The sequence below is a fragment of the Humulus lupulus genome, chromosome 3 (assembly GCF_963169125.1).
Source record: "Humulus lupulus chromosome 3, drHumLupu1.1, whole genome shotgun sequence".
Lineage (NCBI taxonomy): Eukaryota > Viridiplantae > Streptophyta > Magnoliopsida > Rosales > Cannabaceae > Humulus > Humulus lupulus.
In genome coordinates, this window is record NC_084795.1 from 26,251,152 (window position 1) to 26,394,829 (window position 143,678).

The following is a 143,678-nucleotide window of genomic DNA, read 5'->3' on the forward strand; positions in this document are numbered from 1 at the left end:
TATTACTGACCTAAGAGTCAGAAACAGCATGAGCGTCCTGAACGTAGGGCCAATTAAAGATTAGATCTAATCGATATCAGCGTTGAATGACTCTAGGAGCATTAATGCTGGACCGACCCTAAGGTCGATGAAACTTATAAGTGCTTGACTAGTCTTAGACTAGTTACTCAGAGCTAGGGCCTAAGGCCTTGGTGACTGCTTGTCACATGGCTAGGGAGCGGAATCCCACAGTTGTGACTCTATGGTCATGCGGTAGGTTATATTGATGACTAGTTCATCGAGCACCTATCTTGATAAGCTAGTGAAATGATCACTTATTTGTAAAGCCCCGGTGACCCTATCGTCACATGGCTAGAGGGAACGGAACCCACCTTAGTGACTTTTCAACTGTCACTCATATGTTTGGACTGAAAGTCCTGAATGATTATTATGATCATTGTTTATATTATATTCATGCAATATTATGTTTTCTTGCTGGGCTTTGGCTCATGGGTGCTATGTGGTGCAGGTAAAGGGAAAGAGAAGCTCACCCAGCCTTGAGTGGAGAGCTTAGGTGGTGTTGTGTACATATGCGGCCGCTTGACCACCACGGCCAAGGAGTTCTCAGAGGAACTAGGGGGTTTACCCTATTTTTGTCACTTAGGTCGGTGGGTTTGTATATTTGAAACTGTAATGACCATTTTGAGTTGTAAATAACTTGTAAACGTTTTGATGAGCCCATGAAGAGTTTTATGTTTTAAATAAAATATATCCTTTCATTTTGATTGAGTTTCCACCTTAGCCTGTTAATAACACCTAGAAGCACGTTTTTAACGAAAGAACTCGGGTAGCGAGTTAAATTCACAGTTCACCGTAACGGTCTTGGGGTATCGAGGGCGTTACATTTATAATCTAAAACCTCGCTCCCAGGACCTTGAATCGTACTAAAATGGTTAGTAGATTCAATCCCGAGCCTTAGGAAATGAACCCCCCAAGCTTAAGCCCTTGAAAACTCCTCCCTGGCACAAAAGGAAGGGGCAAGTCACGGCGCGCCCTAAGTCAGAGAGCACATTCAGCCTGGGCACTAGAGCGGGTCACGACTTGGCTGGACAATTCGCGACTTGACCCCACGAACAGAGCCCCCTTGCCATTTTCTCCATTAAAACCAGCCAAGAACCTCAATCAAACCTCCATTAAACTAACCCAAAATCAAAACCAACCATCCACACATCATGTCCACTAGTTTAACCACAAAACCCAAGCTTTAAACCAATTAAAATCACCTCAAACAACCACTTCTATAATCAAAACTTCTAGCTCAAAAACTAACTTAAAACAGAGAAAAAACCAAAAAATTAATGGCTGAATTCTTACCTAAAACCCAGGTTTGCATCCCCTTCAATGGCTGAACAAAAGTCTTGAACCTCCAGCCTTAATTCCCAAGCTTGAACCTTCAATCTAAGCTTCAAAATCCAAAGGAAAAGAGAGAAAAGGAAGGATTGGGGAAGAGGAAGAAGACCACTCTGTTTTTGCTTCAGCCTTATTCTTCTACAGCCATCTATTTAGTTTAAATATATCCTAAGGTCAAATGACCAAAATGCCCTTATGTCCATTTAATCCCTTTTAAGCCACCTAAGGGCAAAATAGTCATTTCCCACTTATCCCGCTAATTATAATTAACGTCCTCCAATTCCCATTATTCTCAATATTCTCAAATAATTAATAAATCATATATCATTACCCTTTTAATTCCTGGTAATGTACTAATCATCAAAATTATCCCGAGACTCACCCCGAGCCCGATAAATAACCCCGTTATGACCAACTCGCTAACTTGCATTCAAAGATCGTCTCATGGTGAATAGCTCGAATAAATCCACATTATAATGTGGCCTCATTCATAATTCTCCAACATGCATGAAAATATACAAATATGCCCTCAACGGGCCAAATTACCAAAATACCCTTATAATGAAAAGTGGACCCATATGCATGCATTTATCATCATATAATAATATAACTCACATAATCATGTAAATAATCATTTAATGGCATAATAAATCAATTATGGCCCTCCCGGCCTCCTAATCAAGGTATCAAGCCTTATTAGGAAATTGGGGTCGTTACATTTAGGGCTTGGCCTGATTATAATACAGGATTAACGTTATATTGAGAATGTTTTATTAAACATATTAAATGTGTTGTTATTACCTATGTTACGTAACAATTGTTGGTTTGTATATCTGATTGGGGAAGCTCAGCTTATAAGCTGAAGGTCTATCTATGTTATATGATGAAGGGCTTTGCTTAATAGTCAAGGGTATAACTGGTTCTAAGGGACTCGACTTATCAGTTGAAGGTTAGGACTCGACTTATCAGTTGAAGGTTAAAGACTCAACTTATTGGTTGAAGGTTAAAAGACTCGGCTTATGAGTCGAGATTTTAAAGGCTCGGCTTAGAAGTCGAGGGCAATAATAATGTGTTGAACGCTGGCCGATAGGGTTAAGCCAACCTGAAAGAGAGATATACACTCGAACGCCTCTAGGGTCGTCTCATAATGTTAAGCATCAGACCTACTTGGCCAGCTCTAAAGCTGGTTATATGAAAGATGGGCACTAAGCCCTAATGTGACCCTATAGTCCCTTATTTGAGTTAATTGCATGCATGAGTAGGGTTATTACTACTGGCATGCTAGTTATGAGTCTGCAATCTGATAATGTATTGCTTATAAGCATGGTTATGTTTTCTTGTTGAGCCTTGGTTCACAGGTGCTAAATGGTGCAGGTAAAGGAAAGGAAAAGCTGGGCCAGCCATGAGTTGGAGAGCTTCATGGACAAAGTGTACATATGCGGCTTGCTCATCCGCCAAGGCCGAGGCTATCAGTTGGAATTAGGGTTAGACCCTGATTTTTCCGCCTAGGTCGGCTTTTGTATTCATTTTTGGGTTTGTAACCATTTTAAACTACAATGGGATTCCATGTATGGAAATTAAACTATTTTAATGAAATGGTTGACTTTTGGCTGAAAATTTTAGTACCTAAACTTGTGGTTAGTTTTAATTACACGATTTAAACTCAAATGACTCGTTTAGCAAGTTAAACACTATTTAAATTACACAGTATAACGGTCCTAGATTAGGAGGACGTTACAGTAACCATTTTTTCAATTTAATTTATAAAACAACGTGAGTTTTTTTGCTTACAATACTAACGTTACTTTCATACCGTTTTCAATTTAATTGTATCATAAATTTATACACAATTATATATCAATTATATATCCTCTCTCATCTCTCCAACGTGAATGCTACTAATTACCTGACATGTCTTATTTATTTTTTTGGCTTTTTCATATATTGTTTAAGGAATAAAACATTAAATAACTATTTCATTTCTCCCTCTTCTGCCATTTTTTTAGAAATTTTTTCTTTATCTCTGTGACTTTAAGAACAATCACGGTTACACTGTTGGTCATTTGGGCTCACAACCTATTTTTCAAGGTAGTCATTTTGATACATGGGAAGCATATATTTTCTCGCTATTACCAAAATCAAAAGTAACTATTTAGTTGCTTACAATACTAATTGGTTACCTTCTACGAAAAAACTTTATTTTATTTAATTAACTCCAATATTATTTTTGGAATTTGGTTGATTGGTTTGTCTTATGTATGAAAAGTAACTTTGTAGTTGTTTTTTAATTTATTTAAGTAAAGGTTAAATAAAAAAGTCCCTAAATTGTGCATTATTTGATATGATTTTAAAGTAACTTATAAGTTTCTTTTTTGATTGGTTAATCGTAATACCTTTATAATTAACATATAAAAAATACGGGTGACTAAAACGTGTATTGTATAATTTTATTAAAAAAAGTTACTATGTAGTGTACGAAATATAACCACTTACTTAATATGATAACTTGTTATACTATATGACAACTCATTAGTTTATGAAATAAACTTGAAGCTTACTAAAATGTATCTTAAATAACAAGAAACCATAATAAAACCTAAAAATAACTAATTGGTATATTAAGATGTCTCTAAATAAGTTTTGGAGGTAACTAAAAGGTATCTGAAATAATATGATCCAAAAATAAAGTTTTATATATATATAAAAAAAAAAATCAATCAATATGTTATCGACATCGTAAGCAACTAAAATGTAACTTTTTACAACTTAGAAAAGCAAAAAATTTAGGGAAGTGGGAATTCCCTATTTTTTTTTCAAATTTTGGTATAACATGCTGACGTGGCATGGTATATGTGTAATTAATTTATTTTAAGGTAATTATGGAATTAGTTTACATTATATGCATATATATATATATATATATATGTGTGTGTGTAAATTTCCCTAATGACTATTATTAGGTAGCTCAATAAGGTAAATCCCACCAATTGTCAAACAAGCCCACTAGGCCTAATTATATCACAGTGTGATACTAGTGTACAAGTAAGTTAGAATTTTTTGTGTGGTGATAGTGAAGAATGGTAATCTTCATAAGTCTTCTAACATTTTGTTATCTATACTTTGTAGTTTTTGTAAAAGATTTGAAGCTTGTAGAAAACATAGGATAATCAATGGAGGATCAATGTCAATTATTAGAGGTAATAGTCATTTCTTGATATTTACATGATACCTTTAATAAGATGAGTTTATGAGTAAGAGATTGAATGTGGATGAATATGTATATAATTGGCCAGTGCTTTAAATATTATTGTAATGATCATCTTAGATTTAACAATTGGTATCAAAGTTAAATTATCTTATTTAAAGGCTTATTTGTGAATTTCTTTTATTTTCCCCATTATTCATAAACCCACGAATCTTTTTTTAAAAAAAAAAAAAAACAAATCGATGACATTGATACACTTTGGCTGCAATCAAAACTGTGTATATATTTGGAAGGTCAAACGAAGTTTGTATTAGTTTATTGGAGGTTTTAAAACTTATGAAAATGGAGCAAAATATTCTGGAATTAAGAAAAAAGAATGTAATACTTTTGGATTTTTCGAAGCTTTTGTTGGAAAGTGTGCTTTTGAAAGCATATGTATTAGACAATATTTTATGAAATAAATAACTAAATAAATTTTTGCATATATTGATTGTTTATTATTATTCTTTGAATAATATTATATGAATATCAGAACAATCCAAAATTCGTTATTGTGACTAGAATCTTGTATTGGTACGAGATGATTAATATTGTAGGGAACAGATTTAAATAGTTCACAAATAAAATAAAGTTATAAGGAATTTTTGGATTAAATATTGAAATTCTATTTTCAGTAATTACCAAATTAATTAAACCATGTGAATTAATTAAAGTGTGGAATAGTAACTAAATGTTTAAACAGATTTCAGTTCTGTCGGGACAGAATCCAAACTTGTCACTACAGAAACTGAACACAGTAAAAACACAATGCAAAAACAATAAAGAACACAACGAATTTTTACAAAGTTCAGAAAACATTTCGGATAACCTACTCCTTGGGGCCACGCCCAAAGAATAAACCAATTAATAAAGAATCACAAGTACAAAATTTTGACTTAAACAAAATAAGACTCCCTCTTGAGATTCGCCGCAACTTTATTGTACTTCTCTTCACTAATATGATTCTGATTGAAACGCTCAACCACTTGAACTCCCTTCAATGGCCAGCGAGTGCTTGCATCCTCCCAACGCAAGGCTTGTAAAAATCTTCTCCCGAAGACTATAAAAGTTGTGTTCAACTTACAATGTGTATTCACTCATGAACGTGGTATAAACTCACCACAAAAACTAAACACTCATTTTTTCACAAGATCACGTGAATACTATGATCTTGAATACGAATAAGGAACTCTCACAAATATAACAATACACTCACAAATTATGCACCAAAGAGTTAACTCTTTCTCAATGCCTTAGAAGCCTATTTATAGAGTCTATTTCGTGCTCATAAAGGCTGAGAAAGAATCTCCTAATAAAGGCAAGAATATTTGAAGATATTCTTGATTGATGAAAAATTGTCTTTTTAGAAGATGTTGATCCGACAGATACGATTTTGGTGGAGGCAGCTAATACCTGTGTCGGATCAAAATGCTCAAGATAGAAATAGTAATTAATGACATCAAAGATTCAGTTTCCTGAATTTTATAATCTTGAGTTACACGAAAATTTAAAGTCAAATATTCCATAAATGACTTTGAGTAAGTACTGAATATTTGCTATAAATAAAAAATATATTTCTTCCCCTTATAATCAAATTGTGATAATATAAAGTTAAATAAGGAATGTAAATATTCCGAAAATCACAAGAAAGGGAAAGTGAATTTCGAAAATCACAATAAAAGGAAAGTTAATTCCGAAAATCACAATAAAGGGAAAAAATGATCTTTTAATTAAAAAGATATTTCTATAAAATATGTCAATTTTAGGATTTACAATCTCCCCCTTTGGCAATTTTATAGACAAAGCATATCTATTTTTTTAAAAGATCTATGCATGAAACAAGTGAGTGCTCAAATTCACAAGAGTCACAAAATGACTCCCCCTGCCAAAAATAACCAAAGCATGTAACTAAAACATTTAACAAAAACAATGAGCAACTGCAGGTCAAATAAAGCCATAAAGCACCAAAAAATAGAGTTACTCTCTCTCCCCCTCATTGTCTAAGACAAATGCCAAATAACAAAGGAAACGAAACCAAAACAAAGACACATTTAATTTTTTTTTTTTTACATTTAACAAAGGCAAATAAAAATAGATTGATAGGAACGGTAACCGTCATGGAGCTGGAGTGGTAGATGCATTGATGATGGCCAACGAAGCAAGAATTTGGCGCTGAGTATCCTCCATGTTAGTGAACCACTCGGAGAGACTTGCAAGTCCTGTTTGGACAAAAGTGAGAGCAATCGGGACTGCAGGGGTGTCAGGCTCGACATTGCTAGATCCAGAACCAACCAAATTAATGCCTTTGACCTTTCGAGCTGTGGTCGAAGCATGGTCATCTTTGATAGTGTGGGTAGGTCCAACCAAAGGAGAAGTCAAGGTCTCGTGGGACTTCTTCAAAGGGCGCTGAGAGTCCAAAAGTTTGTAGATGACTTGCGGAAACAGCAAGTGTTGACCCTTGCGTTTGGCACCACTCAAGGACATGATTTGATAAAAAATAACAGCAACAAGATCGATAGTGACACCAGTCCCAATTTTGAACAATAGAAAAGTCATATCTTAAGTGATGGTCGAGGAATGAGTGGTAGGCATCCAATTGAACATTGCAAATTTGAAGAGTGCACCATAATAGTGAGTAAGATCCGAGGCCCGGAGAGAGGCGCTTGGTTCCCACACCATAGCTTGACCAACCAATTCAAACAAGACTTGATCCTTTGAAAATTCAATAGAATCATCAATCTCAACAGGAACGAGATTGAGGGCCTTATCAATTTCAGTAGGACTAAACTTATACCAATGACCCCTAACATACACTTTATGAAACATAAAAGAAGTATGATCTAACAACTCATCATTCAAATTGGCATAAAATTCCTTAACTACCTGAGGCACAAACCCATCAAAGCCAGACAAAGATCGCAACCAACCTATTTCCTCTAAAGTAAGTAAGACCCCAAAAACACGATGAGGAGCAAAAAGGAAATTTCGTTCACTAATAAAGTGACGATGCTCATAAAATTGCATATTTTTCTCATTACCATAAAAATAGAAAGTAAGAGAATGAGCTTTGAAAGAAATTGAAGTACAGACAGGGACATTTTTTTTGTTTAGTGAGTTTGGTAGTCAATTTGGGAAATGCCAATGGTGTTGATCCCTTTGGGTCTGATGCAACAGGCGTGGTATCTGATGGGTCTTCTTCAGATTCAGTCTCCTCTTCCAAGACTTTATGAGGAACTTCAGGAATTGGCTCGGTCAAGGAAGGGTCCAACTCGGGTAGTGAGTCTTCTGTTTTAGGAGAAACATCCTTCGACGAGGTGCAAGGCGTTGGGTTGATTTTTGCCTTCAATTTGAATCTGGATAAAGGAGATGAATCAGAGATGGAGATGGTACCATTTGTTGGAGCCACTTTGGCCTTCTTGGTTCTCTTTGATCCAGCAACTTTGGATTTGCATTTCCCTTTGCCTTGGGGGTCAACATATCAAGGGATAACGAAGATTTAGAGTCATGTTCAGATTGATCAGACACAGCTTCAGTGGAGACTGATTGGGAATGACTTGTATTCAAGGCAGGATTGGATTTTACTTGACCTTCGGATGAGGTTAGTGGAACTGCCGAGGCTAGGTTTTGCTGAGCATCAAGGTTGGGAAAGGTAACTCCTTTACTCGTAGCCCCAATCAAAGTAGTTCCTTCAGGACCCGGAAGAGCAAGAACCTTCTTTCTTGTTGTGGTCTTGGGTTGACGGCCTGTAGGAGGTGAGACAGCCGGGATAGATGTTGAAGCAGCCGGAGTGGCAGTGGGAACTGTCTCCTTGTGAGACTTCACAGATTTTAAGGTAGAACCACGACCTCGAGTCTTCATGGCTGATAAGAGAGAAACAAGTGAAACACACAAAGAACAAAACCCTAAACACTTTGGTTACAAGTGAGAGAAAGACAAGAAAACACTTAGAATGAAACAGCCAAAGTGAATCCAAACATATAGAGTATTCGGTGTACAAAATAGGCAAGTTCAAAAATGGGTAACCGAATTTAATGTGATAAATGCCAAAATATCTCCTTTTTAAAACAAATTCTTTCACACCTCAAAAATTGGAAACTTTTTGCTTGATTTTGAATATAATGAGATAAAACAAATAAATTGCATCAATTAGTTTTTCAAACTTGATTTTTTTTAAGTACACGGTCAAAATACCAGATTTAATTTTTTTTTATTTATAAAAATTGCCGAAAATAAAATGTAAATTGCCATACCATATGTGTCCATGTAAATGCCAAGTCTTGTTCAAGAGAAACAAGATAACCATTTTTTCACAAATTAGAAAAATGAGTTATAATCAAACTACTAAGTGACCATAATTCGAAAAAAATATATCAATCACAAAACATATTTTAATCAATTCATTATATGTATGAGTCTTACAACAATCTTACACAGTCTAGTCAACAAGCATATGTGTGTGCATGTGTAATCAATTTGGCGTTTCTTTTTGGACTTTTTAAAGCTAGGGTCATTGCCCATATTTGGCAATTATAGCTTTTTTTTTCAAATTGTAACCATAATGGAGGCTATAACTCTTATACTGATGGTAGCCCTTTACACTGGTAGAGTATCATCCAATATAATTGCTAATTACCTGGTACCAACTTACTCAGTGTTGGCTTTCACACATCAGTATAGGTAGCCCTTTTCCAAAATGGAGCCTGAAAAAGAAACTAGATTAAGGAATGATCATACAAACATAATGATTTGATCAAATATAAATTGGATGGTCTATAATTTTTCAAATATGGTTTTTTATTCCTCACAAAGTATAAGACTTATAACGTTCATTTTCTAAAATAAAAAAATATGCTCAAAAAATTTCTTCCAAATAGGACAAGAGATTTACACAAACACATATGCAAGGCAAGGCAAGGCAAGACAAACAATTTGTTGGAAATTTCAAATAAAACAAATCCCCAAGGATTTCCTGAGGGAATCAAATCTGACCGTGTCTAAAACTTTAGTAAAAATATCTGCAATTTGTTTGTTAGTCTCAATATATTCTAAAATCAATGTTTTGTTTTCAACAAGTTCTCTAATAAAATGATGACGAATGTCAATATGTTTGGTGCGAGAGTGCTGAACAAGATTTTTGGAGATATCAATAGCACTTGTATTATCACAAAAAATGGTTAAAGTTTTAATATCAAACTCATAGTCTGCCAACATTTGTTTCATCCACAAAAGTTGAGTACAACAACTTCCAACAACTATGTACTCAGCTTCAGCTATTGACAAGGAGACGGAGTTTTGTTTTTTACTATGCCAGAAGACCAAATTGTTCCATAAGTAAAAACAACCACCACTTGTACTTTTTCAGTCATCAGTGATTCCTGCCCAATCTGCATCACTATAACACACAAGGTTAGAATATGTTTCTCTGGAGTACCAAATGCCTAAATCAAGAGTATTATTGATATAACGAATAATTCTTTTTACAGCAGTCACATGAGACTCCATGGGGTTCCCTTGATAACGTGCACACACTCCAACACTATAACTGATGTCGGGCGACTAGCTATTAAGTATAGGAGACTCCCAATCATACTCCTGTAAAAAGTTGGATAAACTTTCTTCCCATTCTCATCTTTAGATAGTTTGACAGTAGTTCCCATGGGAGTTTTAGCAGGTTTAGATGCATCGAGTCCAAATCTCTTCACCAAATTTCTGGCATACTTGCTTTGTGAAATGAAAATTCCCTCGTCTGACTGCTTCACTTGGAGTCCTAAGAAAAAATTGAGTTCTCCTACCATGCTCATCTCAAACTCTTCCTGCATATGTTTCACAAATTCCTGCACTAGAGAATCATTAGTAGAACCAAACACTATATCATCAACATGTATTTGTGCTATCATAATATTTGTATCAACATTTTTGATAAAGAGTGTTTTGTCTACTCCCCCTCTATTGTATCCCTTTGAGACCAAAAAATGAGTTAGTCTCTCATACCAAGCCCGTGGGGCTTGTTTCTGTTGGTTTTTATTGATCAAATAAGAGATTATGCGCAGCAGAACAACAATCAAATTGTCAGATTAATCCCATAAGATTTCTAGATCTACTTCTTCACACTCATATATATATTGAATCAAGGACAAGAATAGAAAAATTACCTCAGGTCCTTCCTTGCTGCTATCTTTTCGTATGGCTGAATCCTTGAGATCTCACACCAAGATCTTCCAAAATGTTCTCAGGCACACAAAGAACGAGTGTGGGCTCGCTATACAAATAATAGGCAATAACTATTTATCAGATGTTCTCAACACATGAGATCTGATAAAGTTTGGACCTAGGTTTTGTGAAGAACAATGACCTTTGTTTTTGTCACTGTTCTCTAAGAGAATCCTGGATATTTTTCTATCCCTGAAAAATTACGTTCTGTGAAAACTGATATCCAATATTTAATAATATCCAATATATTAAAATATTTGTTATTTTAAACAAATTCAAAATAACTTATCAGTTATCAGATTTTTGTTTAAATAATAATATTTTAATCATATTAAAATATCTCATTATTTATTTAATATTTAAATAACTAAAATTGTGGATTCAAGAGACTAAGTCCATCTCTTATGCGTGTAGGACAGTGCCTGTGCACTGTGCCACACGTGTACCACATGCCTGTGCAGGCATGTGATTTTTCCCAATTTTTATTATTATTATTTAAATACCAAAAATCCCAAAAATAAATTAATTCAAAATTAATTATATTTTTGTTAAATCAAATAATTAATTAATTACACATAATTAAACAATAATTATGTTTGATATATAGAAAAATATTTTACTTATCACATAAGTCCTTTTTGCCCATTTTTTGTATTCGCCTTTGACAGTGATTGTTTGAGCCATTTCGGGGACCATGGACCTATAACATTAAGCTCCAATAAATTGAAACTAAATAATTAAACTCTTTAATTATAATAGTTAATTTATTAATTCTGATATTACTCCACTATAAATTCAGAATTGCACTCTTTATGTTATAGATATACTTTTACAGAAATCTTTTTCTTAAGTCGTCCATTGATATAACCATCTTACAATAGTTCAACCCTCTAATTAATTAGTTCATAAATTAGAATGGAAGAATTACCATTTAACATTTCTAATTTACTTCTTATTCCTTAAGTACCATTAATTCACTAGTGAATAATTAATCTATAATCTAATTATAGATTTGAGCTCAAAATCATTCAGTTCCAGAATTAACCCTTAAGGGAACTAATATACGATCCGTTAGGAAAGATTAGATTCCGTATTGTTGATACATGTTTCCAGCCATCCATGATATTAAATCTCCAAAACAAAAGTCATTAGCCTCATTCTTTGAAGAGACCTTAACGAATGAATCAAAAGATTTAATAAACATGAACAGGAGTTCATGAACACTCAGGATTTAGGTTGATCTATAAACGATCATCAGTTATGATATGAATCAAAAGTCTTTATTGTTAAATGGTTTTTGGATAAAGACTTTAATTCATATCGGTCCATGTCATATATAATCATATTATATAAAGCACCTTTACCGAGATGTCTTACCACATCAATAATCCGAATCTAGATTATTTGTATCATTATGATACTCAGTAAACCGTACTTACAACTCCATTTAAAGAATACCATAACTTTAATTTGTTGTTGTTGACTATTTTTATTCATTCATGTGATCCTAATTCTCTCGTACTAATACAAGATCACACCCTCAATAATGAATATGGAATTTTTCTGATATTTACAAAATTATTCAAACAATAATTTAAAAATCTAAATATGACAATAATAATAAACCATTGTATTTATTTATTCACAAAAAAAACAAATGTCTTTACATGCTTTTAGGACACTCCTAACAATCTCCCACTTGTACTTAAAGCAAGTGAGGCATTTCTCTCAATCCCATATTACGTACATGACCCTCGAATTCCTTTTGCAGGAAGCGTCTTCGTAAACGGGTCTGCAAGGTTGTGTTCTAATACGACTTCAGAATGGACACATCTCCTTTATGTACAATTTCCTTGCATTGAATACCCTTTTTATTAGTCTCAAAGGGTTTAGAAAAATGACCTTTCAGGTTTTTGGTTATGGCCTTTTTGTTTCCCAATTTCTTTATGTACTTTTGAAAAATTTTTGTTAACAAAGCCATCTCATCATCCTCACCATCCGAACTTTCCTTCTTTTCTCTGGAAGATTTCAAGGCAATAGTCTTCTCCTTGATTTCTTCTATTTTACCTTTTTGTCTAGTTTGTTGGTTTAGTTCGAATGTTCGGAGTGAACCCATCAATTCTTCTAATTTTATTTTGTTCAGGTCTTTTGCTTTCTTCAATTGTAGTTAGCTTAGTTTGAAACCTGTCACGAAGAACTCTAACAATTTTTCGAACCAAAACATTCTCTTCAATTTTCTCACCAAGAGCAAAATATTCGTTAGCAATATCTTACAATTTCTCATAAAATTCAGTGAGGGTTTTATTTTCAAATTTTCAAAATTTGTTGTGAGCATAACAAGCCTAGAACGCTTGACATCAGCAGTTCCTTCAAATTGAGTTTGAAGGATTTGCCAAGAATCTTTGGCTGAAACACATGAAGAAATCAATTTAATGTAACCTTGTAATGACCCAACTATTCTAGACTTTGGACCATTAATGACTACTATACTAATCTAAAGAAAACGTACATATGAAATAACCATAACTTTATTAAAAAATTGTAAAGTAAAGGTTAAATACATAAAAATTCATTTAGGATATGGGATTCCCTTGTTTTGAAAACAAAACATAACTTAAATAAATTGGTTACAAAATTAAGTGCGGAAAAAAATAATACATAGAAATCATAACTAAAAGACTTAAAAACTTCATCCTCGAATCGAACGCGCAATCCACCGATTCCATCCTGCCTCAATACACATCCTCAAGCTGCCAAGAATCTTTCCGCCGCCATAACTATTTTCCTGCACATATAAACATAAAGGAATGAGCCTAATGCCCAGCAAGGAAAAACTACTAACCACACAAACATACACATAAAATCATATCATAACATATGCTAAAAACATATCATAACATATACTATATAAGACTATACTAATAATGGCCATTATGACATGTGATAAACCATCTAAGTCCCCTGTCTAATATTTGAGGTAGGTTAGATCACATGTAGTGTATGATAACCCATCTACGTCCCCTGTCTAATATTTGAGGTAGGGTAAATCATAACATAACATAAAAACATAACATATCATACAAACATACAAGATCTAGCCTATTTTCCTTACCAAAATACCGGGATGATGAGAACAAGGTCAGGATTTTGGAACACTCCTAAAAACCATTAATAGAAATGTGAGTTTTCTAAAAGAAAGAGATGAAGAGGAATGAACTAAACCATCGAGAAGATACTTACCAACAAGAAATCTCAAGTTCGAAGAACTTAGATGCCTAACCAAGAATAGAGAAGATTGGGTTAGGAATTGAGTAGAGAAAAACTATAAGAACTACTGAAACAATACAGAAAAGGAACTTCGAATAGGAATACCTCTGAAATTGCTATGACTGAACTACACCTCGAAACCGAAATGCACTCTATGAACCTTACTTCCCAAGTGTCTAATAAGCTTAGAATGACAAAGCTTATAACTCCAACCCAAGTGTTTATCACTCTATAGTCTCACTAGCACCTAGAAGGCTCTGATCAATGCTTGAAGAATGAATGAAAAGGCTTGGTGCTAGGTCCTATTTATAGAGTTCTAGGAATAAAAATCTTCTAATTATAATCAAAATTTAAATTTAAATTTAAAATAGAATCCTAAGGAATAAAAATCTTCTAATTATTATCCAAATTTAAATTTAAATTTAAAATAGAATCCTAACTTCTAACTTTCTAAATCCCGTAACTCTAAACTAACCTACAGTAAAATTAATATATCTGGAGCTATAGAACTCCGATTTATAATATCTTTATACCGTTAGAAAGATAATTAAATTATCTACAACTTTTTAGAAATACAATTTTTTGAAATTCATAACATAACTGGGTCAAAAATAGGTCGGAAGTTACAGTACCCTAAAGTTACGAAAAATCTATTTAATTATCTAAATCACAAATAAATAAAATATCTAAATCACAAGTAAATAAAATTGTGAGTCTAAATATCTAAATAAATATCATGCTCCTAACAGATTCTGGTGAAGACTAAGTCTTTTTATCATTAAAATAATAATTCCTTAATAATCATACATATGACAAGTGTCATATTCCTATTGGCTCTATCTAAACCATAGGAATAATCCATGCTCATGACAAATGTCATATTAATAACCAGCAATATTAATCAAAACTTATGTTATAATTAATATTCTTAAACTATAGGTTAAACTTATAAAATCCATAACTATTGCTAGGAGTTTCCAACTAAATCCCGGCTTGAACCAAAATCCACAGTAATAAACATACTATAACTACTACTAGCTATAACTATTACTACTATTATCTAACTAGCTAAGTAAAGTTCTTGGACTCTACAAACCTTCACCAACACCATTAAAAATGGCATGTAATGCTTTATTATTGTAACTGGACAGTTTATCTTCAGCATCAGTCCAATCAAGTTCAGATTTTACCTTAGTTACATCATTGCTTTCTGCTGAAGGAGACCAACCACTCAAAACAGCTCTCCAAGCCTTTTCATCTTGAGATTTGATGAAGGCTCTCATTCTAACTTTTCAGTATGGATAGTTCGAATCATTGAGTAAAGGGGGGGTAATTATGAAGCCTCCTTCTGTGAAAAAAGACATTGCAAGAACAAGAACAACAAATGGAATAAACCAAGATCACACTAAAAAATGAGTGACCCACTCTGATACCAATTGAAATTCCATTTTTAGTAATTACCAAATTAATTAAACCATGTGAATTAATTAAAGTGCAGAATGCTAATTAAATGTTTGAACAGATTTCAGTTTTGTCGGGACAGAATCCGAACTTTTCACTACAGAAACTGAACACAGTAAAAAGACAGTGCAAAAATAATAAAGAACACAACGAATTTTTACAATGTTTAGAAACCCTTTTGGATAACCTACTCCTTGGGGTCATGCCTAGAGAATAAACCAATTAATAAAGAATCACAAGTACAAAATTTTGACTTAAACAAAACAAGACTCCCTCTTGAGATTTGCCGCAACTTTGTTGTACTTCTCTTCACTAATGTGATTCTGATTGAAACGCTCAACCACTTGAACTCCCTTCAATGGCCAGCGAGTGCTTGCATCCTACCGACGCAAGGCTTTTAAAAATCCTCTCCCGAAGACTATAAAAGTTGTGTTCAAATTACAATGTGTATTCACTCATGAACATGGTATAAACTCACCACAAAAACTAAACAGTCATTTTTTCACAAGATCACGTGAATACTATGATCTTGAATACAAATAAGGAACTCTCACAAATATAACAATACACTCACAAATTATGCACCAACGAGTTCACTCTTTCTCAATGCCTTATAAGCCTATTTATAGAGTTTATTTCGTGATCATAAAGGCTGAGAAAGAATCTCCTAATAAAGGCAAGAATATTTGAAGATATTCTTGATTGATGAAAAATTGCCTTTTTTAGAAGATGTTGATCCGATAGATACGATTTTGGTGGAGGCAGCTAATACCTGTGTCGAATCAAAATGCTCAAGATAGAAATAGTAATTAATGACATCAAAGATTCAGTTTCGTGAATTTTATAATCTTGAGTTGCACGAAAATTTAAAGTCAAATATTCCATAAATGACTTTGAGTAAGTACTAAATATTTGCTTTAAATAAACAAGATATATCTTTCATTTATAATCAAATTGTGTAATATAAAGCTAAATAAGGAATGTAAATATTCCGAAAATCACAAGAAAGGGAAAGTGAATTCCGAAAATCACAATAAAGGGAAAACATAAAATGATCTTCTAATTAAAAAGATATTTCTATAAAATATGCCAATTTTATGATTTACAAATATTGTAAGTACGGTTTACTAGTATTATGAATATATGTAATCTAAATCCAAATTACTAATGTAGTAGGACATCTTAGTGGAGGTACTTTGTATGAAGTAGTTATACATGAACGGTTGACGATATGTTATTAATACTTAACTGAATATTGTTTGTTTTATAAGTATTAATTAAACATATCAATAAGATGATCATATACAAATTGATATTAATCCTGAAGTTATTATGTGTTGGGGGAGAGTGAGATTACACCACCACAAAAATTAGAATCTACACAAAATAATGGTTGATAGAGACCAAAGAACGATTGAGTAAGATGATGTAATCCCTAGTTGTGGAACAAACTTCTTCAACTTTGATGAACCTTCAAAAACACTTTGGAGAACCACCACTTTGAGATTTTCTTTCTTCAATGCAAAAACACAAAAATAATGCTTATACACGATTCTTATTGCTGCCTTAATTCTATATTTCCTAGCCACCATTGATGCTTGAGCCATTTTCTAAGAGGAAATAAGAATTGGGATTAAACAAGCCTTAAATTCACAAAGTCAATCACTTTCTTTATGAGTTTCTTGGAGAAAACTAAAGATTCTTGAAAGCTAGATAGAGAGAGAGGTTAAAGAGAGATTGGAAAGAGTGATCAAATCTTCCAATACTCTATTATGGCTCTTTTATAGTGTATGTAACGTCATTAGGTCTAACCAATAGGATTAAAGCTAAATAACTAGTCATTTGGAGCTTAAAACACGTGTCAGTACAGACACATCAGGCGATGCAATGCCTCCAAGGAGGCGACGCATCGCCACCTCCTCTGATTTGTGTCCCCTCCAATGGGCCTAAAATTTCTCCAAAAGCTACCAAATTTTTTAGAGAACCTTAGATGCCACTGTGTATCATTTTGGACCAAAAAAAATAGTTTTAAAGTGCCTACAATTGAAACTCAAATTTCACTTCTACACTATGTGAAATTCACTAAGTGTTTTATACCAAGCTTGTATAACAAAACTTATCTTATGTATTTAACCAATCATAACATTATGAACTCATTTAGACTCAAAAGTGTAATTAAAATTAAACAGAGGTTTAAGTATTAAATTTTTTGGACAAATGATTAAACTTTTCATTAAATCTTTACAAATTTACATTGGATCCCTAAAAGGTTTATAAAAATACAATTACATTAGACTTTACAAAAATAGTCAACCTAAGCGAAAAAATTTGAACTTATAATACCCTAAGTCCCTCCAAATCCCTCGACGGTGGCGGCCGAGCAAGCCGAACATGTAAACATCACCCCAAAACCCTCCAACTCATGGCTGGTTGACCTTTCCTATGCCCTTACATGCACCATAGAGCACTCATGAGCCAAGACCCAGCAAGAAAACCCAAAATGGCATAGTAAAATAACCAATAAAAGATAAACAACAAACAACATGCTTCATAAATGATAGATGAACTCATCTGAGTATACAAGCAGTTTACACGACACGACTTATTATGAGCGAAGTGCCTCTTCCGACACTAAGCATACGACCACATGCCGAGTGAGTATGTATATCACTCCATAGTGGTCCCGCGCCATCACGACTTACATTCCGCATGTATTACCGATTGCAGCCTATGTTGATCAATCATAATCATACATAATTCAATCAATTCAATAAACACATATATAGAATGGGGTACACGACCCTAACTCATCAGTCAAATAAATAGTTATAACCGTTACACATCAACATTGGGGTCTGTGCCTTGCTCTATGTGCATGTGCCAAATTTATTACCTCGAGTCATATGTTGTAGACGGAGCGACCTCGAGTGCGATCCTTTTCCCGAGCCAAGCGGAAACCCTAGTCACAACATAGACGGTGCGCTTATTAAGGACTAAGTTCAATCACAGGTTCCAAAACTACACCCTAGCTCTCAGGACCTCTAATTCCATTCAATAGGGTAATGGAATCATCCCCCAAGCCCTCAAGTGGGCCCCCAAATCAGTTCCTAGAAATCTCGAGCCCAATTCCCAAAAATAAAAAAACCACTATTTTGAGACACCTGGCACTAGGGGTGTTCATTGGTTGGTTTGGGCGGATTTTTGACAAACCCAAACTTATAATCAAGTTGGCACTTTTCAACCCGCAACCCACCCAATTAAAAAAATTGAAGTTCATCTCGTTAACCCGCCCAAACCGCCGAAACTTTTTAAAAAAAAATTTCTAAAAAAATCATTTTTTCACTAATTTTTTTTATTATTTTCTCCATTTTTAGTTTGTATTTGTAACTAAAATAATTCTTACTTTAAAATATAGGGTTTTTTTATAAAAAAAATTAATTTGAATTTAGTTTTATGTATGTATAATTAATAATTAAATAAATATAAAATTGAAAAAAAGTAGACAAATCTTTAATTGGGCGAGTCGAGATACATTGGGCGGGTTGCCAAAAATTTCAACCCGCCCAATATAATAATTGGGGGGTTTAAAATGATGGTCGGGTTTTTCAGGTTGCATTTTTTGTCAATTTTTTTGTGTTGGTTTGGGTTGGTTGCAAAAAATTTTGCACAACCCTACGTGGCGCGGTAGCGCCCATAGAAATTTTGGAGTTTCCAAACCCCTAGTGCAGTCGCGCTATTGCGAAATCCTTGGCTTTCTGGGACACTAGCACGGTCGCACTAGGTCCCTAGAAACCTATGAAATAGCACACATGCATATTCACATTCATGTCAAAATAGCCAAATTGTCTTGAAATTCCTATGAAATTAAGGGTGAATTCGGGTTACCCATGCCACAAACCTCATCAAAACAACAAGCAAACACATTGTACAAAACATTTTCAAGAACATTCAAGGCACACATGCATAATCGGCCATGGCATTTTTTTTTTTGAGAATTTCTGAAAAAAAAAATATAGCAATCTAAGAGGCATGGAGAAGAAGACTTACCCAAGGTTGGAGAACTTTGGGTTTGCTTGAAGGTTGCTTGAAGATGAAGAGCTCCCCCTTGAAGCTTGTGAAATCGGCAAGAAGAAGGGGTCCTTGGGGGTTTCGGCCAAGAGAGAAGATGAAGGGTTTTTTGAGAGTAATTTTTGTATGTGTAAAGAAGAGAGTGTATGGTGGGGATATTTAAAGGAAAAAAAGTGGGTTTTTTATTTACTTTTGGACCTTTGGCATTCTGGGACTATTTTTCTCTCCACGATCATGGGTGGATTTTTGCAGTGATCATGGGTCTGCTGCATGAAGATGAACAGTTATTATTTTTTATAATGACGTCAGCTGGAGAAAAAGTTTATTACGTGAATGAATCATATAATAAACTTGGGGGGCAAATGTTATCCCAAAAATTTGAAAAGAATGACGTGGCAGTAAAATTGGCACATGGCATGAGTTAGTGGGGTGATCTGGCTTAGCAATGGCCCAATACATCAGTTAAGAAATTGGACAGATAGTCAAGCCAAATACATCCGACCGAAGAGAATATTTGGTCTAAGGGTTGCTTGGCTCGGACCTTAGTTTAAGGACCCTAATAATTGAATTAGAGCCAAGTCCAAGAAGTTGAAGGGGAGGTTTGGATTTTGGTTCAAAGGATAAAAGCAGTAGGTCCGATCGGACCTAAGCTTAGGGGACCTCTTGTTAAGTTTGGCTCGAATGTGTTCAAAGAGAATGACCAAGGCTCAAGTTTTACTCAAGGGGAAAGCCACATAATGGCCGATCGGGTATGTTGTGGAAGGAGTGTACTTGGGCTTGAACGAGGTGAGAAGGAGGAAAGTATACCTCGGACCACCTTGGTTCGAGGAGAAGATGTTGAAGTCCGATCGAGCTTTGGTTGAAAAGGAGAGGCTCGGACCATTTTTGGTCCGAGGAGAATGGGACTATGTCCGATCGAACATACTCATAAGAGAGGTACCTTGGACCATTTTGGTCCAAGGAGATGATATGTAAAAGGTGGCTCGGACCACCTTGGTCCGAGGAGAAGAGTCCAAGGTCCGATCGGACCTTGGTTGAACAAAGGAGGCTCGGACCATTTTGGTCTGAGGAGAGGAGCATTGTGTCCGATCGGACATGATGCCTATGAGGGGTTCCTTGGACCATCTTGGTTCGAGGAGGTGTCATGAAGAGATGGCTCGGACCACCTTGGTCCGAGGAGGAGAGTACAAGGTCCGATCGGACCTTGACTGAAGGAGCCAAAGAGGGTGGCTTGAACCACCTTAAGCCAAAGAAGACAACCATTGTGTCCGATCGGACACAATGAAGGGGTATACCTCGAATGTGCTCGAGGTAAGAAGCAAAGTAAGTATCCTCGGACCACCTTGGTCCGAGGAGAGCCAAATGTACATGACCTTTGGTCCGAGGAGAACCATGCACATACCACCTTTGACCCACGAAAAGCTTGAAGAGTAATCAACATGCATGAGAGACTACGTCAAACTGCCCGAAACTACTTCAGTGAGAATTGGTCTAGGCATCCGGGAATCTCTCACTCTTCACTCGAATTTAGGGATCAGTTGTATTTTAAACATTTATTTTGTAATATAAATATAAGGTAAATAATGAAATATCCCTATCTAAAGGGGATATCAGTTGAGAATCCCAGGTCTATAAATAGAGAGTTGGGAGGATCGTAAAAGGACTTTTTGGCAAAATCAAGAGTTAACCTGTGTTCTAGAGAGAGAAAGTGTTTTTCCCTGAGAGAACCCCTTTTTGTATTCTGGAATATTTTGCACTGAAGAAACTCAGTTGACACGGTTCATCTGATCTTGAGTGTGAATACAGTAACAAAATCTCTAAGTGGATTAGGCTATTACCGATTATCGGGGCTGAACCACTATAAAATCTCGTGTTATTTACTTTCATTGACAAAAACTGTCTGTTGTCGTTTATTATTCTCTTGAAGGCTTGTCGTAGTTGACGTTCTTACGTCGTTGGCTAAAATCACAGTCAACATACCAAAACTCTCAAAATGTTGAAATCCCCAAAATGCCCCTAGGCTCGACCCGAGTCGGACATTTAACCTCATTGTGACTTTTCTGCTAAAACTGCTCGAAAGGATCTGCTCATGACGAACATCACGTATATCCACATAATAATGTGGTCTCGAGCACATAGCACATAAAAATTACAATTATTCCCCTGTCAAATTGCGAAAATGCTTATCTTTAACAAAAGCGAGTCTTTAAACACATCTACTACACATAATCATGCATACTGAATTATATAAAAATATAATCAACAAAAATTTCACTCATGCCCTCCCGACATGCCAATTAAGGTACTAAACCTTATTAGGAGTTTTGGGACACTACAATTAGCTGTTGGTATCTAGTTTACTGCATGCGCAATGGAAAGCACGGAGTGGTGGGCACGGGATTTCAAAAAAAAAATATTTAAAAAAACTTTAAATAACCTAATCCGTTAATATACAAAAAAATAATCAATGAGATAGAAAAAGATGAGAATTTACCAGTTCTAGACCAATCAAGAATCCTTGCTATCTTTTAGTAGCTCCTACGAACATCCAATCCAAAGCAGCCTCCAAAATACTCAGACCACGATCTTCCAAGATGTATCTTTACATCTCAAGACGTGTGTGTGCACGTATAGTTATGGTGGGAGATTTTTTGATTCACAAGATATTCTCAACACATGAGATCTTTGAATTTTTCAAGTCTGAGACAGTTTTCAAGAATAGAAAAAATATTATGATATAATTTTCTCTCTATGAAAAGCTTAGAAGTTTCTCTCTAGAATATTTTTTCACTTAAGCGTATCTTTTTAAACAATTTCTACCTGATACATTTATAAAAGAATTAATTAAATTCAAAAATCAAATTATAAACCAATTATTAAATGAATAATTACATAAATAAAAGAAATATCAAAGATTCAATAATCTTGGACCTTGTTACACATCAATCACAGTGCATGCACTATAGTTGGCGTGTAACATATTCTTGATTTTAGGGATAGGTTTCAACCACTTGTATTTAATTATTATCAAATAATTATTTATTCAAAAATACATAAACCTCATAACTTATCTTATCAGATTGATTAAATAATAAATATCATTTCAAATTCAAATTCAATTTGAAATATTAGAAATATATTTTTGTTGGGAAAACTTTATATAGGATCTTTATTTATTTTCATGTAGATCTAATATTAAAAAAATTAATATGAGATAACCTAGAACATGTTACTAAAATTGAATTCAAATAGAAACAATGATAAGAATACTTACAATATATGCAGCGGAATTAGTGAGTCTTTCCTTCAGTTTCTCTAACCCTTGTATCCTTTCTGTCGCAGAGTATTATCAAGAAACTGAATCGATCTTCTATTATCATCACAGTCTTCCAAAGTATCCTTATAATCACCTAGACTAGAGTGGGAAATTCTCAACATATGAGATAGATATAGAGGGAATAAGAGAAAATAACAAAGAAGCTTAGAAAATGACTTGTGTTTTAGAGAGAATCTAAAACTATTAGAAAACCAGTGATTAAAGTTATATGTCGTCTTCTCTCTAAGCACTCCTTTTATACACTCAATTAGGTCATTTAATTTAATTAAAAAATTCAATAAAATAATAGCTAATTTGAAGCCCTAAGTCAAAATTATCATGGGCTTTAGGCCCGTGAAATTTCCCATTTGATTATAAGCCCACTAGACTTAAAATCAAGGCCTATATTAGTTTCTATTGATTTAATTAATTAATTAATTATTTAAATATTTTATCAAATTAATTATTTATAATTTGAACCTTGATTTAAACTTATTTATTAATTTAGATACCAATTTATCTTAATTAATAAATCTGCCCTAATTTCCATTTTCTTCTAAAAAATACATAACTCTGTGAAAATATCCAAATTTAACATGGTGAACTTTGATAATTCTAATTGATAATTAAATCAATTAGTTGAGACTATCTAGATGATTTTATCCAAGGTACAATGGGGACCATGGGCCTATGAAATCAAGCTCCAATAAGTTATTATAAATCTAACAAATAAATTTACTAACTTATTAATTCATCGTGACTCCACTATAGACTCGGAATTGCACTCTTAAATTCATAGAACGCTCTATAACAAATATAGATACGCTATTAATTATCCATTGGTACAAACATAATTGTCACTCAATCCTCTATAGACGGTCTACAATGATATGGGACTAAAATACTATTTTACTCTTCATTGTATTTTATCCTTAAAACACTTAGTTCATTGTAAATGATAATTCAGTAAACTAATTTAATTACTGAAATGAGATCTCTATCATTTAACACCTTGAACCAAACTAAAAGGAAATCAGCGTTTCACTTCTTCATCAGAAGCTATAGATGTTCATATATATGATTAACACTCCCACTCAATTATACTACCGAGTTCCCAAGATGTAAGTATGAGCTAGTCCGTAGGGTAAGCTGGTAACGAACAAGTCAAAGAACATAAATAATACAATCAGTTAGAAAACTAACCACTCAGAATTGAGATTGAATTGACCTATGGTCAACTATATGATATGACTAGAGTAAATTATAACAGTATGTTTACTTATCTTATCAACTGTCAATATCAATCCTGTCCGATGTAACAAATACATCCGATCTTATATACTTTGCTAATGTTTTGGAAAGAACATAACACTGCAATGTGTAAATAGAAGTCAGTGTAAATCATTTGCTCTGACTAATCTTAGGACTAACTTATTTTGAACATATAATCATATTTATATTCCACTGTGATTACGTCACTATAAATACGATCATCTATATGCTTGGGATTTAATAGAAGTTTATATTAAACAAATAATCATGAAAATAAAACATGTGAGCAAAGTGATTGACCAAGTCAAAAAATGATTTCTATTCTTTTATTGATAATAAAATGAGATTACAAAGAAATTGAGTTTTAATTAGGGCATAAAACCCCCACAATTTTCACATTATTTAAATAAATAAAACTAATTAATTCAAAATTAATTATCTTAATTATTTAAATAGTATTTTTTAAAATACCAATTTTAATTAAAAAATCATTTTCAAAAATTACATTAATTAAATTATTAATTTCAAAAATTAATATGTTAATTAATTAATTTGTCTCAATTACATATTTGACAATGAAGAATAAATTTCTTCAAAATATGTCATTTCCCTGGTTTTTCTCTTTTTCAACTCTTACCTTGAATAGTGTTGATAGACCAATCTCAGGGATCTATGAATATATAATTTTAAGGTCCAATAAATTTAGATTATTAATTAAAACTCTTTAATATAATAACATGAATTTATTAATCTAAATATTATTCCACTAAAAATATGAGACTACACTCTTGTAATTATAGACATTGATTAAGTAATTTTAAATATAAAAAATGTCTATCGATTTAATCACTACGTACAATTCAATCCTCTATTAATGGTTCATAATTAAAGTAGGAATAATTATATCTTGTTTACTTAAGTACCATTAACTTTACTAGTGAAAGTTAATTCATAAACTGATTTAAGAATTTGAGCTCAATAACATTTCAGCTCCAAAAGCCAACCCTTAAGAGAACTATTATTCAATTCCTCTCATAAAGGTATAGATTTCATATTTGTATATTATGTCCCCAGCCATTTACATCAATGAGTTCTCAAAACAAAAGTTTTCAGCCTGATCATTTTGACAAACCATAACGAGTGAATTAAAGAACCCATATGACATAAACATAAGTTCAAAATAACTTCAGGATTAAGATCAATTTGTATACGATCATCTTATTCATATATTTAATTAATACTTATAAAATAAATTGTATTAGTAAATTGTTAATAACATATTGGGTCATGTTCATGTATAACACTTTATACAAAGTACCTCCACTAAGATGTCCTACTACATCAGTAATCCGGATCTAGATTACATGTATTCATAATACTAGTGAACCGTACTTACAGTATTTAATCCAAATATTTCATATAAATTTATTTTACTGCGAACTATTTAAATTTGTTCCCTACAATGTTAATCATCTCGTACCAATACAAGATTGTAGTCACAATAACGAATTTGAGAATTTTTTGATATTCACAAATATTATTCTAATAATAAACAATTAATGTATGCAAAAATTCATTTTAATTATTTATTTCATAAGACATTGTTCAAACACAATGCTTTAAATGGCACAATTCCCAACATTAGACTCCTCCTCGTTCTTATCTCTAGAACGAGATTCCTCCTCAATCCTCAAATGTTTGAGGGTTTCCTCTAGTGAAATCTCCTCATTCTTATGGAGGATATTCTTCCTATAGCCCCTCCAGGATGGAGACAACTTGGATATTATGACATCCACAAGGAATTGTTCCGAAAATACAATATTGAGTGTAGACAATTTATTCACAATAATTTGCAACTCATGCATTTAGGGGAGAAGGGGTTTCATATCATAGAACTTAAATTCCATATATTGAGTAATAAGGAATTTCTTTGTACCTTTTCTTCCACTTTGTACTTCTTTTCCAAGGCTTCCAAAATCTCATTGTCGGTGTTGGTGTTGGTGTTGGTGTAGAGATCATAGAGACTATCCAAAAGAGCATTGAGAATGTGACCCCTACATATCAATTCATAGTCCCATCAAACATATCCAATCTTACAAAGTCTTGTGTCATGAACTTCAAAGCCAAAAAAGAGTTTGATTCTTCCATGATGTTTTATCTCATATGATAGAGAATTAGAATGTTGGGGGAGAGTGAGATTACACCACCACAAAAATTAGAATCTACACAAAATAATGGTTAACAGAGACCAGAGAAAGATTGAGAAATAAGATGCAAACCCTAGTTTCAGAACAAACTTCTTCAACTTTGATGAACCTTCAAAAACCCTTTGGAGAACCACCACTTTGAGCTTTTTTTTTCTTCAATGCAAAAACACAAAAATAAGGCTTATACACGATTCTTATCACTCTCCTAATTCTCTATTTCCTAGCCACCATTGATGCTTGAGGCATTTTCTAAGAGGAAATGGGAATTGAGGTTGAACAAGCCTTAAACTCACAAAGTCAAGCACTTTCTTTTATGAGTTTCTTGGAGAAAACTAGAGATTCTTGAAAGCTAGAGAGAGAGGTTAGAGAGAGATTGGAGAGTGTGATCAAATCTTCTAAGATTCTATTACGACCATTTTATAGTGTAGGCGTCGTCATTAGGTCTAACCAATAAGATTAGAGCTAAATAACTCGCATTTGGAGCTTAAAAACATGTATGTACGGACACGTCAGGAGATACGTCACCTACTAGCAGGTGATGTATCGCTTGCTGGGGGCTTTTGAGCCTCTTTACATTGAGGTAATGCAACGCCTCCAATAGGCCTAAAATTTCTCCAAAAGCTACCAAACTTTTGGGGGAACCTTAGATACCTCTATGTATCATTTTGGACCCAAAAACACAATTTTAAAGTATCTACAATTGAAACTCAAATTTCACATCTACCATATGTGAAATTCATTAAGTGTTTTATATCTAACTTGTATAGCAACACTTATCCTATGTATTTTTAACGTCCCAAAAATGCTAATAAGGTTTAGTGCCTTGATTAATGTGCCAGGAGGGCCTAATTGGATATATGTGTGTAATTAATTGATTAAATATGTGATTACGTGTCATACATGATTTATACGATAATATGAATACATATGCATGTTTATGAGTATTAAATATGCATGTGGGTCCGTTTTTGTTAATTAGGGCATATACGTGATTTTGGCCCGTTGATGGTATAAATGTGATTATATGTGTATAAATGAGTGATACCACATTATTATGTGGATATATATTGCAATTTGCAATATTCGGCTCGAGGCGATCCTGGTGAGTGGATTAGCGGAATAGTCACAACGGGGATTAATACACGGCTCAGGGTGAACCTAGGGGTATTTTGGGGACTTAGTGCGTAATTGGGAAGTATTGGTGAACAGACAATTATTTGGTGATTAGTTGGGTATGTCGGGACTAATTGGGAAATTGTAAGATGACTTGAGGAATTAGCGGGAATCGGGGCTAATGATCGTTTTGCCCTTAAGGGCTATTAAGGGCTGAAGTAATACTAGGGGTATTTTGGTCTTTGTACCAGAGGATATACTTAGGAACCTTAGGAAATGACCAGAACACAACAAAATACCTCTCATCCTTCTCTCTCTTGTTCATCTCTCCTTCTCTTGTGCCTTGGGGAAACTTTGGAGTTTCGGAAAGCTAGCTAGGAAATCTAAGGGGTTGAAGCTTGGGGACTGAAGAATTGAAGCTAGGATTGGTTGAGGTGCAGCTTAGGGTCAGGGTCATCATCAAGGTAAAGTCTAAGCTTTGATTTTATGGTGGAATTTTGCTATTAGTATAGGTTTTCTTAAGTTCTTTAAGTTTCTAAGGTTTTGGCTGAATTCTTAGTTCCTTGAAGGATTTTGTTTAGATTTCTAGGTGATTTGTGTGGCTCGAAGTATGCTATTGAGGTGTAGAGGCTTAATTTTGGATTTGAAGCATGTTATGTTGGATTTTGATGAGTTAGGCTGGGGAAAAACGTGGAGAAAATATGCAGGTTTTTTGGGTTTTTGGGCTTGAACCACGACCCGTGCATGCGAGAAGGCTGGGGCCTCTGAAATTTTGGTCAGGCACCATGAGGCTCTCTAATCTATAGCGCACTGCAGCCCTAGGGGGGTGGGCCGCGACTCTAATTGAGAGAAATAGCCAAGTTAAGTTTTTAGGCTCGGGAACCCAAACCTAAGTGCTCGAGAAGGATTCAACTACCCGGTTTAGTAGAATTCGAGGTCCTGGAGGCTAGTATGTTATTCTAAACTTTTTTTTGGTTTAGATTATGATAGTTGTCCATTATCGCATTGTGACTAGGATTATCATTAAGGCTTGGGATTAAGGATCGTGCTCGGGGCCGCTCTACATCCTCCGCTCGAGACTTGAGGTAAGAAAACTGCACCCGGGTCGTGAATATATTTGTATATGAGAATGTCTAGTTTGGCATACTTGGTAGGTTACCTTTGATTGCCTGATGTGCGATGCATATTTGTGATGATATCTATCTCGAAGGTTGGCCTAAGGGTTTTGGGGTCGATAATAAGCGTGCGGAATGCAACCTGACCTAAGCGTGTCGAGGTCGACTTTCAGATTAGAGGACTCAGCCTAAGGGTGACGGGCCTGACTATTATACAATAAATTGAAGTGCGGTTTGCACTTAACTAATCTATTGATTGATGCGAATAGTTTATGTGGTTGTTTGAACTGAACATTTCTGTTAAGCTTATTTCTTATATTCTGCCGTTGATTGAACTTGTTGATCTAAGTTTACTATGCATATACTGTTGTTTATTTGTGCTTGTTGAATTAAGTTTTCTTGCAGAGTCTTGGCTCATGGGTGCAGGTAAGGGCAAGGGAAAGCTAGACCAGCCGTGAGTTGGAGAGCTTTGGGGGCCGGTGTGTACATCAACAGCTGCTCGACAACCACGACCGAGGGATTGACAGGGACTAGAGCCAAAATTGTATTTTTCCATTAGACTGTCTTCAGTTGTATTTACTTTTGATGGTTGTAATTGCCTTGTAAACATTATTTTTGGGATCCCATGTACCAACTCTTATTTTAATGAAAGTCAACTATTTAATGATTAAAATCTTTTAACCCTAATACGTTAGTTGACTTTAGTAACACGTTTATGTCTAAACGACTTGATTAGCAAGTCATGCACTATTTAAAATACACATTGTAATGGTTTTGGATATCCAGGGCGTTGCAGTATTTAATCAATCATAGCACTTATAATTCACAAAATTCCCACCATAACTCTATGTGCACACACGTGTCTTGAGGTGTAGAGATACATCTTGGAAAATCTTGGTCTAATTATTTTGGAGACTGTTTTGGATTGGATGTTCGTAGGAGATACAAAAAGATAACAATGATTCTTGATAGTTCTACAACTGTTAATTCTTTATCTTTATCTATCTCATTGATTAATGTTTGCATATTAATGGATCCAAGTTATTTAAAGTACGTTTAAATAATTTTTTTAAAATACCTGGGTCCACCATCCTGTGCATTTTGATACGCACATGGTAAACCAATTTCCAACAACTTTTTCGTTGTTTTTTTTGTCTTGTAGTGTAATATTTGTATATGGTTTGGTAAGAGGCTTTTGCCTTGTAGTGTGATATTTGTTTATGGTTTGGTAAGTGACTTTTATCAAAATTGAATATATACCCATTTAATACCCTGTGTTCTAATGAAATACAAATTTGGATCCTTTATAATGAAAAAAAAATACTCATTTAGTACCATGAAATTACAAAATTGATATACAATGGTACTCTGAGCTCAAATTTGCTCAACATTTTTTTTTCAATATTATCAAATTACACCCAGTAATAAATAATTAAGTCAATTAAATTAATTTTGAAAAAATTGTGTTGAGACGTGTCATCTGTGTTATGATCGGTTAAATACAACGCATAAGTGTTAAAATAAAAGCAAGGTATAAACACTTATTGAATTTCACATATAAGGGTCCGCAAAAAGTTTGGTAGCATTTTTAAGACCTTTGGAGAGGTCCAAAAACAGAGAGGGTGGCAATGCCTCTCCACCTAAGTGGCGTAGCATTGCTTGATGCTTAGGGTTTTTTTAAACCTAGCAAGTGATGCATCGCCTGCATGCAGGCGACGCCTTTAGTGGTTTAGAGTTTGGACAGTCGCCTTGAGTTGGAACAAGTTGTCATTGTCGTCAGCATTATCACAAGTCAAGGGATCTTGGATAGTCGACTTGAGTTCCATCTGTTCACTCAAGTCTTCTACATTTTCCTAATAGGAAACATGATTTTCTTAAGAATATTTACCACAGTTACAAATTTTTTAAACTTTTTTTTTTAATTCTTCCGACCCTTAATTTTTTCTTTCACTTTTATGATATTATTTTTTCATCAATATGAGAGTTTAGTAAAATAAAAAATAAGAAGACAGATTTGGGTTCCAACTCAAAGGCTCGCATGTAGGAATTCACATTTTCCCCATTAGGACGGTCCCCACCCTATATTCCCCGTATAAATGGGGAATGGGCCGAAGGTAGGAATACTTTTCCATCTGTTGTTTGTATCTTCTCTAAGTGACACGACAATCATTAAGGAGTAATTAAGATTCGCGGAAGGTAATGAAGCCCTCTGAGTTCGCGTAGAACTCCTCGGAATGCAGGTTTTACCCGTGTTAATCTTGCGCTTTCGAAGAAGTATGTCCTCGAGGAAGACTACTTTACGAGACTATGATTAAGATATCCTCTAGGTCCCTTCTACTCAAGTCATCCGCGTCTGCGAGAACCATCCTCGGGGCCTGGAATATAGTGCCAGGTGTCAAGCACAGTGACCCTAGACCAAAAACAGCCATCTGACATGTTACTGTTACCTAAGTTATGGTGTCGAGTCTGTTCAAGTGACAAACAAGATGTCTCACACCGCCGCCTAACATGGGAAAATGTGCAGCTACATCTTGACACTGTTAGGGACGTGTTACCCCATAAAGTTGTGGGATGTAACCTCGTAAATGGGCCCGAGGAGATACGCCCCGGCATGTGTATTTATTAGTTATTAAGACCCATTAAGGGATAATATTTTGTATTAAATCTCCATTAAGGGAATTAATTGTCCTCAACCATCTATAAATGGGGCTAGAGTACACTTTGTAAAGGATCTCAGATTGAATCCCCACTTTTGTATTCAAAGCATGGCTAAAACGTTGTTTGAACTACATAGAAGCTTGAGGCCCTTAAGTTTCCCAAATCCTATTACAAGTGACTCGTGGAGTAGGCTTAATTCATAACTTGAACCACGTAAAATCTCTGTGTTCTTTATTGCATTTTCTTTAAGCTTGATTTAATTAGTTGATAGCAAAAAAGGTAGTCAACACCATCCCCGATTATCAAATGAAGCGAGGGTAGGGATGACACTCCCCGGCCCAACAGGGCCATTTAAATTTTTATTTATTTTTAAATAGTTTTTAATGTATTTCATATCTTTCGTTATGTGTAATTATAGTATATTAATAGTTTTTTTTAAATTAATCTTATTTGGGATAATATTTAGTATTTTAAATTACAAAAAATTGTGTAATATTTTAATTTTTATGTAATTCACCATTTTTCTTTTAGAAATATAATTATTATTTTTTAAATAAATAGGGCACCTTGAGGATTCCCCGCTCCTGTGGGAAATAGACGAGGACGGGAATTAGAATTGTTAACAGGTACAGGGACCAAACAGCAATCCTTGCCAATTTCCCGCCCTATGTGTATCCCTATGCGCATATAGCCTATAGGATATAGCCCCACATAGGGATATGACAGTCTTTTCATCTCTAATATTCAATCATTCTCTCTCACCCTCCCTTTTTTATTTTTTCTATTTTATTAATTTTAGAATAAGTAATATTTTTGCCCTCTGAACTTTTAACACTACTAAATTGTGTCCCTTAAAATATACGGTTTGTTAAATTTATCTTGAACTATTGAAACTATCAGATCGTGCCCCTATTACTATTTGCATAAAATAATTAGCATTTTTACCCTCCGAACTTTGACAACTACAAAATTGTGCCCTTTTTTAATTATAAAAATTTAAAATATATTTTTCTAATTAATTCTTAAAAAATAAAAAAATTAAATAAAAGAGTAAAACTATTTAAAATTCATTTTAAATACATTTAAGTTTAAAAATATTTTTTAAAAGAGAAACTAAATTGTTACAAATAAAAAAAAGCATATTCCCTTATTTTTTATTATTTTTTAATATATTTTTTAAATTACTTTGCTATTCTTTCATTTTTTTCCCCAATATTTTTAATTAATTAAGTTTTATATATTTCTTTTAAAATTAGTACATTTTAAATTTGTAATATTTTATATATATTTAATTTTTAAAATAGTTTTAGGGGACATAAATGAAAGAATAGAAAGTAATTAGAAAAATTAATAAAAAAAATAAAGAAGAAGAAGGGAGTAGGTTTTTTTTAATTGTAACAACTTATTTTTTCTTTTATTTTTTTTTTAAAACTTAAATGTATTTAAAATGAATTGTAAACAATTTTAGTATTTTATTTAATTTTTTTAATAATTTTTCTTCAATTTTTTAAGAACTAATAGAAAAATAGATTTTTAAATTTTTATAATTAAAGGGGACACAATTTGGTGGTTGTCAAAGTCCGGGAGGCAAAAATGCTAATTATTTTTTGTAAATCATAAGAGGAGGCATGATCTCGTAGTATAAATAGTTCAAGGGTAAATTTTAACCGAACGAACTTTGTCAAAAGTTCAGTGGAGAAAAATGTTATTTATTCTAAATTTTATGAATAAATAACATTTTTGCCCACCGACCTATGCACGTTACTGAAATATGAGAATTATGTTAGATTTCATCCTATGTGGCTAACAGATTGATTATGTGGCATTTTGTCTGTTGATGTGGCACTCCCATGTGTAGAATAATTAGCAATTTTGCCCTTCGAACTTTGACTGCTACTAAATAATACCTTTTTATTAAAATAAATAATTTTTTTTCTAAAAATAATAATTAAATCCATAAAAAATAAAAAAAATTAATTAATAACAAATAATTCAGTTTTACTTTTACTTTTTTTTTTACAATATAAAATGAATCTATTTTATAATAAAAATTTAAAATAAATATTAAAACAAAGAAAAAACATTTAATTAAGGTAAATGATAAATAATGAAGGATTTAAATAAAAAAAACTTTTAATTTAAGAGAATGAGGACGAAGGGGAACCAACTTTATTTTAAGATTTATTTTAAGATATATTTATTTTATATTGTAAAATAAAAGAAAAAGTAAAAAAAAAATTATTTGTTATTAATTAGATTTTAATTTTTGAGTATTTGAAAATTAATTCAATTAATTTCAAACTTCTAATACTGTTTATTTTCTTAATTTTTTAAAATGATTTTTTTAATTTTTAAGAATATAATAATTATTATTTTTAAAAAATTATTTATTTAAAAATAATATTAGTTTTAATAAAAAAAATTAATGATCATAGATTTTGGGAGCAAAATTACTAATTATCAGAGACTCGCATCAACTTATAAAATGTGACATTATCAATTTGGACAAAATCTAAGAAAAATATCATTTTTCTGTGTAGATGAGTTAAATTTTTAACCTTTGTTAATCATTCAAGGCACAATTTATAAGGCAAAAATACTATTTATTCTAATTTTATTATTTACCTGTAAGCGACAAACCCTAGCTGTTGATTTGCGGCAAACACAGAGTTACAGAAACAGTATCAATCAAAGCCATGGAATTCTCTCAGGATGACTTCGATCGTCTCCTACTCTTCGAGCACACTCGTAAAACTTCCGAAGCTACTTACGCCAAAGATCCTCTCGATGCTGATGTTCGTCTCTCTCTTTCTCTATGTATATAATATATATATATATATATACATATACATGTAATATGTCACCATTATCATGAAACTTTTCCTTTCATGTTATGCACAAACTTGATTCATTTTGATCCCATTCCACAAAAATAATTAGGTTATACTGTATGTGCTTATGTTTAGAATTTGGGCCTCGGATGATTTTCCTTTGTAATTTTCTAATTATATTGTTGGGCAGAATTTAACAAAATGGGCAGGAGCATTGCTGGAATTATCACAGTTTCAAAGCGTTTCAGAGTCGAAGACCATGATTAACGGTACAACACTGTTGTTGTTTATGTTATACATCAAAAGCACTGCCTTTTGATTGGTGGAAATGGTATTCAGCAGGGACTTTTGAATTTTAATCTCAACCATATTGTAGATGCCATGTCGAAGTTGGAGGAGGCTCTGCTCATCAACCCTTTGAAGCATGAGGCTCTGTGGTCTCTAGGAAATGCTAATACCTCTTATGCATTTATGACGCCTAATCTCGATGAGGCAAAGCCTTATTTCGATAACGCATACGAGTTTTTTCAAAAGGCATTAGAGGAGGTAATAGTGTCACGCACTAGAATATCGAAAATTGTTTTAGCTTTGTAAGTTGTTCAATCTAGGACCAGAAGCATAATAGTGGAACTTGTTTTATTTATAGGATCCTGGTAATGAGCTATACATCAAGTCTTTGGAAATCAATGCTAAGGTATTCTCGATACTAAGAACCACTATTTATGTTTACTACTGTTCCCTGAAGTTCATTTTTTAGTTTCCAATATGTGCTAGAATGAAGGTCAGTGTAATATAATTAGATACAACTCGCGCGTATGTAGTATGTAAATGTTTGTTAGTGTTGTTCTTGAAAACTCTCATTATTTTAGCTTTTGTCTGTTGTTAATATTTCTTTTTCTGCTGATGTTGGTACAAGCAAATGGCTTGGAACCAGATGTAGTTATTGTCGTATCTCGTGAAGTAACATGAGTTCTACTTGCTTGTTTTTATTATGCAATATGGAGGCTCGTTATACTTAGTATCAGCCTAATCATTACTGAAATAATGTAATTAATTAAAGAAAAAGACAGATAAAGTGCAGTAAGGTTTCTGTTGGGAAATCAATTAAGGGTTGACAGTATTGCTTGACAAGAGAATGGTTTTTGATATGTTTCCGGTAATTAAACAAATAATCTTTTTACTTTGAATAGGCTTTGTATTATCTCTTTTTGTATAATGGAGTTATAGATTTAGAAATATTGTGCAAGAGTTGTGATAGATGATTGATAGATCTCTCAACATACAATGTTATAATCCAATTTGGCTCATTAACATTGTTGATTATCCTAGGCAACAGAGTTGCACACAGAGATCCACAAGCATGGACTAGGTCAACAGACTGCAACTGCAGGATCTGATACATCCTTTAGTGCAAAGGTATTTTTCTCAGAATGTTATCTGCAAGTAATATCATATTATGAATGATTTGACAAACCTGTTTCTTCATTTGACTTGATTCTTGCCAATTGATCTCAAATTTGTTAAGTAATCATAGAATTCTCAAAATTGCTATTAGATTTGTATGTATCCATCTTTATATCAATTTAAGAAAAGCTGCAGCTTGCATTTATACTCTCAGTATGCATGTAGTTTCCCATTTGTTAGACATTGATTAATTTTTTTGTTTGTTTATTTCCGTCTTTTTTTAAACCTTTAGCATTAGCTGCATTACATGCTGCTGGCCTGACCTTGCTCTTTGTTATAAATGGCCCTGCTTTTTGTTTTAAATCTGTGTTGCTTTAATGGCTGTCAGTTTGCACCGTAGGATCTAGTTAGATTAATTACATTTTTTAAAATATGCATATAAATTGCTAATCTTGAATGTTCCCACACTTGTTATTGAGCTTATTTTGGACTAGAAGATGGCAGAAGTATCTCTCGACAGAAAAGAGCTTGTAGTTGTGGGATAAGCATAATCATATTGTTATGTTATAGTTGAAGCCAACCATAAAACCTTTCAAGTGGTATAACAGAAGAACACCGCCGTTGTTTTCTTGTGCCCAACTCTCCAAACATTAATAGCAAGAAATGAACTAAATGTTTTTCATCTCTAATATTGCCGTAAAAGCTTGTTATAAATGATTGTGATTTCCTTGCAACGTTGTTTTTATTCCTTCTAAATTATGTTCAGAGTTCCAAGCCGAAGAAGAGCAGTGATCTCAACTATGACATTTGTGGATGGATTATCCTTGCAGTTGCAGTTGTCGCATGGGTGGGAATGGCTAAATCCAACATGCCGCCACCACCCCCTCGATAAGTTTTTATATCCAGTTAAGGTAACCTTACCAGTGATTTCTGGAAGGTTCAATTTTTGGTCAAAAAACCGACTTGGTTGCTTTGGTGTAATTCGTTTTGTCTGCTATTTGTTGATTATGAATAGTATGTTTTCACACTGCTATTTCACCTAGAAAATTTACATAAATTATCCCTTGATCTACTGCAAATTATTAGTAGCCTTTGATGGTGTATCTAATTTAGTTAACTATTCTTGGTATTTATTTTTAGGGTTTCTTTTTTCAAAGCACTCACCATTCTTTACATTTTGTAACAAAAGTTGATTTTGTTTCAGCTAGGTTTCCAATCTTTTCAAATCATATCATTTATAATCCTAAATGATATTTTTATTATTATTTTTTTAAAATACATAAAAAAATACAAAAAAAATGGTGAATCAATCTTAAAAAAAATTAGATTACTTAATTTATGACAATAACAAGTAAAATATTGAAAAAAAAATTATGGCATTTTTATAAATTAAATTAATGTTTCATTAAAAAAATATTCTTACATATATTGTCTTACAATGTAACTTACATGTGAATAATGTATATAAAGTTGTTTATATATATATATATATATGACTAGTTGTAATTTGTATTATATAAGAACTTTACAAAATAAAAAAAAAATTATACATGATAAATATCGATAATCTCAAGATAGGCTATTTTTTTAATAAAAAAAAAATTAATAAAAAATTAATTTAATTTTAAAATTATTAAACATTTTTAAAATGTCATAAATATATATATTTTAATGTCAATAGTACAAATTTGTTAAAATTGATTCCCTATATTTTTTTGTATTTTAAAAGAAAAAAGATAAAAATATCATTTAGGGTTCTAAATGATATGATTTGAAAAGATTAGAGACTTAACTTATACAAAATCAATTTTTAGGACCTAAGTGTTATAAAGTGTAAAAATGAGGATTGTAGCTAAAAAAAACTTTATTTTTATTTTCACACTAAATCGAGAGTTCTATTAATGTTGGAACTTTGATCACATCAGGGACGGAGCCACATTGTGGCTCTGGGGTGGCTCCGGGGAAGGCCCCTCCTTTTTTCAAATTTTTAAAAATTATATTGATTTTCTTTGTATTTTTTCTAAAAAAAAATATTTTGGCCCTGCTTAAATTTTTTTTGCACTTTGGTCCCCCTTAACTTGATATGGGACAATCATGATTTAGTTTGTTAATTTGATATTCTGTTTGGAAACGAAATGAAACCAATTTGAGTTTTTTGGCTATTGCTGATTTTATTGGAGAAGCATCCTTGGAGTTTTCATGGACTCGCGTGGATTTCAATCCTTAAGGCAAAGGGTTTTTGGAATGAAAATTTAGTGTAATACTTGGGTTTCAGTATGAGTAAAAAAATATTTCAAAATTTAGGGGCATAACTGTTAAAAAAATACAAAAAAACAACAACAAAGAAAGAAAGAGGGTGCCTTATTGTGAGATGTGCAAATAACATCTCATTTTTCTCACCAAATTGGTCTTTGTCTAAAGATTGTTTTTAATTGGGCTCGCATTCAATGTACTGCACTCCATACTTAGTAGGTCACTACTAGGTAAGGCGATGTTATATGTTTGGTTCACTGGAATGTGAGCTTTGGAATGGACTGCTCATTCCTAGTTATTCTAAGAAAATTATTATCTCCCTAGAATTATAATTTCATTGTATAAATAAATCCTTATTTCAATCCTTAATCATTAGAATAAGTTTTTCATTTCAAAAGTGTTATATAAAATTACTGCTTTACCCTTCTTAGTTTAATAATATTATTATTTTATTATACATAAACGGTTTTTTTTTTTTTTTAAAGTAAGAATATAGAATACTTATTTTTTTAATTTCTACACTAAATCAAATAAAATAATTTTTATTTCGGTATTTATTTAAAAAATGAATAAAATAATAAAGAATATTAATATTCTTATTAATATTATTATTTCATTCAATTACTATTCTTATTATTCATATTTTTTTCTTAAAAAAATTACGTGATGCTAATATCGTTTCTAACTCTCTTATTGTAAGACAATTTCGGGGATCACATGTCAGCTATAAAAGTTTGATACCTCATACTCTCTTAAATATGTCATCGACAATTGTGCCTCAAAAGATTCCCACCACAAGGGTGGACCACCGAAGTAAGTCTGGAGCATCACACATCAGAGTTGGAACTAGGCATAAATCCCACAAAAATGGAGTTTCAGCAGGTTTCGAACCCTTGACCCAAACAAAAAGAGGATGCCAGTACATGCATCCCTACCACTACACCACAAGACATGTGACCATATGCTATATTAGTCATGAGATTACCCTCATCAAATTGTATATTTTACAACCATTTTTATCCATGATTTACTAAATCCTTCCCAAAACTGTTTACACTAGTAACATTCTAAGAGTTTCTTTTTAAAATTAGAAGTTATCATAATTAACAATTAAGATATGCACCAAAACATTACATCCAGTAAAGTGACATTATTTTTTAAAACCTTGAGTTTCAGTTTAATTTAAATTGTCACTGTAACCATTTTTTGTTCATATAACATTACTCTGTATAGATAAAGGACTTGAAAAACAATAATTCATACAGCTAGAACTCGTCAGATTCGATAGTGCATATTGTTGCTATAGATTATATCTACCAAATGTCATTGTGAACCAACCGTTCTTACCGAGAATAAAGCAATTGGCATATATATTTGGTGGCAATCTGACTCCACGGAATGAGAGCCAATTTCTGGTTTTGGCAAAGCTACTTTCCTCTTTTAGAAATAGCATTGTTCTCTAACACATCCCATACAATGACAATCATTAACACAAAATTAATATTAATGATTCTTCTCGTAACTACCTTAGTTGAGCTAGTTGTTATAGTATATATACTATCGAATAAATAAAATTAAATAATTGTATTATAATTGAGAATATAATAGTAAAATATATATTATATGGAGACAAAATGTATATAAAAAAATACGTACAAATAAATAAATACATAAAGTGGTATTTGCGATATAAATATCTAATATTTTCGACTTTATACAATTATATGTTGGTATTAAATGATCAAATCAAAGGTATGCAATGGAATATATAGACTCATTTTAATGAATATTAATACCAGACACGATCATATACATATATAAATATTAAATCACATACAAATAGATCAGGCATTTAATACAACTATACGTTGGTATTAAATGATCAAATCGAAGGTACGCAGCGAAATATATGAACTCATTTTAATAAATATTAATACCAGTCAGGATCATATACATATATAAATATTAAATCACATAAAAATAGATCAAGCATTAACTCTTGTAGCTTATTAAGTATCATTGAGTCTTTTTTTATAAATCAACGATCTTCCTATCCAGTGTTCTGAGATCTCACACCCTGATCTTCTAGACTAATTCTCAAACACACCAAATCAATTCTCAAACACACAAGGACGTGTGTGAGCACGTAAGATTCAAAATGTTGATTTATGTGACTCCCTAAATGTACTCAGCACATAAGATCTAGAGAGTTTTGACAGAGAGAAAGTTTAGAATAATTTTCAAGTTTAGAGAAAACGATCACTTTAGAGAGAGAGTCTGAATATCAAGTATCATATTTATAAAGATATTTAATCTAATTAAATAATCTTTATTTAATTAAAATATAATTCAAATTAAAAACTGATTAGATATTTTCATTTAATTATCTATTTAAATCATATTTAAAAAGAATAATTAAATATCTGATTAAATAATTTTATTTGAAATTCAAAATTCAAATCTCAGGAATAACATTCCTCATGCTAGGCGCCATACACTGTATTGTACAGTGTGTGTCGCCCAACCCTATTAGGGTTGCCATAATTTTCTCATTTGTTTATTTAATCAACTTTTAAAACAATATATTTATTCCAACATAAATATTAGTTAATTCAAAATTAACTTTATCTTAAAATATCAGTTTTAAATTAAATAAATAAATATCTTATTTATAATAAATATCATATTATAAATAAGATATTTATTATTTTCTCTTTTTATATTAATCCAAACAAGATTAATATTAATTTTAACCTATCGTTTTTCAAAATAAAAACTATATAGTTAAATAATTAATTAATTCACAATTACTCAATTACCCATAATTATCAAATAACTATTTCCTTGCCCTTGAAAATTAATTCATTTGCAATTTAGTCATTTCTCTTAACAAATCTTTCTTTTGACATCCTTACCCTTAACAATGTAGGACAGAGGTGATTTGGGGACCATGGACCTATAATACGAAGCTCCAACAAACCAGATTATTAATTCCATGATTACTCCACTATAAATATAGAATTGCACTTTAAGTATTTATAGAATTATATTTATAGAGTTTTCTCTAGTAGTCCATTGATATAATCAATATATGTAGTTCTGCCCTCCATTTATTGGTTCGTTAATTAGAGCTGGTCAAAATTACCATTTTACCCTTCTAATTACCTCTTGATCCTTAAGTACCATTAATTCACTAGCGAATAATTAATCTATAATCTAATTATATATTTAAGCTCAATAACTATTCAGTTACATAATCAACCCTTAAGGGAACCAATATTCGATCCGTTAGGAAAGCATGAATTCCAATTTTGTAATTCATGTTCCCAACCATCCATGATATTGAATCTCCAAAACAAAAGTAATTAGTCTCATTATTCTAAGAGACCTTAACGAGTGAATCAAAAGATCCAATAAACATAAACATGAGTTCATGAATACTCAGGATATAGATTGATCTACAAATGATCATCTATTATGACAAGAATTAATTCTTTACGTCAAACGACAAGTTTATAAAGATAATTAATTCTTAACGATCCTGTCATATATAATCTCTATTATATACAACACATTTACTAAGATGTCTATCCACATTAGTAATCTGAATCTAGATTACTCGCATCTCGTATGATTAGCAAACCGTACTAGTAACCATTCATTAAAGATTCCTTACTTTAATATATTACTGACTATTTTATTCATTATATATGATCTTAATTTTCTCGTACTAATACAAGATCATATTCTCATGAATGAATAGGGAATTTTCTTGATATTATTATATAATTAATTCAAACAATAATTATACCATTCAAATATAATAAAATTATACTTTTATTTAAAATCAATAAAATCTCTTTACATATTTTTAAAGCATTAATCCTAACACTATATACCTATTTTTTTCGTCGGCAAAAAGTATGAACGTTATGTTTTCCTTACATCCGTCAGTACCAAGTCTGTTAAGTGTTGATGTGGTGATAACTCCATTTTAGTGTTGTTTTAGAATGTGTTTTTGAGGTAATCTTGAGTCTTTATGTTTGTTTTGTGCAAGATTACGCTTTTGTTTGTCTTTGTTGTAGGTCGATGCGTTGAATCATGAGTTAAATGCTAAAAAAAGAGGAAATGGTGGAAAATGGAGCTTTTGGTGGTTGTTTGACTCAAATTTGTGCTAAGAATGAATAATTATAAGTTCTGATGAAGGAAGGATGTCAAAAGGAGAAAATCTGAAGAAAAAAAAAGAATTAAAGTCGCGGCATGGGCTTAAGGGCCGCAACTCTAGTCAAGTCAAAAGCTCAAGGTTGCTGAAGGGAATTAGAGCCGCGACTTGCTCTTATAAGTCACGACGCTAGAAGAAACAGAGGCAAAATCCAGGAGGTCCATGGAGAGGCGGGCCGCGACTTGGGTTTAGAGAGTCGCGGTGCCTAGAGGGTCTAACCAGATTTTGAGGGCTTTAAAAAGACACAGGCCGCGACCTAGGAAAGGCCAAGTTGCGGCCCGCATATGAAAAAAAAGGAATTCGTGTTTTTTTTCTTAGTATAAATTCAAACTTTATGTTTAATTAGGATGAGGTCAGATTTTGTTTACGTTTTTAGAGACTAATTTTGATTCTTAGACTAGTTTTTCTGCATTTTTATATTTTTCTTTCTTCTTCAAGTTTTTGAATCTTATGTTTCTGAATCATTATTTTGTTGATTTAGTCATGTATGATATGAACTAAACATTTTTATCTAGGGTTTAATGTAGTCACTTGGATTTCTATTTAATTTAATTCTGATGTTCTATTGATTTTTCTTATTTATTCTAATCTATATAATGTTTGCTTAATGCTAGTAAATACTTGATCAATATTTGCTTCATTTATGATTTTGATTCAAAATTCGAAAGACAAGAATTGAATATGCTATCGTTATATAGTCATAGGTTGCATATTGGACGAAAGTACATGTATGGCTTATGTAGTAATTAGGTTTCCATGCTTAATGTCTGCTGTATGTTTAAGTTTATCAGAGAAAAGTAGAAAACATGCACATAGGATGAGATCTTATATCTTGAAAAAGAATATGAATCAATTTATGTTAACTTGCTATTAGAATAGGAAGAAAGAAATTTAGAACTGATTAATAAAATTAGTAGAATGAAAAGTTGATGAAGTCAACACCCTAGGTCTTTTTATTATTGATTTTCATCTTTTAATTAGTTATTTTGTTCACAGTTATTTGAAATTTTATAATTAGATTTATTCATCTAAATTTTGTTTGCCAAATAGAAATTAAAGAACAACTATTGGTAATTGGATAATAGTCTTTGTGGGAACGATACTCTATTTACTATCTATATTACTTGAATCGATTGCGTGCACTTGCGTATCATATTTTCCAAATCATGTGGCTAAGTGGGATGACACGTGTCATCATATTAGTGGTCAACTTCATAATTTTTTTAAAAATATTATTATTTGATTTTAAAGCAAAGAAAAATAATATTAATAAAAAATAAAATAATAAAGATCAAACAAAACAAAATATTATAAGCAAAAATAAAATTAAGCTTTTCTTTCTTCCCATCTCTTTCTCTTCTTCCCGATCTTTCTTCTCCCTTCTTCTTCATCTAATCTACTTCTTCTTCCTCGTGTTGAAACAAGTGGGCACGACTTCTATCTTGGAGGAAAGCTTAGAGGAGGATCTAGGGTTTGGTTGCAAGCATCATCGACGAAGCTTGCGATGATCTTGGCTTCAGGCTAGGGGCGGAGCTTATAATGTCCTCCTAATCTAGGACTGTTACATTGTGTAATTTAAATAGTGCTTAACTCGCTAAATGAGTCATTTGGACTTAAACCATGTAATTAAAACTAACCATAGTTTTAGGTACTAAAATTTTCGGTCAAAAGTCAACCATTTTATTAAAAGAGTTTCACTTCAACATAGGGAATCACAACATATTTTAAAACGGTTACAAACCCAAAAATGTATACAAAAGCCAACCTAGGCGGTAAAATCAGGGTCCAACCCTAGTTCCAACTGATAACCTCGGTCGTGGCGGACGAGCAGACCACATATGTACACTCCACCCTTGAAGCTCTCCAACTCATGGCTGGTTCAGCTTTTCCTTTCCTTTACCTGCACCATTTAGCACGGGTGAGCCGAGACTCAACAAGAAAACATAATCATGCTTATAAGCAGTACATTATCATATTACAAATTCATAATTTGCATGTCTAGCGGTAATAACCATACTCATGCATGCAATCAATCAATATAGATAAGTGACTATTGAGTCACACCAGGGCCTATTGCCCAATTCATCACATAACCAGCCTTAAAGCTAACCAAGTGGGTCTGATGCTTAACATTCCTGGCGGCCTTAGGGCCGTTCAAGCGTTAATTTTGCTTCCTGGTTAATTCAACCACATCGCCAAGTGCCTGGCACGCTATCGCCACTCTTGACTGATACGTCGAGCCTTTAACCTTCGACTGATAAGTCGAGTCTTTTAAAACAGATATGTCCTTGACTATTAAGCCAAGCTCTTCATCAGATAACACCAATGAATCCTCAGCTTATAAGCTGAGCTTCCCAATCAGATATACAGACAAGCAGTCATTACATAACATAGGTGAGCTCAATGCATTTAACATGTTTAATAAAACATTCTTAGCATAGTAATATTCCTGTACTATAACCAGGCCAAGCCCTAAACACAGACCGGGTGCAGTTTTCTTACCTCAGGTCTTGAGTAAATAGTATTTGACGACCTCGAGTCCAATCTTTTCCTCCCGAGCCTAACGGTTCACCCTAGTCCTAACCATAACAATGAACAACTATCACGAAATAAACTAATAAAGGCTTCCGGTCCAAGTCCTAGCCTCCGGGACCTAGCATTCTACTAACCCGGGTAGTAGAATCATTCCCGAGCCCTTAGGTTTGGGTTCCCAGCTCCCAAAACCCAATTTTCCTTATTTCTGCTATTAGAGTCGCGACGCCCCCCTAGTTAGGGACGCAACACAACAAGTCAGAGAGCCCCCGAGCCCAAAACCACAGAGCACGCGTCGCGGCAAAACCCGCCTAGCATCACGGCGCCGAGGCGGTTCGAGGCACCTGCTTGTCCCTCTGAGTTCCTAAGGGTCGCGACACAACATAGCAAACTCAGAAAATCAGCGATTTTAAGAATCGTTAATCCTCCAAAAACTATCCCAAAACATGGTTTTCACCTGTTTCGACCATAATAATGGTCCCAACAGCTCAGAAACATAGTAAACAACTCTAAAACTCAATCCAAACCTCATTAAACCGAAAATTCAGTCAAGCTCTAAACACACTTAAAAAATAATAGAAACTCAAACTTAGGAACTCGAATTACCTCTGTTAAACATGTTTCCCTTGCCGATTCCTAAGCTTCCACAACTTCCAACTTTCCCTTAATCCTCTCAAAACTCAAGAGTTCTCAAAGAAACTCACTTTGAGAGATAAAGAGAGTGAGAGAAAGACAGTAATATGTTGCTCTATTTTTCCTTGCTTTCTGAGGTAGTAACCTCAGCTATATACCAGACTAAGGGTCCAAAACACCAAAAATACCCTCAAGGCCACTCTCACCTCTCAACGCCCCTCGAGGGCGAAAACGTCAATTACACTCCCGTCTCACATAATACTTGAAATTCCCAGTTAATTCTGCTAAACCCAGAATATTAATAACTCTCCCAAAATATGACTTATACTCTCGTGAGTTCTGGTAACTCACCGAATTACCGAAATACCCCTTGGCTCATCTCGAGCTGGGTATAAATTTCTTGTTGTGACTAAACCACTATCTTGCTCGAAAGGACCGACTTCTGTCGAATATCTCAAATATATCCACATAATAATGTGGTCTCACTCACATATTATCATATAATTACAATTAGACCATCAACGAGTCAAAATTACAAATATGTCCCTTTAAATAAAAGTGGGTTTGTTTCGTACATTTAATATACCTAAACATGCATAATCAGTTATATAATAATATAACACATGCAATTCACATAATCGCATAAATATCTAATTAATTCACATAATATTCCATTATTGCCCTCCCGGGTCCCTAATCAAGGTGCTAAGCCTTATTAGGAATTTTGGGATGTTACAGAGCTTCTCACCATAAATGGTATCTTGGGGTAGGGGCGACTTCTTTGGGTCAAACGAAATCTAAAATTTATTTGTAGACTTGAGTTTGATCTGGGATTTGATTTGTGGATTTGAGATTTCTGGGATTGATTTGGGATTTGGGATTTCTTTGGGGCAGGGACAACTAGTTTAGATTACTGGGTTTAGAATTGGTATCTTGGGGCAAGGACGACTTCTTTGGGTTGGACGATTTCTAGGATTGATTTGTGGATCTGTGATCTGATTTGTAGATTTGGGATTTATGGGTTTGATTTGTGGATATGAGATTTTTGGGTTTGATCTTGGGATATCTCGGTTTGATTTCTAAAACGAGATTTATGATGTTAAATTGATTTGAAATATTGATTTTGGAATTGTTTAAGTGTGTGTCTTTTAATTTGAACTTGAATTTGAATTTGAATGTTTGCATTTGGATCTGATTTGGGATGTGCTTGAATACTGAGAATTTGAGATGAAGAAGCAGAAGAATCAGAGTAGGAGGATGAATTTTTTTTATTTAATAAATTATTGTAAAAGATATAATATGGTTTAATTTGATTTCAAATGTGTTAATATGGTAATTTAAAACTAATTAAACTTATTTTTAAAGTGAATTAAATTATTTATTTTAAATTAATTTTTATAATTTTTTTGATAAATTTTAATTTTTATAATTTGAAACATATTTGTGATTATTTTTTCTGCTTTTAAATAATGTTGAATTTAAAAAAAAATTAATATGAGATGGAAATTTAAGATCATGACACCTAGCATCATAATCATTCATAATAGTACTTAACAGAGCTGGTAGTAACGAATGCAACAAATTATTAATGTTCGATATTTTTGCCGACGAAAAAAAAATTGAGTACATAAGTATATAAAGTCGAAAAAATTAGGTATTATGCTGCAAATACCCCATGAATAAATTCTAATTGGTATTATTTGTAAAATTATGTATAAAATAGGGTATAATATGAAAATATATACACAAATTATTTAGAAATTAAAAGAAGAAAAGTGCCCATTTTATGTGTGTTCGGTCCACCAGTGTATATATATTATAGATCAAAAACTTTTTACAATATTTTATTATGGAATGTAGATTTTAAAAATGTAGATGTGCATTGATTATGGTGTAGATTTATGCATCCAATTTTGTCATTTTTTTTTAAAGTGATAAATTTTAAATGTCTACATTAGGACTAGAATGTAAAAATGCAGAGTGTTATATATAAATATATATATATGGTGGTGACTACAGCCATGTTAATTGGAAAAATAGGACCTTTCACGCTCCATGATGTACCTATTATATGTGGGGATTGTCAGCTTTTGGCAGGTGTAAACATGTGTACTTTAACATTTGTTTATTAAAGATCACCGGTTGGTGTAAGTTTCTAAAATCGGATACAATATAACACAATTTTATATTAATATGTTAGAGGGCTAGTTGGGTATTTCACGTCAATTAATAATGGCTAAAAAGGTAATCGCAACGTAGTTTTGGCAGGAGAGAGTGTAATTGCCGTAGTTGGATAGGTTTTCAAAACCACTGCTAATGAATGAGTATCAATACTAATGTTTTGGTTTTATTTACTATTGAAAGAGTGGTATAAAATATGAATTTATATTAATAGAATATGATAAAAAAAAACCACATTATTTTTAATATTTACTTTAATTTTGCATGAGTCATGGACAACGTGAAATCTATAAGAAACATGGGTGAGACATGATACAACCTCTTATGCTAATGAGATCACTTTGTTAATATAAATTTAATACCACATCGAAAGAGGGGTAAAACACCAAGAAAAAATAGCATTCATCATGCAATGTACAAAATGGAAGCTAAAATTCTACCCTTGTCTATTACACGGGACATGCAATACTTTGAATCTATAAACTTTATGTATTATAGTCTAATTCACGACCTCCATCAAATAAGGACAACATCCTCTTGAGTCCCGATATAATGACACTACACTATAAAGAGGCCTTGATATTAGGATATACGTTGATTGAAGGACATTAGTACCACACAAGATTAAAATGTAGTCTTGACTCTTGATATTGACGAGTCATTACTAGTATATGGTTTAACAAACTTCTGTAATAAATACATACATGTATTAATATAACTGACATTAGATTTAAAATATAAACATGCAATATATATCAAATGCAATCTACCAGGATCAAAGCATTTCTTAGATGTGTAATTGTCAAAAATTAGTAAAGATTAAAATAAAAAATCAAAATATGGAACACTACATATCTAAGTTGAAGGAAAATAATCTTGGGTTGAATCAACATACATGAAGCTACTCGATTGGGTATGCTTAATGGACCCACCTTGGCTTAATTGTGAAGCACCTCGACTAGACGATGCAATCAGTTTGTGTTGTGGCAAGGTTGGTTTTAATGAGCAAGAACGATAATTATGTCTCGTATCCCTACATATCCCGCACTTTCTTTCTTTCTTGCCTTGTTCTGTGTTATTGATGGAGTCACTTGGGCCACCTTGATGGCCTCTCATGCCTTTCGTTTTTACAATGACTGGATCTTTCACAATGTTTGGGTTTTCTTGATGTTCGCGAGATGATTGTGTTCCATCTTGATTTGAGCTTTGATTGAAAGTATCCTTGTAGTATGAAGTGAGGCGTTCTATCTCGCTCTTTACATATGAAAACGAGCTTTCAAGCTTGGAAGCATAAAAATTCAACATGTTGGTGTCTGAATTGAGGGCGTAATACCTTGCCATTTGTATGAGGTCATCTTGGTCATTAGAGATTGATTTGGCACTCGTAGCCAACACCATAATCTTCGCTTCATTAGTCCACCTCTTCAAAATCAACAAGGGGGGTAGTTTCATTATGTTAATGTGTTTCATGGATGCCCATATATGCTTGCATGGATAACTGTTTGTCTCGAACAGTAAGCAATCACAATTGCAGTGGTTGTTAATCTTGTAGTATCAAACCTTATAGCATATTTTGCCATGTTGAAACTTAGCAAGGCTGAGAAAGAGGTAGTCGCCAGGGTCATCTCGGTTCAAAACTACATATGCGCTCTTTTTTTTTAACTGTTCGACAACTTTTAGGCATATGTCTCTCGTGTATATTTCCGCTGCATTTTGGAAGTAGGGCCTCACTGGATCTAATTGCGGTGGCAGTTGAGGAGAGGTGTGCCTGCTTATGTAGGTCTTTTTAGCTTCTGTATGGCGCAACTTCATGATAGCCAGATCAATGCACGAGATGAATTCTCGGAGAGGATAACAAGCTAGGAGGAACTTCTTCAAGGCTGAGTTCATTGACTCGTTTCTCTCTGTTGTTCTCATTCCACCACAAAAATGGCCCCTTATAAATGCTTCTCCCCATGCGTGCCTATCATTATAAGTCTTCATACACCATTCTTTTTGGTGTATATCATACTCGTCCATCAAATCTTTCCATCCCATTTAAAATTCTTCTTCAGACATACTTGTACATTAGCTTTGTGAATTTTTTTCTTGAAACTAGTACTTGTACTAGTTTCTTGTGTTTAATTAACTCAATATGTACTCAAATTAAAATTTTCATTAACATTTGCACACCATTTTGAAGCAAAGAATTGAAAGAAAAAAAAGGCCCTGCTTGTTATACAAACCAATAGTATATATAAACATTTTGATATAATAAGCACATCAAGTAAGCCCACAAATAATAAATAAGTTGATAACTCTACAAATTAGAGTTATTTTACCATATTTTATATGCTAATTGTAGCTTAGTTCTTGAGTTTTTAATTAACTTATTAAGTTTTTAAGTAATTTTAAATTTATTGGGTTTATTTTGATTTTCTATATTTTTGTGTGTTTTTATAGTTATTTTGTTGTAATATATTGTAGTTTAATTATTTGAATTATTGTAGTTTATGTTGTGGTAAAAAAATGTTATATTATTGAGCTTAAGTGTTAAATATAAATTAAGTTATAATTAATATTTTCAAAGAATTAGCTTGATTTATTTTATAATTGAAAATATTTGAATTTGATTTAATTTGTGTTTATTTTGTAGGGAGTAAGTTGTATTTTTTTTGGCTTTGAAAAATAAAGAAAAGAAAGGAAAACAAGTGACAAATTTGAAAGAAAATATCTTGAGATGTGGCATTTTTCTCCACAGCCACTTGGGCCTCCTTCAGCAAACCAGGCCCACGCCCAAGAAGCCCACCTGCCTTCCCACGTTCAGCTCCATCAGCCAAGTTCAATTCATCCTTGCTTCAGCAATTCACTAATGCCCCTGCGCCACAAGCCGCCACCTGTCCAGCCTCCAACTTCTCCTTCAGCAAGCATTTCTCCCCCGCCTGCTGCCTCTCATGTGCCCAGCTCCCCAGCTGCCTCCATCATATAACCAGCCAGCCCATGTGGGCCGAAGACACCTGCAAGCCCAAACCATGGGCCTGCCTTCTCCTCTGCCAAATTGCAGCTGCTAGCCACCTTTGGCCTGCCTGGCACCACACGCCCAAGACTGCCATCAGCCTCCCACAGCCGCCCAACAGCCAAAGCCACCAATTCTTGAGCCCATAATGTACTTTTTGTCCATTTTGTCTAAAAATGCCACACTTTTCACCTATTTTCTACACAATTTTTACCCCAAAATCATCATCACTCCTACAATTTACCCCTATTTACCATATTATTATTAATTTAATCAATTTACTTAATTTAAATTGATTATCTTAATAATCTCATTTTGGCTAAAAATAAGGGTTTTGAAGACCATTTTTTGGGTGCTTAATGTTTTTGGGTTACCATCTTTTTCTCCCATTTTCTCTCTACCATTCTCTCTTCCATTTGGGTTTTTCAATAGCATTTTGCAAGTATGTATGTCATTTATTTTGTAATTTCTACTCTAGTTATGTGCTTCTAATCTTTTTCATAAGATTATTAAGATCATGATGAAGCAACTTGTAACTAGGTAATATTTATGTTGTATGTTGATTTCCCTTGTAATGCAACAAAGTCTATGGATTTTTTTTCTTCATATATTTCTTTCATCTTAAATATCTTGTATTTTAGATTGTTAGAACATATTTACACTTTGTTCTTCATTAGTGCATAAACATAATATTCTTTGTGTAAGATGTGTCATTAAATTGTACACATCCATGCTTAGAACAAAAATATTATGTTTTGCCTTATAAATAATGTTCATTGATTTATTTGTTATTTCATTAGATTGATTTACACTAAATGCTTTGAAATTATAATTTTGAAAAGTGAAGAAAAATCCTATCTTTTTATAAGAAATTTGTGTTTAAAATTATAAATCTTTTTGGAAAATGATTGTTTAAATTATTTTAACTATCACTAAAACTTGGGAATCAATATACTAATAAATATTATTAAACTTACATTTTGTGGATTCTAGTATCTTAATAATCTTTTCTTTTAACACTTATTTTCAACTCATTATTGCTTTATTTTTATTCTCTTAAACAGCTTTATTTTTCAATCTTTTATTTTATGTTCATAATATTAAAACTCATCAATCTTTGGAGCTAGGTTAGAATTTATTATTTTTGATTTAAAATGGTTTCATTTTCGATTTTAGACAACTCCTTTGGGTTCGACATCCTTGCTTACACGATCACTATTCTATATGGACGATTCGTGCGCTTGCGATATATAAATTTTTAAACATACCCGTTTTGGGTCCATCATAAGTCCAATAAGAGTTTCAAAAGAATTTAATATATGCATTTTGATGAAACAGAACATGTATTTTCTTTGTCTAATTGCATAATATGATTTGGAGTATTATTTTATTATTCTAGTGTGTTAGTTGACATAAAAAAATGGTAAGCAATGCATCAGTTCAAGAAAGAAAAGGAAAATACAAATACCTGAAAGTAGTGAAGAAAAAATTACCCTCTGAATAACAACTAACAACCTCCCTGCAAAATATATAAAACTACACCACACAGTTAGAGCCTAAAATCAAATGATTTTACCCAAAAAAAAAATGGTTGAGGTAGTTTATCGGGTATCAATAACAAATACACACACCAAGCCTACATATTGACAGGCTTCAAATGAAAAATACAAGATAGAAAATCGATTTTAGTATAAACACTACATTCAAATTTCATGCACGATTCTTTCTCAGTAAAAATTGTACCCTAAACTATATAACAACAATTAGACCAAAACACACAAAAATGAAGAAGGTAAAAAAACAACCTTGCTCGAGATGAAAATGGAGCTTAAACAAAGCTTCGAAAGTGGTAGGAGATTCCTAATACCCCTGCAAAACACACGTAGCCAATGAACAAAAACAGGGTCAAGTTTTAAGAAGAAAAACACCTGTCATTGCCCAAAATCAGAAATGCAAAGCTCTGAAGAACTAAGGAGAAGAAGAAGAGAAGAATGGGTTTTACCTTTAGGGCTTCAGACAAACTAAACGCTTGTGAAGAAGAGAGCAGATGTAACGCCCTACTTCCTTAGAACCGTTACAGATGAGTTTAAAAACGTGCTTACAACTCGCTAATCGAGGTTTTAAGTCAAACAGTGTAAATAAGCCATAAACAGAGGAAAAATTTAGAATTAGCTCCATAACATTGAAAATCATAAAAGCTTGACACCTGGGATCCCAAAATACAATTTAGGAATATTTACAACATAAAAATAGAACTAAGTCGGCTAAACGACAAAATCTAAGTTCATTTACAAGCATCTCCCAAAACCCTCTGGCTGTGGCAGCCAGGCTGGCCAAACATGTACACGCCGCATCACACCTGCTGCACTTATGGTTGGTTGATCTTCTCTTTACCCTTACCTACACCACAGAGCATCTGTGAGCTGAAGCCCAGCAAGAGAACCCACAAACTGATAACATATGCAACACATAAACAAACATATAAACAGGCCACCAGTGGGCTAAACACATATGGCCTAGCTGTCCCAGGCGTTTACCAAGCCCTGGGTTTGCGGACCACGCCGTGAGGATATCCCAGGTATCCTTTAGGGACTAGCCCTGGCAGCTCGCACTCCACGTGCTCAACGCTGCTCCCGGCCCCTTGCCGTTCCCGGCCTTGCACTTAACGTGCCCAACGCCGTTCCCGGCCCTTGCCGACCATTCACAGGTTAACATACATAGCAAGCAAATACAGAACTCTAGCATAATTAGATAAAGGGCTACGCCCCATAGTTCTAACATATTGGGCTCAGCCCTGCATACCAATTCTATTCAAACACACTGGGCTCAGCCCTCACACAAGCTCTGTGGGAACAAGGGTTTTCTTACCTGAGTTCCGAGCTTTCTGAGCACCGATGTCCCGAGGACAGTCCTCTAACTTAACTTGAGCCTCGCCGAAACCCTAGTCACAACACATTAACAATATCCATCCATCAAGTTCTAATCCAATAAATAACTTCGAGCCATAACCCTAACCTCCGGGACCTTGAATTCTATCAATCCAGGTGATAAAATCCATCCCGAGCCTTACCCATTGAGTTCCCAAGCCTAAATACCCTTAAAAACTCAAACTGGCACTAAGGGCTGCGGCCTCACCCCCAAGAGCCGCTGCTAGCCTCAAAACAGAGGCTAGCGCACCCCTGCAACACACACGGGTCGTGGCGCGCCCACCAAGCGCCGCGGCGCGCATGAACTTCTCAGCCACCCTTGGCCGCGCGCGCACACGGGCGCACCGAACCCAGATTTTCACACCATTTTTCTAAACCTTTCCTCAAGCCAATTCATCCTAAACTTAACTAACAATCCCAGATAACCAGCACCATCATTTCAGCTCAATAACAGCACCCAAACCCCATTGAATCCTACTCCAAAGCTCAACCAAAACACTTAAAACAGATCAAACTTAACCAACATGCAAACTCTTAGAAACCAGCAGCAAATCTAAGTATATTCTTATAATTAAAGCTTACCCCTTGCTGAATTCAATCCCAGAAGTTGATCTTCAATCCTCAAGCTCCAAGCTCCCCAAGATTTCTCAGCTGAAATCCTTCTAGTTTCTAGCCAATTCTTCCAAGTTCTCCTTAAGTCTCCAAAGAGAGAAAACATCCACTTGCTTAGAGAGAAAATGAGTCGGTTCCTTAAGTGTTCTGAATAGTTCTAAGATTTGTCTTATTCAACTTATGTCTATATGGTCACCTCAAGGCTGGGGTTACCAAAACGTCCCCGAGGGCAAAATGGTAAATTTTCCCAATACTCCCGCCTAGACATTCTATCATCAAATATATCTCCAAACATTTATTTTCATGTCCCGATAACCCCATAACACACCTAGTACCCAAATTACCCCTCGACTCGCCCGAGTCGGAATCTCAACCCCATTGTGACTCCTTGGCAAACCGCTCCCCAGGACTGTCTCGGATCGTGCTGCACAGACATATCACATATTTATAACATTTATCACATTTATACCCCTAATATCCAGACGGGGTCCACATGCGCATTTAACTCAACTAAACATGCATCATAATCATATATCCACATAAATCCACGTATAAACATATTAAATCATTTATTGCCCTCCAAGCACACTAATCAAGGCCCTAAGCCCAATTAGCAAATTCGGGTCGTTACAGCAGAGGAAGAAAGTGATGAGTGAAGAAGAGAGTAAAGAGTGAAGAAATGTTTAGAAGAGAGTGAAGAAGAAGAAGGAAATAGACATGTGGTCGTTGGGGATGTGACCGGTTGCATTTACCAATACCCTATGAATAGGATGTCTCTTACCCTTTATAGGATTTTATAACATCAATTTAAAGCCAACTTTAGGATGCATTTATAAAACAAATCTAACGGGTAGAGTCATTATCGGTACTGTATCGTTTTTGAGAAGGACATTAGCCGACCCCATATATATAAATATATTAGCATTGTGCTAATACCATCAAGTCTATTTGTAATACAAAAGACCAAAGTATAAAGTTTATCGGATTAAAAAAACTATTTTGCACATAAATAATTATGTGTAAAATTATAGCTCAATTCACGTTCTTTTATTTATTTTTATACCAAATTAACTATAATTAAATAGGTTCCTTCACAAAAAAAGTATTATATGTTAAATATTTATTAAGTGGAATATATTTTTCAAATATTTATATTTTTTAGTTTTAAATTACAAACAAAAATTCGAAGTGATAAGTAAATATTAGGCTAACTATATATATATATATATATATTAACATTAACTATATAGATATTTTTTACATTGAATATTAGACTAACTATTAAAATCATGATGAATACTTATCCAAATACTAAATTAATATAATTTAATTATTATTGATACATGACTACACTATCATTTTAACTATTAAATAGCATTTTATTATATATGAGTGTGCACATATGCATGTGTCACCAAATGAATCAATTCGAGCTAGACACGTAGCGCTAATAGGTTTTATAGAATTTATAAAGTAACCAAATATGAGTCTTGATCATTACTTTTGTATAGATAATGAGTGGTTCAGATTTGTTAGTTTGAATGGTGTGGAAAATTGGTGATGCATTGTTAAAATATAGCTCATTTTACAAAAAAACTTACTCCAATAGTGTACCAAAAGTTGTACCAAATTTGTCATGTACTAAAAGTTGAGCCAAATTTGACACACAATATAGCATAGTACATATTTTGCATCACCATAAATGCTACAATTTTTTATTTATTTTTATGTCATTTATATTATTTTTTATTTATTTGCATTAAATGTTATACTTTGTACCTTATTATTTTATTATTATCTTATATTGTCAACAATAAAATATAAAGAAAAATTATTATATTTTTGTATATTTTCAATAAATATCAAATTAACATTAATGAAATATTAAATTTTACAATAATTTTTAAAATTATGTAATAAAAAATTGTGTTAAATATATAATATATTGTTAAACAGTAATTAATTAAGTGTTATAATAGTCTACCATTTTTCCTTATTTTGTGTTGATTGGTCACCTCTTCATTGGAAAGGTGCCCTATTATTGTCTGGCTATATAGCCTCTGTACTGTGTACTATTTTGCTTAAGGAAAATGAATACAGCTTTTACTTTCCTTCTGTCATGGTATCACAGACATAACGGCTCCCCATGGACTCAGCTGTCAGTATTGGCTCTACCCCCTACATGGAGGATGCTATCGCACGAAACCCTCCTTTCAACACTACTGATATATCACTAGAAAACCCTACCTATTCAGCCGCCCCAAACACTTTCCCTAACCCCACGATACCCTCTTCCTCTTCTTCCTCCTCATCTCTGTTACCCTCTTCCATACCCTCTCTAAATCATACAATCTCACTCAAACTTGATGAATCCAACTACCTTGTTTGGTGAATGCAAATGCAGAATATCATTATTGCTAATGGGCTTGAGGGATATATTGACGGCACCGTGCTCTGTCCTCCGCAGTTTGCCGATTCAAACTCCTCCCAAACAAATCCAATGTTCACGGCATGGCACAGGTACAACAGGCTTCTCATGAGTTGGCTCTATGCCTCTATCTCTGATTCTATGCTGGGACATATTGTGAACTTCTCCACTGCATCAGAGATCTGGGTCTCTCTGGAACGCACCTACACCACTGCTTCTTTTGCTAGGAGCTCGGACGTTCGCACTACATTACAGACTCTAAAAAAGGACGGTCTCACAGCCTCTGCTTACATTCAGAAACTGAAGTCTCTCTGCAACACTCTTGCTTCTGTGGGTGAACCCATTTCTCATCAAGATCATTTGGTATATCTACTAAATGGTTTGGGTCCAGAGTATAATGCGTTTGTAACCCCGATTTTAGCTCGTCCTGTCAAGCCGACGATTGACGAAGTTCATGCTCTTCTTCTGAGTTATGAAGCTCGGTTGGATCAACAAACGACAGCCACCTCTATCAGCTTCCTTCAAGCCAACTTTGCCAACTTACCCTTTCCTAGACAGCGCCCCAAAGCTCCACTTCCACCATCTCAGTCTTCTCCCTGATATCCCAATCCCAACCCTGCTTCCCCTTATTCACCTCACCCAGCTCATCCTTCATTCCAAAACCCTCGCCCACCATATTCTCAACCCCCTTGTTCCTCCGCCCCTTGGATTCCCTCTGCCTCACGTCCATAGTCTAGACCACCCAAATGTCAAATTTGCTTCAAAATGGGTCATACAACTTCCTCATGTTACCATCGCACTAATCTTCAGTATCAACCGTCTTCACCACCTCCCCGTCCGTTTCATGCTTATTTCACTCAACAACTACCATCATCCAACCCTCCTCTGCTACCTACTCCTTCATCCTCTAATGTTGTTACTGACCCAGCTTGGTATATGGACTCCGGAGCTTCTCATCACTTCATTCCGGACTTGAATCTCTTGGACTCAGCCACCCCATATCATGGTTCTGATCAAATTACAATGGGCAATGGTAAGTTTGCTTCTATCTCTCATGTGGGTTCTGCATTTTTATCATCTTCTACTTTCCTTGTCCTCAAACTTTGTCAGGTTTATCATTCACCTACATTATCTAAAAATCTGCTCAGTGTTTCTCAATTATGTCTCGATAATAATGCCTATGTTGAATTTCATCCAACTTATTTCTTTGTCAAACACCAGGACAACCACAAAATCCTCCTCAAAGGCCTACTTGACCACGACATTTATCGGGTCTCGCCCTCTTCACCTGTTTCCTCCTCTTCCTCACCACACCTGTTGTTGTCATCCAAGTCTACTATTGATGTCTGGCACTCTCGCTTGGGTCATCTGTCTCAAGATGTTGTTTCTCGTGTTTCCTCTGTTTGTAATTTTTCTTTTCCAAAAAGAGATAACCTAACCTTTTGTACTGCTTGTCAATTAAGCAAATCTCATAGACTTGTTTTTCCTAATTCTATATCCCGGGCTTCCGAGCCTTTTGAATTAATACATTCTGATATTTGGGGTCCGGCCCCTGTCACAGCTATCATTGGTGTTAAATATTTTCTTTTGTTTATTGATGACTTTACTCGTTTTTCTTGGTTTTATTTGCTTACCACCAAAGATGAAGCCTTCCAAACTTTTGTCAATTTTAAAATTTTGGTCTCTACTCAATTTCAACGCAACATTCAAGCTGTTCGCACTGATTGGGGTGGTGAATTCCGCACTCTTTCCACATTTTTCACACAACATGGCATTTTTCATGATCTTTCCTGCCCTCACACTCCCCAACAGAATGGTCGCATTGAACGCAAAAATCGTCATGTCGTTGAAATTGGTCTCACTCTTTTGGCTCATGCCCATATGCCTCTTCAATTTTGGCCCTACGCTTTCTCTACTGCCATCTACTTAATTAATCAACTACCTACTCACATTCTTAGCTATTACAGCCCCTATCAACTACTCTATCACAGGTCTCCCAACTATTCTCTACTTCGGGTGTTTGGCTGCCAATGCTTTCCTTTCCTTCGACCTTACAATGGTCACAAACTTGAGTTTCGTTCTTCTCCTTGTACTTTCATAGGTTATAGCAGTAAACACAAGGGTTATCTCTGTCTTCATTCTTCCTCTAGTAGCATTTTTGTTACTCGCCATGTTTTTTTCAACGAGTCTTGTTTTCCTTTCTCACTCACTCCTGCTATTTCTCCCCCGCCAACCAAACCTCACTCTGTTATTTCTTCCTTACCCTTCTCTGTTCCTCCTCAACTTCCCACCCCACGTGTTCCTCCTGTATTCAATCCCTCTCCTCCCCTAGTCTTATTCCTTCTCCGGTACATCTCTCTCCTTCTCCTTCTCCTTCTCCTTCTCGGCTTCCCTCTTCCCCTAGTCCTATTCCTTCTCCGGTACATCTCTCTCCTTCTCCTTCTCGGCTTCCCTCTTCCCCTAGTCTCCCTACACCATCCACCCCTCATACAGCTCCTTCTAGTTCTTCCTCTACTTCATCCCCTCCCACCATTCCTTTGATTGTTGATTTGCACGGTCCACATGAACCTACCACTGCCCATTTTAATTTGCATCCCATGATTACTAGAGCTAAATTGGGCATTCACAAGCCCCGTTTGTTTTATAGTGTGGCTGCAAGTACTCCGGTTGAACCATCCAATTTTAAAGAAGCTAGTGCCGATCCCCAATGGACCGCTACCATGAATACCGAGATCATTGACTTGTCCAAGCAACAGGCTTGGGTTCTTGTTCCACCTCCTTCTAACTGTAAGGTGATTGGTTGCAAATGGGTCTACCGTATTAAACTTACTGCTGACGGTACCGTTGAACGCTACAAGGCTCGTCTTGTTGCTAAGGGCTTTCACCAAACTCCAGGTCTTGATTATCATGAGACTTTCAGCCCCGTCATTAAACCCAACTCTATTCGTTTAGTTCTCTCTTTGGCTTTCTCCTATGACTGGGTTATCAAGCAACTTGACATCCAAAATGCCTTCCTTCATGGTGATCTCACTGAAACTGTTTACATGACTCAACCCGAGGGCTTTGTTGATCCATCTCATCCCCATCATGCGTGTAAGTTAATAAAATCTCTTTATGGTTTAAAGCAATCACCTTGGGCTTGGTTTCTTAAGTTAAGTACTGCTCTTCTGGATTGGGGTTTTGTTGGTTCCAAAGCAGATACTTCTCGCTTCATATATCGGTCTTCTACTGCTGTTATTATTTTACTTATATATGTGGACGATATCATCATCACCGGGTCTTCATCTTCATCAATTGATTCTCTGCTCACCTATCTCAACACTAAGTTTGTTGTGAAAGATCTCGGTCCCCTGCACTTCTTTCTTGGTATCCAAGTTCATCGGTCATCCTCTGGTCTTCATTTGTCACAAACCAAATATATAAGAGATTTTCTTACCAAGACTGCTCTCCTGGACTCAAAACCGGTATCCACACCAATATCTCTTACACCATTGTCACTTTATGATGGGGATCCCCTCGAGGATGTTACTGCATACTGAAGCCTTGTTGGAGCTTTACAATATTGCACCCATACTCGGCCAGACATTGCTTTTACAGTGAACAAACTTTGTCAATTTCTTCATTCACCCACAACGATTCACCATCAGGCTGCTAAGCATGTTCTTCGCTACCTCAAAGGCACTGCCAATCTCGGTATTCTTCTCCAACCCGATCCCAATCTTGTTCTCCATTACTTTACTGATGCCGACTGGGCCGCCTGTCCTGATGATCATCGCAGCACTAGTGCCTATTGTGTTTTCTTGGGTCTCAATCTTATCTCGTGGTCATCCTCCAAGCAAAAAGTGGTCTCCCGTTCTAGCACTGAATCTGAATATCGAGCCATGGCGAATGGAGCCTCTAAAGTATCCTGGCTTCTTTCTCTCCTTGGGGAACTTGGTTTTTCTCTCACTGCTCCTCCAACACTTCACTTTGACAACATGAGCACCATTCACTTGGCTTCGAACCTGGTCCTTCACGCTCGCACTAAACACGTTGAGATTGACTATCACTTTGTTCGGGAACGAGTGAACCACGACACTCTCTCTCTATCATTCACTCCTTCCACAGACCAAGTTGCTGATTGTTTAACTAAGCCTCTTGTGGCATCTCGTTTTCAAGAGTTAAGGAACAAACTCACGGTGCTTCCTAGCCCCATGAGTTTGAGGGGATGTTAAAAAGTAATTAATTAAGTGCTATAATAGTCTACATTTTTTCCTTATTTTGTGCTGATTGGTCACCTCTTTATTGAAAAGGTGCCCTACTATTGTATGGCTATATAGCCTCTGTATTGTGTACTATTTTTGCTTAAGGAAAAGGAATACAACTTTTACTTTCCTTCTGTCATATATTAACTTTTTGTGCTAAATAAAACACAATAGGAGATGGTCTAATAAACCTTGGTGAAGATTTGAGGGTCGCAGAAAAATCATCAACTAAATTGACTATCCATACTTATTATATATAATAGATATTATTTGGTAGTATAGTTGTTTTTTTTATTCTTATAAAAATAACATCTTTAATAATTATTTTATCTTGTATGAAGTTTAAATAAAACCCATCTAAACAAAAATGGATTAATTTTATTTTCTTCTAACATGCGAGAGTATTTTATTTAATAAAATATTTTTATAATGTATAATTCTCAAATATATTTATTAAGATAACTACCATATTCTTACAAAAAAATCATACCATTCTTTATTTTATTTAAAAAAATATTTGTGTATTTATTAAATATTACAAAATGTTCTTTAATTTACCATTTTTATATCAACAAACCATTATATAATTATAAAGTTTATTTATCAAACGTTATAATATTATTTTTGTTTTAAAATATAATTTTCAAGACAACTAAAAGCCAGTTGTTAAATAAGCTACAATTTTATATGTTAAAACCTTGTTTGGTAAATATTTTTGTAGACTATTTATTTTATTTAATTATTATTTTTTTGAATAAAAATATGATTTTGGGTGCTGTAAAAGATTGTGGCTGATTCATTTGAGTTATCAAAATTTGAGTTTTTATCATTATCCAAAAAAGATAATTTTCTTAATATGGTAATTAAAGTATTTGAAAATATGATCTTATCCTATTCATTTCAGATTAAATCAAATATATTCAGGTTAAAAATGATTTGGTTGTGATTGATTTTTTCAAATGAATCTAGACTTAACTATGTCAAAGTATAGAAATTGTCCAGACGAATGCTCAAACGGTTAAAACGAACAAACAACTATAAATAGATAGCAAGAGTTCTTGAAAAAAAGCCACATCTCAAGTCTTGTGATAAATATAAAATAATTGACTTATTCTAACGGAGTATTTTCAGGAATAAAATGATTTTGGATAATAAATATTTGAAAATGAACATGACCAAGAAAAATGACCAAATTCGTTACCGTCAGTCAAAACTGATGATAATGCTGACTCAATAGTTTCTTATTTTGTCGGAATAAAATCAACCTGGCTGACAAATTTTTTCAATCAAAGAAATTTGCAAATATTCTTGTATTAATTGCAAGATTTCAGAAGAGCTGGCCTTTGACGTTTTTATCAGCTATAAATACACTGCCAAAGCCTTTGGAAAAATCATCTCTTTCATTTTGAATTTAAAAACACTTGTTGTTAACCTTAATCTTTGTGGTTGTGACGAGTGTACTTTTCTATGTATTTATCTTGTTCTTTGTATTAAGTTGTGTTTCTTGTGAACTAATTCCTAAAGATCTTTGGGAGAAGATTTCATCAAGTCTTACTTCGAGAGGAAGAGAGCACTCACTAATCTTTGAAGGGAGTTCAAGAGATTCAGTGTTTTATTAAAACCATATTCGTGAAGAAGAGTACAACAAGATTGCAGCAATAGTGTAAGAGTGAGTCTTACGTTGTTTAAGTCAATGCTTTTGTATGACTTTGTTCTTTACTAATTGATTTGTTCTCTAGGCGTGGCTCTGTAAATGTAGGTTATCTGAAAAGATTTATGAATCACATAAAAATGATCTTGTGTCAACATTTTCTTACTTTCTGTTTTCATTTTAACATTCATCACAGTTGCAGTAACAAGATATAAATCTGTTTAAACAACTTAATTTGTATTATGCATTTAAACAAGTTATTTAATTCTAAACACTTGGTAAGTACAATATACGTAATTTCATTATCAAACTAGGCCATAAATTTTAATAAAATTATACACTTCTCATTAGTTTTCTCATCAATTTGATAATTTAGTAGCTTTTTTTTTCTTATTGACCTTCGGAGAGCCTAATTTCTAATGAGGGGATAATAGAAGCCTCTTCGTATTTCAAAGGCCAAGAATAAAATGTACGAACAAGGCCCCGGCCCCGCCACTTACTCTTATTAGCTTGAAGTAGTGGGTAACTTGTCAAATTTGTGTTGGACACCTTTCTATTAGTGGAAAGAAATCAAAAATCTCAATGGGGGGTAAGATAATGACCCATTAATTTATCTTTTTAACATAGCACAGTGGTTTATGTGTGGATATGGGGAAGTGAGTAGTACTGTGATAATGTTAAACTATACATGAATATTTATATAAAACATTCCACTTTGGTTGGCTTATTTGGTGTGTTTTTTCCCTCTAAAATTGGAGGATTCCCTCAATAAGGATCTAAGCCTAGAATAAGGAAAAAAAAAAAAAAATTATTTATTTATGGTTGAAAGAAGAACTGCTTTTGCAGCACAGCATTATGTAGTAAGAAATCCTCATCAATTAATTTCTGTTGTTTGTGACTCCCAATGGGTGGTCGTTGTCGGAAGATTTGTTTATAAATCAGTATTCTTCAATCTCATAGGCTCCTTATTTGGTTGCCCCTCCAATAACTATCACCCCATACCATATTGAATTTGATTTTATCAACTTAGTTTAATATTTTCTCTCATTTGGGCATGCTTTCTTTCCGTAAAGGAAACCCTCAACCCACATAGCCAAAAAACCCATGACATAAATATATTTGATAATTAATACAAATAAATTAATAATTAGGAGAGTTTGCCGGTGAAGAAGTTTCCACGTATCAGTGTTAACCTATCTTTAAATTTTTTAAGGCATATTATTGGTCATTTAACATGCTTTTTACTCATGGTCCCAACATGTTGGATTGGTTACCAATTGAAATTGGTTGTTCAAATAGTATAATTGGACGTTGGCTTCTAAATTTTTTTTTTTTTTGGCGAATTAAGAGAATGTTATACTCTCTTTTTCTCTTTAATAAATCTTCCACTTACCTTATTTTAAAATGAAATAATTAAGAAGGAGGATGGTACCACTAATCTACCAACACTTGAAATTGTTCTTCTGGGACTACTCTAGCTAGGGGTCTAGTGAAAATGAAATCTAGTGATCGTTTTGCTTTATTGCTTGTCCTTTGATTTATTTAGATTGGTACGTCTTGCTTTATAATAATAAATACTATAATGTGTTCCTTTAATATTTTGTTCGTGGGTATGAGGCTAAGAATCTAATCTAATGACGATTTATTTTCTTTAGTGTTTATATTGAATCTTGCCAAAAGAAAAAACGATCTATGTTATTCAAAAAAAAAAAAATTGATCTATGACTCATCAATAATAAGGACGTCCGTACTAAATCTTTGCATTTGCATTTGCATTTGCATTTAATGACATTAAACAGTTGATCACTTTAAGTGGATTGAAACAATGATTGGTTATAGCTTATTGCCTCGCACAAGAAATTATACAAGTGTCTATTTAAGCATAATTTTTTTTTTGCTACGAAAAATAAGAAGAAAAACTTGAACTTGATTAAGTTCCATGAGTAACCGGACCAGGCCAATCAGTTGAATAAGTACAATAGGTAAAATTTAGGCCCATTTCACTTGATCTAGTTAGTCTTTTCAAAGAGTTTTAGATCGGCCCAAGCCTAAAATATATCCTTTTTTGGTCAAGTTCAGAAATGGCACCTAAACTTTTAAGTAATGAATCGTACCATAATACTTCTAATGAATATCTGTTGCCCTTTTTTATATGGGTCTAATAGTAAATCACACTACTTCATTTTCTGATTCGTTGTGATTTAGTATTACTAGCTAATTACATTAAAAAAATGGTAAAAATCATTAAATCAATATTAAAAGTGACATTATATAGTGAGAATGAGAAAGTGTCATTTTCCGGGGTTGATTCATCACATAAGATCAATAAAGAGAGAGATGAAATCGCCCCAGTATCTGACACGAGTCTGATGAGTTGAGAGAGAGATAAAGTATCAAAGTATTAGGGCAAAATATTAGTTTTACGTTGAGTCCAGCTACCACATCGTGGACAGCATCTTAAGATTTTTTTTTTCTCTTACATAAACACATGGCAATGTTATCTGTGAATGAAAAAAGAAAGAGCCCTAAAAACGTTAAAATAAATAAAATAAAATAAGTAATAACATTATTAACAATAACAAAAGAGAATAGAAAAAGCTTGTACTGAAAAGAAAGAGTGTTTGCTGGCTTGAAAAAAAATCTACACCAGCTCACGGATGCAAGATATTAAAGTACTTTGACATCATTGGTTGATTAATATGGCCATGATTTTACTTGTATAATTAATTATAGTCTAATATATATTGACATGATAAGTTAACTAAATATATATAGGCTTCACTTTTTAAAATATCACTATTATGGATAACACTTGTTTTTTTAAAAATAATATTAATTGTTGTTAAATTAAAAATAAAAGATAATTTACTTATTTGGTAACCTGTGTTTTGTAAAGTATAATTTTGATACTCTATTTTTTCAATAATGCTTACATTGTATCTAAATTTTAAAATCATATATATTTATTATTTTAAACTCATATTTGATAAATAAAATTTTGTCAACCAAATTATCATTAGTTATATGTAATTAAGTAATTAAATTTGAATTTTAAACTCATATAATTGAGAACAATTTGATTAAATTGCTAAAATTTTATTTATTAAATTTAAGTATATGGTACAAATATGTACGATTTTAATATACATAGTACCAAATATATACGATTTCAAAATACAAAGTATTAAATTTATATAATTTCAAAATACAAAGTACCAAATGAGCATTATTATAAATAAAAAATACTAAAACGATACTTTACAAAAACAAAATGTATCAATATACTTACCCAAAATAAAATATTATTTCATGATGGAGTGGCTCTTTTTATTTTGTTAGTCTAACTTCTATTAATTTTTTTTTTGTTATTTGAATGAGAGATATTAAACTCATATAATAAATTCTAACTCAAAATTAAATAATAAAGTGCATCAATCTAAATTTTTAGAAATATAGTAGAAGTGTCGGTTGGATGGAAATTTATATTTTCTTTATCAGGTATGATTTTTTTTTTTCAAAATAAAATGTGTATTTAATATAATGATATTAATCACACAAAAATTACATACTGATACACTTATGCAACATGATTATTGATAAAAATAATTTATATTATGATGAGTAGATTAAAATTAAAAAATCAAAATTAATAATCAAATATTTTTACATCTATATTAATATATGGAAAATACCAGTTTGACTTATGTATTTTTCTGAATATGCAATTGACTCTTATGTTTTGTTAAATGATAATTTAGATTTTATGTTTTACAAAAATAGATCAAAATAGTATCATAAATCCAATTTTGATTAAAATATTTTCAAACATAATTATTCATTCTCAGTTTCTTGGCTACATTCGCTGCTACTATGAACATATCTTTTATCTAATGACCCAAAAATTAATTTTATAATTGAAAATATTTTAATAAAAATCAGATTTAAAATATTATTTTAATCAATTAATTCAAATATAATTCAAATTGTGGTTTAAGAAAACAGATAGACCAATCGTGTATCTAAGAAAAATATATGGGCAAAAGGTATTTTTCCATATCAATACTGTTGTCTTAATACACCAAACAAATTTAAAAGCAAGAGTAATGGCATTATTAATAACGAATCACAGACTGACAACCGATTATAAATATACCGAACATAGATGCGAACAACTATATTGACTGGGGTCATCTAGTGAAATTTTATTTTATTTTTTTTAAAGGAGGTCATCTAGTGCCTTTAGTAATATGTATATATTTGTAAAATAATAATATAATATATTATTTTAAACCAGTAATATTACCCTAATTTTATATATAATTTAAAATATTAACACGTTATATTTTATTAAATTATAGTGTCCCACATGAAATAAGTGCTATAATATTATTAGTGGAGTTACACATGTTCTTCAATATTCTAAAACTTATTTTATATGAGATACATAGTCTAATAAATAAATATTTTAAGTGTTTAAAATAAATATGTATTTTGTATTACTCATATCAGTAAAGTTGTATTCATGAGTAGCAATTTTAAAAAATTACTTTAATCACGACATATGTTGCAATTAAAAATAAAAAATTAGTGATTTTTAATCTTAATAAATTTTAGGGTAATTCTTAGTACACTCATTTTTGTGTTTTCAGTACTTAAATAGTGATAATCGTAATTTTTTTATACGACCTTATACATTATACTTATAACCGGCATCCTATTAATTTTCCAAAATATTTTAAATAATTTATAGTATTAAAATTACCGTTCAAATATATATTATGTTACAGTTGCGAATAAAACAAACAAACACACAATAAAAATGTTTAAATGTTATTTTTGATACATTATATTAATTAAAATTTCTCAAAAATTAATAAAATGGGTGCTATATAATTATAATGTACACAAGTGATATAAAAAAAATTAGAATTCTAGCTGCCTAAGTACCGATAATAAAAGAGGTATATTGGTAGTTGAACTACTGGGGAATCTCCTAAATTTTATTATTGAATATATAATAAATTGTGAGTAAAATATTATTTTTTATTGCAAATAAAAGTGATATTTACTATAAAAAAAATTGTCACTGATGTTTTATTTCTTAAACTTTTAACCACTGTTTATATAATTATGACATCACGTGCTTTACAGGAAAAAGAAAAGTAGAAAACCCACCTGACTCGACCGTACGTTTTAGAATTATGACGACAATAAGGGGCATTTTGGTCATCTACATGTACTTTTTTAATTTCTCTTTCAAATTGTATAAAATTTGTTTCGGAGAGATTCAATGAAAGTTTGAGTATTTTGACTGATAAGAAAGGCACACATTTTTTCTTCATCTTATATTCTCAATACCTTACGTACCTATGTATATGAATTGCACCAAAAATTTGTGAATAGAAGTTTATTTATTATTTTGATTAATGATAGCAATTTTTTAATTATTATGTCATAGAAAAAATAAATAAAAAATTGTTAATTCTCTCACGTATATTCACTCTATGGTTTGATTCCATAATTACTTAATAATTATATAGTATTTAATATTATGACTTTTATATATATACATATATAATATCTTATGCTACGCGTTATACGTACAAAGTCCCATAAATATAAATATATATTTTTGTTGCTGAATAAGAACCCATACAATTCAAATTAGATTATATAGTACTTGTCATGACTTGACCACTAATTAGATACGATAAATTCCTTTGAGATCTTTATAGATATTGATTGCCCTTACAATACATATATAAATGTATATATTTTTATATGTGTCGAGCCAAAGTACTAGGAAATCTATAACTATAGTCTATATAACCATTATTTAGAAATTACCTTGACTCATTTTTTCCTCACAAGCTGATTTGAGATTTTATTGTTTAAAATGATAAAGAATACGATTTATATCAACTTTGTTTTATTTATCACAATTATGTAAGTTTTTTCATGTGCGATTATATAAACCAAGCTCGTTGATTATGTGTCAAACATTATAATTGGTTCGTTAATAAAAAAATACAAATAAAAAACTCGATGGACAAGCTAGCCCCCATCGTTGAAAACTATGATAATCACAAGAATATATTGTACTATAGTAATCTCAACACTAAACTCACATCCACAAAAAATATATATATTTAATATTTATATATATAGGTATATTCTATTATATCGATGTTGTTCTAGAAAAAGCAAAACATAAAAACTCAACACGAGCCCGTACGTGTGCAAATCCTAGTTAGCAAACTTGCCACGTGCTTCACCCGAAATCCCATTTCCGAATCGAATTACTTCAAAATGATCATATTATAAGAAAAGGGCTTACGTGTATACTGGCTAACCCTAGTTAACAACCTAACCCTACACATGGTTAACTCCAATTCACTTTGCCACTAAACCCTATATATACTAATCACTACTCCATGCGATTCTTCACGACAGATGTCCATCTCTAAACCATCCCAATAGCTTTCTTCCTTTTATTTTTTTAATACTACAAAAACCCCAGTTCACTTCAAGCTTATGATAATGAAACCATTCCTCCAAGCTAACATAATCTCTCTCTTAACACTCTCTTCGTTTGGGTTCATATTGTACCAAACACCATGGCCTTTCACTCTAATCCTCTCAATACTGTTCTCCTTCTTATACTCCTTCCTCAACCACTGGCTTGTCCCCGGAGGTTTTGCATGGTCAAAGTCAGACCACCGTTTCTCTAAACTCCGAGGCCCAATGGGCTGGCCCATCTTAGGGACTATACCCGAAATGGGCCCACTAGCTCATCGCAAACTGGCCAGCTTGGCCGCTTCGTTCGACGCTAAACGCGTCATGGCGCTCAGCCTCGGCTTTACTCGCGTCATCATCAGTAGCCACCCTGAAACCGCCAAGGAAATCTTGGGTGGATCGTCGTTTACTGACCGTCCGATCAAGGACTCGGCTCGCTTGCTGATGTTCGAGCGAGCCATCGGCTTCGCTCCAGCCGGTACCTATTGGCGCCACCTAAGGAGAATCGCAGCCGTTCATATGTTCTCCCCCAGGCGTATTGCCACTCTGGAGGGATTGCGGAAGCGCGTGGCCGACGAAATGTTGGCGCGCGTGGGGATAGAAATGGGTGAGAGAGGAGTGGTAGTGGGTCTGAGAGGAATTTTACAAAAGGGCTCTCTTACTAATGTGCTAGAGAGTGTTTTTGGGAGTCGTTTGGGTCTAGATAAACAAGCTGGTCAACGGTTGGGGGATATGGTCAACGAAGGATATGAGTTAATTTCCAAATTTAATTTAGAGGATTATATTCCTCTAAGGTTTTTGGACTTTTTTGGGGTCAAAAGAAAGTGTCACAAATTATCGGCTAAGGTCAATGAGGTCGTGGGTCAAATAGTAAAAGAAAGAAAAATATCATTAGATATTACTACTGCTACTATTACTGAATCTAAAACTGATGATAATGATTTTCTTAGTGCTTTGCTAGCTTTGCCAAAAGAGGACCAGTTAAATGATTCGGACATGGTGGCTATACTATGGGTAAGCACTCTTTTTTTCTTTTCTTGTCACCTCATCAAATTACGAAAGCACAATCACACGTGTGACTAAATAGAATTAAGTTTAATTTAACTTATGGCTAAAGTCCATGATGAAATGCCAAAAAAAGAGGTAGCATATGATATGACAAGATATCTCATTAGACACACATTCCCCCCAAAAAAAAGAAGAAGATTTTTTTGGTGTGTAAAGGATGGGGGCTCTCTCTCTCTCTCTTTTTCTTTTGAAGAAAAAGAAAAAATATGTGTGTTTCTTTTGAAGTTGATAGGGGTAGTGTTTTCTTTTGCAGCTTTATAGGTTGTCCTCATTAGGGCTTTATGGTTTTGTCCTATTTGGCTTGTTTCCTGGGTATTTTACTTTGAAACTTTTTTATGACACTTGAGAACAGCCCAAAAAACCATTTGACTCATTAGTCAATCTTTTCAGAAAAAGAGAGAGTTACAGCAAAGCTATTTTATGATTCGAATAAATCATCGTGGCACGACTCCATAATCTCCACACCACAAATCTAATCTTTCTTTTCTTTTCTTTTCTTTTTCACTTCTAAACCCTGTACATGCATTATTATTGAAATATAACAAAAGTTTATCCATTTTTATTTTTGGGTGCTTGACAAATCTTATAGTTTAACTGATTTATCCACTTTGAATATGTTACTCTATTTTTTAAATGTATAAAATGGTATCAATTATAGGAATATGATATCACTATATGGTCCATATATATATTCAAGCTTAAGAATCTTAAATGCATTAAATTTTATTTGTGCTTTCCACGTTCTCAATCCATATAAACATTCCTTATTCCATTGAACTTTAAGCATTGGTGGTCTCAATTATTTTATTTATACACTAATACTAGGAATACTAATATATTTCTAAGCAAAAATTGGTTTTTTTAATATTCAGGAAATGATATTTCGAGGGACAGATACGGTTGCCATACTTCTGGAATGGATAATGGCAAGGATGGTTTTGCACCAAGACATGCAAGAAAAAGTTCAGCAAGAGATCGACACGTGCGTGGGCACCAACGGACACGTGCGAGACTCTGACATTCCAAACCTGCCATATCTCCAAGCCGTAGTCAAGGAAGTCCTCCGACTCCACCCTCCAGGCCCATTACTCTCATGGGCCCGTCTTGCGGTCCACGATGTCCACATAGACAAGCTCTTCATACCCGCTGGCACCACCGCAATGGTCAACATGTGGGCCATAACCCACGACCCATCCATTTGGGAGGATCCCTGGGCCTTCAGGCCCGAGAGATTCATGGAAGAAGATGTGACCATAATGGGCTCTGATCTAAGGCTGGCCCCATTTGGGTCGGGCCGAAGGGTTTGCCCAGGCAAGGCCCTGGGCCTGGCCACTGTGCACCTCTGGCTAGCTCGGCTTCTTCACCAGTACAAGTGGCTCCCGGCTCAGCCGGTGGACCTCTCCGAGTGCCTGAAGCTGTCCATGGAGATGAAGAAGCCATTGGCGTGTCACGTGGTTCCTCGTTTGGACAATGCATGCCCATGAATTAACAAGCTATAGTAGCTATTATTATTATTATAATTATAATTATCGTTTGCTAATTACCTATATTAATTAGTATCATAATTATATATATATGTTTTAATGTGAAAAAGGAGTGAAAAAGGAAAACGTAACTACGTTCGTACGTACGTACTAAAGATCTGCAAAGATCTTATAATTGTATCAAAAGAATATGCTTAGGTTGTTTTCCTGTAATAATAATTTTAAGTGTGGCGAGTGATTAACTAAGTTAGATTGTTAAGGCGAGGAACTCACCTCAACCTAAAATCTCTCTTGTGTAATATTATCATTTAATATGAAGAAAAAAATGTAAATTATATATATGTTAATTTTGGTTTATCAAGTGTGTTTCGTTTCCAGAATAATAGTAATGCACAGAATAGTGTCAAATATTTTAAATTATTTGATCAAAATAATTCACTTGATTGCACCTTTTTTTTTGGGCAAGGGACTAAAATAGTCATTGGATTGTTATTTTTTCTATTTATTATGTTTGATTAATATTATAAAGCACCACTTAAGTTGTTATATTATAAGTTATTGAATTTGAAATGGAGTATCTCCTATTATAATTTAAAATATTCAAACATATTAAATTTAAATTTCACTTTAAGTTTAAGTAGTATTAGGCGTTATATGATGTCTTATAGCAATATTCTTTATATGTTAATTATTATGCAAGCTTAGTGACTTACCCATTCAATGATCTTAATTGGCATTGGACGTTTATACCGAGGAAACAAAAAATCAATGACGATTTTCTAATATAAAGTAAAGAAACAACTATGCTATAAACTTAAATTATATATTAAAGAATAAATTTTGGAGAAATACTAAAGAGCAACTCGTATAGTTCTTAATATATTATTTGTGAAACTAAATATTGATTGTCATATAATTTAATTCAAAATAATTTAATTTGAAATATGTGGGATCAAAATAAAATTACACCAAATGTGATATGACACGTCTTAAGATGTTGGATGTCTCATAGTATGCTCTAACATTTTTTAGTATTTATGTACCTGAAATAACATATATGATTGAATTCAAAACATAAGCTTATTCATTATAGTTTTATAACTTATGTTGTACATTTTAAATTGCACATAAAATATGATCTCGTGTTGGTCATAAAGTGTCTTATACCATTAATCACCAAAATTAAAGTAGCAAACAAATAAGCCAATTAGTTTTCTTCCAAAAACAAATAGAGAGACATATTGGAGAGAAAGCCACCAGAACATACGTAGGCATGTTTGTACTAGTGCAGTCCAGCTCCAATATGTATATATTTTGTGCCAAAGACAAGGCAAGAATAAAGTTATAGCCAATTAGGTTTGGTAAAATTTGAATTTAAGTGAATAAACCTTAAAATTAGTGCTCCAAAGACATGGGTCGATGGTATATATATAACAAGACAAAGCCGCCATGATAGTTGTGCTGTTCAAACAGCAACTAGCCATATCGCTAAGCTAGCTACCCAAATTGCTAATCCACGACACTAATTCATACTCTTGGTCTTGGATAAAGATTAAACAACACCACATCTTATTATGTTTATTATTATTATTAATATTATAATTCGAGACATGTCACTAATGCTTTTGGTTGCTTTTTGTACTACTAAATAAGTGCTTTTTTTAAGAAGAAAATGACCAATGTGGCCTGTGTTATAAGAACTAGCTGGTCAAATAGATGGAGCAGAGCTATTATATTCACTAATCACTTAATAAGATTTGTGAAATTAAAGTGACTTGACATGATTTTAATCAATAATTAATGAAGCACTTAAAATGTGTAGTTACCATGACTGCCAATTATGATTGGTATAAGTTGATATTAATTTTGTTGTAAATTTAAAATAAAATAAAATAGTTGTTATGAACGCACGTTTGTTTTATTGAGTACTGCATATTAATATAAATAAATTTTATATTGTACACATTATATTTGGAAAATTGAATTCTACAATTACTGATTTTTCTTTTATTTTGCAGATCTTTTATCGTGAGTGAATTTGCATCAATACTTAGAAATACACTTTTTTTATCCTATTTAATATATATATATGGTATAATCATATGACAATTCTATTTATTTTCCATTTATCATGACTGTACATTTAGCCTAACATAAATTACTTATGATGTAACACTTAAAAAAAATGTTTGTACCGAGATGTTCTCGGTATATGCATTTTCAGATACGTGGAAGTTATTCACAGGTTGCGAAAAACTTAAGTGACTATGAGATCTGGACATAAACTTTGCAAACAGACCCATTCTTCTTTCCCTTTCCTCGACAGCCCCTTTTTCTCTCCTCTCCTTCCTCTCTCTTTCACTAAACTTCAGCACTCTCTCACTAAAATCTTTCTTTCAAGTGCTAAATCTCTCACCAAACTCAGTTTTCTTCTCTATTCTGAAGGTAATTTCTATTTCTCTAAGTTATATATATGTATATTTTTGTATAACTTTCTAACCCTTTTTTTTTGTTTTTTTGTTTGAAGGTATTTTAGGTGCCATTTTCACATTCCAATTTGAAGTTTATCTGTTATTTTCAAAGTTCAAGGGTAAGTTGTTTCCTATTTTTCAGATTTGTATGATTTTTTTCCAATATATTTTTTTGTTATTTTGTATATATAATATATTTACTTACTCGTAGAGATTTGGATTTGGATTTTGATTTTGGTTTTGTATGTATATGTTTATGTATGCTTTGTTTTCTGTATAGAAATTATGATTGTGTTTATATATATATATATATATATAAATGTTAGTTAAAAATAAAAATTTGTTATTAGATTAGGTGTTATTTTTATTTTTTTATTTTTTATTTTTTTTATAATTAAATTTTTAAAATGTTTTATTAGTGAAAGTGAGATTAGGGGTTAGAAAATTAGAAATTTTTTAGATTTAGATGGTTACTAAATTAGATGATTAATTAGTATTTTTTTGGTATTAAAATGGATCATTTGTTTGTTTGGTAAAAATTATGTACAAAATTAAATTTAGTAGATTATAGAACTTATAAATTGTATTTTAGATTACCTTTAAGTTAATTATTTTTAGTTAGTTTTATACATGAATAGTATATTTTTGCAATTAGATTTAATATGCTTCAATAATAGTATATTTTTGTATGTAATTTGACTTTTAGTTATAAAAATGTGTTTGCAATGTTCTGTTGTTTTGTCTGGGTATTTTTTGGGTGTTGTTTGCAGGTTTTTTATTTTGCGATAGATAAAAATATAGTCGTTATGCTGCTGATTTTTTTTATGTAAATTTAGAATATCAACTAAAATGTTTAATAAAATAATTTTTTAATAAAGCAAACATTTAATTGATTTCATTAGTGAGTTAACAAGTAAATTTAATAATTTTTTAATTATGATGAAAATAAATTTCATAAATATTAGTGAACATTTTCATGTTGAATATTAAATATAAAACTAATTAAAATTTATTTTATATAATTAATTGAAAATAATAAAGTAGTTTAGTTTAGAAGAAAAAAAAGTAAGCCTAATACTTTTAAAATAATTTTTATTCTAATCAAAATAATGTTAAAATTACAAAATTTAATATTTAACCAAAGATTAATTATTAATAAATTTAAATAATTAAATATAAACAAATAGAGATAATTATTAAACATATTACAATTAGACATCATAAAACATTATAATTCATTGAAAATAACATAAGATATTATAAGATACAAAATTTATCTATTTGTTTATCTTTGGTAATAAGAAATTATTACCAAATATAAGATAGTGTGTTATTATCACATAGTGATAATTTTTAGATTATTTCTATTTTCATTAAAAGCCTTAAACCCGTTCGGAGAGGGTGAGTCATTAATGACTCTTAAATTTGCCTCTCACTGAATTGTCCACTTCAGATAGTTTGGGATTACTATATACCTATAGTGTGATTTGTTACTTATTTCTTGTTTCATTAGTAGAGATTTCAGTATGCATCTCTTTGGTTCTTGTAAGTGGGCAGACTTAATTTTAGTTTGTGCACTTATATGAACTATGGGGAGGTGTTGCCGAAATTTTTACAAGTATGTAACAATATTATGAGTGTAAATCACATTATATGTATATTGTAAACATGAATGAGATAGATTATTTACCCTTATAGAAATGGAGTGAAAAAATGGATTAGGATACACACACAAATTGATTGTAAGTTTGATGATAAGTGTTTCGTGCAGTGCTACACTCATACAATGTCGATCGACAAGAGCTGGATTAATTTGACAGATCGATTATTTGATGAGTATAAAGTTGGTGTGATGGATTTTCTTCAGAGAGCTAGGTAGTGCGTTGACTCAAAGGGATTGGTGAAATGTCCGTGTAGGAGGTGTGTCAACGTTGAATTTCAGACGATTGATGTATTAGAAAATCATCTCTGCGTAAATGGTTTTCTACAGAAATATACCAATTGGCATTGGTATGGAGAGGATAAAATAATACCAATGAGGAAAGTGATAGATCGAAATGATGAAGATGAAATGATGGATATTCTCAATGATGTTATGCGAAATGACAATGATGAATATGAAGAGAATGAGTGCGATCAAGAGATACCAACAACAGACTACAGGGGTGGACAACATTATAACGATTTGTTTGCTGAGATCGAGGCTCCATTATTCCTTAGGTATCAAATTTCACATCATTGAATTTCTTAGTGAAATTGATGCATTTCAAAGTATTGGGCAAAATTCCCAACAAAATATTTGATGGAATGCTGAAGTTGTTACATGATGCATTTCCAGCCCCAAATAAGCTTCCAAAATCGCATTATGCAGCAAAAATGTTGTTACGTAAACTTGGATTGGACTACGAGTCAATCCATGTCTGCAAGCATGATTTTGCACTGTTTTGGAAAGAACATATTGGAAAAAGCAAATGTCCTGTTTGTGGGGAGGATCAGTGGGTGGACAAGAACTCCAAGGGCGAGAAAGTGTCTCATAAAGTGATGTGTTATTTTCCTTTAACCCCTGGGTTAATGCGAAAATATGCATCGAGGAACATTGCTCAACATATTAGATGGCATCACGAGCAACGTATAAAAAAAGATGGTGTATTGCGTCATCCGGCTGATGGGAAAGTTTGGAAGGACTTTGACCAAAATAATCCAACGTTTGCAATGGAACCGAGGAATGTGCGCCTTGGATTGGCTACAGATGGATTCAATCCCTTTGGTAATATGAGTCTTTCTTATATGTGGCCGGTTGTGTGGATGACATATAATTTGCCACCATGGTTGTGCATGAGAGAAACTAATTTTATGTTGAGCTTATTAATTTCGGGACCTCATTCGCTGGAAAAAGATTTTGATGTTTTCTTAAGACCATTGATTAATGAGTTAAAAGAATTATGGGTGATTGGTGTACAGACTCGAGATGCAGTCGATGGTAGTTTTATATCGGCCGTACCAGATATGGACAAGGGCACATGCCTGAGATCTTGAGAGGCACTGATACATCATGTGCCAACGAGTATTCTGATTGGAAGTACGATATTAAGGAACATTTAACAATTAATGGGCCAGAAAATCATTATGGTGGTTGCACAGGGACGCAGTGGCAAAAAGCCATTGAATTTTTCCAACGCCCAGAAATAATGGTATTAATTTCTTGCTAAACTTAACTCCCTTAATTAAATATATTACTAATAGAAACTTTTTGCAGAAACGTTATGGGGTCAACAAGGAAAATAGTAAGAAACTTAAAGAGCTCAGCTACGGAGGTTCTCAGTCAATCCCAGCGCTGTGCTATAAAAATTCAGTTAAGTAATTATTTTTAAGTATGTTTTTTCTTATTTACGTTTAATTACTTTTTAATATATATATATATATGTATGTGACAGCGCAATTTAGAGACTGAGAAACTTGAGCCGATCCCGGTTAGCTGGATGGATACTCACCATAAATCAGGCACAAGGTGGGTGACAAAAACAACCGAAAAAACCCTAGGTATGTTAAGTTTTTTTTTTAAATCAATTTTTTAATTGTTTATTTACAATACATAATTACATTATATATTGTATCATATGATGAATTGCGTGCATATTGCGACACACAGCAGACACAGTCAACTGATATTGAGAGTTCCACACTAGTTTCGAGCGCTCCTAAAGATGACGACTTGTCTTTGGTACAAATAGTCTTCAAAAAACGACTTGGCCACCAGAAAGAATATGGGCGTATTCTTAACATAAGGGACCAAACTCCATTTACTATTGATCTTCCACAAACTAGAGAAGAGGAGATGGTTGAGATGAGAGAGTGTGTTCGACAATTAGAGAAGCACATCCAGACTCATTACATCACCCCAGGATCTCAATGTGCCCCTCCACCACCTGATAATCCAGATGTTGGAGCACCGAGTTAGTAGGACTTATGTATGAGTTTTATTATTATGGACTATTACATTTTCATGTTTAGGACAAATCTTTATTTTGATGAGCAAACATACTCTTATATTTTTATTTATATGTTTCATATAAGTGTTTTAATTTTAATCTATTGTTTTATATTTAATTCAAAATAAATAAATAAAAATTGCACAAATAAAAAAAAATCTCGGTATAGCCCATCCAGATGACAATACTGGACAGGTTTCACCAACGATATTGTCAAGTCTATACCGAGATCTATTATCCTCGGTATAGCCTATACCGAGAACATATTTAATGTCCTCGGTAGAAGTTTTCCTCTACCGACGAGAATGTACCGAGAACGTTCTACCAAGGACATGTTCTCGGCACAACTTCTACCGAGGACATACGGGCTTCTATCGACGATGTTTGTTCTCGGTATAGCCCTTATTTTTTGTAGTGTACAGCCCTTATTTTTTGTAGTGTAAGTACATACACTACAATAAAATAGGGGTTTTATGACTTTATTTGGGAGACATTAAAAGTCTACAATGTCTCCCGTGCGGAGAGACATTGTAAGTGGAGTCACTGTAAGTGTATATCTCACATCTCCCAATGAGAGAGGTGAGAGACATCCTACGTCTCCTAGTGGGAAAGGTTGAAAGGTGTTCGAAAACGTGGACTTTTAACCTCTCCCACTGGGAGACGTGGGAAGTCTCTCACCTTTCAATGTCTCCCACTGAAAGACATGGGATGTCTGTTACTTCTCCCAATGGGAGACATTGAAAATCTTCAGTTTTTTTCTAATTTTTAAATAATATATATTTGTATTATTAATATATTTGAAATATATATTTATATTTCTATTATCAAATTCCATTTTGATATATATATTAATATATTTGATAAATAATAAATTAATACTAAAATTATTCTGATTTTCAATAAAACAAAATAAACAGAGATTAATAAAAAAAAAACACCACAAATTAATCCATCAAATAATACAAGATTAACACAAAAAATACTAAACTATTTGTTCACTCATCACTCATCCTTAACAGAGAAAATTTGGAACCACTGTTATCTCGAAGCCTTCAAGAACAAAAGAGAAGAAAGAAATCCCATCGTCGCCTCCACCATCGCTAGCCCATTGCTGCCTCCACCGTCACGAGCCCATTGCTGTCTCCACCACTGCATCCCCATCGCCGTTGACCAGCAAGAACAAAGAGGATAGAAAATTTTAGAAGCTTGGTTGGTGAGATCCGTGAGCCCGCCACCTCTGTTGCCGTGAGTTCCCTGCCTCCATTGCCGTTGACTTGCAAGAGATTAACAGTGAGAGCTGAGATTATTAGGAGAATAAGAAAAAGGATAGAGAAGAAGATGGAGGGAGGCGGCTGCAAATGAGAGAGGGAGAAAGAATAGGGTTTTCATATTTAATTATTTTATTTATTTATTATTTACGAGAGTGGGTTGTATATAGGAAAAACGTGTAGAGAGGAGAGAGAAATATGTTAATTGGCACGCATGCTTTTTTTTTCTAATATGCATACATCTCACGTCTCTCACTGGAAGACGTGGGACACGTGGCACGTCTTCCAGTGGGAGACGTGAGATGCCCCCACAGACACGTGTTTAAACCCTCAATTTTCAACATCTCCCTGCACCATTAATGTCTTACAATTTTAGTAATTAATAAAAAAATCCAATGTCTCCCAACATAAGACATTTAAAATCCCTCATAATTTTTAATGTCTTACACCGTTGATGTAAGACATTATAGGGAGTCATTGAATGTCAAAAATTTTGTAGTGATACTTAGCACTTGTAGTGTTAGAACATTTTCAAAGCAAGATGTAAATTTTGTGTCAAATTTAGTACAAAAAATAAGTTAATCTATATTTGACCAAATATTTGCAAGTATGCTTCAATGCACAAGATGCAAATTAACACAAAAAAAATCAATAATTCATTTAATATTTATTGAAAACATACAAAAATTAATTATTTTTAATTATTTTTTATTATCCAAATTATGTACTCAAAGAAATTTATCATTAAAAAAATAAAAAATGATATATAGTTGGTCGTTAATTGTCAATTACTAAATTATAATAACTAGTGACAATATGATAAATAAAAAAAATAGTATTTATTGATGTGCCAAATTTGACTCATGCTATATTTTGTGTCAAATTTGGCACACTTTTTGGAACACTAATGTAGTCATATTATTTGTAAAATGTGCTAAATATAGCATTGTACCAACTTTTTGGCACTCCATTGGAGATGCTCTCATTCTTGTGTTATATTATTTTATATAATAGTTAGATTAAATAATGTGACACATTGTAACATAATATTGAGACTTACAAAATTTGACATATATGTTTGTCTAAGTGTAACATATTTGGAGTTACAAAATCAGTTACAAATTTGTAACTCTAAAATATTACTCAATAATTTGTAGATTGAGAGTTGCACATTTGAGATTGAATTTCACAAAGCCATAATGTGATATGGCTGTTGAAGACTATGTTTTTAACTCTCATTAGGTGTATGGAGGTTACAAAATCATGTGGGAAGAGATTTGGACGTTTTTTGAAAAACTGAAATTTGGAGGCTGAAACAACCTGGAGGCCGCAGCCACAAGCTTCCCAAGCCGCGACCTGGGAGTTAGAAGCCAGCGGCCGCGGCCTAGGGTGCTGGCAGCCGATTCCAATTTTTAGTTTTCTCCAAATTGAACGGTTTTAACATTCCAAGTAACTCGCAAATCTTCATTTTAATTCCATAAACATCCAATTAAACATTGATAACATCCATGAGGGTTGGTGGAATTTGAAATTCAAAGGGTGTCTCAAAACTCTATAAATATGAGTTTAATGCTCACTTGTAAAAGTACACACCATTTTCCATCCACAAAGCACTTGGCTGGAAAATACATCAAAATGCTTAGAGAGTTATTTCCAAACTTGAGAGTCTCTTAGTGCTTAGAGAATAAGGGGAAATAAGCTTTTGGACAAAGTCTTGAATCTTGTTCAAGTTGGTGATCTCCACTACTCTACACTTTGGTTGTGTGAAAGTTCTTGTTTTTATTCTTGTTCTTTACATCTTTCATGTTATTTCTTTTTTAGTCTATATATTTATTTGTATTACTCATGTTTTGAGTTTGTAATCTTCTTCTTTTCTATTATTTCTTATAACTATTTATTTGTATTTTTAGCAATTGAGTTTGTAACATTTATCTTAGTAAATACTTTGTCTATTGTATTTTTTACTTAGAGTTGTATCTTGATTTCTATATATTCCATTGAATAATATATTTTCTAACAGCTTGAGCAATTTAGGCTCTAGGGGGAAGGCTCCTTCAATTTTTAATTTTTCATAATTTTTTTGTTAATAAAAAATATCCTAAATTATGAATAATAACATTTCCCTTAAATAAAAAAAATTGTATATGAAATTATTCTAAGTCAAAATTGTAAGAGCTTACTATTAATTATATTATTCACATATAATACATAACACAATTTTATATAATAAAATCAAAAATATTTTTTAATTAATGAGATTAAATAATGCAATAATTAGTACAATGAATCTTTATTTTATAAGATAGAAAAGTACTAGTGCACTGCACACGGCACAAATTACATATTTATAATTATGTATATACTTTTAATTTTTTTCTTCTATACGAAAATATTAACGAGGAAGACTAAAATAATTCTCATTCGTATTTTAATTGCTATCTCAACGAACAACTAAGTGTATATTATTTAAATCTTTTATATTTTAAAATTATTATAAATACCAGTATAATACATATGTTATGTATTGAGTTAAGAAAATTATAGAAGAAAAATGCATTTAACATTTCTAACACTATGTTTGGTTGGAGGGAGAAGAGGGTGGATGGAGAGGACAGGAGAGAGAGAGAGAGATGAGAGGAGATTATAAATGTTATTATTTGGTAAGAGGGATTGAAGAAATGAGATGATAGTAAATCTTCTTTAACCTCTCATTTGGAATCATTCCATTAACGGAAGGATTCATACTCTCCTTCATAATTTGTTTAAATTACAATTATGTCCTATTAAGATATGATTAAAAAAAATTATAAGACTAAAAAAATAATTTCATAAACATGCATTTATCTATCATTCCACTACTCTATCCCTCGTACCAAACACCATAAAAAGATTATCACTCTTTTCTCCATCCTCTTTATTCTCCATCCATCCAACCAAACTATAATAGAGTTTTTCAGGATCAAGACTTAAGAAGGCATCAACAATGTTCAATTCTTTTTTAGATTTTTCAAACAAGATGGGGGTAATTTTATTTTTTTTACTAATTAATCTGCGTTATCTCTTGATATTTATCTCTTCATAACCATGAATAATTATTCTAGATGTTTATTTTATTTAAATTTACAAAAAACAAATTGCCTTTTTTATTATAAAAAAAATTGAGTGAAGCTTTGAAATCATCAATGTAAATTAAAATTATATATCGCGTCTCTATTTTCAATTTTATCTATGCACTTAAGAGTAATGATACGTGCACCTAAAATATGCACATAAATATTACATATAGTAACGTGCCAGTTTAACTTAGCTAATCACATTTATCAAAATTGAGACTCACTATTTTAGAAAACAATGTCACATGATTATGTGTAGTGTTTGAGGGCATATTTTAAGTTCAATTATCATTACTATATTAGTTATGCTACACTTCAACTAATTCTTCACAAACCAAAAATCTAACTAATTATTGTACAAATAAAGAAAGATCTAGTAGTAGTTTCATTAATTATTTACTTGGCAACCGATATTTAGTATCAAATTTTAGTTATGATATTAATTATGTATATATATTATAAAATAAAAATTATTAATTATATCAGTCAAAATTAATGGTATTACCAAGTTATATTTAGTAGAAAAAAAAAAGTTATATTTAGTAGAAAGAGAATGAACTCCTTTTTCTTATTATTTAAAAAAAAAAAGGTGTAGAGAGAGAGTGTGTGTGCGTACTTGGAAATAACTAAACAATGACCAAGAAAGAATTGAACAAGAAAGGACTTGGAATTCAGATAAGATTATATCAAAATCGTTTTCAAAACAGATATGGAGATGGCAATAATAAAAACGTTATTTAAGAGAAAAAATAAAATAAAAGTTAACATATAATTATTTTTGGCTTGGAATGTCCCACCACCAACCACGCTTATAAAATTTGTCCACGTACGTTTAAAAGTTAAGCCATTAATAACTATAAAATAATATACCAAAAATAAAAGACCAAATTTTACAAGAATCAAGCTGGATATGGACTTAAAAAAAGAAACCATACCTTTATGTCTTTTTTCTCTTTGTCTAAAATTGTCCACGTACGTGATTACAAGTATTACAAAGTAAATAAAGATCTCCAAATTCGTTTAATGTATGGTCTCTCTTTCTTGGAAGAAAGAAATTTAATTGTTATATCTTAATCCCGAAGACATTCTATTTTTGTTTCTTCTTTTTTTTTTGGTGGATGTTCTCGTACGGATTGAATACTGATGACGAAAGGCAATGAAACATTGAGGATCCTTAGTCATTGAATACATACTCAAAAATAAACATATTATTTTTAATTTATTCTCAGTGTTCAATTAGTGTCTATTTAATTACACAAATCACCTTATTGGTAAGGAGCATTGTGATAAGGCACCCTATGGTCACGTGACATTTTTCTTATATTAGGAGAGGAGGGTTTGAATTTAAGACATTTTTGTAAGAACAATGTCATATTTGGATGCGAGGATTGGATTGAATTTGATTTGATTAAAAAATATAAATGAATAAATTAGTTGCCAACAACAAATTAGAAGAAAATAAGTTGGATGCAAAGTGATGATTCTCATTTCTTACCATGGAAATACATGGAGAATAAGATTAGATAGAATAAAATTATCCCAAATTTTTCAATGGGATTAAGTTATCCAAATTATGGGGATTATTTAAGTTGCTAGATTAATTTTTGCAATATCATCACTAATTTCACATGATAGAAATTATTTATTCCTATCCAATCCAATCTCACCCTCTAAATATGGTTCAAATGTAATATCACTATACTATACCTATGATTACATGTTATGGGGGGATGAATTTAATTGTTTTAAATTTTTAAATTAAAAAAAAAAAGTAGATTCCAATTCAAAATTTTAATATTAATTTGTAATCTTTTCACACATAATGCTAGGCTTAGAATCGTATTAAAAATATATATTTTTTGAAAAATGTACAACATCTCGAGTGGATAATACTACAAGTGATGTGGTTTTCTTTGAATGGTATTTTGGAAGTAAAAATTAGTCATGTGATAAATTGTTTTAAATTATTGTTTATGTGGCAATTATATAAGTGGTGTGACTATTGGTAGGTGCCCTCTTTTTTCTATGTTCATTACTTTTAATTAAGGAAAAATATCAGTTTGATTTTTGTATTTTACTCGAATACTTGATCGGTCTTTGTGTTTTATTGAATGACAAATTAGATTATGTATTTTGCAAAATAGAACAAAATGATATCTTGAACTCGATTTTGGTCAAACAATTTTTAAATATGACCAAAATGCCTTCAAGTTTTATTTATTAGTAAATTATTTAAATAATTAAAAAAATTAATTTTAAATTAAAATAGAAAATATATTAAATTTAATTTAAAATAAAAATATATTAATTTATTAAAAAATAAAAACATAAACTTAAAAAACCAAAAATCAAAATCAAAATCAAAATCCTAAACCTTAAAACTAAAAAGTAAAATGAAAAGCCTAAAATCCCTAACAATTACATTTTTTTTCTTTTTGTTCTTCTTCCTCACATTCTTCTCATTTTCTTCATATTTGGTCGAAGCTCTTCTTCCACTTTCGTTCTTTTTGTAGGTTGGTGGCAGATCTGATGGTTCTACTTTATTTTTATTTGAAAATCTATTTATAATTATTTAAATAATTCACTAATTAATAAAACTCAAGGGCATTTTTGTCATATTTAAAAATTATTTGACCAAAATCAAGTCTAGTGTATCATTTTGTTCCATTTTACAAAACACAATGTCCGATTTGTCATTTAACAAAACACAAAACCTATCAAATATTCGGGCAAAATACAGAGACAAAACTAATATTTTCCTTTTAATTAATTATTAATAAATATATTATTTCAATACCTTTTATAGTATTACAGTAGTCCACTCTTGTAGTGAGATCTCATTCATTCTCTCATGTTTGCTCATTGTCACTGCTCCTTGAAAAAAATTTATAGTGGCCCAACACAATGACAGAATTAAAAGTCGATATGTTTTAGATTCTATAATGAGTTGCATCTTATTTGTAAATTGAGATCACTAGTTGTATGACTTTTGAGATAATTGAGGTTTTCCTCTTAATTAATAAAATTATTTTAACTAAAAGAAAAAAAATTGACCTAAATATCCTTATCAAATATAATAAATTAATAAAGATTTATTTTTTAACACACCTCCAAAATATTTAATGCATCACTTATTTTAATTAAATTATTGTTTTAATAAATTTTCTTTACATATAATAATTTTTAGAAGCATAGAATTTCAATTCTGATTTTACTAATGAAAGAATAGGAGTGTATATAAAACACCACACCACATCAGCTTGTGATGATAATTCAAGCGAGTTGTACAATAATACCCTTTGATATCATTTAGCTAGACACTGATTAGGATATGAATTCAAATTGACTATTGACACCCTCATTTTTTTTCCTCGCCCCTTATGAAATATATTATTTTGTGAATTAACATAAATATCCCTATTAAATATTAAGAAATACAAATAAATGAATTATCACTTTTCAAATATATAATATAACACTTATAATTAATTGTTAAGATTTTTTTTGGACATTATAATTATAATTTTACAAGTATAAAAATTGAATATTGCAATTTTTCTAATAATTTTGAATCTTTTTGAAGTTTATTGTCTCTGTTTGAAAGTTTATATTAGTTTTCTATGTAGATTTTATGCCTTCGATTGGTTCCTCTTCGTATTCCATTTGGTTAGTCCTTAATTGTAAGTCATCCTCTTTTGAGATTTATCTCTACTCATTGAGCTTTCAAGATGTGTATTGAACTTGGTTAAAATTTTAACCATTTAATAAAGTCTGATAATTTTCCTTAAAACACACACACACACACTTATTTTACAATAGATTTAAATCCATCCTAAAAAAGCAAAAAAATGCCCTTTTCCCAACTTTCATAAAGAAAATGTTAAGGCGGCTTCCAAGTCATCACAACATTCTAGGTTTGAGCAATTTCGTTACAAAAAATATAATTGGAATATGGTTTTTTGAACCAATCATGTACCTTAATTAAACTATATGACAAAAGATATTTTAAGGCATGCCCCTAAAGTTTAGGCTTTTAGATCCAAAGCTCTCGGTATTGCTTTTCTCATTCCTTCCCCATGCACCATCTAATTAAATAAATAAATAAAATATTTTTTATAATAACACTTTTTTTATTAAAAGAATTTTGCTCACATAAGCAAAGCTCTTTCAATTAATTACCATAATTTTGATGTTAATGCTCCACATTAGTATGGTTTGATTGATCAGGGTCCCCCCACATAAAGCATTTTTTCAAATATAAATACTTAGGATGTGTCACAGTACCATTTATATCCATTCATAAATTTTTTAAACTAAGCAAGCTAGCAAGAAAGTATTTTGCTTTTTACAGCAAATATTCAAATCGCCAATGCTAAGTGTCAGTTTTCTGAATGCTCAATTTTTTAGTGTAAAAGGAATCGAACTTTATATACATATAAATATGGTATATATGTGTATATATACTATATAGTTGCAACGTTAGTGGAATTCAGTAGGTTTTAAAAAAAGAGTACATTTTTAATTATAAATGCTTTATTATATGATTTTGTGTAGTTTTTATCTATGTATTTCGAAGGCATATACTATTGGTGTGTAGCATTAGAAGGTCCAAAGGAGGTGAAGGCAATCAAAATTTGAGAATTGCAAAATTCTCACCTTTATCCATATATATAGCATATGAATATTATTTAATTTTTTTATTTTAATATTTTTTAAATTATTGGTGGAATCTACGTGTCATTTATTGATTAGAGATAATGTAATACAGATTGTATTTAACATTTATCTCAAAATTTATATTTTACACATTTACTATTTTTTTTTAATTTGCAAATGTGCAAATAATTAAGATTTTATCATATTCTCCACCATTTTTTTTAAGTTGCATATGTGTATTTATATATATTCAATTGGAGTATGCTTTCTCTTGATAATTAAAATTTCAATCATGCTGTAAAAAAAACTAATTAACTATGATTAATATACACCTAAATAGTTTTAAGAATACAAAAATAAACTTAGTTTGAATATTTAATGACTCCATCATGATAGCTCAAGACTGAAACTTTACAAAGTTTGGTATTGAAGGTAATATTATTATGATCTTCGTATAATAAATCTGAATGAAACTGATTGATTACGATCTAATCTAAATTTAAACATGCAAATTGGTATTAAGGAACCTCGAATAGTTTACTTTAAATAATATGGAGAGGAGTTATTTATGGATGTACAATTTTAGGACCATATTTTAATACACGTTCTTTTTATTTTAGTGTAGAAAAATGTCCCTTTCTTTGTTCACTTCTTTATCTTATATATTGATCCACACAATTTCCTCTTAGTTTCCTATGATCTTTATGCTCTAATAATGCAACTTAAAAATGGCAAAATGAATAAACAAGACAAATTTCAAATTACTTTGAGTTATGAATGTAAGTGGGACACTAAACCCATGCCACTTTTTTTAGAGATAGTACAGAGAGCTATAACACATCCCATGTGCTACCGAATTAGATAGAATTAATCTGATTTTATGTTTTTCAGAATAAATACTTTTTTGAGCTACCTCTAGAGAGGAGGGTCTGCCATAACTATCTTAAAGGGTAAAAATATGACCAATGAAGCTAGGTGTCGTTTGGTTTGGTAGGATGGAATGGTAACGAGAATGAGAATAGTAATGGAATGAAATAAAAATGGTAATGAGAATTGATTATTATGTTTGGTTTGTTGTTGGAATGAACATTAGAATCAGAATTATTTTGTTTAGTTTGAGGTGGTAATGGAATGGAATAAGTGATAAATTGACAAAAATATTCATACTTTAGTTATTTTATTTATACTTTTTAAAATATTCAAAATTTGAGTAATTTAGAAAGAAATTTATGATATAAATTCAAAATAAGATAATATAATTATTTTAGATAATTTAAATTATTTTTTTATAAATAAAAATTATCACTTAATTTATAATAGACTAATATAGTAAGAGTAATTGATGAAAATGACTTCTTTTTTGAAGTTATTTTTCACTCTCGCTTAGTTTTAATATTTTTTTTGTAAATGGACATCTATCTAAAATTTTGGACTAATTGTCTAAAAATTTTGACCACAAGCTATCTAAAAATTTCGAGTGTCTTGTTTGAGTGCATATGATTTTTATAGAGTATCTTGTTTGACTAATACTTTGAATCACATGGTTATGTCTCTTATGTGTCCATGTAGAGTCAGCCAACCCATTATTACTACGTTCACTATTGAAGTTGTCACTGCATTCTAGTTAACTTAGATTAAATGCATCCATATATTTATCTAAAAGGAGATTTTTGCAATATTTCTGCCTTTGTTAAAAATTTAACTTTATTTTCCAATGGGACATCAACCATGAGCCTATATATTTGCTATGTAGCACATAATGTAGCAAATATGTTACATCCCTGTTGTTATATATGAAGTCTCTTTGAGTTTCACTAAACTAGATATATTGTATATATATATAATTTTGTCCAAAGTCTGGAACACATTACATAACTAGATCATTGCCATGTGATGATAACATTAAAAAGTGTGTGTAGTGGTAATGCCATGCAAAAGGTCTCAAAAAGTTATCAGTAGATACTAATTAGATAACTCCAATCAGTATGACCTTCAAAAAAATTCCAAAAATTATAAGCAGACACATTTTAGATAGCTCCAACCAGCAAAGCTCTAACCAAATGATCTTTCTCTTCATCAGGAAGACTAAAGAAGAATGAAACAAGAGCATTATCACTTAAGATCATACGTGCAGCTCTATGACGGTCCACCATAGAAAGCAATGTGGTTTATCTCTTCATTGAGTCGCATATTTTTGTCGTTCATTTCCTCACCAATTGCATGACTTAGTCGAACATATGACATTTCTATTTTTTCTCCAGTGAATTGTGAAGCATCCTTAATTGCCTCAGCAATATCTCCATAACTTTCACTCTTTCGTTTTCTCTTTAATGAGCCATATGATTGGGTTGGGGGTGCTCTTGGTCCATTTTGCACTTGTGAAAATGACATAGACTCTCCATTTTCAACATATGTATCGCCCATGGTATCAAAAAAGTTGAAGTTATCCTCATCCACATTAACATTATCTTCTTTCTCATTTTCTTCTACATCAGCTGGAGCCTCAGCATGTTTTCCAGTAGCACGATCTCTCCCAAAAATTGTGCACAAATCTTCATAATAAGGAAACATCTTATTCTTGAATGGTGCTGCCTCTTTATGGCTCTGTACAAGAAAATATGTTGAACATATTAATGTCTTATTAAGGGTTAAACATATAATCATTTTAATGAATGTATTTAATTACCTGTAAATATGCATCCCACACTGGTTTTCCTGCTGTCACCATCTTCTTGTCTGGATCCCAACCAAACCCACTGCAATTTGGTCCAGTTAACATCTCGTGAACAACTTGAAAATGTGTCTATAAAGTTTTCATGCGTGACTCAATATGTGGTTTGGCTTGTATGTCACGTCCAGGTAATTTAGTTGCTAATGCCTATTCAAGAGCTCTCAAGTGTCCTGGTTTGAAATTCCCTTTAGCTTTGAATGTTCCTTCATTGTGCATTTCTAAAAGTGATTCAATCAATTTGGTATCTTCATCGTCAGTCCAAAATCTCTTGTTTTGTCCTGAACCTTTACCTCTTGAAGAATCCATCTAATAATAACAACAATCTATACAATAATAACATTGGAATAATATTATAAACACAATCACAAGTATTATTTTTTAAAACAAGAACAAGTTTACCAACATATTATCCAATTGCCATAATGCACGATTACAATTTTATATAAAATAAATAAATAACCAAACACACAATGTCATAGTACATCCTAATTTGCATGCCTACGTTGCCTCCACTCATTATACATTTCTTCTGCTAAACTCATTCTCCAAGCACTCAATTCATCAGAAGGTTCAATTCTAGTAATTCCATCGTTATCATCATCAAGAGTAACTTGATCATTTGGTCGTGACTCTTGTGATAATATATCGAAAGGGTCATTGGGAATTTCATTACTAATAAAATTATGTAACAAACAACATGCCATAATGATTTGAGTTTGAATCTTTATGGGATAAAATGAAGGACTTCTAAGGATTGCCCAACGATTTTTCAAGACACCAAAGCATTTTTCAATCACATTTCTTGCCGCGGAATGCTTCATATTAAAAAATTCTTTTGGATTATTCGGTTGACGACCCTCCTTCCATTGACTTAGATGGTACCATTGTCCACAAAAAAGAACAAGAAACCCCTTGCAATTTGCATAACCAGCATCCACAAGATAATAATTACCTATATAATTATGAAATATTATAAAAATTACTTCTAATTGAAGTTGTGGTGAATAATGCTTATACTACATCATATGAACAATTAATTAATCATACCATTTGGAGCATGCAAACAATGATTTCTAAGTAAAGCATCACGAAGTACTCTACCATCAGCTGCTGAGCCTTCCCACCCAGGTAAAACATATATAAATTACATGTCTTGAGAACAAACTCCCAGAACATTAGTAGCAATCTCATGCTTTCGATTACGATATTTAGGTCTATCTGCTACTGGAACTCTCACCCTAATATAGATTCCATCTAATGCCCCTAAACAGTTCTACCATAAGAAAAAAAAACAAAATAATTGATTAGATACCTACTGTATGTCATGATTTATTTATTTGCAACTCAAAGTTTCATATATATTACCTTAAACCATTTCCATCTCTCATCAGTAGAATTCTCAGGAATCGGCTCAGGCTTTACTAATAACTCTTTGTGTAGACGTATGACAGCATGCAAAACATTGTGAAAATATCTACTAACTGTCTCTCTAGATCTCATGAATCTAAATTTAAGAACTCTATTTTTGCAATGATGATCTGTTATGTGTAAAAACATTGCAACTTGTTCACCCACTACCAAATATTTAGATGGTTGTAATCCTCCTACATTCTCAAGCATTGTGCATAAACAAGTAAACACATTCCTAGTCATTCTAAGTTGATCTAGGGAAGTAACATCACTTTCATACACCAAACGATGGACAATTTGCTATTTATAAAGACATTCAATACATATATATTTTATTGTAAATTATTTGATTCGACCATTCCCCTTAAGATATTTGTTATTAACTTAAAAAACCATTGTACTACATTCATAATATTCAACCAATGCATAAAGGCAGCATTCAATTCCTTCTTTCTCACATTTTGATGTTTCGCTATATTTAGATGAGCCATTTTGAAATAAATTTCCTACAAGCATAATGTCAAAGTAAAATTTCATAAGCTTAATAGTTTCATCACCGCCAAATTATTATTGTAAAATTATATCATAATAGTTAAATGACAACATATATATATATATATCTATTTGGGACTTATTATTGCAATAAGGCTAAAACTAGTGAAGATATAAGCATATAATTCAACTAAAACTAAAAGACCAACCCATCTTCTTTACAAAAAAAGAAAAACAGAAACTCTATTTCAACTAAAAATAAGTCTGAGGTGCAAGGCAAACACATACATACATATATATAGTAGTACTACTCTTTTTATCTCCTAAATCATTATATATATATATATATATGACATTCATGAAAAGTAGTAAAAGAAGAGCTTTATAAGTTAGAGAAGCTAAAAAAATTTATTAAAATTTATGCTCATCGTCGGATTGGAGAGTTCCTTTGTGTAATGAAGTGGTTCCTTTAATATATATATATATATATCCTTATAAATACTAAAGTAGATTCACTTAAATAAAAATAGTAGCAAAGTAAATGACAAAAAATAGATGAACAACAGATAAAAAAAAGCAGTTAAGCAACATAAACTACTGCTATGAGCACCAATATACTTCTATTTGTAACAGATTTACTCCAAAAAATATTCTTCTGTAAAGAGATATGAACACAAGTAAAAAAAAACCAAAAAAATACCTTATACAACCTCGAGATGAACCGAAAACAGGGCAGTGAGCCTTTTAAAAATTTGAAACAATTGAAAATCACACCTTTTTGTAAAAAAAAAAAGTAGCAAGATTTACACATATGCCAAAAGAAGATGAAGGAAATCTGATTTGTGCACAGGTAGTAGAAGAGAAGAAGAAGATACCTTTTGGGAGAAAGAAAACTAGATGGCTGGGAGAGAAAGGGTAAAGAGGGAAAAATGTCATTATATAGGAAAGGAATTGCCTTTCAACCCATTTCATTTAGAAAATGTGAGTATACCGTATACTGTAATTATAATTCCTAAAGGAATGACTTTTATGATTTTAAATAACAAACCAAACAAAAGAATGGGCCCAGTTTTGGAAAAGTCTTTCCATTCCAAGCCTCATTCCATTAAACCAAACATTCCCTTAAAGATCTTAAGAGTCCAATTTATTAGACAACTTAATTTACTGATAAGTTAAACTGCAAAAACAAAATAAAAATAAGACCAAAATGTCATAAACAACAGAAATGCTTACTATGGATTTAGTGAGGAGAGAACACTTCGATAATTATATAATATTATACAAATGAATATTATAGGATAAAGAAAGAAGAAACAGTTAATTTTATAAATTAATTAGCTTCGTATATGTTAATTTTTTGTTAAGTATGTCCCAAAAATAACATCATTTCTTCCGCACTTTTCACAAAGCTGAAATAAGATTTGTTACAATATTTTTTCATCAACGACGTGAACACAAGAAACTAGGAGAGGGTTTGGCCTTGACATAAAAACTGTTTATTAATTTTAAAAACTATTTTTTTTTAAAACAAGTAAAGGTGTTTGACATTGTTTTCAGAAAGTTTGTTGTTCTCAAACTTTTTTTGTCCATCTTTTTTTCTTCTTTCACATCATTTTTTTAATTATTATTATCTCACATCAATTTCTGATTGGGTTTTAAGTCCTTAAAAAACCACATTTCTTATGTAATTCATTCCTTTTCAACAAAGTAGTAGAAATTATTTTGTTCAATCAAATTACGTTGTTTACATGTTTATTACACGATTAATTATTATTAATACAAACGTTTATAAAATCTCTTATTAGTGCCCAAAAATATATATTTATTGATTTTAATAGTCAAAATAAATTAAGTTTTAATTAATATTTTCATGGAATTAATATGATTTAATTTATAAATGAAAATATTTAATCTTAATTTAATTTGTTTTATTTTGTAGGATTTAACGGGTACTTTTGGCACTTGGAAACAAAGAAAAAAAAAGAAGAAAGAAAGGAACAAAATTGAAGAAAGAAAGAAAAGGGTGGCATTTTTTAAAGAAGAAGCCTAATCTAAAGGCCCAGGCCTGTGCCAAGTGGCGCACCCCTCGTCTGCCACGCGTCCCAGCCATCACCTGGAGCCCCAGCGACTTGCCTGCCTGACCCGCATACCAGGCTCTCCACCCGCGTGTGACCCGCGTGACCCAACCCGTGACCCGCATGCTCCTCTTCCTTTAGCCAGCCTCGACACGTGGCGCGCTCCCACTGACTGGGCTGGGTCAAAGTTTCAGCCTGTCACCAGCCCATTCTCTTATGCATTTTGGGCCTTGAACATTCTATTTTGAGCTTAAAAGCTCTCATTTTGTGTTGTTTTAGAAAAAATGGTAAAATAACCATTCACTAAAATAACTAGGCTAATATTAATAATAAGATTTGATTTTTCAAAATCATATTTTATTATTAACGTTTCAGATTTATTTTGTAAACTCCATTTGTAGTTTAATTTATTTTTAGTCATTTTCTTCTTCTATAAATATGAACTCTTCTTTCACATTTGAAATGTAAATTTTAGGTAGCAAAACTCTACCAAATTTTAGTCTCACTTCTCCTATTTTCTCTCTAGAATTTTATGAGAATGTCTAGCATAATAGGCTAACCTTCTTAGGAAGGTTAGGATGATCTTATAAGCACTATGACTTTGTTTGGTATTTTTGATTCACCATGTGCTTAAAGTTTATATATTTGAGTGATTTATTTTCTTTTATCTCTATTTCTTCATCTTGTTATATTTATTTATGTTTACTAAAAGTATATAGATTTTGTCAAGCACTTTCTATGTATTATCAAATTAGTAAAAATAATATAGATAATATATTTATCATTTTCTCCATCTCATTTGCTAAATCAATGTAAAATTAGTCATGCTCTTTCTATGTATTTTATAAATAGTAAAAGTAATATTTGTGTTAGGTTTTATATCCAATATTTTATTTCATTATTGCCAATGATATAATGTTATTTTTAGATTTCTCATAAGACTTATCTCATCCTTCCATGGTAAAGAATATTAATCACTTGAATGCATTTTTGTGAAATATATTTGTGCTTCAATGTTAAATCTTCCAAATGAATAGTTGAGATGTGAACTATTCATTTGTGTAATTTTTGTGAATTAGAGATCCAAATAAATAAGTATGCATATTGGTGACTCTTGATCCTTCCTACTTGTTACCTATTGTTACATCACTCTTTATTCTATCTTTATTTCTAATCTCTAAATCTAAAAAACAACAAAAATATCACTTGTTCTATTTTCCTCATATTATTTGTTGTTATGATTGGTTAAATACAAATGATAAAGTGTTAAAATACAAACAAGGTATAAACACTTAGTAGAATTCACATATCGAAGATGTGAATTTGAGTTTTCAAATTGAAGGCACTTATAAAATGCAAATTTGGGTCCAAAGTGATACATAAAAGTATCTAAGGGTTCCCAAAAATTTTGGTGGCATTTGGAGCATATTTTGGACCTTTGGAAGTGTCCAAAGCCAGAGGGGGTGACGATACGTTGCCACCCAGGAGGCGATACATCGCCTGAAGGCTAGGGTTTCCAGAAACCCTAGCAGGCGATGCATCGCCTGCTGTATTACGTGGACTTACTTAAATGCTCAAAATTACGTGTTTTGCAAGTCTAATCCTATTGGTTAGACCTAATGAAGGTGCGCACTCTATATATGGGTCAAAAACAGTGATTTGTGAGACTTGATCACTCTCTCCAATCTCTCTCTACCCTCACTCTTTCTCTAGCTCCAAGAATCTCTAGTTTTCTCCAAGAACTCTCCAAGAAAGTGCTTGACTTAGAGAGTGACTTGCTCAATCTCAATCCTCATTTCCTCAAAGAGAAGGCCTCAAATATCAATGGTGGCTAGGAAATATAGTATTAGGACAGCGTTTCTCAATGTGTATAAGCCTTGATTTGTGTTTTGGTTTGCTCAAAGAATTGTTTCAAAGTGGTGATTTGCCTAGGGTTTTGAAGCTTCATCAAACATTGAAGAACTCCATTGATCTACTTGGGTTCGCAAGTTTTTTCTCAATATTTTTTAAGTCTCTGCCAATCCAAATTTTGTGTAGATTCTATTTTTTGTGGTGGTGTTATCTCACTTTCCCCCAAAATTGTAATATTCTATAATCTAAGATAACATATCATGGAAGAATCTAACTCTATTCTAGCTTTGAGATTCAAGACACAAGACCTTGTTAGATTAGATCGATTTGATGGGACTAATTTTATGCATTGGTAGGACAAGATTAGGTTCTTGTTCACTACTTTGAAGGTTCTCTATGTCTTGGACAAAGACCTAAAAGCCTTGGAAGAGCGCAAGGAAGATGATACTCAAGAAATCGTCAAAGAAAGGAAAAAGTGCGAAGAAGATGAATTGATTTGTAGGGGTCACATCCTCAATGCTCTATCGGATAGGCTCTATGATCTCTACACCAACACCAAGATCGCCAAGGAGATTTGAGAGACCTTGGAAAAGAAGTACAAAATGTAAAAGGAAGGTACAAAGAAATTACTTATTACTCAATATATGTAATTTAAATTTTATGATGATAAACCCTTTCTCCCTCAAATTCATGAGCTGCAAACTATTGCGGATAAATTTTCTACTCTTAAAATTGTATTGTCAGAACAATTTATTGTTGGTGTCATTATAGCCAAGTTACCTCCTTCATGGAGAGGCTATAGGTAAAAGATGCTCCATAGAAATGAGGATATTTCTTTGGAGGAAATTCTCAAATACTTGAGAATTGAGGAGGAATCTCGTTCTAGAGATTTGAATGATGAGAAGTCCAATAGAGAGACTTCTAAGGTCAATGTTGTGGCAAATCCTTCAAACAAAGGCAAGGGAAATGGCAAGAACAAGGGCAATGGCCAAAAAACCTTGGGGCCCAAAGAAGAATGAGGGTTAATTTAAAAGTTCCAAGGGACCTTGCTATGTGTGTGGTAAGAATGGCAATTTCGCTAGAGATTGTAGGTTCAAGAGGAGCCATAACAATGAAGCAAAGGTCAACTCAGCTCAAGAGGAGCTAGTGACCACACTTAGTGAGGTCAATGCCATTCATGGAAAGGTGAGTGGGTGGTTGTATGATACTTATGCCACCATTCATGTAACCTATGATAGATCTTTATTCAATACCTTTGAATCTTCAAAGGAAGGACATGAAATCTAAATGGGCAATGAGAAAAGGTCCAAAGTTGAAGGAAAGAGAACTATTGACTTGTTCTTCACATTCGGCAAGAAGGTTCTACTCACTAATGTTTTGTATGTACCGGAAATGAGTAGAAACCTTGTAAGTGGCAATTTACTTGGCAAACTGGGAATCAAGGTTGTGATAGATTCCAGTAAGTTTATTTTATCAAAAGACAATGTTTTTGTGGGAAAGGGATATGCTTGTGATGGCATGTTTAAACATTGTACTTCAATTGACAATATGAACAATAAAGTTTCTTCTTCTTGTTATATGCTTAACTCAAATGTTATTACTTTATGGCATGTTTGACTTGCACATATAGGATTTAGCACAATTAAAAGGGTTGTCAAATGTGGATTAATTGATTGTGATAATGTTGAGCAAGAAAAATGTGAATTATGTGTTAAATCTAAAATGGTAAAGAAACATTTTCCTAGTGTTGAAAGAAACTCTAAGTTGTTAGATTTGATACATAGTGATTTATGTGAACTTAATAGAATGTTGACTAGAGGAGGAAGTAGATATTTTATTAATTTCATTGATGATTGCTCTAGGTTCACATATGTATATTTGCTTAAAAATCAAAGATAAAGCATTTGATGTGTTTAAAGTGTATAAAGTGGAAGTTTAAAATCAACTTGAAAGGAAAATTAAAATTCTTAGAAGTGATAGGGGTGGTGAATATTTTTCAAATGAATTTAATATGTTTTGTGAGGAACATTGAATAATTCATGAATGTACAACCCCTTATACTCCACAACAAAATGGTATAGCGGAAAGAAAGAATAGAACATTTATTGAGATGATTAATGTTATGCTATTACATTCTAAATTGAATTTTAGTTTGTGGGGTGAAGCCTTGCTATCCGCTTATAATATTTTTAATCGTATTCCCATGAAGAAAAATAATATATCTCCATATGAGTTATGAAAAGGAAAGAAACCAAACATTGGTTATCTTAAAGTGTGGGGATGTCTTGCTTATTGCAAGAGCACCAATCCTAAAAGGACCAAGTTGGGTCCAAGAGCTATAAGATGTGCGTTTGTGGGTTATGCCCAAAATAGCAAAGCTTATAGATTATTAGACTTGGAGTCCAATGTAATAATTAAATCTAGAGAGGTTGAGTTCTTTGAGAACATGTCATGCGATGACAACAAGTTATAACCAACTCAAACTAGAGAGCCTCAAGGAGACTCCTAGAATAGTTGGTGAGCAGCCTCAATTGCCTAGAAGGAGCCAAAGGCTCAAAGATTTGTGATTAAATGAGAAGTGTTCTCCAATAGCGACATTATACCTTGTTGAAGGTGATAATAAGGAAGTTACTTGGAAACATCCAATAGTACTTCAAATAGAAGATGATCCAAAAACCTTCAAGGAAGCAATGTCCTCAAGGGCCTCCGCTTTTTGGAAGGAGGCAATTAATGATGAAATGGATTCAATTATGTCAAACCACGCTTGGGAATTGGTTGACCTTCCAAAGGGGTCCAAACCAATTGGGTGCAAATGGTATTTAGAAGGAAATACCATACTGATGACACCATACAAACCTTCAAGGGTAGGCTAGTAGCCAAAGGTTTCAAACAAAGAGAGGGAATCGATTACTTTGACACACATGCACCGGTAGCAAGAACTACTTCTATAAGATTGTTGTTTGTCTTATCGTCTAAATACAACCTTTATGTTCACAAAATGGATGTCAAAACGACATTCTTAAATGGGGATCTCGAGGAGGAGGTCTATATGGAACAACTGAAAGGTTTTGTTCTTCAAGGAAATGAACATAAAGTGTGTAGACTTGTCAAATCATTATATGGTTTGAAACAAGCCCCAAAACAATGGCATGAGAATTTTGATAAAGTCATTGTTTCTAATAAATTTAGACACAACAATGCGGACAAGTGCTTATACTCTAAGACTTGTGGTGACTATGTCATACTTATGTATCTATATTAGATAATATGTTGATTTTGAGTAATGACATGACAGGAATAATGGAAACGAAGAGGTTTCTGTCTTCTAACTTTAAAATGAAAGACCTTGGAGAGGTAGATATCATTCTAGGTATCAAAGTTAGAAGGAATAGTGGGGGTTTTGTGTTAAGTCAAGCCCACTATGTTGAGAAAGTGCTCGACAAATTCAGTCATCTCAAAATCAAAGAGACACATACACCATTTGATTCAAACAAGAAGTTTGAAAAGAATGAGGGAAGAGCAGTGGCTCAATTGGAATATTCAAGTGCAATAGGTAGTCTAATGTACGCCGCTCATTGCACAAGAGTGGATATTGCATATGCGGTTAGTAAATTGAGTAGGTTTACTAGTAATCTAAGTATCAAGCATTGGAAAGCCATTGAGAGAATACTTGGTTATCTTAAGGGTACCAAGGAGTATAGTCTTCACTATATAAATATTCCAAAGATACTTGAAGGATATTCCGATGCTAATTGGATATCGGGAATTGGAGATAATCTCTCCACCACCAGTTGGGTGTTTACTCTTAGGGGAGGTGCAATCTCATGGGGCTCCAAGAAGCAAACGTGTATTTCACACTCAACCATGGAATCGAAGTTTATAGCTTTAGCAGTAACCAGCAAAGAGGTCGAGTGGCTTAGGAATCTCGTGATGGATATTCCTTTAACCACGAATATGGTATCAACAATTTCAATACATTGTGATAGCCAATCCACACTTGCTAGAGCATATAATAGTGTGTATAATGGAAAGTCTAGACACATTAGTCTAAGACATGAATATGTGAGACAATTGATTCAAGGTGGAATCATATCTGTCTCATATGTTAAAACAAGTGAGAACTAAGCGGATCCATTTACAAAACCTCTTGTGAGAATGTTAGTAAGTTCTACTTCAAAAGGGATGGGATTTTAACTCCTAGAAGAATAGATTCACCAATAATGGAAACTCAACTCTCAACTTGTACAAATCAAGGGAAATAGTTCAACGAGTAAGAACAAGTCATTGATAAGTGAATAGTTTCAACACTAAAGTTTATGATGAGTTCCATCCGAGATGATTAGTGTTGGTTGCTACCGAGTTAGGGTTAAGCCTAGGGCTTTTAATGAAGTTCACTTGAGTGAAACAAGCATCTATAAAGGTAGCAAAGATGTTGTAAGAACTTCACCTATGTGGACTTAGAGGTGGTGTCGCCTCTCATGGGAGTTGGAGTTTCTCCTTGGAAAGTCTATGAAGAGATGAGCACATGATCATGATAGTGCTAAGCGAGAAAGTGGGAAAACAAAAGATGTGGTGGAGATGTGTGAGGTATCACCGGTGTTATCATATGGAATACTTGGTTCAAGCTCTAAGCTACTAATGATTTCGATAATGCTTTGTGGTATTTTCACTAAGATAAAGTTCAAACCGAAAGACACTTTATTTTATGCACTGATACTGTTTATGCTAGAGAATGTGGCTTGTATTTAATCAGGTGGGGGATTGTTATGATTGGTTAAATACAAATGATAAAGTGTAAAATACAAGAAATATATAAAAACTTAGTAGAATTCACATAGTGAAGATGTGAATTTGAGTTTTGAAATTGTAGGCACTTATAAAATGCAAATTTGGGTTCAAAGTGATACATAAAAATAGCTAAGGGTTCCCAAAAATTTTGGTGGCATTTGGAGCACTTTTTGGACCTTTGGAAGTGTCCAAAGCCAGAGAGGGTGGTGATACGTCGCCACCCAGGAGGCGATACATCGCCTGAAAGCTAGGGTTTCCATAAACCCTAGCAGGCGATGTGTCGGCATGTATTACGTGGACTTGCGTAAATGCTCAAAATTATGTGTTTTGCAAGTCTAATCCTATTAGTTAAACCTAATGACGGTGCCTACTCTATATATGGGTCAAAAACAATGATTTGGGAGACTTGATCACTCTCTCTCTAGCTCCAAGAATCTCTAGTTTTCTTCAAGAACTCTCCAAGAAAGTGTTTGACTTAGAGATTTGAAGGCTTGTTCAATCTCAATCCTCATTTCCTCAAAGAGTAGGCCTCAAGCATCAGTGGTGGCTGGGAAGTAGAGTATTAGGACAGCGTTTCTCAACGTGTATAAGCCTTGATTTGTGTTTTGGCTTTCTCAAGGGTTTGCTTAAATAATTGTTTCAAAGTGGTGATTTGCCTAGGGTTTTGAAGCTTCATTAAACATTGAAGAACTCCATTGTTCTACTTGGGTTTGCAAGTTCTTTCTCAATCTTTTTTAAGTCTCTGTCAATCCAAATTTTGTATAGATTCTATTTTTTGTGGTGGTGTTATCTCATTCTCCCCCAAAATTTATCTCATAACTGTAACACTCTGGTTAGCCAAGACCGTCACACTGTGTATTTTAAATAATGCTTAACCCGCTAAACGAGTGGCCATAAACGTGCATCTAAATGTAATTAATGGGCCAGGGTTAAAATCTTGGTCAAAAGAAATGGATATTTTATTAAAAATGTTAAAATGTACATGGGATCCCATAATAATGTTTACAAAGTTGTTTACAGTTCCAAAATGGTCATTACAACTCAAAAGTTACAATCTACCGACCTAAGCGGCAAAAATAGGGTTTAACCCTAATTCCTCTGAGAAACCTTGGCCGTGGTGGTCAAGCGGCCGCATATGTATACGTCGCCACCTAAGCTATCTACTCATGGCTGGGTAAGCTTTTCTTTTCCTTTACCTGCACCACATAGCACCCGTTAGCCAAGGCTCAACAAGAAAACTTATTACTACATGCATACAAGTACAAGTAAATGATTATAGAATAACTCTGGGGTCCGCAGCCCTAATCAGATGACCATATAGTCAACCTAGGGTCATTTGCCCTAAATAGATGACCATGGAGTCACTATGGGGTCCTTTGCCCTAGTCATGTAACCATAAAGTCACCCTGGGCCTTTCACCCTGACTCTGAGTAACTAGCCATAGAACTAGTCAAACGCTTTAGTTTTCTACAACCATTGGGTCGGACGAGCGTGTAACGTTATCTTGGCTGGGTCTAATCATATCGACCAGCGCCCAGTGCACTATTGTCGTTCTTGACTGATAAGTCAGTGCTTTACAACCAGCACTCAGCGCTATTGCCGTCCTTGACTGATAAATCAATGTCTTTCTCAAGTAAATGATGCAACCAAGCATTCATAATGCAACATATATCCACATATAGAGCACTCAACATGCTTCATCAATAGTCATGTATGTCACTTAATGGGTGCAATTTTCTTACCTCAGGCTTGAGCATAAAATAAATTAAGAACAACCCTTGAGCACGATCGTGATCTTTAGCCCTTAGCAGTAACCTAATCATAACCAAATATGAAATCCCATCAATAATGAGCAATTAAAGATTCCCGGACCAAGTCCTAGCCCCTGGGACCTCAAATTCTACCAAACTGGGTAGTAGATTTGATCCCGAGCCTTAAGGTTTGAAACCTTGACCTTAAAACCTATGTTGGCTTAAAAGAACTAGGCGGGCCGCGACCTGCCCCCAAGGGCCGCGGCACGCCTCCCAAACAGATTGCCCCCTGTGTGGGTGCCAGGGGTGGGCCGCAACTTGCCCTTGAGGGTTGTGGCGCGCTACCAGGACAAATCCCCTCCTAGGCCCTGGGGTTCGCATAGGTCACGACACCCAAGAACACAGCCACGACTTGACCCTACGAACCCAACACCCATGTTTTCCTCAGCTCAAAACACACCACAAAACACTTCCAAACAATCCCAAAATCAAAACTAAAACTCAATAAAACATTACCACCAAACCAGTAGTAAAATCCAAGATTTAACACTCTCAAAACATGACCAAAAACCCAATTCCATAACCAAGCTTTCAAGCTTAAGAACAAAAAAAAAAGAGAGAAATAACTTCAAAATTCAAGCTTAGAATCATTACCTCAATCACTGAATTATCTCTTAGCTTTACCCAATCAAGAACCTAGCTCAAACTTAGCTTCAATTCTCTTAAACTCCAAGCCTTCCTCAAGAAAATCAAAGAAAAAATGAGAGAAATAGTGTGTCCGAGAGAGAGAAAGGGAAAGAATGATCGAGAGGAAGAAAGAAAGAGCTAGAGTGTTCTGCTTCTGCTTCTTCAGCCAAAGGAAAAGGTGGCTAAGTCACCAAATTTTTCCTTAAAGACTAAAATCCCCTCTAGAGGCAATCCTCTCTCTCAAAACCCCTCAAGGGTAGTTTTTTCATTTGCTGCCTACCCCATTAATCATAATTAACGTTTCGTAATTTTCGTTACTTCTAATGTCCTCAAATAATTAACAAATCATTTCACATTACTCGCTCAATCCCAGTAATGTACTAAGTACCAAATTACCCTTAGGCTTACCCCGAGCCCGGTATTTGACCCCGTTATGACTAAACCGCTAACTTGCTTCCTAGGATCATCTCATGCCGAGTAACTCAAATATATCCACATAATAATATGGTCTCACCCATATATCACATACATACACATAAATATACAAATACGCCATCAATGGGCCAAAATTACGAAAATGCCTTTCTTATAAAAAACGACCCCATATATATGCAAATACAGCTATATAATAATACAACCCACATAGTCATGCATATAATCACATAATAACACATTAAACTAATTATTGCCCCCCTGGCCCCCTAATCCAGACACTAAGCCACATTAGAGAATTTGGGACGTTATAATAACTTTATTTATTGATTAACTTTATCTCTATGCCTCCTTGTGGAATCGACCGCCCGATCTATACTACAACCACCGCTAGTGGAAGTCACGTTTGGGCATTAATCAATCCCGAACATATGTAAAGTTCAATTATAGTGACTCGGTCACACTGGATTATAGTTGTAATTATATGTTCAAAAGCATTTTATCCTAAGATTAAATCAGTACACTGGATTTTTACTAATTGGGTAATCTACAATAAGGTCTACTTACACATCTGGTGTGATTTCATATTTAGGACATTGACCAAGTAGATAAGATCAGATGTATTTTGTTTCATTGGACTGGACCAATATTGATTATTGACAAGATAAGTAAGTATGGGTATTATCTAATCTAATCATATCACAACTTTGATCATAGGTCAATTCAATCTTAATTCTGAGTGATTAATATTCTGCTAATTGTATTGTTCAAGTCTTTTGATTTGTTCGTTACCAGTTTACCATACGGACTAGCTCATACTTACATATTGGAGATTTGGTAGTATAATTGAGTGGGAGTATTTATCATAAATATGATATCTATAGCTTCTATTTAAGAAGTGAAACGATGATTTCCTTATAGCTTGGTTCAAGTATTAAATGATAGAGTACTCATTTATGTAATTAAATTTACGGAAATATCATTTACAAGGAACTTTGTGGGAGTTAAGGATAAAATATCAATGAAGGGTAAAACAGTAATTTTCACCCGTCTCATTAGTTGATCATCTATAGATGATTGAATGATGGTTATGGTTATAACAATGGATAACATATTTACATTTGGTGTAAAGCATTCTATGAATTCAAGAGTGCAATTCTGAGTCTATAGTGGAGTCACGATGAATTAATAAGGTAGTGAGATTATTTGTTATAAATAAACTCACGTTAACTTATTGGAGCTTGAGTTCATGGATCCATGGTCTCTGTAATGCCCCGGAAATCCCTAATGCGGTTTAATTGCTGGATTAGTAGGCCGGGAGGGCCATAACTGTTTAATTATGCCATTAAATGATAATATGCATGTTTATGTGAATTATATTATAATATGATGTTTTATGCATGCATGTGGGTCCACATTTGATTATTATGATATTTTGGTAATTTGGCCCGTTGAGGGTGTAATTGTATATTAGTATGCATGTCAATGACATATTGTTGAGACCACATTATAATGTGGGTTTGTTCAAGCTATTCGACATGAGACGATCATGGAATATTAATTAGCGGTCTAGTCATAACAGGTTTAAGTTCGGGGCTTGGGATGAGTCTCGGGGTGATTTTAATGATTAGAGCATTACCGGGAATTAAAGGGTAACGGGATATAAATTATTGGTGTTTGAGATTATCGATAATAATGAGAATTGGAGAGCGTAAATTATGATTAACGAGATAGGTGAGAAATACCAATTTTGCCCTTGGGAGCCTTTAGAAACCCTTAATTGACCTAGGGGTATTTTGGTGTTTTCACCCCTAGGATAGATATAAGCCATTTTAGGCTGTGAAAGAAGAGAAAAACAGAGTATCATTAGGCTTCTCCCGTACCTTCTTTCCTTCAGCTTTCTTTGTGATTTTTGAGCCTTTCTTGAAGATTCAAGCTTGGGAAGTAAGCCTTGGGAGTTTGGGAGTGTGTTCCACCATTGAAGAGCATCATAATCTGAGTTTGAGGTAAGTTTCTAGCCATTGAATTCCCTGGTTTGCCCTGTTTTAGTTCTAGTTTTCAGTTGGGATTTCTAGATTGGATGCTTGGTTTTGTTGGGAGTTTTGGCTAGGGTTCTTATGGTTGTGATGTTTGGGGTATGTGAGGATGGTTTTTGGGTTCATTTGGCATCAAAAATGAGATTTGGAAGCATTGGAATCGAGTTAGAACTGAAGGAGTCGAAGAATGAGGTTTCAGGGGAAAGCTGGTTTTGGGGTAGCGCTACAACGCCCATCAGAGGGTGCTATAGCGGTACACAGGATGGTTTCTGGGCGGTTGGGGGTTCTGAGTATAGCGCTGGGGCGCTATTGAGCAGCGCTGTAGCGTTACTCTGTTCCTCCAGAATCCCGTTTTGAGTGTTTTTAAGGGTTTTTGGCTCGGGGTTTCAATCCTTAAGGCCCGAGATCGAATCCACTCACCGTGTGAGCATGTTTCGAGGTCCTGAGAGTGGGGTTTAGGTTAAGACCCTTTCAATGTTGATTTTCATTAATGGAGGTTATAATTGGTTGTGATTAGGTAACCGCTAAGGAACCAAAAGGTTGATCGTTCGCAGGAGTCGTTCTTATTATATTTCTCGCTAGAACCGGAGGTAAGAAAATTGCACCCTGTGTATATGACATGCATGATTGTTTATAAATGTGGACAATGATTGCATATTAAATGCTAGCAGATGTTGTTTACTTGTGTATGACACTGATTAGTCAGGGACGACATTGGTCGCGTATCACTGACCTAAGAGTCAGAAACGGCATAAGCGTCTTGAACGCAGGGCCGAATGAAGATTAGATCTAATCGATATCAGCATTGAATGACTCTAAGGCATTAATGCTGGACCGACCCTAAGGTTGATGAAACTTATAAGCGCTTGACTAGTCTAAGCTAGTTACTCAGAGCCAGGGCCTAAGGCCTAGGTGATCGTTTGTCACATGGCTAGGGAACGGTGTTTCAGGGTTATGACTCTATGGTCATGAGGAAGGTTATGTTGGTGACTAGTCACCATGCACCTATCCTGTTTAAGCTAGTGAAAGATTCACTTATATGTTAAGCCCCGGTGACCCTGTCGTCACATGGCTAAAGGGAGTTGTACCCACCTTAGTGACTTTTCCTTTGTCACTTACCTGTTTTGGACTGAAAGTCTTGAATGATTATTATGATCATTGTTGATATTATATCATGTTATATTGTGTTTTCTTGATGGGCCTTGGCTCATGGGTGCTATGTGGTGCAGGTAAAGGGAAAGAAAAGCTCACCCAGCCTTGAGCGGAGAGCTTAGGTGGTGATGTGTACATATGCGGCTGCTTGACTACCACGGCTGAGGAGTTCTCAGAGGAACTAGGGGTTTACCCTACTTTTGCTGCTTAGGTTGGCGGGTTTGTAAATTTGAAACAGTAACGACCTTCTTGAGTTGTAAATAACTTGTAAATGTTTTTTATGGGCCCATGAACAGTTTTATGTATTTAATAAAATATATCATTCAATTTTTATTGGTTTTTCACCTTAGCCTGTTAATAACACTTAGAGCACGTTTTTAACCAAAGGACTCGGGTAGCGAGTCAAATTTCTGGTTCACAATTCACCGTAGAGCTGAGCATAAAATCCGAAAAACCGAAAAAACCATGTACACCGACCTACCGAACACCGAAAAAACCAAAACCGTTTAAACCGAAAACCGAAAAAACCACCGACGGTGCAAACCGCCACTGTTTGGTCGGTTTTGAAATTTTGGGTGAACCGACCAATAAAACCGAAACCGACCGAACATAATAAAATAATAATATAATATTATATAATTATTAATTATTAAATTTTTTAAAATTTGTACTTTTAATTATGGACTTATAATTATGTTTCAAACTTTAAAATTTGTAAATGTAATTATGTTATATATATTTATGTTTTAAAAATGCACAAAAATGAATTCCAACAATCCAAAAAATTTAATTTTTTAACTAAAACTTTAAAAAAAAAAAAAACAATAATCAATTCGGTTTGGTCGGTTTAACCGACCAAACCGCGGTCCAAAACGGTCGGTTTTTTTTAAACTGGTTTGGTTCGGTCGGTTTTTGGATTGCACCAATCCGGACCGAAAACCGAATTCTGGATTTTTTGTTGTGAAAAAACCGCCCAAACCGACCGATGCTCACCCCTAGTTCACCGTAACTGTTCTGGGGTAACTAGGGCGTTACAGTCCCCATGTCATCTCTTATCAAAATGAACCTAGTAGTCTTGAATAATTAATTATAAAAATATCATATTTACTAGGTCAATGAAAATAAATAATGTTAAATTATTTATTGATATTTTGTGAGAAAATAAATAGAAAAAAATTTGAGGTTTTTATTGCAAAGTCTCAAAAAGAAAGTATTATAGCCAATTGAGACAATTTTGTTAATATTGATAAATGGGTATTAATATTAATAAAATGAATAAAATAAATGTCAAAATTATAATTAGTTAATTTTGACAAGTATTTAATTAATTATAATTATTAAATAATTAAAATAAAATGGGTAACTAAAACCTATTTTATGTCATAGCTAATTGCATAAATATACTAGTGTTATAGAATGCATTATGTTAGATGAATTTGACAAGATAAAAATTCACTATTAATATTCTATACCTAGTCGCCCACTCTCTCTTAGTTTTCTCTATAGGAATTCTCTTCTCATGTGTTGAGACTTACCCACACAAACACTAGGTTGTTTTAGAGAAAGACTTGGAAAATTGTGGTCTTGTTTCAAAGTGGTTTGGATTCCTTGCAATACATAGCATTCAACAAGGACTAAAGGTTCGGGAATCCAAATGGTGTAGTCATTGTTACGCTACGCATCTCGTAAGTACTCTAATGATTTTGTTATTGTATTTACGTATCTCTGTAATATTCACATGCCTGTATGATTTTATGCTTTCTATTGTGTATATTGTTTTGAATATATTTATAAGGAGCATGCATATAGACTTATATAAATGAGATCCTACATTTCTCTCTCCTCATTTTTTCTCACATCATTTTCTCTCTCCTCACTTTCTCTCACATAAATTTCTCTCTCCTCACTTTCTCATTAGTTTCTCTCTCATCATTTTCTCTTTCCTTACTTTCTCTCACATCAATTTCTCTCTCATTAGTTTCTCTCTCGCCATTTTCTTTCTTCTCACTTCCTATCTTCTAATTTTCTCTCTCTTCACTTATCTAATCATTTTCTCTCTCATCACTTACTATATCCTCATTTTTTATCTGATCACTTTCTCTCTCCTCAGTTCACTTTTTCTCTCTCATTTTTTCTCTCATCAGTTTCCCTCTTCTCAATCTCTATTTCCTTACTTTCTCACTATTTATTTTTTATCACTTTTTCTTTCACATTACTTTATCGCATTATTTTATTACAAACTTTTAAAAGATTTTTCTCTTAGTAAATATATTTATTAATTTCTTTATTTAAAAAAATAAAAACTAAATGACTGTTTTAGAAAACATTAGCCAAACTCCTATTGTGTTTCTGAAAACTAAGAAAACTATTTTCTGTTCTCATTTATGAAAACACAACTTTGAAAAACAAAAAACAATGCCAAACAAGCCTGAAGTTTTACTGTAAATTCTAATCCAACTATCGGATAAATAATTTTTTTAACAAGAGTAATGCAATAGTCACTCACAAATTACGCAAAAAGTACAATAAATAATGTATCCTTAATTTCTAAATTATATTTTAAACATATTTTGTCATTACTCTCTTAGTGTAGCTCCAACCGGACTACAAAACAACATATATAGTGCTAAAAAGGCACAAAAATAAATCCAACCCAATTGTAAATTTTACATCAAATATGATGTATACAGTGCCACCTTATATATAGTGTGGTACTATAGATAACAACTTGATTCAACGACACTCTAAAATACCCTAGCAAAACACTACAAAAACAAGACAACACAAACAAACAACTTAATAAAAACTTGTTGTGAAAAATTCAATAGCGCAAGTATACGTATCGTTCAAGTAATAAAGTGCACAAGCACGAGTACCGTCCCACAAAAACTGTGTTACCAATTACCAATAATTAATTTATAATCTCTATTTGGCTAACAAAAAGTTGATTAAAAAGGAAAGCTAAAACATAAACATAAAAATTACGAAACAAAAACAATTATAAACTTTGAACACAAAACAAGTAATGTTAAATACAATTATCTAATGAATAAAAAATTAGGGAATTTAATCTCGTCTTCTTTCCACTCTACTACTTCATTAATGCAAGACATCCACAATCATCCTTTTATATTAAGATAGCGAGTTTACAAATGTATTTTATATTAAGATTAAGATATATAAAATTTGATCGAAATGATAATTTTCTATATTTCTATGATAAACTCAACATATAGGAAACATTAAGCACGAAAACTCATAAGCTAGACAAACCATATTGATACTCTCGTTCAATATCAAAATCTATGTTTAATCAATTATAGCATGTTTGAATCTCACTTTTCATATATTGAATCAAATTCATATAAATCAACTAATAGATGGCCAATCAATCACAAGCAATAATCATAAGTGGAGATTCAAGAGACTCAAATAAAAACCCTAAAAATCAAATCTAGTTCATATCCACAACGTTTAGATCCATAAAACTAGAATTCAACATGAATTAAAGAAGAAAGAAAGAAGAAAAGAACTTTAAATCGATCTAATCCTCCGGAATGGCTTTAAAGCATTCTTCCTAGCCTTCTCTACTCCAATCCCCTTTTATGATCTCTAAAACACGATTAAATACTAAGCCCTAATAATTTCCTGTCAAAAAGTCAAAAATACCATTTTCTCTCATTATCGTACGGACTCAAGCGTCGCGACTCAGCAATCAGCGCTACGGTGCCCCAGCGATATGCCCCAAGCTCCTTCGCCTCTGACTTCGATAGCATCACGGCTCAACATTCAAGTGTCGTGGCTCTAAATGCCAGCGTCGTAGTGCACCTTCAAGGTGGCTCCATTGTTTCCAGAAAAATGGCCTTCTCTATTTGTCCTCGCTCCGCAATTCCTCTTCTTGCTCCGCGACTCAAATTGTTTGTTTTTCAATAAATTCAACATTTTTCAATGACAAATTGCATTTTATCATCTCATGAAGTTCCCGAGACTACTTGACATATTATCTTTTACAAAACAGGCGTATTCGTCATCATTTTAGCTCGCTTTTCACCAATTCCATACCAGACCACATATTCATCGCTTAAGTCTGGAAACATAAACAAAACAAGCATAATACTGCACAAACAACATAAAAGACTAAAAGCATACCCTGAAACACAATCTAAAACAATACTAAAATAGACCTAACAGTAGACAAAGGTATAATAGTATTGTACTCACATATAATATAATAATACTTTTAATAAATTGTTTTAAGTATAAAATATATTTAATTAGGGCAGCTCCAACCAGACTGCAAAACAACAAATATAATGCTAAAAATGTACAAAAACAAATCCAACCCAACTAGATTTGTCTCACTATTATGCTGTTAAGCCATAGTACCCCACCAAATATGGTGGAGTACTTTAGCAATGACAAAAAAATTTCTTTACTTTTTTGCTTTTTATATTAGTATTTAATAATAAATATATATGTATATTATTTTATATATAAGATAAAATAATAAAATAATATAGAATATACTTTTAGTGTAAATTTTAGTGTTGTAGTTGGAATGGAAAAATATATAGTGCTAAAATTATACCATTTTGATGTCAACACCAAAATGCATTTCATGGTTGGAGTTGTCCTTAGAGAGTATATTTTTGGTGTAATTTTTTAGTGTTATGATTAGAATAAAAAATATATTTTAGTGCTAAAATTACACTATTTTAGTGTTGTTTCAACTAGGGGTGTGCAAAAATTATCCAATCCAATTAGAACCGACTGCCAAAAATTGGATATCCAATTATGATTGGATTGTATCGGATCAGATCAAATCAGATTTTGAAGATCCAAATTGGATTGGCTTGGTTGTTGGATGATATATGCAAAAATTCAATAAAAGCGAATCGAACCAATTGTATATATATTTTATAAATATATTTATTTATTTAGGATTATGCTTTATAATTTATGTTATATTTGTATGGTGTTGTATCATTTTAAACAAATTAGTCTTTCTATTTATAATATTATGAATTATTTGAACAAATTAAGCTAAATAAATGTTCAAAAATATTGGATGGATCCAATCCCATCAAATACATAACCAAAGGAAGACATCCAATGGATAAAACTAATCCAATCAAATGGATAATTGGATCAGATCGGATCAGTTGAGACAAGTTAATTGGATTGGATCGGTTGTAAAAATTTAACATCCAATGGATAATTGGATCGGATAAGCCTAAAAATATTGGATGTGATTCAATGAACACCCCTAGTTTCAACACAAATTTGGTGTTTATGGTTAGAGTTGGCCTTAGAATATTCTCTTTCATTATTCTTTCACTTCATTTTTTTTCACCTTACTTGCTATCTCATCACACTCTTACTTCACTTTCTCTTTCATCACTCTTTCACCTCACTTCCTCTATTATCACTCAGTCACCCCATTTTTTTTCATCACTCTCTCACGTCACTTTCTCTCCATCATTCTGTCACATAGTAAAAAAAAATGAGAGCAGAGAGTGGGAGAGTGAAGAAATAAATTGACAAGAGAGAAAATAATAAAAAGAGAGAGGAGAGTGAGAAAATAATGAAAAAAGTAAGATGAGGAAAAAATTGAAGTAATCGACTCATGAAATAGAAAGTGAAGTGACATAGTGAAGAGAGAGAAAGTGAGGTGACATAGTGGTGAGAGAGAAACTAAGGTGAGAGAGTGATGAAAGAGAAAGTAAAGTGACATAGTAATGAGAGAGAGTAAAATGACAGTGGTGAGAAAGAAAGTAAGGTGAGAGAGTGATGAAATAGAAAGTGAAGTGACATAATAATGAGAGAGAAAGTGAAGTGACAAAGAAAGTGAAATGATAGTGATGAGAGAGAAAGTAAGATGAGAGATTGATGAGATATAAAGTGAGGTGAGAGAATAATGTGAAAGAAAGTAAGGGGAAAGAAAAAAATGAAGAGTCAGAATATTATAAGATAGTAGTGACAAAACATGTTTAGACTATAAGGTGACCTTTTTTTCTAATTTTTTTTATCATTATTTAAAAAAAATATAAAGTAAACATAGTTTTACCAAAGATGTGCTTTTAAAAATATTGGCATTTTTTTATTAAAAAAAACAAAAAACTATTTAAAATGATGTTACCAAACAACATCTATAAGTTTAAATGTGAGGATGTATAAATATATATTTTAAAAAAAAAATTTCCTTCTTTTTTAATGTTTTCCCTTTAAAAAAAAGGAAAAAAAAGTTGTAAAGATAATAACTAACAAATTATTTTATTATAATGCAAGATATATTAAAGGTATTCAAGATTTTATTGATCCGGTCTATAATCCACATGATTTAATATGCAAAGTGCAGATTTAATTAGATTAAAAAAAATCTGCATCTATACTTTCAACATTGAAAGTAACTAATCCACTTTTATCCATATTTTATTTATATATTTAATTTTTAACAAATATTTTTATATAAAATAATAATTTCAAGTTGTTATATATTTGATACAACAAATAATAGTGTTATAATAAAAAAAATATTTAGATAAATAAAAGTATCTCAATTTTTTAATTTGTGATTTTGAACTTTAGTTTTTGTAATTTTATTATTTAAGTGGTTAATATGTAAACTTTAAATTATTTATTATAATAATTAAATTGTAATAAATAATTTGTTTTACAAAAATTGGAATTATAAAATTTGGCAAGAAAGTATTAAATATAATAAATGATTGAATATTTTTTTTTTCTTGGAGTAATTGATCTAAAATAATGATTTCAATATGCATTTTTGTGTATTAAATTAATTATATTTGTTTAAAGAGGAAATTATACCAATATGAGATTTTTTTTAAACTTTAAAAAATATGACAGTTTTTTTCTTTCTTAATGTTGGCCTATGAAATTGGCTAACGGTCGTATGTACGGTATACGACACCTTTTGAATGAGATAAATATAAATATATGACAGAGTACTAATATTTAAGCAAACACACAGAAATTTATAGTGGTTTAGCCCTGTTCTAATAAACACTAATGACTTAATCCACTTAGTCTTTAGTATTGAATCACTCGATTGACAATTACAAAGATGAATTGAAGAGTTCACTCGTGACAAATTTGCCCAGAGTCTCTCCCCCTAAATGTTCATCCCAGAATCGTCCAACCCCCTTAAATGAAGCCCTGGACCCTTTATTTATAGTACCCAAGGGTTGTTACATGATCAGCAAGATTGGGGATCGTGGTTTGGTGCACAATCATTGGGTGGTGGAGATACGTGTCCACCTCCCCATGATTATGAGATCGTGGGTCTTCTCGTCATTTCTCTGGATCATGGTTGATGATGCACGATTAAAATCTTTGGGAAAACGCTTAGTCTTGGTTGGTCTATGAGACTTAGGTGCTAGGCTCGATGACCATTTAGAGCTTGAGTGCTAGACCTGATGACCCTCTGGGTGCTAAGCATGCTGATCTTCTGGGTGCTAGGCCAAATGAACTTATGGGTGCTAGGCTTGTTGACCCTCTGGGTGCTAGGCCTGCTGATCTTCTGGGTGCTAGGCCTGTTGATTTCAGCTTAAAAGAGCGTAAACTTTATCCAGCAAAGTGTATTTGGGAGTTTAGGCCGACCACCCCGTGCAGTTCTTGAGCATGCCAGGCCGACCACCCCATGCAGTTCTTGAGCATGCCAAGCCGACCACCCCTAGGGGTTTGGGTCAGGCCGACCACCCCTAGGGAGCTAGGGCCAGGCCGACCACCCCTATGAGGTTTAGGCCTGGTCGACTTCTTTATAGGTCCTGGACCTATCCATTTTTTTTCATCTGTCTTTTTCATTACTTTGTCGTTTTTCCATGACTTGTGATGTTATGTGCCGCTTTCTCATTCGCCACGTCATTTCTTGAATTTTGAGGGATAACATTTGCCCCCAAAGTTTATCGTAATGTGTTCAGCATTACGGTTACGGTAAACTTGATCTGGCCCAAGAAACATACAGTAGCAGTACTCTAACAGCAAAGTCCCTCGAGACATTACATAGTACTTTTATCAACTATTGATAATTTGTCCGACACGTATTTTTCAAGGATAATTGTAATTCCTAAATAAATTATATTTTTCAAGTAAAATTAATTTCCTAAAAATCTAGATATTTTTCAAGGAAATTTGAAGTCCTAAAAATATGATATATTTTTCAAGGAGTTTTGAAGTCCTAAAAATATAATATATTTTTCAAGGATGTTAATTCCTAAAAATACAAAATATTTTTCAAGGAATCTGAATTCCTTAAAATATAAGATATTTTTCAAGGAGTTTGAATTTTTAACTATACCAGATATTTTTAATGTAATTTGAATTCCTAAAAATATGGTTTGCCTGAGAGGCTATAAGTAGGGACTCACTCATCACATCCTAGACCCATGCGCCTACTTCAGGAAATCCTGAGCTATGGAATTCTCCAATTCTTCGTCAACTCTGTGTATCTTCTCTTGGGTAAGTATTCTCTCCCAATCTTTACGTATTTGATGAATCTGTCTGAATTTCCTTGCTTTGCTATATTTTAATTTGAAACAACTGACTGGTTGGAATAAAAAAAACTTGTTTTTAGTCAAAGATTGGCTTGATCCTTGTTTCTTTTTGCGTGATACTTTAGGGTTTAGAGGTATGTAGGCCGACCACCCTTAGATTTTCCTTAGTCTAGACGATTTCCAGGCCTACAAATCCCTCATAGGCCGACCACCTCTAGGTTTCCATGGCTTACGCGATTTCCAGGGCTACACATCTTATCGTGGGTCGAGCACCCCTAGGACTTCCTTAGCCTGGGCGATTTCCAGGCTTGTAAATTTCATCATGGGCCGAACACTCCTAGGGCTTCCTTAGCCTAGGTAATTTTCAAGCTTACAATAACAGGCATAGGCGACTCCTAGGGTTACAAATCCAAGTCTAGGCTGCATTTCCCATGTCCTGGGCGATTTCCAGGGTTCCCAGGCCTGGGTGGTCAGCCCAAACCTTAGCATAGGCCGACCACCATACTCCCTGGGCGATTTCCAGGGATCCAAGATCTAGGGTGGTCGACCCAATCATTGGCTGACCACCCGGGACCATAATTTTTTTTTTCTTTTGATTTCTTCACTTTTGATCTTTAATAATGGATATGCCCCCGGCTATTGGCCTATATGGTTCATGGTAGGGAGCTTCGTTACGTCGATATACTAACTTTACTTTTTGCCATTTCTTTGTTGCAGATGTCCAGCCCCTCTTCATTTGACAAGTCTTTGAGCGAGCGTACTCCCCAAGAGCTGTTGGAAAGAGTGAAAAGGACTCTCCCCCATTCCGCTCTATATTTATACAGTGAACAAGGTTTCTTGAGAAGGTATAGCCCAATGGCGAGAATAAAATAGACAACTCGACAACCTTCCGAAGATGATCCTCACATTGCCAGACACATCACTCATGGCTCTTCGCCTGGCAGTTCTCAGATCTCTTCTCAGCATAATACTCCCTGTGGCTCTCAGGGCACATCTCATTGAGGTCATTCCTCTCAATGGAGTTTGTCTGGTCAATGAGGCTCCTCGCAACGCCCTTCTCACCGAGACACCAATCAGGTTCCCCACCACTCTTCTTCTCAGCGAGAGTATACCGAGAGCTCTCATCGCCAGGCTACTCACCCTCAGGAGCGTTCTATTCACAAGTTCTGGCCTAAAGTGGCTCGCCGTCCTCCCAAGAGCAGGACAGTCTCACCAGTTGTGCAATAGAAGAAGAGACAATAAAAAAAGTTCCATCCATCAGATTCTAGGGCCACCTTTGCAAGTGAGATCATATGGAAACCGGTTGAGAAGCCTCGCTTTACTGATAATGAGGTAGTTTTGTTCAAAGGGACTACCTCTGACATGACTGAAGAGAAGGTAAAGAACTTAAGGAAGGTCTTCGACCTTTCTGACATTTCCATCACTATCCTTGGTCTGGACGATAGAGTTGAGGACCCCCCTTTAGGTATATGCGCTTGGACACGCTCTGCCATTAAGTCTGGTGCCCTACTTCCTCTTCATCCGTATTTTCGGAGCGTAGCAGATTATTTCGATATTAGTCCCTCTCAGTTGGCTCCCAATGTTATCTTGGTGTTATATGCGTTGTACATTATCTATCATCGTAGAAAATGGGCTGCTCCAATACCTCATGAGATCCACTACTTGTTTGATCTGAAGACGAACCCTTCTCAGTGCAACTCAGGGCACTTTCACTTCCACCATTATACGAGCAAGGGTACCGACACCTTCTTGGAATAGATCTCTAGAAACAACAAGGAATTTAGATATGCCGACAACTATTTCTTCACTAAGGATGCAGAGGCCAACTACTCCAAGTTTAATCACGTCGGGCCTTTTTATAGACCGCTCCCGACCCATGCCATGATTGTTAGGGCCAAGGCATTGATTGCCATGACCCCTAAGGAGAAGAACGTCAAGGTTCTCGTAACTTTAGAGAACCTTAGGAAGGTCGGGCTGTTTCCTTCTATTGTCGTCGATGTTTCGGATGAAGATGGTACCGAGCCCATGAATGCCATAGACTCCCTGGGGCCTATTCATATCGAGGAGGTACCCTCTTCGCCCGTGTTAGCTAGACAAGAGGATGATGAGGTTGGTGCATCCGCACACTCACTGCTTGCTTCAGATGACTTTGATGAAGCCACATTCGAAACTGAATCTCATTCAGAAGGTTCAACACTTCTATCATCTTTACTTTATGTTTCATCTGTGTTTGATATCATGCTAATATTTGATCTTCCTTTACAGGTTCAAATATGTTTGGCTTTGTTCACACCCAACAAAGGTCGACTCCAACTGAGACTAGTTCTTCCGTCCAAGCAGCTAAGAGGGCCAGGGTTGAGCCTGGGTCGATAACGAAGGTCCCTCCTGAGGCACCTCCTTCGGTTCCACTGGCGTCTAGTCCTGTCATAGAGGTAGAGCCATCCTTGCCCATGTTGGGTCCTCCTAGTATCACTGATGTCCTCCTCTGTGCCTGCTCCCTTATCTGAGCCACACCAGTCTGCCATACAAAATTTAGGTGCCATCATGGACCAAGCATCCCATCTGGAGCAGACGACCATGACCCTTAATGGGATTAAGAATGAGGAGTTGAGCACCATCCTCACAAAGTCACTCCTTGACATTCAGAGTGTAAGTCCTCTAAAGTTTTCTTTTTGTCTAGTTAGTTTGTGTGTTAATGTTATCTAACGCTTGTATATTTTTGTAGGCGCTGATGTTGGTCTCCCATGTCCGTGATAGGTCTGTAAAGTATACCTCTACGCTTTCCAACCTTCATTCTGAGCTTGAAGTTGTCCGCCAAGAGGTGCTGGACCTTAGGCGCATTCTTGACTATAGGGATGCGGACATTGCTTTGAAATATGAAGAGATCAACACTCTCCGCAGTACTGTGGAGTTCAAATAGCAGGAAGTGACCAAGTTGATTCTCAGGGTAACCCAGATGGAGGGGAAACTTGCCGATCAACTCAAACAGTCTGAAGTTGAGAAAGAGAAGCTGATTGCTGAAATGGACCAACTGCGAAATGATGCTCTTGTCGAGAAGGAGAAAGAGGTCAAGGCTGCCTGGGACAGGGCCCGAGAGGAGTATTCAGAGACTGCATTCTCTTGCTTGTACTTGATCTGGAAGTCCAACAAAAATCTAAACTTGGATTTCCTCCTCAAGAAGACGCGAGCAAATGAGCTTAAGAAGTGTCTGGCTCATGAGGCTACCGAGGCTCAGGGAAGTCTTTCAGATGATACTTCTCACCCTAGTTAATCTTCTTTTGGTCTTTTATTCTTTGTTTTTCCTTTTGTGTTGTTGGTGGGGCACCTTGTACTTGACAATTTTTACATCTGACATTTTATGCATTATGCTTTTTTGTTATGAGTACTCAGTGTATTGATTGAAATTTTTTATTTCCAATGCTTACTAAGTATATCAACTCACAACCCTCATTGGTTCAAGTATTAGTATACTCTGAACACATGTATTTCACGCGCCTTACTAACCTTACTCTTTTACATTTTTCATGCTAACAACCATGGTAATGTGACTAGTACGATACTTCACCAAGTACCATGAACAAAATGTTCAGCTCGACCACCCCATGGGTGATAGGCCGACCACCCTATAGGGTTGATGGATTGGCCGACCACCCTATAAGGGACATAGCTAGGAGTCTCCCTACCAGTGCTTGTTTTTTTTTTTTTGCACTTTCAGAACATATGTTGAACAAATGTCCTAGAAAAACTTGAGCTTGCTTAGTACTTAAGTCATGTTCTCATTGCTTGTGCACATACTAATCGGTGTGAACTATATGCCCCCCAAGTGATCATGGGTTTAAAAGCCTTGGTCATTTGCTCTTGACCATGCCTTGCTTTGAGCGTTTAGACACACAGTACTATCATTTTCACCCAATGATGTAAGCAGCAAATGTTTGTCCCTCATTGGTAGTCAGGTGATGGTTTCATACTCAGTATTAATGATACCTATACACATATGCAGAGTGTGTAGCACGTGTCAATTATGATCTACGTAATCTCTTGTGTACTCGTTATAATGATCGTAGACAGAAGTGTCTAAGTTGGACCAATTGGGTCTTAATGGGCTAATCGAGCCTGTAACAAGTCTTAGTTCAAATTATCGATCGGTCCCTCAAGGATCAAATTTGATTATGATCCGATAATGATGACTGGTCCTCAGACCAGTTTCTTTTGTTGATCATATAGGTCGATAGGTTCCTCAAGAACCATGATCAAATAATTTGGCAACAAGGTCCTAGGACTAGTCTCTCTTTTGGATCGTATGAGTCGATAGGCTCCTCAAGAACCAAGATTGATCATGATCCATAATAGCAACAGGTCCTCGGACCAGTCTCTCTGGTTGATCGTGTGGGTCGATAGGTTCCTCAAAAACCAGGATCAAACATGATCAAATAATTTGGCGACAAGGTCCTAGGACTAATTTATTTTGTTGATCGTATGGGTCGATAGGTTCCTCAAGAACCATGATTGAACATGATCAAATAATTTGGCGACAAGGTCCTAGGACTAGTCTCTCTTTCAGATTGTATGAGTCAATAGACTCCTCAAGAACCAAGATCGATCATGATCCATAATGGCAACAAGTCCTCGGACTAGTCTCTCTTGTTGATTGTGTGAGTCAATAGGTTTCTCAAGAACCAAGATCGAACATGATCAAATAATTTGGTGCCAAGGTCCTTGGACCAGTCTCTCTTGTTGATTGTATGGATCGATAGGTTCCTCAAGAACGAGGATGAAACATGATCAAATAATTTGGCGGCAAGGTCCTAGGACCAGCCTCTCTTTTGGATCGTATGAGTCGATAGGTTACTCAAGAACCAAGATTGATCATGATCCATAATGGCGACAAGGTCCTAGGACCGGTGTCTCTTGTTTGGATCCTATGGGTCGATATGTCCCTCAAGGACAAGAATCGAACATGATCTAATGGGGTTGATAGGTCTAACGTGACTAGCCCTTCGTTGAAAGAAATTTAAAGAATTAAGTGAAACTTAAGAAATTAAATTCATTCATTCATTGAAGCATAATGGCTGTTACATAGATAATTCAAAAATAATACATTTACCTCCTACTCGGATATGCTTATTTCCGCCAAGTATTCGACGGGAATGACATTCGGGGTGTCCGCGTCTTTGGCACTGGCAAGCTTTGCTAAGGCATCAACATTGGCATTCTGCTCCCTCAGGACTTGTGTAATCGAGTATCTCTTGAGGTGTGCCAACAAGTCCTTCACCTTGTTCAGGTATTGCACCATCCTAAGTCCCTTGGCTTGATACTACCCTAGTACTTGGGACACTACTAGTTGGGAATCACTGAATATCTCCAAGGACTGTGCATGCATGTCCCGAAATAAGTGTAATCCTGTTAGCAATGCCCCATACTCAGCCTTGTTGTTTGAAGCGTTGAATCCAAATCTAAGAGTGTAGTGGATCTGATGATTCTCTAGAATGATCAGTATGATTCCTGGGCCTGAGTTGTACTCATTGGATGCTCCATCAACATATAGCTTCCATACGGGAGTATCTCCTTCCTTCTCGGTATCTCCATTCTTCGATTGGCAGGAAGGGTCTTCAAGGTTGGTGCCCTCGGCTATGAAGTCTGTCAATGTTTGTCATTTTATTGCCGTCCTCAGATGATACGTGATATCAAACTGTCCTAACTCCACTGCCCATTTGAGTAATCATCCCGAGGCCTCTAGCTTTTGAAGAACTTGTCGTAGCGGTTGATTGGTTAGGACTCGAATCGAATGAGCTTGGAAGTATGGATGCAACTTCCGGGAGGCAATTACTAAACAGTAGACTATCTTTTCAAGAGGGGGATACCTAGACTCTGCACCTACTAGCCTTTTACTGATATAGTACACAGGGTGTTGTACCTTGTTCACTTCTTTCACCAAAGCAGCGCTGATTGCATGCTCAGTGATTTCCAAATAGATGAATAACACTTTACCATCTATTGGCATCGCTAGGACAAGAGGTTGAGCGAGATGCTCCTTCAAGGTATGGAAAGCTTTCTCGCATTCTTCGGTCCATTGGATCTTCTTGCTGCCTCTCAGTAAGTTAAAGAAGGGTACACACTTTTCCGTAGACTTCGATATGAACCTACTGAGGGCACCTACTCTCCCTGTTAAGCTTTGCACTTCTTTGATTGTGGTAGGTGACTTCATGTTGATCAATGATTTGATCTTCTTGGGGTTAGCCTTGATTCCACATGAATTGATTATGTATCCGAGAAACTTACCAGAACCAACTCCAAACAAGCACTTGAGAGGATTTAACTTCATGCGATACTTGCTAAGTATTGCAAAGCATTCCTCCAAGTCTTGAACATGCCCTCCAACTTCTTTGGACTTGACCAACCTGTTATCGACATATACCTCCATATTTTTGCCAATCAAGTCTCAGAACATGCCATTTACTAAACGCTGGTAGGTGGCTCCTGCGTTCTTCAAGTCGAATGGCATTACCTTATAACAGTACAATCCCTTGTCTGTCCGGAAGCTGGTGTGTTCCTTGTCGAGAGGGTGCATACTTATCTAATTATACCCAAAATATGCATCCATGAATGAGAGTATTTCATGACTGGTAGTTGCATCGACTAGTTGGTATCTTCTGGGTAGTGGGAAGCAGTCTTTGGGGCAGGCCTTGTTCAGATCTGTGAAGTCCATGCATGTCCTCCACTTCCCGTTCTGTTTTGGGACCAACACGGGGTTTGATACCCAATCTGGGTAGTAGACCTCCCTTATAAAACTGTTTTCCTTGAGTCGCTTGACCCCCTCGTTCAGGGCTTGAGATCGGTCTTTGTCAAGCAGTCTCCTCTTTTGTTGAACCGATGGGTAGTTTTTGTCCACATTGAGGACATGGCTTATCACGGACGGAGAAATTCCAACCATGTCCTTATGTGACCAGGCAAAGACGTCCTGATTCTTCTTCAAAAATTATACTAACTGTGCCTTAATTTCCACCTTTAGTTTCTTCCCGACTTTGATTACTCTAGTTGTGTAACGACCCAAATTTCCTAATAAGGCTTAGGGCCTTGATTAGGGGGCTAGGATGGCAAATTATGGAATTATATGATTATGTGATATTTATGTGTATCATTATGTGAATATGTGAGTTATATCATAATATGACTTGATATGCATGTTTAGGTGTATTAAATATGCATGTGGGCCCATTTTTGTTAAATTGGGCAATTTTCATATTTTGGCCATTTTTGGTAAATTTGGCATATATGTGGTATATGTGTGGTGCTTCATTATTATTTGGTTATGCTAGGGTTACTCAGCACGAGACGATCCTAGGAAACAAGCTAGTGGGAAAGTCACAACAAGATTTATACTTGACTCGGAGTGAGTCAAGGGATATTTGGCACATTACTGGGATATTGGGTAATGGGAATAAATATTTGATGATAAATTGGGAGTTAGTGAGATCAGGGGGAAATTCTAGGAATTTTGACTATTTTAACCCGGGGGGCGTTTTTGGGACCGCGAGCATTAGGATTTACTTGAGGTTACTTAAGCTTAAAGTAACCTGTTAAGAATAATAAAAGAACGTTCAAAACGTTCTCTCTCCCTCCCGTTTCATTTTCAACACCCGATCGCTTTTTCGAAGGAAACTTGAGTTTTAGGACTCGGATTCAAGCAAGGATCGAGGCATAGCGATTCTAGGAAAGATTAGAAGCTTATTAGCCTGAGGATTTTGTGAGAAACGACATAATCAGAGGTAATTTAAGCTTTGAATTTATGAGTTTCTGTTTCCTAGAATTTCTTAAGTTTTGAAATTTAATTTTTCTTTTTGAGGAGTTTTTGGATGAATTGAAACTTGGGTTTTGGTGGTTTTGGGCCATTGAGATGATTGGGAACTTTGTTTATGAGATTTGGGTATGTTTGGATAGGTTTTCAAAAGGATTTGAAATGGGAAAATTGGAGTTTCATGGCTGTGTTCGTGGTTGGGCCACGACCTTTTTATTGTGTGCTGCGGCCCAGGCTTGAAAAAAATGAGGTTCTTGGCTGTTGGGGGCACTTTGGGTCGCTGCCCCCTTTTGTCAAGCTGCTGCCCATGACACAGACAAAGAGGGGTTTAGCCCCTGTTCTTGATCAGGTCGCGCCCTGGGTTTTTGGGGTCGCGATCCAAAAGGGCAGAAATGGCCAAAATGGGTTTTTAGTCATGGGAACTTAACTCTAAGGGCTTGTGATCGATCCTACTACCCTGTTGAGTAGGATTTGACGTCCCGGAGGCTAGGTTTGGGTTTGGAAGTATTTATTTACTAATTTTGATAAGGTTTTATATTATGGTTGTGACTAGGTTATCGCTAGGGGGCTTGAAACATGATCGTGCTTAAGGATCGTTTATTGGTGACCTTTGCTTGGACCAAAGGTAAGAAAACTGCACCTAGTATGTGACATGCATGGTTATTGATGAAGCATGTTGAGTGCTCTATATGATGACATTGATTGCATAGTAAATGCATAACAGCTTTGCTTATCTGTGTATGGCACTGACCAATGAGTCAGGAAGCGGCACGAGTCATATGGTATTGGCTTATGAGTCAAGAACGGTATTAGCGTGTTTAACGCAAGTCGAAAAGATTAGATCTAATCGACATAAGCATTATCATCATAAGCATGAAATGCTTGACCGACCTTAAGTTTGTTGAAAACTAAAAGCGCTTGTCTAGTCTAAAGGCTAGTTACATAGAGCCAGAGCTATAAGCTCAGGTGACTGAAACGTCACATGGCTAGGAGGGTGTGGGACCTTAGAGATAGACTTATCAGTCCTCTACTCAGAGATAGACTTATCAGTCATCTACACAGAGATAGACTTATCAGTCATCTTTTGAGAGAATGACTTTGTTGACGTGGTTCTTCGCCAACAGGTAATTAAGAGAAGGAGAGAAAGGGATTAGTGCTGAAAGTAGAACCGTCACAGATAGGAAATCTTAGAGGATGAACTAGGTGACTCAAGACACGTTTTTAAGTGGTTCAAAGGTTAAAATCCTTCTACTCCACTAGTCAATATTATTGATATATGCTGGGTATTTGGTTACAAAGTGTATATCTCTTCAGAGACTATTTTTTCCAACCCTTATCAACTCCCAGGGTCTCCATATTTATAGGAGAAGGCACTTGGAAGTTGGTAAGGAGGTCATCCCGTGACCTTCTTATTTGTCATATCAACTCTGTGACATTCATGATTAATTCCTAAACCTGACACATAAGTATGGTCAAATCGATAGATAAGGAGATAATGGGCCGTACGGCCCAACCCAGCCGTGGGTGTCTGAATACACATGTTCCTGCTGCGTGTCCGAGAAGTCAGGGAGATATCGGACACATGATGTCAGATATAGGCACGTTTATCTTGCGTGTGTTGACTTTTCAAAGGGTCAGAGGTCCATGAGAAGCTCGTACCACGAGCTGCTTCCCTGACCCGACCTTCAGCCTTCAGACTCCTTCCCCCAGTCTTGGGCAGCCTTGGCGAGTCCTTGAGGATACCTCGAGCTAAGGGGGTACGACCTCGAAGACAGGATCTCCGACCTGGGGAAATTTACGGACTAACCATGATTAGTCCGAGGCTCGACCTGTTAATCAGCCCGTGGGAAAACCAGGGCGTACAGACTTATTAGTCAACTATTCAAAGAGAGACTTATTAGTCGTCTACCTCAAAGATAGGCTTATCAGTCGTCTACTCATAAATAGACTTATCAGTCATCTACTCAGAGACAGACTTATCAGTCATCTACACAGAGAAAGACTTATCAATCATCTTTTGAGAGAATGACTTATTAGTCAACTATTCAGAGAGAGACTTATTAGTCGTCTACCTCAGAGAGACTTATCAGTCATCTACCTCAGAGAGAAACTTATTAGTCGTCTACCTGAGATTGACTTATTAGTAGTCTACCTCAGAGAAACTTATTAGTCATCTACCTCAGAGTGAGAGGCTTATTAGTCATTTACTCAGAGCACAGGACTCCACAAATATTTATTTGTACCTGCTTGCATGCATGAGTAGGGTTATTACTACTAGGCATGCCTATTGTGATTTGGTGACATGTTATTACTTGTTGAGCTTCGGCTCACGGGTGCTATGTGGTGCAGGTAAAGGCAAAAGAAAGTTGGACCATCTTTGAAGTTGGAGAGCTTAGGTGACGGTGTGTACATATGCGGCTGCTCGACCGCCACGGCTGAGGGTTTAAAGAGGAACTAGGGAGAAACCCTATTTTGCCGCTTAGGTCGGCTGGTTGTAAATATTTTATTGTAATTAACCTTTAAATTATATTTTGGGATCCCAATGTATACAGTAAACGTTTTAGTGAAACTTTGTATCTTTGACCAAAATTTTTAACCCTAAACCATTAATCACATTTAGTTACGCGATTTATGGCCAAATGATTCAGTTAGTGCGTTTAGCACTGTTTAAAATGCACAATGTAATAGTCCCTGGGTAGTAGGGCGTTACAAGTTGATTCCTCCTCATCTAGTAGGACTTCGTCAAGATCTTCGACTGGTCCTACCCCCATGACGTCATCCCCAAAGGAAGGATCGATGTCATTTCCCTCGCTTTGGGAAACTTATTAAAATAACAAATCTTCATTAAAAGGTGCTCCCAGCCCGAGAAGAGTGTTTCTTTCAACGTCAACTTCCATGTTGACAACCTCATTGGTTCCTTCATTCCCTTCGTAGCATGTCACCACCATGTTGTTTACGCATGGTCCTTTCATTGCTTTGACCACTAACGCGTTATAGCATTCCCGTGCCTCCCTTTGATTACCCTGTACGCATCATTGCCCTGGTCTTGTGGGGAACTTCAAAGACAGATGCTAGATAGACATTGCTGCGTGTAATGCCATCAGGAGGGGTCTCCCAAGCACTACATTGTAAGCCGATGAGCAATCTACCACCAAGAACTCTATCATCACAGTCTCGTGCCTAGGGGCATCCCCCACCGTGACTGGTAGTTTGATAGTTCCTGCTGGTGCTTGGCATTCTCTAGTGAACCCATATATCACTTTAAACAAGGTGTCAGGTCCTTGACCGTGAGCTTCATCTTCTCGAAGGATGATTTGTAGATGATATCTACTGAGCTTCTCGTATCCACCAAGCATCTCTTCGCTCGGGCATTAGCGATTTGAATGGTAAGGGCCAAAGGGTCATTGTGAGGGTACCTCACGTGCCTGGCGTCATCCTCCATAAAAGTGAGAGTTTCACTCTCATACTTCGGATTTTTTGGAGACCGCTCCTCGATTGCCATGCACTGAGAAGACTCCCCTACCTCATGTATTAGGGTCCTTGCATATCGCTCACGAGCGTTGTTATTGCTGCCTACTATGTGGGGCCCCCACATATGGTGTCCAATGTGAAGTCCACGGCCGCTGGCTCTAGTGGTGGACTTCTTTGCCTTTGAAACTTTGGATTCCTGCTTGGGGTTTCGGTCTTGACTCGGTACCTCGAGAGTTTTCCTGATCGGAAGAGAAACTCTATCTCATCCTTCAATTGTCTGCACTCGTTTGTGGTGTGCACATAATCATTATGGAACCGAAAAAACTTGTTCTTGTCCCTCTTTCCTTCTAAGCGCAATGGTGGTGGCTTTCAGTATGGTATTTCTTGGTATGTTGCCAAATGAATCTCAGCCCTTGTTGCAGTAAGGACAGCATAGTTGGTGAACCTGGGCTGGTGCTTAGGTTGTTTGTCAGTTGGTGCTAACTTAGCATTCTTTTCTCCACTCAGCTCGGCCCCTGGGGTACTCATCTTCTTACCGATGCCCCCATTGTTGCCCTGAGGGTTTGCACCGTTCTTGATTGCCTTGATAGTGGTTGGATGGTTTATGCCTTTTTCTTCCTTCATGATAGCGTCATCTAGCTTCATGTATTTATTTGCTCGGTTCAGGAACTCTTGCAAGGTGTTGATGGAGTTCATGTGGATGCTATCCCATAAGAGACTACGATAAATGATTCCTGCCGAGATGGAAACGAACTTCCCTTCATCTCCTACTGTGGATGCTCGGTTTGCTTCTCTCATGGATCTTTGGATGTAGTCTTTCAGGGATCCATCCTTCCCTTGCTTGATGTCTGCTAGCTGATTAGTATAAACTGGTTGAATCCGTTCGGCACTGAAGACCTTGCAAAACTGCTTCCAAAACTGCTCCCAGGAAGTGATGGATCTAGGTTTGAATTTCCAATACCATTCCTGAGCTGGGTCAAAGAGAGTGGTAGGGAATACCATACACCTATAATCATGCTCCACTCCGAGTAACTCCATCGGATCCTCGAACTTTCCAATGTGTCGCACTGGGTCCTCCTTCCCAGTGTATGTTGGAAGTTTCGGGGTCTTGTACTTCGGTGGTGGTTGAGCAGCTTGGATCTTAGCATTGAAGGGACTCCCACTTCTATGAATAACTGGTTACAGCTAGATCTAAAAAAATAATCTAAATTGATTATTATCGTAACTGGTTACAGCTAAATCTAAAAAAAAAATCGAATATGAATAAAAAAAATAGTCGCTTTTCTTTTTCGAACAACTTCCCTCCACGACCATGGTACCTGGTTACTTAAATATGTTTGAAAAAAAATCAGATCTGAACAAAAAAATATGAACAAATCGTAATGGTAACTGGTTATAGTTAGGACTGGAAGAAAAAAAAATCAGATGTGAAAAGAAGAAGAAGTAGAAAAAACAATAACATTAAAACCAGAAGAAGAAGAATAATGATATTGAATAAGATAATTGGTTATAGCTAGGTGCACAAAAAATTCAGATATGAAAACAAAATCAGATCGTTAGAGTAATCAGTTACTTAGAAAAATCTGGAAAAAAAAAACCAGATTGAAAACGAAAGAAAAAATCAGATTTGAAACAACAAAGAAGACGAAGAAGAAAAAGAAGAAGAACGTGAAGAAGAAGAAAAAGAATAAAAACGTGAAGAAGAAGGAGAAGAACACGACGAAGAAGACGAACCGAAGATGGCGTCGGCGATGATCGGAGGTATGACGTCTGTTTTTGGTTGCCGATGTGAGAGAGCTCCCATTGTTGTGAAAGAGAATGGTTGGCTGCCATTGTTGTGAGAAAAAATGAAGAGAGAAAGAAAGAGTATTTTTGTTTATAGTATTTTATGAGATTCCCATATTTTAAACTTTTTTTTTTTTTTTCTAAGAGTTACCATATTTTGTTTATGGTAAAGTGCCATTGTTTAAAATTAGAGGACATATTAGAATCTTACATTGAAATCTGCATTTAGTATGGATTAAATTGGCTACGACTAAACAAGTGTGGACTGAATTGATCCTGACTAAAAAAGTGTGAATTGAATTGGTTGTACACCACCGAAACAAAATTGTATCAATGTATTTTTTAAATTTGCCACAATTTTATTAGATGAAACATACATATATCTTTTAAGTAAGATAAGCCCAATATCTGGAGGACCACTCTTTACAATCTGCCATGATAAATTAGCTAAAAAAATGGGGCTTTCGGTCTGTAAAAAGAAGGTCTACCATAGTGTGGTCTGTACAAACTTGATAACGTTTGCCAGGCCTATTTAACTGGGCTAAATGTCCTCATTTTTAAAAATAACATTTTTGATTTAAATATGACATTTTTACTAAAATGTACGAAATACGATCTTTCCATTATTTGTACTAAAATACGATTTTGTCAAAATTATAAAATACTAATACCCGATAATCATGGATTTATGCCACATAAAAATTCAGCCTTTTCTTGTTTCATCAGGTTTAATAAAATATTCACAAAAATTACAGTTGAATTGCTAAATTGTAATAAAGTCATAAATTTAGCATAAAATTGTACAAATTAAAATAAAAACGTTGTTTCTTTGGTATAATTACAATAAAATACTCTAAAATTTATAATAATTTTCTTTGAAACCACTAAGATATAAAGGAAAATTTATACATAGTACTATAAATTTAAAAAAAAAACTAAAAAAATAGGAAATTTTACAAAAATTATAAAAATACAGATAATAATTTGTAACAGTTTTGTAATCGCTTGTTATAATTTTCTATTTAGTATGTAAATATTGTTTACAAAATTGTAATATATGATTACAAACTTATAAATTTTAATTACAACAAAATTATATTATTATAAATTTGTAAACTTTATTTATAAAAAAAAATATTCTGTATTTACATTTATGACATTCTATATTTTTGTAATTTTGTACGGATTCCATATTTTTTAATATTTTTTTTAATCTATAAGTAATATTGTAATTTTTTAAAAATATTTTAGTATTTTTTTAAATCTAAAAGTAAATATGGGAATTTCCCATATATAAATGATGTAGTTGTAAACAAAATTGATTTGACTTGATTTTATTTTTCAAGTGTAATCTACTAGTGTGTACACTGAAACACTGGATTGAAACGTTACTTTCTGGCATAATAATTATAAAAATAACAATATAACGTGTTTTTTATCAAATTTGACTTTAAATTGCTATGCCTCGCCTTATGCAATATACCTCAGCATTCAAAGTTTCAAAAAAGATTCCCTTCTCGAGGACTATCGATAGAATATATATTTTTTCAAATTTCCACATAACTCTTTTAAATTATATAAAACACCACAACTGTTTAGCTGAATTTCGTATTTAAATAACGCTGTATTTTATTTTGGGCTCTTTTTCTCCTATGATGTTTTCTAAACTTCGGAATTAGGCAGGCCAGGCATATAAAGAGAAATATATTGATTTTATAATAATATTTTTGTTTTTGAATAGGATAAATTACTCAACGACAGAGTCACTAAAATAAAATTTTAAAAATTAAAAGGTCAAGTAATGATAAGCTTGAAATTCAAAAATATATTTTTATTTATGTATTTAATGTATACCATCCTGACATTTGTGAAATGGTCCCTCATAATGTGATACTTTTGTGTTCTTTTACCCTTTTATTTTCTACAACTTTATAAAGCAAACTTCTATTATTATATTATTCAAGAAAAACACTAACAATATTATAATGAGTAAGAAATAAGATATATTAATACCCATATATCAAAATATAAAAGACTACAAAACAAGACTTGTAAATTTATGTAAAAAAATGGTAAGGTATGAAAATGTGTGTAGGAACAAATATACGATTGCGATTTTTTTTTTAAAAAAAATTGAAAGTCGGAAAGATTAGTACATATTACACTCTTTTATATATTCTGTAAACTTTTAAAAATATAACAAAAGACAAGAAGTTTCATAACTAACACGATAAATAATTAATAACATTCAAATCGTATCATTGTTGTTTGTTGAAATGAACAAATGGATTCTAACAAATATGTCTTAATTCTTAATTGGTAGCTAACTATATGAATAAGACATCTTATTAGTGTAGCTAACACTATCACAGAAAAAAATTACAATAACGTGTCTTATTTTAATTGATTAAAAATTAATTAAAATATACTTATTTGACGATATATTTAAATTTGTAACAAACTTAATATTTTTTGAATGAAAAAATAATCATTAGCATATAAATTGCTCAAAGAAGCACTAGATGAAGACATTGTATAAATGAGATAAGTTTTTTTTTCTTTCTTACTAAAATTTAAAATATTTTCCTACCAAATTTCTCAAACCCAAACAAGAGAAAACTAAAAATAAATTCAATTTCTTTTCTCTCTTATTCTTCCAATAAATGAAGAAAAATTCCTTAGTTTTTCCACACATTTTTAAACATCTTCTTTCAAGTTCCAAGCAAAGCCTTCAAGTTGGTTTCATCACTTGTCTAATCTTGTTAAGTATTGATTAGGATTAGCAAATATCGACTCAATTTGTAATACAGATGTGTAAGGACCAGTTTCATAAATTTTTAAAAGATAGAGGCCTACTTTGCAAAACAAATTTTTTCCAAATTCTTAGTGAGCTAGGACTTTCTTTTCCGAAATTTAAGAAGTGGACTAAAAAATATTAACTTCCTCACACGCAAATCGATGATTGTAAACAACAAACTCGATCAAAACCGTTGGTGCAGAACAAACAGTAGCGAGTTTTACCACGCGCATAGTGAGGCGAGTACGTTGAATGGTCTTGAACTCTTGGTTTGAAATAAAGTATTCAAAATTTCAGAGAAAAAATTTGATACAGAGTATTTTCTTTTTCTTTTACAATTTTCTCTTAATTTATTTTTCAGACAAATATAATTTTCGATCCCTCCGAGTTTTCCCTCTCTTTTACAGTGTTTGGAGGGAAAAACCTCCAAAAAGCCAAAACCCTTGGTTGCTTTCTTCTACTGGTAATGGTTTTTCATTTACTCAAGTTTCACTCTCGACAATCTATGGATTTTCTTTCTTCTATGAACTAATTTACTATGTGTTTGCAGGACTTGGTTATTGCACTCCGTCTTACCTGTGCTCGAATTTTGGTTCAGGTAATTTTCAGCTCTTTTAGAAGCTTAGTTGCTTTTTGATTTCATTATTAAGCTTTGGTTTAGGGTTATGGTGGAGGAGCTTGGAAGAAACTTATTTGCTTTTGGTTTGCATTGGATTATGTGATTTTCTCTATTAAGCTTTGATTTGTGGTAGGAAAAATTAGAGTAGCTTAGTAAATTGCATATTTTTGGATTTAGGGTGATGCTTTTTGTTTCAATTTTGAGAACTATAGAGAAATCTGCTCTTGACGGAGAAGGGGGTGAGAGTTGCAGTTGTCTAGGGTTTAGATTTTTAAATTTGAAGTTGATGATTTTTTTAGTACTATGTATAATGAGTATTCAGAGAATAAAAATTGATCGCATTTTCCAGTCTGCTGCATAATCGGGTGTTAGTTTGAGAAGAACTCTTGATGCTTGATTAAGCTGGCTAGTATGAGATGATGAGTTCTGTTTGATTTTTCAGCTCTGACTAATTGCTGATGATTCTGTTTTTATTACATCGGTAGTCTCTCTCGATCAATAGTGGCTAGTACAGAGTTCTTAAGTGAGTTTTACTTTTGTTTTGTTTGTTTGTTTTTTTTTTAAATGTCGGTGTTTGTATATTGGAAAATACTGATATTGATGTTCAATGAAGACTCAAATTGATACTTGGTAGACCTCACAAGACTAGGGTGTTCTTCCAAACGTGAAAAATGCAAACCAAGAAAAAGGGTAGTGGAAGAGCAGTTGCTCGAGGCCAGACTGGTTCCAGGGTTTCTCGAGCTCAGAAGAAAATATCTGCAAATGAGCAGGACTCCAAAAAGAAAGTTACTGACTTGATTACATCTTCAACAAGGAAGCCGCCTGGTAAGTTAGCTGAAATTCATGGTGTGGAAATCTTTGTGTTTTTACCCTGCATTGACGACATTATATTGGCTTTATGTTGAAATCAGAGTTTAAAAAATGTGGACTCAGAAATCCTCCTTTCTGTCTAGTATGTATAGTAGGTGCTTATTATCAACATAAACACTAAATACTTTTAATGCACTTTGCAAATAGAAATTAGAAGTTTGATGTGTACAATATTTACTTAGCGATGAAATTAAAAACATTGCAACGTAATATTTATTTTAGTTGTTGTCTTCTGTCTGCATTGGTTCAGCTGCCACTATTTTAAAGAAGAATGGTGAGCAAGTTTCCGAAACAAATTTGGAGGCCAAGTATGAGTTGGTGCGTGATGAGATTTCTGATGCTTGTTTGGGGCATGATGGAAATAATGATGATTTTATGGATCACAAGGTGATTGGCTGGCCTTACATGTGTATGCCAGTGTAGGTTTACTTGTGTAGACATGGATATGTTGGTTGTGGCCTTTGTAAAAGCATAACAATGCTTTGTTTTATTTTATTTTTATCTGTGCAGGATAGCAGTGATGGAACTGACGATATCGAGTTAGAAACTATATTTTCTTCTCCTACCTTTCATATAGCTAAACATGTTGATGGGGAAACAACTGGAGGTAATTAGAACTGTTGTTTTTTAATCCTGAACCATACCTCGTATATATTCTTCTATTTTATCTGTACACTGTCTCTGTTTCTTAATTGTACGATTACTCCATGTAGCAATGGTGTACTTTTTAATTTTATTCTATTGTTTTTTTATCATATTGCAGATGTTGAGGAAGCAAGTCTTTCATCTGAAGTTTCAGCAATATATTTTGCAATGAAAAATTCTAAGTTAGAATGTGTGGATGAGCATGGTCATGATCCCATGTCGACTGATGGTTGTGTCGAGGATGAAGACTATGAGGAGTTTGATGACTTTGATCCATATTTATTCATAAAGAATTTACCTGCTTTGTCATCAGTTGTTCCAACTTTTCGGCCTATGTTGCTGCCAAAACAGACGCGGAGTTGCCCTTCTACTACTCTCGTTTTGGACTTAGATGGTGAGAATAGTTAAATATCTCTCAATAAAGATTCATTCTTATTATTTGCATGCGGCTCTATTTTAAAACGGATGCTGGCTAGCTTATTGGCATTCTTGCAACTCAAACTTAGTAAAAGTGAGTATCAAATTTAGGATATCAATATATATTGCATACACACACAATTCGCAATTCAGTTTTCCTCTTCTTGCCAATACCCATTAAAAGAAAGAACTCTCAAGAAGTGTCAATATATAATACTGGTATCCTGAATAACATTGATTTGGCAGAAACGTTGGTGCACTCCACACTAGAACCTTGTGATGATGCAGACTTCACATTTCCTGTACATTTTAACCTCCAGGAGCACACAGTCTATGTTCGATGCCGTCCTCATCTGACAGATTTCTTGGAGAGAGTTTCCAGTCTTTTTGAGATTATTATATTTACAGCTAGTCAAAGTATTTACGCAGAGCAGCTTCTAAACGTACTTGACCCAAGAAGGAAGATATTCCGTCATCGTGTTTATCGTGATTCTTGTGTTTTTGTGGAGGGGAATTACCTCAAGGACTTGACAATTCTTGGTCGTGATTTGGCGCGCGTCATTATAATTGACAACTCTCCCCAGGTACCATCCGTCACCTCTAACCCACTCATGTTTTTGTTACAAAGGAAGATTTAGGTATTATTCATGTTTCTAAAAGGATTGGTTTTGGTGGTTTTTAATATTTTTAGTAGTAATAATAAGCTATTAGGTTTAGCAACTCAGAATGAATTCTCAGGAAAGCTATCATGTTTTCTATTGTTGTTGGTTTCCATGGTTGACTTACACGCTTTCACATTGATATTTTCCGCTGTCCTAGTTTATTAACTGTTTAACATGGAGAGCTAAAGGACATCAATTGATTTATAATGAAGAGAAATAGATTGAATTCACTTGAGAGAAAAGTTTGATTAGTATGCATCTCTTTCAGGCATTTGGATTCCAAGTGGACAATGGTGTACCAATTGAAAGCTGGTTCGACGATCCTTTGGATAAAGAGTTGCTTTCATTGCTTCCATTTCTGGAGAGCTTAGTTGGAGTTGACGATGTCCGACCGCTGATTGCGAAGAAATTCAACCTCAGGGAGAGAATCACTGCTGCTGTGTATCCAGTCAACTCAATTAGAGTCGACCCTTTCGAAAGTTGAATACTTCAACCCGAAGCACCAGTTTTACGTCTAGATTTGGTCTGGGTTTTCCCTGTAATTTTAGACATTTACTGCTGGGAACAGCACTTTCTAAAATTTATGTTGTTTTAACTAAAAAATAGGGTGAATGAAAGATATGATCAGGGGTCTTATCATTTGCCTGCAACTGGTACTTGTTTCCAGTTTCTTTGCATATCGCTTGCATCTTCATAGTTGATCGTTTTTAGAAATAAAAATCCTCGTAATTTTTAAATTATTTGTGTAGCCTATTTGTTTGAAGATTATGCGTGTGTAACCTATGAAAAGAAAAGTCATATATAGTAATGATAACAATTCTCTCGAGTACTAGTCATAATTTATCCCAAGTTCCAATCTATTTTGCTTTATTATATTATAGCATGATCCGTTTTATAAGAATATGTACAAGTTTATGGCTAACGAATACAGTTGGATTAAAAAATAAAGGGTAAAATGATAAAATATGTCAATATATACTTTTTGAAGGATTACTTCCCTTGGAAAAATTGAGGGTGCAAGGGTTTGAACACTTGAAAGAAAAGAGAAAAATTGGAACTAGAGAAAAATGCAAAAGAGATTTATGAAAATGAAGAGCTGTGAGGCTCTTGATATATATATATATATACGTATATATATATCATTGATAGTGTAAAGAAGTTGTTACAATAAGGTTACACAAGCTGTTAGGACATTTATGCAACAGAATTCTGTTACAAAATAGATTTACACTAAAATGATCAAGTGTTGTCTAACTCTTCATATACAATGTGCCTAATATCCCCCTCAAGCGACACGATGAAGCACTAAATGTCAACTTGGAACTGAGAAAATTGAACTACGGAATAGGCAAAGGCTTTGTGAAGACGTCTACAATTTGATTAGATGAGTCAACATATTTGACATCCAAGAGATTTGCTAATACACGATCGCGAACAAAATGAAGGTCGATTTCTATGTGTTTCGTACGAGCATGAAAGACCGGATTTGAAGCCAAAGAACCAGCTCCTATATTGTCACACCATAGTATAGGACACTGAAACAATCGGACCTCCAGTTCATATAGTTGTGATTGGAGCCAAATCAACTCGGTTGTTGCCAAGGCCAAGGACTTGTACTCTGCTTCAGTACTTAATCTGGATACAACTTGTTGTTTCTTTGAGCACCAGCTAATTAAATTTCCACCAAGAAACACACAGTAGCTTGAAGTGGATGGACGATCATCAAGGCATCCTGCTCAGTCAGTATCAGTGAAGCCTTGGAGATCAAGATTGTAACGCCCTGGTTACTCCAAGACCGTTACTGTGATCTTTGAACCGTGCTTAACTCGCTAATCGAGTTCTTTGGTTATAACCGTGCATCTAGGTGTTATTAATAGGTTAAGGTGAAAAATCAATCAAAAGGAAATTATATATTTTATTTAAAACATAAAGTTGTTCATAGGCCCATAAAAAACATTTACAAGTTATTTACAATCCAAAATAGTCATTACAGTTTAAAATTACAACCCGCCGATCTAAGCGGCAAAAATAGGGTTAACCCCTAGTCCCTCTAAGAAACTCCTTGGCCGTGGTGGTCAAGCGGCCGAATATGTACACATTGCCACCTAAGCTCTCCACTCAAGGCTGGGTGAGCTTTTCTTTCCCTTTACCTGTACCACATAGCTGTTAGGAAAAATTAGATTGTCTCAATGGAAATAGGTAAGAATATTACAACTCTATGCAATAATATTACAAATAAATATAGATTGATTAAATAAGGTTACAACTCTATAACTGAAAATTACAAATAAACAAAGAAAAGGAATAAGATGATGAAGAAGAAGAGAATAGTGAGAATACAACTCTAAGCAAAAGATTACAAGTAAATAAAGTGTTTGAACCAAAAGAAAAGATTACAACTCTTAAACAAAATATACAAGTAAATAGAACAAGAGAATAAGAAGAAAAACAATAGAATAAAATGAAGAACAGAAACACAAGTAAACTCTCACTTACACAACCTAAGTGAAGAGGGTTGGGGATCACCAACTTGAACAAGTTTTAAAACCTTTGTCCAAAAGCTTATTTCCCCCTAACTCAAGCACTATGGGATCTCTCTCAGATATTGGAAATGCTTTATGGAATTATCAAGCCTCAAGGTGTTTCTAGCCAAATGCTCTAATGGATAGAAATGTTGTGTCTTTCAAGTGAGCTATAGGCTCCTATTTATAGAGTTTAGAGACACCCTTTGAATTTCAAATTCCACCAACCCCCATGGCTGTTACCAATGTTTAATTGGATTAATATAGAATTAAAAATGAGATTTGGGAGTTATTTGAGTTTTTTGAGCCATTCAACAAAGATTGAAAAAACTGAAGAAAAAAAATAGTCAGTTTTGGCCTGTGGTCACGGCCAGAGACATTAGTGGTCGCGGCCACTACTCTCTGTCCCACTGGCCGCGGCCACTGACCATTTTCAGCATTTAAAAATGTGATGTTTTTCCATACGGTTCCAAACCCTCCCAAATGATTTTGTAACTCCCAAAACATATTATTGGGGTTAAAATCATATCTTTAACAACCATTTCACATATGGCTTTATGAAATTCATCTCAATATTGTGTAACACCAAATGTACACAATAAAGGGTAATATTTGGAAGTTACAAATTTGTAACACCAAATATGTTACATTATTTGGATATATCTCATATATCTAAATATTGTAACTCTCTATTATATGTTATAATATGTGACACTCTTTGTCACATTTATTTAATCTAAAACATTATTTTATAATATAATATAATATTCCATTATATTATAAAATAATATAACAATAGCACCCATGAGCCAAAGCCCAGCAAGAAAACTCAATAATGCATGTATATAATATTAAACAATGATCATGATAATCATCCAGGACTTATAGTCCTAAATTGATGAGTGACAGATGTATAAGTCACTAACAGGGGTTCCGCACCCTTTACAAGTGAGTGATCGAGTCACTAGCTTAAATAGGATAAGTGACTGATGAGCGAGTCACCAATGTGAACCAAGGAAGTGACCATGGAGTCACTACTGTGGGTTCCGTACCCTTAGCCATGTGACGATAGGGTCACCTGGGCCTTCTGGCCCTAGCTCTGAGTAACTAGTCATAGAACTAGGCAAGCGCTTTTAGTTTTCATCGAACTTGGGATCGGTCCGACATTAATGCTCATGATGAGTCATTCAATGCAGATGTCGATTAGATCTAATCTTTCATCGGATCTGCGTTCATGACGCTTATGCCACTCCTGAATCTTAGGTTAGTAACATACAACCAGTGCTCAAAACGACTGTCGAACTTGACTAGTAAGTCACAGCTTCATAGCTAGTTCTGACACCATTGCCGATTCTGACTAGTAAGTCAGTGCCATTCACAAGTAAGCAAGATTTGCTAAGCATTTGATATGTAATCACTGTCCACATTTAAACACTCAACATGCCTCAATTTTAACCATGCATGTCACATATAGGGTGCAGTTTTCTTACGTCGGGTTCGAGCGAGAATTAGTAAAAGAACGACCCTTGAGAACGATCTGTCTTTTAGTTCCTTAGCGGTCACCTAGTCATAACCAATTGGAACCCATTAATAAAGTAAATCAATAAAAGGTTCACAATCTAAAACCTCACTCTCGGGACTCCCAATCCACCCAAACGGGGTAAAGGAACTAATCCCCGAGCCCCCAAAGTCATCCCGAGCCCTAAAAATAGCACTTGCTGAAGCTGACCTAGCGCTGGGGCGCTGCCCCAAGTCAAAGAGACCCACCTCCCTGCTCTGCCTAGCGTTGGGGTGCCACCTACAGGACCAGATTTTTCTGGTCTTCTCCCCTACGACTTCCCCTAAAAACCATGCTTCCAAACCTACCCAAAAAATCATTCAAACATGCCATTTAACCCCAAAACTTCATCCATACCACAACCTCATCAAAACCCTAGTGAACTTACTCAAAAACTTCCATTGATTCCCAACTAATCACTTCAAATTTCTTAACTGAAAACCATTAGAAAAATAGAGTATAACTAAAGTTTCATGGCTGAATTCTTACCTCAAGCTTGAATGGAGTCCTCTTCAATGGATGAACTAAAGTTCTAAGCTCCAAATTTTGATTTCCTAGCTTGGTTCTTCAAATTGGGGTTCAAAATTTGAAAAAGAAAAGGAGGAGGAATGATGATCGGATGAAGGAGAAGAGGTGCTCTGATTTGGTAAGCTTCAACAGCCCAAATGGTTAATATATATCTTAGGGGTGAAAAGACTATTTTTCCCTAGGTTATTTAAAGTCTTCTAAAGGCTCCAAAGGGTAAAACCGTCATTTCCCGCCTATTTCGTTAATCATAATTAACACCCTCCAATTCCCATTATTCTCGATATTCTCAAATACCAATAATTCATATCCTGTTACCCTTTAATTCCTGGCAGCGCTTTAATCACCAAATTACCCCGAGACTCACCCCGAGACCCGAACTTAATCCGATTATGACTAAACCACTAATTTGCACTCAAAGATCGTCTCATGCCGAATGGCTCGAACAAATCCAGATTATAATGTGGCCTCAACAATAATTCACCAACATGCATGAAAATACACAATTACGCCCTCAACGGGCCAAATTACCAAAATACCCATGTGATGAAATGTGGATCCACATGCATGCATTTAACATCATATTATAATATAATTCACATAAACATGCATATAATAGTTTAATGGCATAATAAAACAATTATGGCCCTCCCGACCTACTAATCCAACCATTAAACTGCATTAGGGATTTTGGGCATTACAAAGATGAGTGGAAGGTTTGAAGCAAAGACCAAGTTCTTGAGTACCAACCAGATATCGAAGGACCCTTTTCTAGGCAGCCCAGTGAATAGTCGTGGGAGCCCTGAGAAACTGACTTAAACAATTTATAGCAAAATCTATATCAGGTATGGTCATGGTAAGGTACTGAAGTGCCCTAATGATACTGCGATACATCTTAGGATCAACTAGAGGAGTTCCAGAGTTGAGTGACAATTTAGAGTAGGAGCACATGGGAGTAGGCTGAGGCTTAGCATCTGAGAGATTGACCTTATGCAACAAATCTTTAATGTACTTTCTTTGACTGAGATATAAACCAGATGAGTCTCGAAAAACCTCAAATCCCAAGAAGTATTGCACTGAACCAAGGACCTGAAGTGCAAACTATTAAGTGCAGATCAGTAATAAGCTTGTGAGTCTGAGCTTTATCTTCACCAGTGATGAGTATATCATCAACATAGACTAGTACAATTAACAGCTTGTTATGTTTTCTGGTGAAGAACAAACTAGTATCAACTTTTTAATTTGTGGAACACCACTTGAGCAAAGAGTTCCTGAGTTTGTCAAACCAGGATCGAGGGACCTGTTTGAGTCTCTATAGAGGTCTATTAAGCTTACATACATGGTGAGGAAACTCTTTACTGATGAAGCCCGAAGGTTGTTGCAAAAACACAGTTTCTTGCAAATCACCATTCAAGAATGCATTGTTCACGTCTACTTGCTGAATGTCCCAACCATAAGTAACTGCAAGAGTGAAAATGACCCGTATGGTATAAGGCTTAATAACTGGACAGTAGGTCTCAAAGAAATACAAACCTGGGGTTTGCTGAAAGCCTTTTGCAACTAGCTGGGCCTTGTACCTATCCACACTCCCATCTTGATGATATTTGACGTGAAACACCCATTTGTTGCTGTTAACAACCATATCAGGTGAGAATGGTACCAAAGTCCAAGTATTATTATCTAGTAATGCCTGAAATTCAATTTGCATAGCTTGTTGCCAAGCTGGATTAGCAAGAGTAGACTTCACATTTAATGGTTCTAAATCAGTGTTACTAGCATTAGTAAGAAAATATTTTGGCTTAAACACACCATTTTTGGACCTGGTAACCATAGTATGAGTGTTTTGGGGTTGAGGAGGAAGAGGAAGGTTAGTGTGGACATCTGAAGTGGGAACACAAGAAGTGACTTCAGGAGAGAAGGAAGACTCAGTAGACTGAACTGGAGTGGTGTTTGGAGTAGGTTGATGGGAAACACTGGGAAGAGATGGGCTTGGGGAAGGAACTGAATGAGTTTGACTTGGAGAAAAGGAAGTTGGTATGGAAGGAGAGGGAACTCTGTACGAGTTAACATCAACAAAGGCAGAAGTGGAGGTGGTAGACTGATTTGACTGAGTGAAGATAGTGGAATAGGGAAATTCACTTTCATTAAACGTGACTGTAACGCCCTGCTAATTAGGGTCCGTTACCAAGTGTGTTTAAAACCAGTCCTGGACTTGCTAAACAAGTCATTTGGACAAAATATGAGATTAAGCCACTAAAGGTTTAGGTACTAAAATCTTTGGTAAACTCATAAATATTTTCATTAAGTTAAAAGCATGTTCTTTACACGGGATCCCCAAAAACATCAGTTTAAAAGTTAATTACAACACTCAAGTTACACAATAAGCCGACCTAGGCGGCAAATGCTGGGTTTAACCCTAGTTCCCTTGAGCATCTCGCCCATGGTGGTCGAACAGACTGCATATGTACATATCACCGCTATTGCCCTTCGACTCATGGCTGGTTGAGCTTCTCTTTACCTTTACCTGCACCACAAAGCACCTGTGAGCCAGAAGGCTTAGCAAGAAAACATATTTAACAGTCCATAGAATAAAATGCCTATCAAGCAGTAATAACTGAAGCTGGTGTGTTCATTAAGCAAACTGGTAACCGTGGAGTCACACAAGTGCGTATCGCACTTTCTTTCAAGTTGTTGGCATCCGAGCCAGTCAAGTGCGTGTCGCACTCCCAGGGTGGCCCAGCCATGGTGGCCTGCACTCCACGTGCACTATGCCAATCTTAGCTTATAAACTAAGTTCTTTAAGCCCTTGACTTATAAGTCAAGCCACCACGTGCCTCCAACTTATAAGTTGAAGCCTTGGGACTCTCGACTTATAAGGCGAGTCTCTCGGAGTTCAATATACTCTCAATTAATAAATTGATCTTCACTCAACATCCTAATCACCCTCTGGTTTATAAACCAAGCTTCACGGTCACAACAGACAATCATATATTTCACATAGCATACATATCAACAATTACGATGCATTATAACATTCCAACGACACTCATAGGTAGAGCTGTAAATACGGGCCAGGCTTTCTAGCACGGCACGAAACCGGGAGGCACAAGCACGACACGACACGAAAAAATATGGGCTTGGGCCAAGCACGACACGAATTGAAAATTGGCACGGCACGACATGGGCCTGAGCACGGCACGGCATGACAAGCCCGAAGGCACGACACGAAAGCACGAACAAACTAGCCCGAAAGCACGACACGATAAAAAGCCCGATATTTTGACATTAATAATTATAATAAATTTTTATTTGTCAATTATTAATAAATTAAAATGATAATAGAAGTCTTATTTTTCTCACTATTTATATTTTTATAATTATATTAATTTATTTTAAGATTTGTGAGTTAAATTTTTTAGTATTTATTAGTAGGTATTAAAATTCTAATAATTATCTTTGATATAATTTTGTGTAAAATATTGTTAAAAAGTATATAAAAATATCTAAAATTATAATTTAAACAAAGAAATGTATTTGGTTTGGTGGTAAGTCCATTGATGGTTAAAAAGGAGGTGAAGGGTTCAATTCTCCCGGCCCATGGGCCGTGCTGGGCTTACTCTTTCAAAAATGGGCCGGCCCGGCCCGACACGAATTGAATATGGATCGGAGGCACGAAAATGTGGGCCGGGCCGGGCAAGCCCACATTTACAGCTCTAGTCATAGGCATAATCATAATTATGCGCATTACAGTGTACCTAATCAGATATTCGCAAACATAATTACAATCATGTTCATTAACAAATTCAAAGCCTTATTCATCTCTATATTCACCGCATTTATTAAGCTTTAATCACACATTCACATAATGGGTGCAGTTTTCTTACCTTCGGTCTGTATGCAAGTTACTAGCGACGCCCCTTTGAGTACGGTCCCCGATTCAAGCCCTTAGCGTAAACCTAGTCACAATCGTAATAGGGAAGTTCCATCAAAAATAGGTAAATAAAAGCTTCCAGGCCAAATCTTAGCCTCCGGGACATCAAATTCCACTTAGCAAGGAAGTAGAATCGATCCCAAGCCCAAATGGTTAAGTCCCCCAACCTAAAAATCCCATTAAGGCCAAAATTCCCCTTAAGGGCCGCGGCCCCAAAAACCCGAGTCGCGACTCACCTCTAATTCCAGAGGCTCGACCTCCCTGGAAACCAACGCGCGCTGCGGCGCGCCCCTGCCTCCAAGCCCTGCTAGCTCATATTTTCCTTCGCAGGCCGCGACTCACCAGAAAAGAGCCGCGACTTAGCCCCACGAACCTAGAATTTTCTGGGTTTTTCTTCAACCGAACCCAACTAAAACCCATCCAATTGTAGAGTCCAAGAACTTTACTTAGCTAGTTAGATAGTAGTATTATAGTAATTATAGTAATATCTTTTATGACTGTGGATTTTTGGTTCAGACCGGGATTTATTTGGACACTCATAGTAGTACTTGTAGATTTTCTAAGTTTAACCTATAGTTTAAGAATATTAATTTTAACCTAAGGTTTGATTAATATGAATGATATTGAGGATAATATTTAGTATACTATAAGGTTTAGATAAGATCCAATAGGAAAATAGCACATGTTATGTATGGGTTTAATAATGATTAAGTATTTTGAGGATTTAATTTATTAATGTTAAAATTTGAATACTCTAAGGTCAGTCAGCAGCTTTGAAAACGTTTAAGGGCTTAGTCAAGGCTGTTTACTCAATTCAAATTAAGCTAAAAATGTGTAATTTCGTGTTTAAATAATCAGCGTATGCCGATATATCACAGCTATGGGAGGCGATATATCGCAGCACGAAGATACGAAAAACACGAAACGATGTACGACTGCCTCGGGCATACTGGCCCAGGCGATATATCGCCTACAGGGGGCGATATATCGCCCCTCTCAGCATAATTTGAAAGTTTTTGAAATCATTTTCCATTCAACCCTTCAACCTCTTGATAAGTCCAGCATCTTTTTGAACGAGTCTTCAGCCTCTGCTGAACGATAATTCAAATTATTTTCACTTAAAAAGCCATTATTTTTATTCAAGTTAAATTAAGATCCTTTCATTCCTAAACTCTATAAATAGGACCTAGTACCCAGCCATTATTCATCTTTTACTCTAAGTTCAGAGGCTGCAAGTTGCTAGGTGAATGTGAGAGTGTAAACACTTGGGTTGGGAATCATAAGCTTGATCATCATAAGCTTATCAAAACACTTGGGAAGTAAGATTTTATAGCATTTCAGTTCAAGGTTTAGATCGGTCTT

The 143,678-nt window shown here is 34.0% G+C and overlaps 4 protein-coding genes across 8 annotated transcripts; 3 read left to right on the plus strand and 1 right to left on the minus strand.

Annotated features, from left to right (window-relative positions):
• The first annotated feature begins 33,880 nt into the window (after window positions 1-33,880).
• LOC133822375 (mitochondrial import receptor subunit TOM20-like) lies at window positions 33,881-36,643 on the plus strand. Its single transcript, XM_062254682.1, has 6 exons — window positions 33,881-34,115; window positions 34,342-34,420; window positions 34,528-34,697; window positions 34,798-34,845; window positions 35,481-35,567; window positions 36,322-36,643. The coding sequence occupies exons 1-6, from the start codon at window positions 34,017-34,019 to the stop codon at window positions 36,445-36,447; spliced, it is 609 nt and encodes a 202-aa protein (XP_062110666.1). The 5' UTR covers window positions 33,881-34,016; the 3' UTR covers window positions 36,448-36,643.
• Window positions 36,644-68,506: 31,863 nt separating this feature from the next.
• On the plus strand, window positions 68,507-71,662 carry LOC133822376 (cytochrome P450 78A5-like). Its single transcript, XM_062254683.1, has 2 exons — window positions 68,507-69,763; window positions 70,690-71,662. Exons 1-2 carry the CDS (start codon window positions 68,768-68,770, stop codon window positions 71,299-71,301), a joined length of 1,608 nt encoding a protein of 535 aa, XP_062110667.1. The 5' UTR covers window positions 68,507-68,767; the 3' UTR covers window positions 71,302-71,662.
• A 16,973-nt stretch (window positions 71,663-88,635) lies between these two features.
• Window positions 88,636-92,323, minus strand: LOC133821022 (uncharacterized). 2 transcript variants are annotated; one of them, XM_062253556.1, is made up of 3 exons: window positions 92,132-92,323; window positions 89,485-90,481; window positions 88,636-89,400 (listed from the first exon to the last, which is right to left on the minus strand). In XM_062253556.1, exons 2-3 carry the CDS (start codon window positions 89,496-89,498, stop codon window positions 88,935-88,937), a joined length of 480 nt encoding a protein of 159 aa, XP_062109540.1. In that variant the 5' UTR covers window positions 89,499-90,481; window positions 92,132-92,323; the 3' UTR covers window positions 88,636-88,934. The 2 variants fall into 2 exon arrangements, with proteins under 2 accessions (XP_062109540.1, XP_062109539.1); XM_062253555.1 differs by having other exon boundaries at window positions 89,485-92,323.
• A 38,558-nt stretch (window positions 92,324-130,881) lies between these two features.
• On the plus strand, window positions 130,882-134,606 carry LOC133822377 (uncharacterized). Of its 4 annotated transcripts, none has more exons than XM_062254686.1 (9): window positions 130,882-131,030; window positions 131,118-131,165; window positions 131,536-131,709; window positions 131,800-132,011; window positions 132,307-132,443; window positions 132,567-132,663; window positions 132,820-133,095; window positions 133,365-133,702; window positions 134,049-134,606. In XM_062254686.1, the coding sequence occupies exons 4-9, from the start codon at window positions 131,858-131,860 to the stop codon at window positions 134,262-134,264; spliced, it is 1,218 nt and encodes a 405-aa protein (XP_062110670.1). In that variant the 5' UTR covers window positions 130,882-131,030; window positions 131,118-131,165; window positions 131,536-131,709; window positions 131,800-131,857; the 3' UTR covers window positions 134,265-134,606. The 4 variants fall into 4 exon arrangements, with proteins under 4 accessions (XP_062110670.1, XP_062110668.1, XP_062110669.1 ...); XM_062254684.1 differs by having other exon boundaries at window positions 131,629-131,709; XM_062254685.1 differs by lacking the exon at window positions 131,536-131,709.
• Window positions 134,607-143,678: the final 9,072 nt, after the last annotated feature.

Bases quoted from the DNA above. Each gene is read 5' to 3' on its own strand.
- LOC133822375 (XM_062254682.1), top strand. From the start codon at position 34,017: ATGGAATTCTCTCAGGATGACTTCGATCGTCTCCTACTCTTCGAGCAC. The intron at 34,421-34,527 runs GTACAACACTGT...ACCATATTGTAG, and splicing joins GTCGAAGACCATGATTAACG to ATGCCATGTCGAAGTTGGAG. The intron at 34,846-35,480 runs GTATTCTCGATA...TGATTATCCTAG, and splicing joins CTTTGGAAATCAATGCTAAG to GCAACAGAGTTGCACACAGA.
- LOC133822376 (XM_062254683.1), top strand. From the start codon at position 68,768: ATGATAATGAAACCATTCCTCCAAGCTAACATAATCTCTCTCTTAACA. The intron at 69,764-70,689 runs GTAAGCACTCTT...TTTAATATTCAG, and splicing joins ACATGGTGGCTATACTATGG to GAAATGATATTTCGAGGGAC.
- LOC133822377 (XM_062254686.1), top strand. From the start codon at position 131,858: ATGCAAACCAAGAAAAAGGGTAGTGGAAGAGCAGTTGCTCGAGGCCAG. The intron at 132,444-132,566 runs GTGATTGGCTGG...TTATCTGTGCAG, and splicing joins ATGATTTTATGGATCACAAG to GATAGCAGTGATGGAACTGA. The intron at 132,664-132,819 runs GTAATTAGAACT...ATCATATTGCAG, and splicing joins TGATGGGGAAACAACTGGAG to ATGTTGAGGAAGCAAGTCTT.